The sequence below is a fragment of the Choristoneura fumiferana genome, chromosome 10 (assembly GCF_025370935.1).
Source record: "Choristoneura fumiferana chromosome 10, NRCan_CFum_1, whole genome shotgun sequence".
Taxonomy (NCBI): Eukaryota; Metazoa; Arthropoda; class Insecta; order Lepidoptera; family Tortricidae; genus Choristoneura; species Choristoneura fumiferana.
Genome location: NC_133481.1, coordinates 13449001 through 13565459, shown reverse-complemented (window position 1 = coordinate 13565459; position 116459 = coordinate 13449001). Strand labels below are relative to the sequence as shown.

General features: G+C 37.7%; 2 protein-coding genes across 3 annotated transcripts; both read right to left on the bottom strand.

The window, feature by feature from the left end:
* Positions 1 to 19515: 19515 nt before the first annotated feature.
* Positions 19516 to 24991, bottom strand: LOC141432140 (uncharacterized). Its single transcript, XM_074093592.1, has one exon. It carries the CDS (start codon positions 24989 to 24991, stop codon positions 24698 to 24700), a length of 294 nt encoding a protein of 97 aa, XP_073949693.1. The 3' UTR covers positions 19516 to 24697.
* An 84-nt stretch (positions 24992 to 25075) lies between these two features.
* heca (hdc homolog, cell cycle regulator) lies at positions 25076 to 89136 on the bottom strand. 2 transcript variants are annotated; one of them, XM_074093591.1, is made up of 5 exons: positions 84231 to 84338; positions 57194 to 57290; positions 27392 to 27580; positions 25730 to 25918; positions 25076 to 25276 (listed from the first exon to the last, which is right to left on the bottom strand). In XM_074093591.1, the coding sequence occupies exons 1-5, from the start codon at positions 84299 to 84301 to the stop codon at positions 25106 to 25108; spliced, it is 717 nt and encodes a 238-aa protein (XP_073949692.1). In that variant the 5' UTR covers positions 84302 to 84338; the 3' UTR covers positions 25076 to 25105. The 2 variants fall into 2 exon arrangements, with proteins under 2 accessions (XP_073949692.1, XP_073949691.1); XM_074093590.1 differs by lacking the exon at positions 84231 to 84338 and adding an exon at positions 88471 to 89136 and having other exon boundaries at positions 25098 to 25276.
* Between the last annotated feature and the right edge of the window lie 27323 nt (positions 89137 to 116459).

The following is a 116459-nucleotide window of genomic DNA, read 5'->3' as shown; positions in this document are numbered from 1 at the left end:
GTTTTGTGAATGGAGGATTATCGGCATTTTCATTTTATAGAAAAAATTATAGCGTGGAAATAACCTCAAAATGACAACTGCTCAAGAATACTAAAAAAAAAACGATTTAATTTCGTGAATCACGATAATGACTACAAAAAATAACATATTTAATTATATTAAGGATGAATTGTTTATTATGCATAGTCCAATTACTTTTAAAATAGTTTTCAAGTTTGAATCTGTTGGCTAAAATTTCTAAGCATTTAAAGCGTCACTTACCTACAAAAAGAAAAAAAAAACAGCAGAACAAATTGTTTTGCTATTTAAATTTTAAACATATGTTCATAACTCGTATTGAGCGTACGTTGTAAAGAAGTAATTTTGTATAGAACGTCGTTTTTTTTCGTCGCATTCAAAGTGAAAAACAGAGTGTTTAACTCCTCGCTCTGCTCGGGTGGCAAAAACATCTCGTGTCATTACGGATTGTTTTAATCCCTTGTTGCACAATCTACTATTATAAGATATTGTGTTGTTCTATGAAATTCATTCAATCATAATCGATGGTACAGTTACCAGCACCCTTATCTGACACAACAAGGCGTGCATAAATATTTTATACGACTCTATGTATGTTTGTCTCTTCTAGGGACGGTACGACGACGTATCAGATAGTTTAGCACGCTCCACTGTGGCAGCTATGAATGCATGAATGTACTAGAGATAACCCAAAAATTCGAAAACCTAATTAATAAAAAAATACTTGTAAATAAATTTTTATCTTTTAATGACACAGAATCGAAAATAAAATCATCGCGGATAGAGTAAATTTAACCTACTCATCTACCACAAGTAAATATACCGTGTCCACTACATTTTTGGATGGCTTAAAAATACATATTTGTTTTATTTCAATAAATTTGGAGTGAAAATTGGAAACTGGTTAATAAAATACGCAGAATTATTCAATGCAAGTTACTACTAGGCTAGGCACTACCATTAACGAAATAGTAAACAAAAAAAGATTAAAAGCACTGTATAGGTATGTACTACTACTAGTAAAGTAAAGGCACACTACTACTAGTAGTGACCAACTTTTCTTTTTCATTGCGTCTTAATTAGGCAATTTAAGAAATTGTACATGTAAGTACAGTCAACTGCAAAAAGACGATATGGGCAAAGTTACAAAATATGTATACACGACTTTTTTTAGCTTAATAATTATTAAGGATGTGCATACCTATTTTGTAACTTTACCCCTATCAATCTTTTTGTACATAGGTTATATAAAATGAGACCCAGAAATCAACTTTTTTGTTATGTATTATTCATATTCATCCCATCATCCCAGCCTATATACGTCCCACTGCAGGGCACAGGCCTCCTCTCGGAATGAGAGGGCTTGACCATAGTTCCCACGCGGCCCAGTGCGGATTGGGAACTTCACACACACCATTGAATTGCTTCGCAGGTCTGTGCAGGTTCCTCACGATGTTTTCCTTCACCGCAAAGCTCGTAAATTTCAAATGAAATTTATTATAAGATTTGTTACATTATTTAAAGCATTTTATTAGCGCTCCACTAGCTATTTAACTTTTAAACTCAGTTTTGTCTGTCCCTAACTGAATGCTCCTCTCATCCACTCAAAGGTTGACTGGTAGAGATCCCTTAAAGAGATAAGTTACCTTTGTACATTCTCAATTCTCAATGTCTGTCAATTATGTTTGTTACTTAAATAAATAAATAAAATATCACGGGACAATTCACACCAATTGACCTAGTCCCAAAGTAAGCTTAGCAAAGCTTGTGTTATGGGCACTAAGCAACGGATAAATATATTTATATAGATAGATACATACTTAAATATATATTAAACACCCAAGACCCGAGAACAAACACACTACTACTGTACTTATTTTGTACAATAAAGAGTTTACATACATATTTAGCCCTGCTTAGAACTCATCGGACACAATGATAAAGCAACAGAAGATAAATGTAAAGCAAATCCGAAAGCAGATTATCCAATAACCATCTAAAACTATTAGATGCACATCAAACAGCATTCGTCGGGCTGCATTCAATTGGACGAAGCAGCTTGTTTGTAAAGAACTAATTCGGTCCGCAGCCATTAGAGTGATTGGCGTCACTGGCTGCTGGCTCAAGTTAGCAGACCTCTTAACGGATTGAATTTTGTACGAGCCTGTGCTATGTTGCCGTGTCTGTCGAGTTTTTACGCTTTGGAAACTTTATTCACGTACGTTTTACCGTAATTTTCTTGTTAGTTTAGCCTGTTTTAGTTTTGTTAGGAATAAGGAGTTACCTACTCGTGTATTTAGAGAAGTTGATGAGTTGCTTGCGAGGCTTCTCGATAAATGTTTTCATAACTTGATCCAGACATCGCGAAACCGTGTAAGTAGCAGATATGCGGAGGATTTAGTTTTCATTTAGGTACCCAATTCCATTCCGAGTATGTAGTTACGTTCCCTAAAATCGCCTTGATCCCGATGGAATTTAAAATTCCGTACAGAATAGATTTCATTTCAATTATGATTACTTTCGTAACAAATGTTGCAGAAAATAGTAATTTTCACTTGATATTCTTGCGAATTACATTCTACACGTATCATATCGCGAGCAATAGAAACTTCTAAATTCGCGGAGGGAGCAGTCGACAACATTTGGTCCAGAGCTCTCTGCAAAAAGAGGTGTTTACATGCATTTTATGCCGGCGCACCCTTATCAAGTCGCTACATTTTCGCCCGCAGGCGTCGTCAACCTTCTCAAAATATTTACTTGTGCGGCCGTTCTCGCTTTATGCTCTGCTTTAACTGCAGGTGAAAATTGAAAAAGTTTACGTTACGACCTTTTTAACGTCGCGAAACGGAATTTCGACGTTTAATTTGCTCGCAACGACTTGAGCCGTTTGAATAAGTCACTGGCGGGATGTTAATACACATAAAATGGATAAGCACACACTAAAGAATACTACGTTCATTGTATACAGGCTTTCAAAATTCATTTACGGAACCTTGATATCGTAGAAACAAATTTCGAATACTTAGGTATAATTTATAATTAATATTAAGTATCTAGTTTATAACAGTTTGCTCGGGCATGAATAAACGAGTTCAAAAATAAAAAAAACATCATCATTGATTTCTCATACGTCATACCTATTAACCCAAGAAACTGCAAGATTTTGTCTAAGAGAAAATTTGTTTTAAAAAATAAGAAATGTTGGAACATTAATATTTATTTACTTTGTCAATGCAAGATAAAGTATGTGCTCAACAAGAGCCATATATAGGTAAGCAATAATAACTACAAATAGTTACATTTGAATACCTACCTTTATCCTACAATTTCAAGGCATCATTTGTCGAAAGAATACAATTGTTATAGAAATATCGTTAAAACGGCACTTAGGAGTCGAGTGCATGTGCCCGATTACGAGCGAGATGGTGAGAGATAATGCGCCATTACAGTAGGGTGACCATAGGTACTGGAACTAGTGGGGACATATTTGCACCTGTACTCCTACCTACTAAAAATTATTATAGATTGGCTAATTTGACGCCAGTGTTAATATTTAGTCGCTAGTAAGGTTATTTCGCAATCTACTTACTAAACAGTTCGCTTTAATGTCCTATTTTTTCCGTCCGGTTGACCATCACCAACTGGCGAAGATATGTGTCCAGTTTATTAAACTATTCCATGTGCTTCCTAGGATCTCAAACTATCTCTGTCTCTTTCGTAAAAGGGTAACAAACAGTTAATTTGGGATTTATAATATCAGTAAAGAAGTAGATGGGACTGGTCCTTATTATAGGTACTTCATGGCCATATTACACTCGCGATTCCAGGGGTGGAGTCGCAGACGCACGGGCAGACGCGCGCCTCGTAAAAGTGAAATATTATGGCCGCGTCCACTGAATTTCAACTATAGCCTACGCTTCACAGTTAATGTATAGGCGTTATCAAGACAACTTTTTTTTGAGTAAAACTGACTTCCAATTCGGGAGTAATTGTGTTAGTTATAGCGTCGTTTTAATTATGTGAGAGAGTTTTTCAAGACTGTAATTGCAGTCGCAAAAAGCCATTACCATCATCGTTTCAGCCATTGCAGGGCACAGGTCTCCACTCAGAATGAGAGGCTTGAGCCGTAATTTCCCTGCGAGCTCAGTGCGGATTGGGAAGTTCACTCACACACACCATTGAATTTCTTCACTGCTTCACAGGTTCCTCACGGTGGTTCCTTACCGGATGGTTATTTAAAATGCGATATCGCACCTTAATCCTAAAAATTCAGAGGTGCAACCCAGGACTCCATTTCAGAAAAGCTACCACGATTAAATAAACAACTCATACACAAAAAAAAATGCGTCAGATGGATACAATACATAGGTTGAGTTGAATATCTAATAATATAAAAGAAATTGTCTACGCTCTATTTTTATAACATTCGCAGTTTGCTACATCTGGTCGGAGTATTGCAGACGCGCTGCATCAAAGGACTTTTCATTGCGCGTAGTTGAGGCCCCTGCCTGTAGGACTCCTTCGCGAAACAACATCAAGTGGCTCGAATGAGGACACTTTTTAATTCTACATTGACATTGACACAACTTGGCCCCTCTACGACGAGTACCACAAACATTGCAAGTGCCAAAATTCGATTGTAACCATAATGGTAGAGGTTCAATTCAATTCAATAGTAAGTACAGTTTATTAGTAAAACGTTACAATTTTGTCGAATCGTAAGCACTTGTAAGTTTTGTGGTACAAGAGGCTGGCCTTTAAATGGATTTATGATTGGCTAAACATGTGTGCGGCGGATGCGTGATGTTTAATTTTAAAAAGTTAAATATGCAAACAAAAAAAAAACAAAAGGACCTACGTCGTTAGTGGAAAAACAAGTGTATTTTCAAAAAAAAAATGACTGTCCGCCATTATTTCGCGGACGGCTTGCTGAATGAAAATAGAAGATAATTGCTTTCTTCTGCGTCCACACCGTTTATTGTTACGAGCACATTTCTTTCAAGCAAATTAATTAGGAATTGCCTAACGACAAAATAAACGTAATTAAAACTTTCGAAATTAACTTGCGCCTGATTTCTTTTTTAATTTAAGCTGACTCGCCTAATTCTGCCGAGCCGCGGGGGTCGGACACACCCCTCGCCCTTTGTCACAGCGAGGAAAAAGGATTTTAAAAGATTTACGAAAGGTTAAAAGCTAAGATACCATTCTATTGGCATAAATATTTATTTTTTTGCATTTTGTTTGGGTTCTAGCGTGCTGCACTTAATTGCGACTTTTATAAAATTTATATGTTCCACTTAGTTACGTTATAGTTATCCAGGTTATCTGGGAGGAAGTAACCCACAAAATAAAAAGGAAATTTAACTTAAAATTAAACACATTTTATTATTAAATTATTAAATTAAAAGTTAAATTTTCATTTTTTATTTTGTGGGCTAGTTACTCCCAGATAACCTGGATAACTATTACGTAACTAAGTGGAACATCAATTTGGTAATATAATTAGTCACTTTTACTGTCAATTTAGGTTTCGGAAAATTAAGTAAGTACGACGACGAGCGAAACGAGGAGTGTTGGTATGAAGCGTGAGCCAAACGAGCGAAGCGAAGCGAACACGCCGCAGCAGCGCCGGCGAAGCGCCAGGACCTAAGTAATTTAGGAAATAATTTGGTCGCTATCAGTGCTGGTTATGTTAGATGGTTATGTACGGGGACAAGGCGAAGAAAGAAGAAGTGTTCCACCTTGTTAAGTAGTCATCTAAGTTGGTTATCTAGGTGGAACAAATGGTTTTGTGGTGATTTTATTTCCTTTTATACAACATGTTTTCGAACTTTCCGGAAATTTAATGCCAAAGTGCACGACGTCGACGTCACGATGCCTAGCGCTGTATAGCTAGCTACTTTGGCGTAACGCAACAAAATAAATGTAATTAACTTGAAATATGGACTAAAGAATAGTCATCAAGCGCAAAATCTATTTATTTGTAATGTTATAAAAAAATATGTGTACCAATATTATGTTACTAAAAAATAATATTATATGCGTAAATATTATTAGTATTTATATTATATTTATTTACTATTTACGAGTAGTTTACGTCTTTGTTATTTGGTTACAAGTTAAAGAAAAATAAATGTTGCATTATTTATAAATTCTAACAAACACAAATCTCACAGGCTTCGGTGGCTCGGCCACTTGCTGCGAATGGGGGAGGATCGAGGGGTCAAGATATTTGGGACGGCCAACTGGTCGTCTTCCGGTTGGTCGGCCGAAGTATCGCTGGGCTGATGCTGTGGAGCGGATCTGCGACAGCTTCAAGCCGGCAATTGGAGTGAAGTTGCGCAGGATCGGGTGGCAAGCTCTCGTTTCGGAGGCCAAGACTCATTTTGGGTCACTGAAACTAGTTAGTTAGTTAGTTTTAACAAACACAAGCAATCTCAAGCTCGAGGGATCCATAGTACATAATGATAAAACATTAACAATTATTGTACCCACACATTTACATTTAAAAACATTGATTATTCTTTTCAAACAATTTTTATTTTCAGTGCACTAAATAGATAAGACTTGTAACGAGAGTTAAGAAGTAGATTTACTTTTTTCTTTTTTACAGCAGCTCTATCCATTTCATTCTTTGATCTTATTTCCAACTCGGTGAGTGTTGGAAATCGATATTTATTTTATTTTCTATTACATATTATTTCGTCAAGTGTGAATTGTTTTCCACACAACAGCTATCGTGACTCATTTTTATTTCATGTTATTTTAAAGCAAAATAGAGTAAATAAAATACTTGTGCGACCCACCTTTACTTACTTGGAGTTTTTCGCTAAATAGTGTTTTTTTTATCAGAGTAGATAATTGTACTTGAGGTTTATTCGGAAACTGAAAAATCTGCTGCAATATCCAGAATAATTTTAAGACACCTTGTATAGTTCTGATAAAAAAAACTATGAAGTTGTGCTTCTTGCTATGTTAGATTACAATGATTGAACGTTTTCAGTAGGAAAAAGCCGCGGGTTCACGGTGGATGCAGGCAACCAACCGTAGCAACTGGAGGTCTATGGGGGAAGCCTACTTATGTCCAACAGTGGACGTCCGATATGGTGATCATGATGACAATTTTTAACCCTACCCCCTGTATCATGACGCTGCTGGATGCATCATAGGAAGCTCATTAAAATAATTTATTTTAGAGTTCCCCGTAGACGTTTTTGTCGAAGAAAAAATCTTTTCTCAATCTCACGAAGTAGAACTTGTTATGCTAAAAATGTATTTATTAGGCGTGCTTGTAAATACGAAACGAGGAGGACATTGACATATTTAACTGCAATTTAAAATCATTAATTTAAAAGAAGCGTTTAAGCAGGCTCTTCAGCCTGTTAGCTCCAACTGTTAACGCAGATCAAATTGATAGGTTATTAAGTAGTTTTAGGGGCTGTTTCACCATCCATTGATTAGCGTTAACCGACGGTTAAATGTGATGCCGTCTCCGTCTATTCGAACAAAACAAATAGAGACGGCATCACACCTAACTGTCAGTTAACACTAATCAACGGATGTGAAACAGCCCCTTAGTAGTAATAATTAAGACACATGTAGTTTAACAATTGTATTGTATAGTAATAATGTATTTCATCTCCTTCAGTTGATTAATTACTATATGATTGTCTGGTTGCTGTGTCGCGTATTTTGTTAACATCATTGTAGCAATACTACATGTATATATACTATAGGTCTGTTTTTTACTCATTGAGTTATGGTTAATATTCTACCAATGTGACTGTTTGTTTCTTTCTGAATAAATAAAAAAAGAAGTCACGTTCCACACATCCCAAACAAAATAGATGTCTAAAGTAACACTTTATAGCTTCGTCTTCTGCTTAAACTTGAACCCTACCACAATCGATGATGCTGCAGCACCTTTTACTCATCCATTAAGAACGGGCGTAAAACCTAACTACTCGACCTCGAGGTCCTTCACCTGGGCCGTCTATTTTACACTGTCCAGTGACTTTACGACTCATTACTTTCGCTGACCAGGCGACGTGACGATCAAAGTTACCGGCCATCGCTACAAAATACAGACGTGTCACATAAAAAAAGTATACGACGCATTTAAAGTATGGGTTCCGTCGCATAAGCCTACCGAATCGGAGCGACGGTGATATTTATAGTGGTTCCGTATTGCTGTTTTGCGAGTCTGGCGTTAAATAAAGAGTTATTGAGCTAGTTGGGCATTTCTATCTACCGTTGTACCCTGAGTGTATCTCTCCGATTTCAACAAAATTTGGAAGGTAGACTCAGTTCATGGATGTGATCCCAAAATATTGTATGGATGTGTTACGAAAATTATAAAGAAAAATGTGTAGAGAGATCCAGCTACGAGTAGGTATAGTTAAATTTCACCTTGATAGAGTGTCGAACCGGAAGACGAAGCGCCACCCACCACTGGACTGGACTGACGACATTGTGAGAGTTGCCAGAAACCGCGATGCAAGCGGCGAGTTGTCGTTCATTGTGGCGTTCCAAGGGGGAGGCCTTTGTTCAGCAGTGGACGTCTTCCGGCTGATGATGATGATGGTGAGAGTGACAAAACACACGCACACGGTCACAAATTTTCACATTTTACTCGTATCAGTAGGTTTTGAACAAACGCAGTCCGTAACCAACCTATCAGTTTCAAATCAACAAGAACTTAAGCTGGTACTTTCACCAATACCAATCGCTTAAAGGTGGCCTTAATCATTTTTAGCGTCTCTGCCCTAAGGAATCCTAAAAAATTATAGACAAATGTGCAGGAGGGTTCATCAGCAACATTGCGTCAGGAGATTGCTAAACGATGGACCCCAATTTTATTGCTTGTTACGCGTCATAAACACCGAGATGTGCGGCTTGCCGATAACGGATCGTGTTTTGGAATACTTTGAGATCAGATACGGTGTTAAATCCTCTGTTTCAGGATCTGTGTGTTTGGGTCTATACTTCTTTAGCCTCCTGAGGCCATACACACTCTCATCTATGCTGAGGTCCACGTCATATTACGATTATTAGAATTTGTAAAAGTTGACATTTGCTTTGACGTATGCCCTAAATTTAGCACGCTGGGTCTTAGGAGGTTAGGCAAGATCTACTTTGCTTGTTAACTAAGCACTGTGCGATTCACTATTTACATGATTTTTAGTACCTACTTTTCCGCGGATCGGCAAGCGCAGCGTAATGGTGATTTTCCACCGGCGAGGCGAGACGAGACGAGGCGAGACGAGAATTGAAATTTGTATGCATTCTTCCGCCATACAAATTTCAATTGTCGTCTCGCCTCATCTCATCTCGCCTCGCCGGTGGAAAATCACCTTAAGACGGTCAACAACGAGTTTGATGAATGACCTGGTTAAAGCCACAGGTTCACGATGGTAACAGACCTCTTCGAACCGAAGCAACTGGAGGTTTATGGGGGAGGCCTATGCCCAACAGTGGACGTCCTACGGCTGATACGATGATGATGAGGATTAGTACTTTCAGCTGACGTTAATGCGAAAATTTATTTTGAAAAATATTTGCAGGTGTTCATTTAGACTTGCTTGACCTCTGGACTAAACATCCTGGTTTGCATACAAGGTGTTTCAAAACTTCTCTGAAATATTTCAGCAGAAGGTTAGGTTGGTTTGACTGAACATATCGGATTTTATACCAACTGTTACGTAGTTACAGTCGGTATTCTATCTTATTTGAGTCCCAGTATTCATCCATAAGCCGTTTCTATTAAAATATTCATCATTCTCAAGTTTTTTCGAGCGCGAGTAAACTAAATTGCAATATCAGTCGCGTGTTATTTACGTAGCGATAGGTATTGAGGTATTGTGATAGATTTTTCTTAAGCATACCGTTCGTCAAAGGCCCGGTTCGTCATCATAACATGATGTGTACAGTAAAATAAACTTAATCGCGTACCAGAGTGGAACATTTGTGTTACAGACGTCAAATTGATATTCCGTACCTCTGTCAAAGAAAATCATAGTGAAATTGACTATGAAAAGGTCCTACCGTACGCGATCCAGCTTTCTCAATTTGACCATATTGGTATAGTCAACTGCATTGATATAGCTGCCACAGGGGAGCTGCTAAATTATGTGACACGTCCTACCGGCCCTAGAAATAGAGTCGTATCTGATATTTATGCACGCTTTCTTGTGTCAGATATTGGTGCTAGTGACTGTACACACTAAGTCAAACTTCTCAATATTATGTTCTCGAGGCCGTTTTTTTTTTCAATTTTCTTGAGAATTGACCGGTTTTCGGTTTAAAGACATTTATTTTCTCAAAAGTAGTCTTTCACAACTTTAGATGGATTTTTCTGAAATTTATTGAAAGACGTAACTTTTTTTACGAGTTTGTAACGTAAGGCGTCTAGGCCGTATAGCACGAACATTCTCGCAGCGAGCCTTTGGAGGAGGGTAATCCAGAGAGAGAGAGAGAGAGAAGAGAGAGAAAGAGAGAGAGAAATATATCCTTCCTTGGATGGAACACCTAGAAGTAAGTCTACAAAATTAAAAATAATAGTAGTAATATATTATATATCGTTTGTTTATTAAACCACGGTATTTACTTAGCTTTTCCTTAGTAATAATTACACTATAGTTTGTATTTTTAAATACCATGATAAAAATAAATAAATAAATCTTTATTAAGGAAAATTAAATCACACCACAAATTACATTATTATAAAAAAATGAAATTATTATGAAAATTACAATAGTTGTACTTAATTAGTTTTTTTTAATGTAATTTTTGTATTTTTTAAGTATATGTCTTTTTTTTGTGTTTTGTATAATTTGAATTTTACAGCGCATTGGTGTTTTAAGTAATTTTTTGTTGATAAATAAATTAATTAATAAGTAAATAATAAGTTTTTCGTGCTTAAAATTCAGGTATTCCGTTGGGAATGGATTTCCTTCCCGTGGTTTGTATTTCCAGATATCTACAATCCAGGGCTCTTCAAGCCTAAGGCTGTTACTGAACCAGTGATCTTTGGCCTCATCTGCACTTTTTATCAGGTGAGATAGGGGTCAATTACGGGTCAGTGTTATGTAAAAAGAAGAATTAAAGTTGTTACGACGCCTCGCCACTTCAATTGATTTACTGTCATTCGGTGCAAATGGAAAATCGTCCACTTGAATTGACCATTTCGAATTGGGACCAAAATGAATTTTGACAAAATGTAATTGTGCTAAAAATATTTACAACCAAATTTATTTTTGTTGTACTCTCTCGTAAATAATAATACCTATCCATTATAAATTAGGAGCAAAATGTAATAAGCAACAAGTGAATTTTGTCTTAATCAAGTCTTATCTTAATATTTAGGCCCAAAACAAATTATTTCGGGTAAAACATATTTACAATTCGTCATATTTCTGAGTATACGTGAATACAAGAGGGTGTTGTTTTTTCGGCATATATCAATTTTGTCAATTTTACCATAGGACAAGGTTCCATTTTCGACGATATTCAGGATGGAAAATTTTCCTTGTTGATTTAAGTATTTCAAACTGTCATTTTTCTGCTTTGACGTATAATTTCGGGTTGTCCATTTTCCATTTGCACCAAATAACAGTAAATCCTTCAATTTAATAATATATGTAAAATGCGTTTCGATTCTACAATAGGTACATACCTACGTCAAATGTAAATTATATTTATCCAGTAATCTCGTTGATTACATTTCTCCTGAGTAAATTCTTCATCAAATAACGCTACGGATCCAATCAAGGTACTCAAACAATGGTTTAGGGGACCGGGACACTAGGAATGCATAAAACCGAACGTATTACACGCACGCATCGATGCAATAAAATGTTTTATGTGCCCTGTAGGTCCAGATAATAACACCCCAGCGCCTGCCCGGTGGCTAGTTTATCACCAAAAGTTTTACGACTGTCAAATTCTCTATAAACTATGGCATGGCGTATATTTGTAAGCTGCTTGTAAAAGAGTAGGTACTACGTCACGAGGAAATGTCTCCATAAAATGGGATGGATATTTGAGGTATTTCAATTTTGTACAACATTTATTAGTAGGTGGAAAAATGTGTTTTGCGTTCTATTTGATAGGTACATACTATCGAATTAACTGAATCGTACGCACCGTGGAAACTTTTCACAAAACAACCTACCTATACCTTGATCCTCCTTTTTTGAAGTCGGTTAAAAGTCTTCTTCTTCTCTTTTAAAATATGGCTTTTCTGTCCTAATTAATTGGACAATTTCGCCAGTGTCAAGGTAAACTCTCTTTGAGAGGGACGTTGTACGGTAATTGTAGTTTTTGCAACTTGATAATAAAATTCCAAAAACCACGTGGAGACCACTCGCGCATTAAAAAATGTTAGACACGAGAGCAATACCTATAGAATTTTGGGATCACTGTTCACTGTTAAGGTTAATAGCCGCATAAAACACTATCAAAATTATACTTCAACTAGCCAAAGAAACAGAAATAGCAAAATTAGATATTGTCTACATCCGCCATCTTCGAATGCTACAAATCGAATCCCGGTTAAAAGTCATCGTGACATTGCATTGCTTGTCATTGGTTTATAGCAATCGTCATATAATAAAGTTCGGCTTTATTGAGGTTAAGGAGGTTTGCTATTAATTAATTTTATTGTTCCATACACTCAATGCTGTTCAGAAGCACAGAATAAGTAATAGTACAAGTACAGAAGAAAAAAAATGTACCACGGCCTTGGTAACAGTCACTCTTCGAATGTTTTATTTAACAGCACCAGACTCTGAAGCGCAATGCGCGATTTATTGAGGTTTACAAACGTTGGCTTAAGCGCCGCTGCGACATTACTCGTAATGCATTGAACAGACACCTTATCTCGTAGTTAGTAACGGAATGGATTAGTCACGGAGTCTGAACCCGTTAAAGCACTCGTTGAAATTCGGGACTCGCTAATCCCGGCCGAGAGATACGGCTATTGTGTACACGGTAGCATTTATTGGTATGTTCTGTTTAGCACCATATCTGTGAAATTCAAATGTACAGTCATTATCATCATCTCGGCTTATATAACTACTTTCTACTACAGGGCACAGGCCTCCTTTAAGAATAAGAGGGCGTAGGCCGTGTTAGTGCGGATTGGGAACTTTACACACGTGTGTGCGTGCAGGTTGATTTGTTCATGATTCGTCATATTCGTATTTCGACACTTTCCTAACTGGTCATATTCCTAACTCGTCATATTCAGTAAATTATTTTGTAAAAACTGTAGTACAGAAGTGTAACTGCTAAGTACTCCTAGTGCTTAGTACTACTTAGTGTTCTAATACTTGAAAATCCTGTAAGCACTTGTTCGCGATGTCATTTGACTATAGGTACAATGACGAGTTAGGAATAATCAGGACTATCAGGAGCTTTACATAGAAACAAACAAATAAATGTAGGAAATGCCAAAACAAAGCAATCTGCGCAAATATTTTAAATGTCTACAATCTAAGCGTCTTCAAAAAACAAAGTATCGCGCACGCAAGGAACTAAACCACCGGCCCAAGGAGGAACACACCCTCATTATTTACTTCCTCGAACGTTCGATATTTATTAACCATCAAAGCTAGAGCTGGCTTAGTTAATACGTGCATTAAGAAGACGGAGGGCTTCCGATAACGCCCCCGAAGCTATCTTACGGCCATAGGTGAGGCTGGGTCCCGGAACAATAACTTTAGATATAGTAGGAAAGGCACCTAACAAACATTTTGCTATACCTATGTAGAACGTTGTGATTTACCTACACGAAATTTCAATTTTATCAGGGTAAACGGGTGAATTTATATAAGTACCCACTAGCTCTTCGTGCGCAGAATTCGCATATACTATCCCGTGGGTACTGTGCTGTAGGTACTGTGCATTTCTCGGGACTACAACTATCTGCATACCGAATTTCGTCTAAATCTGTTCAGCATTTGAAGCGAGAAAAGGTAACAGACAGACGGACAGGCAGGTACATTCACAGAGGTCAGCGCAGCGTTTCGTAAATTTTATTACACCCTGGCTCGGTTATTATTAGTTCCTCCATGATGACCCACCACAAGTTAATCCTCCTAGTGCACACACGGACTACTTCTTTGTCGGGGGGGGGGGGCTCCGTTCCTTTGGCGGCTATTTTATAAAAATAAACACCTAACTAAGAAAACCCCCGACTTTGTCACTTCAAAGTTCAATATCTGAAAAACGGCTGAACCGATTTTGATGAAACATGTCTAAAAACCGTCGCTATAAAACCTGATTTCAAATAAAAAACTGCATTCAAATCGGTCTACCCGTGTAAGAGCTACGGTGCCACAGACAGACACAGGCACAGACACACATAGCGGTCAAATTTATAAGGTTAAAAATCCCTAAATCCAATCAACTACTAGGATTAGAGATTTGACATTTGGTGACATTTGGTGTGGGTTTTATGCGACATTATGTAATTGTGAAATCCACTATGTAATTTTTGGAATATCTGTGGGATTTTTGTGAAATCTCGCATTTTCCATTTATCCTGCGGGCAAGCCTCGTTCCTATTGTTTGATGATGATTCTTTCTCTCTCGCCAAGAACATGTTTTGTCAGGGTCAAGTTTCGCGCCTTAGTGCAAAGAAGAGAGCCAAATCTTCATTATTATGTAGTTGTGTTGCTAATACTAAGGCGTAGGCGCTTCGGATAATGACAGACTAGGTATGGCACCAGTCATGGACAAGAACCAAAAAATTTTTTTTTAGTAAACCCAAATTTTAAGAGGAACCTCTAAGAGCGACAGACATGAAAAATAGGTATTTGTCAAATCTATTCCTGTCGCCTCAACCTCCAGCCTCCCTCCTATCGGCAGAGTGCAATAGAGAAAACTGTAGCTTGGGCCAAAAATACTTACCTATTAAAAAAAAATGACCGTTCGTAGTCCCCTGATTTCAAAAAAATGACCGTTCGTAGTCCCCTGATTTCTTTCCAAAACTTGACATATTTAAGTAATTTTTTCATAGGATTTGGCCGTGGTCCTATGTTTTCCTTGTTTTATATCTATATAGGTAATCTAACCAAATTTTTTCTGGATGTTTGAACACAGCGGAAAATGCATCATGCAAATCTGTCATTTTTTTAGGTTTTTGAAGATTAATATCTCTTTTAATAATTAATTTATGAAAAAAAAGAAAAACGGACATATGTCAATAGTAGTCATATATTTAAAAAAAAATTGCTCTACTGGCATTATCCAGGGAGAAAACAGGGAACCACGATTGTACGGAAAATTGTTCCTCTTAAATACGTACCTATACCTACTTTTTTGAAACTAATAACACAAATTTTCTGATAACTGATGATCATATCTAGTAAAGTTCATGAATGGCGAGTTATAAAGGCATTGAATCCCGAAAGGCATGCCCGAAGGAGGGTTAGGTATGTTTTTTTTACTGTCAATTACTCGGTGGATGCATGTCCTTGATTGGTGCCGTCACCCTATTTAAGACTAGCTTTAACTGGCAGTTTCGCTTCCGTGGTGGAACAAAAAAAATCTCTCTATCCTGTGAGAATTCCGAAAATTCTTTCTTAATGGTAAATGTGGGAACACGTGTTTACTGGGTATGCCAATGGCCGTATATGCTGGATCCCCATATAGGTACCTTCTGTTTTTTAGGACGAGGGGATGCTAAGTGCATTTCCCACACCGTAAAAAGTGCATTAATAAGACCGAGATCATCATCATTGAGTCATTGAAAATGCGGTATCGTTGAACAGTAAGTCGTTACCAGGTAAGTAAGTACATAATACTTACTTATTAAGCATCAGGTACCTACTTCCCGCCGTGTAAATAATTCCAATTAGGTAGCTAGTAGTTCAATTGAGTTATTATATTGTGTAATAGGTACCAGTACCTACTGAAGCTCTACCTACCTATAAACTAAATACCTACTATTTGCCAAGATGTAGTAGTCTGACCACTGGAAGTAGGCCTTAGACTTAAAATAAACCTTAACGAACATACAATGTCATTGCAAGTTAGTACTGCCTTTCAGGTCAATCCAATGGCAGGTAATAGGTAGATATGTCTAAAATTTACTTCTATTCAGAATTGTTTAATTAGAAGTGAAAACGTGTAAAAATAATAAATAGTGTGTTGTTCTTTTAACATTCGTCGTTGATACTGCAATGTTGCGTAACCAAGAGTGGCTAATTTTACAGGAGAGCGTTAAAATTAAATATCTTTGTATTTATTTACACACTAGCCACGAAATCTCAAATTTGCTTCTTTTGTAGGTTACACGGCATTAGCCGTTGTTGGTCACGCCACGCAGCAAGCATTGCAAAAATAACATTAAATATTTACCCTTTACAAATTTCTGACTGTAAGATAACTAACATTGTGGCTAAAAAAGCTAAGTTATTAGGAAACCGAAGCGATACTGCCTTAAATTAGGCGGACTTTTACCATTAAGTGAACACACACACACACACACACACACACACACACACACACATACAAACACATACACACCTGAGTTTATTGGATCCTCTGCATGCTTATCTAATATTAAGATAACTGTACTTTTATAATTTTATGATTGGTTTATATCCATTATACTTTGTGGAAGAGCGGGGTCCCCTGGCACAAGCATTGTTTTGCTTAAAAGGTGGCCCCAACCTTGTTCTATTGTAACAATGTATTATTTAAACCAATAAACTTTTCTTTATTTTTTTTCATTTTCATTTTTCACTTTGATACCTTAGTCTTTGCAAGTTTTGATGTTTCTGCTGAAGAATTTAGTCCGCTATGAAAATGTTCAACTACTCAGGAAAGTATTCAAGAATATTTATTATTTACGTACAAACACGAAACTATTCCGACCAAATAATTTGTTACTACAAATAACACAATTCTGTGCTAATGCTAATAGTAACTAGTTATAGCCAAAATCTGAAATTAATGAAATTATTCGGTCAAATTAGTATCTTTACCACTCAGGCCTGGTAAATTAAATGTGGTGGTAAATAAAACAAATGATTTATTTTGAAGTTTTTTTTATTTTATTTTATAAAGGTTTTATTTTATTGTTTATCGTAGGTATAGTGTCATTTGAATCATTAATGTTATTGCTAATAGCTTTCCAATTTGGATAATGTGTAGTAGGCGATACGTAGAACATAACCTAAACATTGTCAAGACAATCTGCTGATTAGCTTCCAAGTATGTGAGTAACCGGCACTTGCAGCAAATTGTCTAGATATTGATTACAAAAACAAATTAATACAAAACAGAAATTAGGGACTAACTTTCAGGTTACGAACTGTGCATTAACTAAAATAGGTAAACTATTAAAAATTAATCTAAGTTTAAACTTAAGTTAGAAGCTGCTAAACATTAATTGTATTATTTGACCCATTGCGGCACACAAGTAGGTTAAATGGAAATATTAAAGATTTATTTGAACTATTTTGATTTATCATACGTAAACTACAACATTTGCGCCGCCAGCCGGGCGGCCGCCGCGGCCGCCTCGCCCTCACTGACACTCTAAAATAATTTCCATTGAATAACAGTCAAACAAAATTGGACTAAACAACAAGGAATTTGTACTTTGGGAAATGTGATATACAGAGAATCGACTAGGTCCTCATCAAATGAATATTAAATACTTAATAAACATTGTATCCATAATATATAATATAAGCAATATAAAACGTAACATAATCAGAAATACTAGACAATAATTATAATTCTGCTAAATAACTGAAATGATTCAGGTAGATCATCAGAATTGTAATGGAGCATTCTGCTTTACGGGAGCTGTTCGGAGAAGCGATTAGAAATCAATGAAATCGACTAGACACAGCTTTCACATATTGTTTGGAGATCTTTTAATAGGCAAACCATCCACTACAAAACTGACAACACAGAATTCTCTAACAATATTAATAATAGTATAAATCGAATAGAATAAAACTTCGCTAAAGTTTGTACCGAAAATGTTCTAGCGTCGTTTTAAAATGATATGCTTGCGACAGTAACACTTAGGTGCCGGCGCGTACGCATGCCCGCGCGCACTGAAAAGCGTCCTGCCCACTACACATTCTGCTATGGTCAGTGTCGGCCGCTTGTTCGGTAGTCAGCTATCGATATCATATTAATAATAAATGTCACAACATCAAGCCGGTATAAAAAACACTAAGCCTACTAAAATTACTACCTGCGAAAACTCTTTTAAAGAGCAAACTTACAAACTAGATTCGTAAAGTAACACAAACCCACACGGGCGCAATATCAGGATCCGTATAAAATATAACGTTTTTTTTGTCTCCCTCAGTTTTAATTACAATTTTCTGAAACAAACTTACGATCTAGTCATGCTTTACCAACATTACAAAATAGACAATACAACGCTCACTATCGTTACAAATTAATAGCTTTTCAATATTTTTAAATTATTACAAAATGGAACTTTTTCATATTTTTTCAGAAATCTCTTAAATTCTACTCTTTTTTGTGCCAATTCCGTAAGCATCGACTCCGAATGTACAAAAATAATACGTTGAGACGTATCCAAGTTTATATAAATATCAATTTCAATGGTATATTTTAAGTGAATATTTTAAAGCGAACCTTACAAGTAATTCAAGCACTTAAACGTTAGGTACTTAAAATTAATCAATTGGCGTTTTCCTTCTGAGCTTCTTCGTCTCCCTGATCATTTTTTCTCATCCACATTTCATCAAATTGTAAGTAAACATAGGAGATCAGCATATAGAAAAAAAACACTTGACCACACTACAAGTTAAGATTAAAGTGTGTAGATAACTAGTGTACCCACACAAGAAATGAAGGAGAAATGTTTATTCATTCGCTCAATCATACAGTACTATAATGTTTTAGAATAAGTAAACGACAAGAAACTCTTTTAGAATATTAAGATGCTTTGGCTTCATTAATACAACACCGTCGTCGCTTCGACACACAGCGGTGTTAGTTAACTTGTGCTGTGCCGCCGGACCGCCGCGGGCGGCTGCCGGATAGGGACCGGGACCTTTTAAAAGTCACAGACATACTTAAAGTATTATTTTTTGGGCCGATAAAGAAGACAGTTTATGTGATTTCTCGCAGGAACGGTGGACATAACTTTTTCAAAGCATCTAGTCAAGTATAAAACGCACAGACAGTAATAAATCTTACCTTCTACATATATAATCACTTCGCCATTCGTCTAAGATCGAGAAGGAATGTTGATCCTTGCGCGGGCGCCGTCCAAAATTGCCTTCTCGAGCTTGAGGACGCGCGGTCGATTTACACAATACCATATCTATTATCGCTGTGATACACGTACTGCGAGCCCATGTCTCGCGTCTTACAAAAATACTAGGTACATCTACATTTCCAGTAAAAAAAACGTATATTATTTGATGCTTATTTTACTCATTATACATATTAATAGAAAAATGTTACCACTAAATTATTCGTTATCATTACGAAAGTACAAAAGTTTTCAGAAATTACAAATTATGACACTCATACCCTGATGCACCCCGCGCATTACGTAGTAAAAAATGTTATTCTAATTGCCACGCAATAACTTAATTATTATCTTTAGCCAATTCGTAAGATTATCACCAATTGAATCGTGTTTTAAAGATCAAATCATGAGGCTTAATTAAGCCTACCATTTAAATTTTATGAAAATGTTTCCACTTTCTCGATTCTAAAACGGCATCAAAGGCCTGAATTCCAAAATATCTGTATCTACTGACGGTAATATCACTTGCCACACTCACGTCGCATTTGTTAGCTTGATAAAAAATGGTTACAGTTTATTGGTTCAGTCTGTTACATCTAATACCTTGAAAACGTTGGAGATAAACAGTCGGCCACTAGTAGCTAAGGGTATAATCACATTTGAAACTGGTCCACTAAACTTCTAAATGCGACCGAGCGTGGTGACGAGTCCTACCTACACTACGTAAATACGAAAGATTAATATGAACCACTACATAAGTGTAGAAAACATCGAGTATCAAAATATAATTAACACGTTTGATTTGCATCTTTCACTAACCAATAACAGCCGTATACAAGAGTTAGCCAATGGGTTTTGGGATTTTGAGCTTGAGTTGGATGCCGGGTGTCGTGCACCACAACCCGTACACGACGTACTCGGACACTGGAGGGTTCCCTTAGGTTAGTACACAAATCATCAGTGTGATACGTACAAAGCGAATGGACTCTAGAATATATTATACCTTTTTTAAATTTTTACGTGATTTTTTTATACCATGATACTACAATTTTATTCAAAATTATTTGATTTCATTCGGATTCATTTTGGTTTTCAGTCAAATGTCATTTTTACATTTATTACAATTTTGAATAAACGGGCAATAATTGATTAATGTTTCTATTAGCTTTCAACGGTTACTTTGTCGTAAGAGAATTTAATGATTCGGGCACGGGTAATCTGACAATACTTGATTAGTTAAATAAGATGGCCGGCCTACACAGAGTGCATTCGTAAAACTACATACATTACTTATATCACGGAAAGATTTTAAGTTAATTTCACATACTTTATCTAAAGGTAAATGCTGCGCGAACGCAGCACCTATGACCAGAATGTACACGATCTACTAACAACTCGCTTGGCACGAGGATGCATTAGCAATAAGAAGTACAATGTAAGAATTATGACGATGACTTAAATTAATGTTAAGTGTGACCACATACACTCATCCCATTCGCACGCTTCTTAGTAAAGAAAACCCTAAGAGCTAAATGAGAACTACGAGGAAACAAGGTCTGACTAACCTCAGATGAAGCGAGACAAAAGATCGACGATTATTATGCCGACGATCCTAGTTACAGTGCGCAACTACTACCTACGTAATGTACTTGTAAGATATTAGTGATAAAGTAATCAAAAATTAATACGAGATATAGTTTTTACAATAAGTAACAATTTTCGCCCCTAAATTTCAACCAACTAAAAACGAACTTTCTATATAAAAATCAATGTAACTGTTAGATGCTTCTGTAAGAGAAACAATTGCAGTTTATATTAGGATTCACAGCAACTATTTCGTAAAGATTTTCTAGTTCAGTTACCTTTAATATGTATTTAGGTACTTTATAAAATTTGCAAAAGTAACAAATTGTTTCTTTGTACTTTTAAGCAATTCACTAAATTACACCACATTTATTTCAACATGAAGAAATTTAAATATCAGTGTCTAAATAAAATTGTCATTAATTACAAAATTTAACAAATATGTGCAAATAAACTAGGAAAATTTGCAACGTTGTGTAATTAAATATATTAAAACTGAACAAGTAACTAAGTGACTAAAATGTGAATAATCAAACATGTTTTCGTTTATGTACCTTTGACCATGAGGAAGGGGATTTTACTGTGCATAGGCTCCCGGTACTCTATTACACAACCTTGTACTGTGTTTAAATGTATCTAGACATCCTACACAAGTTAAATACGAGAGCCAGAACTAAGGAAATACATTAAAAGATATTAAAACTAGTTGAATACGAACAAAAAAACGCATTTTGACAATCCAGAGATTCAGATCGACGAATTTGTGTAATTTAATTGCGGTTCCACGTCCAAATGAATGATATAATTCAGAAGGATTCCACGAAAGTCATGATTGTTAAAAGTATTATTTTTACATGAATAACCTTGCACTACACAGTAATTGCTGATAGTTATATCTTCGTATCTAGATTGTTTTACTCAAGGCTTGGTGGCTTGAATATAAAAAACGGCTCGAGGTTGAACAGAGCTGTGAACGTTTTTGCTCTGGTTTGTCAAGACGCATTTCGTAAATACTAACTGAACTAAAAATGATCATATTTCATATGATACTAATCTTGATTTGAACATTTGATTACGGTTTTTGGTGTTGTACTCTATTAACTCAAAGTACAGACATATCTATATTTATTTTAAAATATGGGATATTCAATATTTTTTTTAAATGAATTAAATTTAGGTGTTACGCTGATACAACTATAATTTTACTATTTATAGTATCTAGAGAGGTAATGACAAAGATTTTAAATATCTATTAAATAAACATTCTTGCTTACACGGAGGACTATGATATTATAAACGGATCTTATGATTCCAAAATAGCGTATTCTGAATTTGTACCGGAAAGGGTTCCAACGACGCCGGGGCCGCCGCGGCATCCCCGACTATTCTTCTACGTAGATGGCTCTGTATTGGACTATTAGACAATATGATATTATAAATTTGTGTCGCTTTACTAGTGCGCGCCCTGTAATGACAGTTCACTTTTCTCATTTGTACATGGCCACCATCAGATGATCTGGTATCATTTTTAATATTTTCCTAAATATACCAACAACAGCTCGCTTTTATTTATTTTTTTCAAATACTTTATGGATACGATATTTTCTTAACATACATTTAGCAAATGCACATTAAACTTTTAAATATAATTCTATATACGAACGAGCAAACTTCGATAAAATTAAAATTGTTTAACATATGAAACGTCATTACAGAGCCGCCGCGTTTGTTAAAATTATTAAGGATCTTTGATATTGTTGAAATTATGTACTATCGATTTACGGCTAAACTAGAAATATGCAATAGTATCATGTATTTCATTAAATACTTGTAATAAGCTTCTGCATTTAGTTTATAAACGGTATTATATACATGTATATACCGTTCTATGTGATAAAGTAGTAATTCAGTTAGATGAAATATATAATCTTAGAGTAGATAACGTTTAATTAAGCGGAGGACACTAATTTTAAATATGTAGGAGGTGCTACAAACACACAAGGCGACCTGGCCACTATATAGTTCGTTTCAAACTTCGAATTCTTATAAAATTTACGTTATAATTTGTAGGTATTGCCAATAGAGACGCGTCAGTCGTCTTTCGAAGTACTAGGTTAGCATAGACCGACTACAGTTACAGTAGTAGGCTCCAAGAGGTATTGCAAAGTGCTTTAGCGGAAATAGTTGTGGCCAGCTCGCCCCCACTCAAACCGTGCCAGATGAAGATGATGCTCATGAGGTGCAGTGATGCGGATGATGGCGTGACAATGCGCATGACAGGCGATGACTGATGCTACTTACTACGCAACAAGAACCCCGTAATCAGTCCAATGAACAGCGATTAGTTTAGTAAAATGTAAATGGCAGTTACGATTAAAAGGATGTTAATGCAAAAATTTTTACCTATAAAGTGTCAAGTCTTTTTTAGAATTATTGCCTAACATGCAGCGAACGAGTTCGCAACTATCACGTTGAGCCAACGGGTGTGTTCAACTCTACTCTGACGCTTCGACTCCCGTGTCATCTCTACGATGTTGAACTTTATCATAGGTGTTCGAGCTGAGAGAGCAGAGTAGAGCAGAGCACGCGTCGGTACGAGCCCCCTACGCCTACGGATCCGCACCACTTGTTATCCTAAACACGCACTAGTACTACGTTTTATCACTTGTAATCAATCACTTTGCGAGTAATAAGTATCAAAGTATAAAAACCTTACCTAAAACGTTAACTTTAAACAGTTACTGAGTAAATGTGCACATCACTTATACGCTTAGTAAATTTTTAAGCGCTAGTCACTTAAAAATTAAATAGACATTCATGATAATTATAAGAAAACCCTTAAACCTAACCACGGAGTTAAACTAAAAAAGATGACTTACCTATTCAACAAAAAAATAAATAAAAACGCGTCTTCGTATTCATTAAGTCTGTAGAAAAAAATGCTCAATGATTAGCGGATTGCTCGTATTATTTATATGACTTGGATTTAAAAAATGCAGAATTATTTTGTGATATGGCACATAAGCAGAAAAATTTACTCGATTGTAAAGATACTCATTTGCATTACCAGGGTTGGAGGCACTCCACTAATCACTGACACGAAAACCGAAAATTAACTAAAAAGACAACAGTGTTACGATGCATAACCTTAAATGTACATAATAGTTATAATAGATATAGACAAGCTAATCATATTATTGGTGACACAGCAATGACTTAAAGATATAATCCTCTATCATATTATTGATTAAATTATGTGAAGAGCATAAGAAATCAAAATGATATAAGATTGTAATGTAACCTAACATGGCATCTTCGAGAAGTTCTACAGAATCCAAGAGCCATTTTGGTGGGAAGAAATAAAAGCAATAAACCTACGAAAATATTGTATAACGCTTAAGTTAGGTTTAAAATTTTGCTAAAATAAAACATAACTAATAAACTAAATTGAACTAAATAACACACCACTTAGTGCCCTATCAGATAGGGTCAGTATCACTGTATAGATGGTAATCAATAATTTAAACGCTCATCTTTAGTTCCTTCACAAGGAAATTAAACCAAATGAAGTTGAAAATTTCAGATTGAAAAAAAAAATGCAATTTCTGGTGCCGCAATATTGCTAATTGTTTTCCATACAAATCAACATCTAATCAACAAAGTGCAGGATAAAATTAAATTAAACTCAATAGTACGATCTAAACCGACAAATAAAATTATTTTCAATAATACCAACTTAATTTAACAGAAATTATTCCTAGCGTCTGAAAGAAGACGCGTAAAAAGTCTGTGAGGATCACACCGTACACGAAAGAGTTCAAGACGCACGAGAAGTTACGCGATCTGGTTCAAGTAGTCCATGAAATCGTTTGAGAAGAGCTGGAGCGAGGGCTCGTTGATGGGAGGACGGCGGGGGGCCCCGCAGCCTCCCAGCGACGGCCGCTCGACTGGCTTCGGGCGAAGCGCTGCTAAATATCTGTCAGCGAGGGTTTCGCCGAAGCTCATAGCGAGAGTTTCAGGGCTCAGACCGAGCAGTGACAGCGACTCAGTGATGCTGGCGAGCGTTGGAGCTGCATACTTAGCGGTCGGTTCCTCCGGCGTGCTGGTTTCCGTGTGTCGCGAGGCCATGCTGGTGTTGACGACGGGACGCAATGCGGGCGGCGACGCTCGGCGCGGCGGCGACGGCGCCACTCCCCAAGGCTCAGGGGGGGTGCCGGGCGAGGGGCCCGACACCGCCGTCTGTTATGGCCACTGCTGGTACACCGGGTACGCCCGCCTCGTGAAGCAGTACGGCAGCGGCTTGATGAAGTGCGTGTCTTGGACGCGGCAGTGCGGGCAGATCATCGCGTGCGAATAGTCGGAGTAGTTCATCCGCTGCTGGTGATGGAGGATCGGCTTGAAGCAGCTGTTGCACTGTGGACAAACATATTATGGTAAGACATCAAAATAAGTGATAACATAAAAGTTTTAGTAGGTACAAAAAATTTAAGCACTTGCTTGCATACTTTCCAATGAAGACTGCAAAGGAATCTCACATGATTTTGATATTGTTGCCTATTTCTATCTAGAAAGGAGTGTAGGCAAATATTAGGATGATTAAGCAAATAAAATATTTTTATCTTTATCTTTATCTTTTAGGCTTCACTACAATAAGTTAAATACGTTTATAAAAAGACAAATTTTTATATGAATTGACACGTTTTAAACTCATGTTTCAATGAGTGTTTCAATTGTTATTCCTAAAATGGCGCGGAATTCAAACGATCCCTATGTTAATTCGTGTATCCTTATCCAAGTTTATGTTTGCTCAAAATATCACACAGCCAGGTAGAAAGCGATTGATTTTGACTTGATACGATTTCTTACCTTCAATCTTTCAGTGCAGCACGGCATGGCCATGAAGATGTCGTAAGAGTACATGGTTCCAAGGACCAGCGAGGATCCGTCCCACTTCTGGTTGCAGAACCGGCATCGGATGGTGCGTTCCGGTTCAGAACGCTCCAAGCAATTCATACACACGCAGGTCAGGTATTGCGTGTTACCGTCCACTTTTACCTGGGGATAAAAACATTTGTTAATTAAAATTACATTCCTATGATGAGAACACTGTTTGACTATAAAGATATCCCGTTGAAACAAGCGAGCAGCTAAATGCTCCCAGATAGCATTTGAAGAAGGCTTTTAATTAATTTGTGTTTTGCCCCACATTCCCGGTGCAATTTCTTTACTAAAATTCTAAGATACTAGAGCTTCTTTACGCAGGCCTTGAATGCCATTATGCCATTTTATATTTATCACTAATTTGTATGCCCTTTTCTATTTTTAGTATCCCAAGTAGATAAGCCCTAAAGCAAAAAGACGGATAGACAAGATATACCGCAAGATACTAAACGGCTTAGAACATGATTAGTTTCGCTTATTGGGATCATGAAATCAGATTCGACGCGTTTGTTGGTTTTGGTAGAGTTCTAATGTACTCGTATTAAATCTTGTTTTATTATCGACACGGTTTCAACTTCAATGCTAAGAGCGTTTGTTTTGAAGAGATTCTTACTATATTTTTTAGCTTCGGCCAAGTTTTCGTACGCGTTTATTTTAGTGGATTTTATAGCGTTGTAGCATAAAGTACTAGTATACGTCTATGCTAATTCCAACGTCAAACAAATATGCAAGTAGGTACCTATCCGTGAGCCCGTGTTCGTCTCTAATTCACTGAGCAAACATCACAGTCGAGAAGTTACTTCGACGTATGAGTTCCCGCCGTACGGACGTTATGTTATTCGTACACTTAAATAAACTCTGCGGGATCTTATTTAACTTTCCAAACTCTATGTAACAAACACCCGAGTTAGGAAAAGTTGCTATCTCCCGTGCCGTGTGACAAATAAGAATATCAAGACAAGTCACTGCTTAGAAATCCCTACGGTAAACAATGGGACGGAGCTTGTATTTGCCTTGTGATGCTAAGAAATCCGAGCAAACGATTTAAATTAAACCCTTTTCATTTAAAAACATTAACGTGGCTTAGCAAATATTGTTTGTTCTGCAAACCTGCACTCTAGATTAGCAAATTTTACACAAAATAGAAATTACTTGACAAATGATAAATACGGTATTGATATGATGGAGCCACAAGTTTTATCTAATTTACAATGTTTTAAAATATAGGGCCTGGACACATGTCGCCGGTACGGTGCCGTCTACGGTGTCACGGCGCGGCGCCGTCAAACGCTTGGTACGTACACGCTTGGTAGTTTTGACGGCGCCGCGCCGTGACACCGTAGACGGCACCGTACCGGCGACATGTGTCCAGGCCCATACTCGTATCTTCCAATTTTCCAGAATTTTTACTCCTTTTTTTACTATAGATTGACAATGTTTCCACACATACATTGGGCGATGTTCATCATACCACTAATTTAAAATATGGGCTTTAAATAATAATTTTTTAATACTTAAATAAGTTTATAACATGAGCTTTACATTAGGTATCGTCAAGAAAAAGCCCTCTTCTCGTATACAACATACCTCGACTGCGCTGCTGGTATGCTGCTTGGGACTCAGGAAGAACGTGCCATCAACCAGTGGGTAGCGGTCGAAGACATGCAGCGTTTCCTCGCAAAGCGCGCATGTGACGCGCGGCTTGTGCTGGCCGGCCAAGGTAGACAGGATGAAGAGTCGCGTGTCGTCGTTGCCATGGTTACCCTCGTCCTCAATCTGCAACAATATGACAGTCTTGTTGAAAACGGGAAAGTGGGAAGCTTAGGCACGTTGCATAATGGTTTCTATTTATACATGCTGGAAACTGGGTAAAGTCTGCTGTGAAGACAAGTGTATTTTTAAACACAACTTTTTATTATCCACTCATAATACTAGGTTATGTATGATAATGAATGATAGTTCCACACATTTTTACACTACTTAACCCTGGGTTAGCCAGCACGTAACTCGAAGTTCTATACTAACTTTGGTCCGTGCACTGCCTTCTACAATAAGCGCGTTCGTTGATTGCTTGTCTTATAATTCACATAATACTTATTATATAATTATCATATCGAAGGTGAGATGCAAGAATGATTTAAGTTAGGTAGTTAAGTAACAAATCTGTGCTATGGATGTCTGATATATCTCCACATAGTATTTACTTTTAGATGCAAATATAACGTCGCAGTTATGCAGTACAACTTTAAACATTGTTTGACCAAATGTGATACGCGATATATCCGATTGAATAAAAATGAGATGAATACGTTGTAATGCAAATTTACATTGTACGTATCGCACAGAAAATCCGATTGAGAGTCTGAGATATTGCGAAAACAAGATAAGACGGTAAAATAACATAAGAGCAGGAGAATACGTGTTTCAGGTGTATCACACGAAAATAAGGACCGACCCCGAGTCTAGCAGACGTTATTGTAAAAGCCCGTTCGCAATTTCAATATTTCATATCCCCACATTTACATATTACGATTAATGCATCCACCCACGACACTTACCGCAGCTACTCTCCCTTCGTAATAACGCAAGTAAATGACTGCATAAAGTTGAATAATGAACGGCTGAAAGGCAATTACGCTGAATTCGGAGTCGAAGTCAAACAAAGGCTCGCGAGCGGCGCGGAGATCGATTGTGAGCGAATTCGCTCACGTACGACCAATTTGTGAGTGCGGATAATAATGAAAGTTTAACGAGTTACTGCTACAGTCTACGTACCGTACTACGAGTAGATTAAACATATTATGAACTGTCGAAGCGTGTGTACGCAACGCTCGATCAAACAGGAGATTTCATTTTCAACGCAACTTTTGCCTTTTGTTCGTAGTTTGGAAGTCAACGGAGCTGCTCGAATATTTCAATATCGCTTCGTTGATAAAGCCTATTGGCTGTCAATAAACACGGAACGCACATTGCTGGAAGCTTGCGCATTCTGGTCAGAATGTATTTGTTAAACATTCCTATTATTCTATTATTAGAGGGCGACGTGACACCAGGAACACATAAAACGTACCCGGCGGGAGCGTTGACCTACGCAAACAAACTCAATATGATTTGCAGTGCAGCACAGTGCAGTTTGCCAAGAGATGAGCGGGCGGGGCGGGCCATCCGGACACCGCTACGATATCTTACTTCCCAACGAACATTCCGTTTACGACAAACATTTTATGTCATTCCGAATATTTGTTTCCGGGTGTTAATGAGTTACTCCATTTGTGAACCGTAATTTAGGCACCTGCCATCAGTTTGGAATGATAAATAACTGGCCGCGACAATGTCTGCTGGCGTTTTGTGATTGATTCATTCCAGCGCACAGCTGCCGCCTGACATGTGTTTTAGATATTTCGTGATTGATAATACCAAACAGCAATAAAGCAATTTTGCTAAATGCACCCAAAACAGAAGAGTTGAGGGCGCGCAGCTAATGAAATGTCTATGAATTACCGAGTTAATTAAACCGGCGCAAAACGGCGCTAGAGACGTCGCCTAAGGACTAATGAGTGACAATTAAATTGTTAAGTGTCGCGCTCACGAAAGTTTAGTGAGGTTGCAGGGCGCGGCCGACGAACCCGGAGCGCTGCAAACTTACACAATTTACTTTTGTACTGCAAGATTGATGAGCACTCCGACGCAGACTATTTATTTACTCAATCCGATCACGCTTTGTCTCGCAATCGTCGCCTTTTACAGTCTGCCATGAGGCGGTGAGGTTGTAAACCGACACATAAAACCTTTGACGACCTGAGGTACTTAACTATGTTACACTGTAAAGACGGTAGCCTGACGGAGCTGCAGACGTAATATTGCCTCCTATGTACAGTCTGTCACATGTCGCTTCAAAACGACAGACTAGGTATATTTACTATTCAAGCTCGACTACTTCTAATCCATAATAAACAACATCACTAAGCCAAATTACACCAGCTTCATACCCGAGCGCAGAAAGCGATTCAGCCTGGTGCTGGGTCGGTTAACACGGCGGCCTGGGCTATTTAAGTGGAGTAGACGATCGTAGCTTCCTCTAATTACGACGACTTTACGTAGTGTGGAGAAACTTGGCAGCCGGTAAACTCTCAAAGGCGCTGAAACGTTCCCGCTTAGAAATCCTGATCGGTACTTCCGTGTAAAGCATTTTGGTTTCCTCTCAAGTTAAAAGTTTAATTAAAGCGGTTAAATTCCAGATTCAAATAGTAATATTACGAAAAGTTAGAATCGATTCCCTGTACAAATTAAAACGTGGTTCTGATATTTGTTTCGGCGTTCAAACAGAGTGGTAACAAAAGGAAGAGTCATTTGAAACGTGGAGACGAGAGCAACGAGTGCACTTCAAACACTCGACGTCCCGCAGCAGAATGATGTACACACATTAAAAGTTTCCGAATTAGAGGTGATGCCGTAATTAAAGAGCTGGGTGGGACGCGGTCCCGAGAGGACGCCGACAAGCGCCAAACAAAAACGATATTTATTGAAGCAATTTATTTTCGTAACAAGATCTAACCATTAATATTTGAATCGTCCATTTCACGTTCCCTGTTTTATACAAAACCTATAATAGATCCTGGTTAATAACAACGGCATTGAAAATGGTGTCAAGATTAAAATAAAAGCAAACCATACACTCGAGAATTAATGCAGTCCGCGGTCATGTTGTGATGACTCAAACAGCAGATAATTCCTGCGTCTTTTGTTCGTGTTTTCTCTTATGTTAAGTTATAACAAACAGTTGGAAGTTATTTACATTATCGCCGACGTCGTTTCTCATTGTTCTTGTTGTATTAAGTAAAATGTGCGCAAACGGGCTTTTAATAAAAACAGCAGACACCGCCGACCCAAAGGTTGAGTAACGACAATAAATCTGGATTGTTCCCGGGGGTGGCTTATTTTTAATTAGCCAAATGAAACTTTTCCTATTATATTCCACCGTCGTCGGCACTCGGCAATAAGTAGCTCGTACAGATAAAAATTAAATACAAAGAGCAAAACGGTAGAGAGCACAGCACTGAGAGGCCCCGCAAAAATGAGAAACTCGCCGCAATCCAATTAGACGCCGGGATACCCAATACTCTCGTAAATAAATATAATTATATTACAAACTTAAACATCGTATCTCTATGTCTCTACCTAAGTCGATGACCCATTAGGTTTTGTAAATTTGCCAGTAAAGCCACGACTTTGTATGCAAAATGCAAGTAGATGGCTTGTTGTTGGGTGTTTGGAAACTTAGTCCGCCGTTGTTTCTTCTTTATCTTTATAAAACATCGTATAAAATACGGATTTAATGTCAGTGAATTTATCTACAAACTTAGCAGTTATCTTGAAGATCAGAGCATTAAAGAAAGCAACGGATGTTTTAGCACTTAAGAGAAAACTTTCACCATTGCAGTGTAAAAGCAGAAGTAAAATTCCATTGTATAGAGCAATTTAAGGAAGTAAAAATCAGCTTACAATTATTTGAGACTATTGGGAGAGCAGTTGGTTTAAAAATACTTATTGCTTAAATCTGGGTCTTCGTCTAGGAATAACAACCTTTATACATAGCCTTGTAGGGTGTCATAGCTGCACTGTCAGGCCAATAATCTAAAGTTGACAGAGCACGAGCAATTCTTCAGCGGCGGCGGCGCCGTCTCAAACAATAAGTCTGCAGACAGTATTTGCGGAGCTCGATACACTTATTCCGGTGGTTGCATAGCTTTATTTCCCTTCACCTCTCATTCGTCATCGTTCTAGTATCTACCTAAGAAAATTTTAATTGTGCTTTGCTGTGTCCTTTACTTAAATTTTACCTTTTATTTATAGCTTTCAATCTTTGATTTAAGTTTTGCTCGAAACTTTAATTTGCAGACAGTTCGAAAATAACTACGCTTAAATAACAAAATACCCCGTAATTAAATTTAGAAGTCAATTTAAATGCAAACTTACCACAGAGCAAATTGCGAGCCCTATTCCGCCCTCTAGTTTCTATAGACAATAATGAAGGATTATAATTATCATTGCCGTCTTTATTCCGCACGTGAACGCGTCTCATCAGTATCTGTCAAAGGATTTGTCGGTTTTATGTAAATCTCGAGCATTTATTCCTCTCGCAACTTTGTACTCGATATTCCCCTGAGCTCGGAGAATTCATAAAAGCTAACAATTTGTTAATCTCTACAAAGAGGAGCTCCGTGGAGGTATGAAACAAACCGGCAGTGAAATATCTGGCATCCCTGTACAAAGCGCGAATGTGTTTACGGAATTTATGTGCATTATTCGAAAATTACCAGGTGCGAAGAAGGTTCGAAAATTTTACGTCTCCTTTAAATATTTTCGTGTGTGAAATTAACTACACGTTCCAAAAATATCGCTTTAGGTGCTTGAATAAAACACGCCTAAAATATTTGCCAAATTGGTTCAGAATTAATTGTTTATACATATTTGTAAATATTCACAGTAACAGGTGGAACGTATTTTAAAAAAATATTTATGTCACTACGTTCATTTGAAAGTCATTTTTCCAGGGTAAGGTAGATACAAAACGCTTCATTACTTTATCACTTTCTGTCTCAGAGAATATGAAACGGCAAGGAGTTCGTGTCTCGTCACGACGGGAATAAAGTAAAATTTAAATTCAAATGGGTGTTAAAAATGCTCGAGTGCAAACCAAGTGGGTGTGCGGACGCTTTGATGCGATTTTGATGAGGACCCCGCCAGATACCGTGCCATTCTGACGGGGACATTTTTATTAAAAAATGCTCACCGACAATACGATGATGTTTTTCACGATAAATGAGATGCCATAAATCCGTCAAAACAAATTGATTGCCGACCCTTGGACAAGATATCTTACGAAATTCAGTTGTGCAAAGTTGTCGGAAAAGAAGAATGCCGGCAATTTCGCTGGAGCAAGTACCTATTTGTACTGGAGTTGTGCCGCAGACGAGACGGTCGGTACCTAAATACTCGGTACATGGAAAACTACTTATCTTAACTTCGTTTTATCGTTAGCCGGATTGTTATGTCAGTTAGTGCCCATTCAAGTAGAGTCATTACTGCCACCTAGATAATGCTGCGCTGCTTGTTCCACGGCCGCCCCTTATAAAGGAGTCATCACTCATGTACATAATGGGATGGTTCGTTAAACACGCATAAGTTTAAATTACATAGGATGTTGTTTTAACAAATCAAATAATATGGACCTTGTATTAATATCACGTGTAAGTAAAAATACAAGGTAGAGTTATAGCTGTCTGGTAATTGAATAAACACATAATACAGTTAACGTATGGGTGTGGATGCGTTTAAATGATAATTAGCGCAGCGCAAAGTAATTAATGCAATCAATCAAAGGAATTGTAGTTTGCCAGTGGATTTACCTGATTACATCTGTGTTTTTATTTATCCTGTGTTTCTGAAGCGTGTAGCGAATGATGACAATATCAACGAAAGCTACATAAATGAAAAACAATCAGACTTATTTGTTGTGAAAAGTGAAATAGCATTTGAATAAAATTCTCTCACCTAGCTACATCTCCCACGCCGGCAAACAGGACGGGGTAGTGTTTGCTTATTTCCAACATTGTAATTAATATTTGCTTTATAACCACTTCGACCTTTTCTATTTCATTCAACGACAAATCGTTTTTATTAGGTACCTACATATTTAAATTTTATCGAGCTGCCTACAATTTAATTTATATGGCAATATAATATTGATCATATATTTTTTTAGACCAAAGAAAACATGGAAACAAATGTTTGCTGAGCAGGTGCTCAGGTATCTAAGATGTTCGAAACACTCCCGTATAAATGCGACTCGATTGCCGCCGAATTACCTAATTTTTACGGGATGCCTAATATAGCGCAAATCTTATCATCTTTACCAACTGCTACAATCTTTAAGCATCTCTTTCTAGAAATACCGGCTGGGCCCTGTAACAGGAGCAAAAAATTAAAACACAGGTTCTGCTACTCAAATGGAACTACTTTAGTTCTGCAACTTACAAAAATTAAGTAATTTTATCATTATGTTTATTCCCAACAAATTAAATGGTATTATCAATGTACGGCATCCAATAGCCTAAATGACATCGCCTGTCACGTAACTAAATGCCGGATTTCGCAATACATTGCTTGTCCAATTAAACTATAATAAAAATCATAATACAAGTTATTTTCAAAAGTTGTAGAACTAAATTAGCTCAAGATTAAGAGTGGAAGCTGTGGTTCAACTTTTTGCTCCTGTTACAGGGCCCACCTTGTATGATTTTTATCATAAATGGTGTGTGGAGCCTAAACGAACTCGCTTAGAAGTACAGAAAGCAAGTGACTACAAGGAATAGTAAGGGGCACGTGGGGTAGGGGTTTTAAACTTGTGGCCAGAACAGTAGAACAGAACAGTAGTTTATATTCATACTTTTACAGGTCAATAACCTATAATATTTCGAATACATTGGGGTTTTAAGTGTTCCTTCGATTTCGAACCGTTATTGACAATGGGTACTGTTGCAGTAATGTTGGATCGATTATTCCACCGTGCCTGGCCACGTGCGCCTGCGACGGCAGCTGAGTCAACACAGCCGATGTGAGGATAAGATAGATGGTCTTTCGACTGCTTATGGTTATGTAGAGATAGTTCTAAGTGGATTTTATTCACAAGACATGCTAATGCTAAAATTTTCAAACAAGCATTTTTTCTAATCATTTTGAACGCACATGCGTCTTCTTAGTATGAGCGGCTTGGGCTTCTTTCTTTTTCACGATATTACGTCTGACGAATTAAAATGAAATTTGGTTTTTAGAAGCAAGAGGTCTGGAATAGTACACAAGTAGGCAACTTTTTGTCTAGAGCTTTGGGCTCCCACACAAAACTGCGATGCGATGCGATGCGACGCCGCATCGCAGGAACTAACGATGGGAATTGCTGCGATACGATTACGTGCGGCAAAGCGTTAGTGCAGGTCACCATACCTAACATATATATTATCTCAGGAATTCGCAGGAATGCGCGATGCGAATCAGATCGGAAGTTTTTGCGATGCGAATTCGCACTTTTGTGTGGAAGCCCTTTCCCCGGGATCGGGATAAAATCCCACATTTTCAACCACTAGATATGATTGGACACGTGAAATTTGGCCCGATGAATTTTACGATGCACTTTTTCGGAGTTCTCATGTTAATCCTGCAATTTCAATTCAACAACCGGATCTTATGTACGCGTGCGCCGCGGGCAAAGTTGAGTGGTAAACACACTGGTGGTAAATAAATCATTATAGCGGTCGAAAGGTTAATGAAGACGTTGCTCGGTAAATTTCTCCAACGCGATTGCACTATCTGCGACCAAAGATAAAAATCAGCCATTTGCCACACCGATAACCCTGCCTACAGTGTCACTTATCGGTGTTTTGAATACTCATGGGAATTCAGTAATATCCCTGAATTTCAATTCTACAGCTGGATCTAATGTACGCGAGCAAAACCGCGGGTTAAGTTTAGTGGCAAATAAACCATTATAGCGATCGAAGGTTAAATGAAGACGGTAAATTTCTCCAAGGCGACTGCACTATCTGCGACCAAAGAATAAAACCAGCCATTTTCCACGCTGATAACCCTGCCTACAGTGTCACTTATCGGTGTTTTGCAAAGTTGCGGTTATCGGTGCAGCTAGTGACAATAATGGGCTAAGATAAACGAAAATACGATAAATAACTAGTTAATTGCAAAATGCAGTCGTTAAACAATAGATATTGGTGTTCGATAAATAAACAATGGCTCACAGTTATTTCTGTATCTAGCAAGTGCAAGCTTAAACTGTTGGGAGTAGGTAATAAGTTGTCCGCACTGTCTCCCGCGGGAATTGGAATTTGCCGGAAATAAAAAATTGCACTCCTGACGAATCAGATTTTTTCGATCGAGATCTGATTTATCGTTCGGAAGTTGTGCGCCTAAAATCGAGCCCCCCCCCTCTAAAATCTAAACCGGTGGGTGGAAAAATTTGAAAAAAAATCGGGATGGTAGTAAGTATATCAAACTTACAAGGAAAATTTAACGATTAAGTTTTCTTGAGAATTATAAGTAGTTCAAGGGGCTGTTTTACCATCCATTGATTAGTGTTAACTGACGGTTAAATGTGATGCTGTCTCCGTCTATTCAGTCTGTTCAAACAAAACAAATAGACACGGCATCACATTAACCGTCAGTTAACACTAACCAATGGATGGTGCAACAGCCCCTATGAATAAATAGCAGCCTAAACAAGAATATACCTAAACTTGGAATATTCTGTACAAAATACGAAATCCTTAGAAAAATATTACTTGATTTTTTTTTTGATCAATACACCCCGACATACAATTAAGTATATTGATACTTGAATATTGAACTATGACTATGAAATGACAATGTCAGGAGTTTTCAACTTTTCTAACTTGGTAAGGTTTATTTATTGTCAATTTGTAGCAAAAGGTTTAGTTCTTATTTTTCTTTTCTGTCTTTTATACATATTTGAAATTCTATTCCTAATTAAAAGACAAGCTTTAAATTTAGATATTAGATAATTTAGTATATATAGGTACAGTAGGTAGGTACATACCGAGTATAAATGTTATACGTTTAAATTTTTCATATGACGGTGTCTCGAATAGTATTTCCTTTCAGATGCAGGCGAAGGTAGCGAGATGAGAAACAAGGAAGTCTTGAAAAACCTCGTCGAAGAGCCTGGAACGGGTTTATTCAGCTTCGTGGCTCGAATGCATTAGATACGACGTCACGTCTGCGTATGCAATTTCGCATCCCATTCGCGCCTCGCTCGAATGCTGTCTTTTAGCGTATTTTTATTGCATTTTCAGTATTTTTACAGCCACACGCTAAATGGAAGAGGTGATTCACCGTTATGTTAATTTTGTAATGTCTTGAGTTAAATAATTCAGGGCAAGTGTCCAGGCAACAGCCGTGTTGGCGTGGTTTGAATATGGTCCTTCAAGCAGAGGATCGTGGGTTTGGGTTCAAACCCGGGCTCGCACCTCTGAGTTTTTCGAAATTCATATGCGGAATTAAATTTGAAATTTACTACGAACTTTACGGTGATGAAAACCTGCACAAACCTGCGAAGCAATTCAATGGTGTGAAATTCCTTATGTGCACTGGGCCCGCGTGTTAAATACGGCCCAGCTTTCGCATCTTGAGAACAGGCCTGTGCCCAGCAGTGGGCCATTATAGGGTGGGACGATGATGATGATGATGATATAAATTACAACAAACATAAAAGTGAATTTGCAATCGTGGTTTAGTAATAGTAATCCAATGCAGGGTTGCGTTCTTGAAGTTCTAACACCGTAGGCAGTCTAATCCATTACAAATCTGATCTGGATATCAACGTTTAAAACTGCGCCTTCGTGAGTGAATAATAGATCTGTAACACGTGATGACATTTGTACCTAAACGAATACGAAAGTCGAAAATAATATTTTCCACCAATCGCGTTTGGAATTGCAAGTTACAATTTGATTTAGATATATATTAATGATCTGAACGTGGCTAGTAATTGCGCTGGCAATGATGGTAAATCTCAACGAGCCGTCGGCCTCTTTAGTTAAACCGAAAGATCATTTATACATGTCAATAGAACTATACAAAACGCCAACGGTTTTGTGTAAAATGAAAACGCTGTCGGCGTATCCTTTACATTTCGAGAATTGCAAAGATAATATGATTAATAAGGCTAGTTTACGTGCGTTTATTAAGCGAGCCAGTAAATCAACATTAACTGTCCCAGATTTACGTTAAAGTAACAAGTTGAATGAAATTTAGATTAACAAGCCAAATACGTGGATCAATTGAGAGATAATTCTAGAAATTTCGTTCACGCATTTATCCTATACTCCTATACTCTGTTGATTAAAACCAAGATAGGATGTTAAAGGTGGATTAATAAAAATAATAAATATTTAAGACTATGGCGGTCATTACCAATTTTATGATTTAAATTCGCGTTTTGTTCCGCTTACCTATCTTGACTTTAGAGAAGCTCGATATTTCGGCACAGTTGCATGCGCCATGATCACGAGACGACAAATATAAAGCTTCTAAAATCAAGGTACGCGGAATAAAACCCGAATTTAAGTTATAAAATTAATAAATATTTTATTTGTTCATACATTTTTTTAACTAAAGTAACCTATTCAACTTAATTTGGGCTGGCGTAACATAAAGATAAAGAAACACACATAGCTAATTGCATACAATTCAATTCATACCCTGTTCATACCTCGGTATATATCCTGAAAACAATAAAATATTTCTTTCTTTGGACAATGATGTCTCTAAAACACGCGGATTGAACTCATAAATTAGTCAAAACTTTCAAGTAAAATATAAACTAGTTTTTTTTTTACAAGAAACCAGTTCTTACATCTTGTTTTCGGACAAGAATGAGAGCGACCTGTCCAGCAAATTGGCTGAGCGACTACAATACTTATCTAATGGACGGTCGGCTACAGGCAATCAGCTTTATGATAAACATCACAATACAACATATAAATTGCTTTGGCCTCAAACTACGACTCCCTCTGGACCAAGCCATCGGATAGTCGCTTTTATGAGTGAAAGGATCTTCCAGTAAGATTTTAAGAAAACACTGATATTTCCCCCCTACTTTATTTGATAATGTGGCGTAGCATAATATTGTGTGTAAGTTAATATCGCTTAAAAATTTCTGAAGATTTCCACAGCTCGATTGACTGACGAGACTGAAAATTAAAATACCACAAAAAAGGGGACTTATCACGCTAAACACACGAGTTATATTTACCTCGACGTACGAATGTTTTAATATTATAAACTGACGAGACATATTAGAAAGAAGGGTATTAAGATGACAAACGCATAGGTTCATTAAGTGCAACATTTTACTATTAAAAATCCTTTGCCATTTCGCGAAAGGTACATAATGCATAATCGTAAACAGAGAACCTACTAGAATCAACCCGCACAAGAAGCCTATTGATAAAACTCGTTGATAATTTTATTTTTCTTTAAAAACTAAAAGGCAATTGCTTAGGATAAAGTAACTGCCTTTATCTGAGCAGGCGCACACATGCAGGTAAACAGCGGTAAGAAGCGATAAGCAAAAGGTTAGGTATGTATATATTACGTATGTAATGTGTATATGTATAATCGGGGTCGTGGGGGCTAACGGCCGAGCCAAGGCGAACTTATCGGCGCAACAAATTAAACATGTCATTCTACTCACGATGGTTACATAACGCATAAGGCTCCCTTCTATATGGTAACGGGCTCGCTAAAGGTACTTACGTTTAAAACCTCAAGGTATTAAAGCGAGCATTTATATCGATAACTTTAGCATCAGAAAAAGTAGTTCCGTAGTTGTAAAAAATAATGGTAAAATGTTTGTCTAATGCAATAGTGTTCTGGCCGCAGATTGAATTGTGTCAAAGTTGAAAAGTAAATTATATTTAAGTATCATACATATTATAAAGCGTATAGCGTCAAAATATTGAGTTAACAGTGTGAGAACAACATTTGTCGTTGTATTTCGTTGGATATACTGTAATCTCTGATGAGATGAGGTCTGGTTGAGTTCGAAACGCGTCAGTGTATTGTGGTGGTGGTGATGGATGGGTTTATGTGATTTGTGTGTTCTTTCTTACAGTGTGAAGGTGGAGAAACTGCATGAACACGAATATCTTGCATAAACTCAGCTATCATAAGTTTGCGGGTGAGCAAATTCTTCTAGTTCATACTGTAATCCATTGGTTCCAAATCTAGGGGTAATTACTCCAAAATGAATAAAACTGTAGTTCGTAGAAGGTAACGAAGAAAATCCCATCTTACTTAGGCATAGGGAGTACCAACGCGACCGCAAAGTCGCTTTACACTTGTGTATGACGGGTGAATGAAAACATTCTTGGATTCCAGGGGCTAAATTCTAAAAAGGTTAGGAACCAAGCAGTTAGATGCTATAATATTCTCATTACGTTAGTTGAAAAATAATAAAAAATGTAATACTTTTTTTAGCTGCTACGATATCGGGTTTTATTGAAAATATATAGAGGAACTAAATAAATTATTATTCAACTTCAACTTTTATTTCATTGAACTTTTACGTTTCAATTCATGATCTTTTAGTTTATTTTATAGTATTTATCAAAATATGAAACATACATATTTATGTAGGTGTAAACTTGGTTATTTATAGATTAATCTAAGATATTTAAACAGCACTAGTAGAAAATGAGTCATTGAATCCATATTTAAGTATTGATTGAAGTCGTAAGCAAACAAAACTGCCAATCTTATACATACAGGAAGCACTTGAAAATTATATTATTAGTTCACTTATCTTCTTACTTATTTTCAGTCATAACTGACAACTTAACTTTCCTTTACTGACTGCAAACAATAATGGCTAGTAATGTTTTAAAAATTTTTGGGCTTGACAGTATCATTTAAATCACATTTTGAGATATTTCTAAGGAGACCTACTTTAAACTGATTACCAGGAAATATATAGTAAATTCGATAATGTTGTACGTGTAGTATTCGTAACATATACCATATATCTACTACTATGTTGCCGCGCGATTACCACCAACCAATCAGCCAACTGATAACAATTTGAAACAGCCACATTGACGGCTTTTGAGTCCTATCAGACATTGCCCTGTGTTGCATATTGTAGGTATCTATCCCGTTATATCTCCACAAATAACGGGCACTATCATGAAACAATGTGCGATTGCAACTAAAATGTCACAGCAAATTACATAGATAGTTTGTTACTAATAATTATATTATAGTATCGTGACTGACAGACAACGGATAAACCACTGGGGCTACAGACATGAAATATGGCAGACATACTTTGAGCACCTTTGAGTATTTATCAAAGAAGTGCACTAAATTGGATATTAGCCATTATTTTACGTTTAACATGCAAAGTATCTTAAATTGAGTCTACAATAGGTTATTCTAGTTGGTTTATGAGTCAGTTTGTCTGAACTCTTAACAGTAGTGGTTGACAAATATACATTAGGCGTTGGGCGATGTTGAAAATGTACCGCGATAAAGAAGTGACTTCATTTTTAGGGTTCCGTAGCCAAAATAGAAAAAACGGAACCCTTATAGTTCCGCCATGCCTGTCTGTCTGTCCGTCTCCGGCTTTGCTCAGGAACTATGAATGCTAGAAAGCTGTAATTTTGCACGGATATACATATATGTAAACTATGCCGAGAAAATGGTACAATAAAAAAAAACCCCCCCCCCCCTCTAAAATCTAAACCGGTGGGTGGAATAATAAAAAAAAATCAGGATGGTAGTAGGTAATAGTAAGTATATCAAACTTACAAGGAAAACTATAACAGTTAAGTTTGCTTGAGAATTATTAATAGTTTAAGAGTAAATAGCAGCCTAAGGTATAAATTATACCTAAACTTGAAAGATTCCGTATAAATTACGAAATCCTTAGAAAAATATTACTTAATTTTTTCGTAATGGCTACGGAACCCTATTATGGGCGTGTTCGAAACGCTCTTGGCCGGTTTTTAATATAAAATTACGACGAAAACCTTTAGTTAAATTAACCCAACTATCTGCTGAAAAATACTAGATTCATTAGACATGTTGTACCTATACTGATAAGATGAGTGCAAACAGCAGGTCACTTTTCTTACCACTTTGTAGGTATAGGTGGTACAAATGGCTCAGCAAAAATATAATAATGAAACAACTCAATGTAAAATTGTATTCAGAATTTGAATTGAATTTCATGTTGCAAACGAGCCAATTTTCCAAACGGATCGGGATTATTATCACTTGAACAACTTTACTGGTCTTGTCGAAAGTCGTGATAGTCTGTTTCTTAACAGAATAAAACAGCGAATGCAGTTTTAACTTCGGGTAGCGAACGTGTGAAACCAGCGAGCCTTACTTGGCTAAAATAGGTTCAAACTCGCTGGCCTTCGAATTACAGAGTAGTCGGACCGTTCCATTCCCATAATAATGAATCTATTATTACTTAGTTATGTAAATTAATGCAACAAATTCAGCCGTTAAGGATTTAGGATCTAGTTTTAAGGTGCGCTTGGCTCGGGGCGTCGGATTAGGCTAACAATTAATTTATAGTGTATGTCGTGGGATCGAGGCGTGTGCCAGGATGATGCATATCTCAGTTTCCTTCGCCGCGCGGCGCTCTTAATCCCGAGTATTAACCGGAGGCTCCAACCTGCGAGATTTATCGCTCCGGTCCTACCAGCCCGCATATACATTGTTGCCTTGGCCATCCCACTTACATATTTCACTCATCCAGTAATCGAAAATGCAGCGTTTGATAGCTCAGAAAGCAATGAGCGCTATGGTTTTTTGTCTTTCTAGATGGCGCCACTGCTGCGTGAGGTTAAGTGTGGCTGTCAAAGTCTGTTATTACAGGCGTGAAAACAAAGTTTATATTAAAATCATATTCAATACACCTTAAAACGGTACCATAAAATATTGAGCAACCACAGTGTTGCGTAGTCCCGTTTTGTTCGGAAAAAAAGGGAGGACTAAAGTTTCCGAAAGACAAAACTGTCTCAAAACACAGACATTCATTGCCCCGTAACGCATAATTGCCATGATTAATTTCAAGTAAGTAATGCAAAATATTCACAATATTATTCTAATTATGAATAAACCCGCGTAACTCACCCAAAAACTATGAGATTTGACATTTCGGAGACCTCACGCTACACTACTAGCGCCTCTAGCGGCGAATTCATACGCGATAGCCCTCATTGATTCCTCTTATTGAAACTTAGAATAGAATTCGATCCCAACTAATCGATATTTAGTTACATTCCCGCGTAATAGCATTAGCATTTACATCTACGATCCCCGATTTAGGTACGCACCTAATAGCGAGTTAAATTTTAAAGAGAGCTCTTCAATGTAATTCAGGGCAAAACGAGATCCCACTGTAGCAAGATTAAAGCAAGTTTAAAATTTCATCGCGTCGGTGTTGGCAGTCGTTGAGGAGAGTACTCGCTGTATTTAAGAAGGCAGTTTTCGTTTTATCCGCGGCTGGCGGCTCCTGAGGGATGTTACTTATAGGATTTGGCAATTTTGGCTGCAAGAAAAAGGAAAAAGAAGTAAAACTTGCAAGTGCTGAAAGTCTTTTTAGGGTTCCGTAGCCAAAATGGCAAAAACGGAACCTTTAAATTTATACTATCAATGCTAGAAAGCTGTAATTTTGCACGAATATATATGTAAGCTATGCCGACAAAATAATACAAAAAAAAAAAAAATTTTTTTTAGATTACCTCCCATAGTCAAAGCGGGGGTGATTTTTTTCTCATAATTGTAGATATCGTTGGATAGGCCTTTTAAAACCATTAGGGGGTTGCTAAAACGATTTCTCGATTGGATGGTAGTAAGAATATCAAACTTACAAGGAAAACTATAACGATTAAGTTTTATTGAGAATTATTAGTAGTTTAAGAGTAAATAGCAGCCAGGTAGGTAAAATATACCTAAACTTGGAATATTCCGTACAAAATACGAAATCCTTAGAAAAATATTTCTTAATTTTTTTCGTAATGGCTACGATACCCTATTTCGGGCGTGTCCGACACGCTCTTATCCGGTTTTATTTGAGCTATACCCTGTCCGAAAGAAAAGCTGACAATTATAATTAACTGCCGGTCATACTATGTGAATAGCGCAATTCGTGTATTTACTTGTATTACAAGCCCTCGAGCTAAGTATGAAGTACAGCTGAACGGATACAGACGAATAACGTACCTACCTGTATGCAGTGTTGCAATTTGTTTTTACAGACAAAAAGTGTCGATGTTAACAACTGGTTGTGTTATAGTTAGTAGCGTACATTCACATTGATCTCGATAATGGCTGAGGTCTATGACCTATAAGTAATTCATAGAATGGGCGAGTGCGGTATGGTGGGTAGCTCGATATGGCAGGTGCGTTATGTAAGCGGCGCGGGCGCAGGGCACGTCGCTACACCAAATGCCACTGCTTTGCTATGCTGCCAACATTGACTCGTTACTATTCACGATCCAAGCCACTTTGCTACCAAATCGGTTCATTCCTTTACAGAATAATACAAACAAATACTTGGAGCTTTTATTTCTTTTGATATATGTTAGTTATGGTCTTTCTTGCTTTTAAATGAGAGTATTTATTATGACATAGTGGGCACATTTATTCTCGTCTAATCTAAGTTTGACAAATTACAGCAAATAAGTATTTTTTTTTGTATGTAGACAGCATTCATGGTAATTGTATATCTACAATGCTTGGCTATTGTTTTACATATTAGCTGTAAAGTCGCAAAATGTAATTGTAATGTAACGTTATACCTTAATGTACTGACGTTGGTACACACTACACAGTAGGTGTGTTTTAAAATGTATCGTGTGTTGTATAGAGTGCGGCACGTTCACTCCAATGCCTCGCCTTAAATTGAAGTAGATGTCGTCCAGCGGCGCAACTCGTGGCGAAATATTGCTCAAAAACAATACTCGGTGATAGGCAATGTTAACTGGATTACCAGAGCGTCGGAATCAAAAGGGCAAACGCAAAGGGCGAAAATTGCACCACATTTATAACAGGTGCCGTCTAAACTCGAAACATCAAGTATAAACCCAGACAAATTTATAATGATATAGCCCATTACCTCGTGCAGGCTGTCATAACAGTAACCCTAGATATAGCCGTTACCGTTCCGCGCCCGAAGAGGAGTTCAAAAGCGCACAATTTAAAACATAAATTAGATCGTGCAGTGTCTAAATACGGGAGGACACCGGGAGGCAGCCGGCTACCGGGTGGTTAGGGACGATGAATAACGAAGCGAGAAGGATGGTGTATTGGAGCCGGCGGGCCCGCGAACGAGACAGCCGCGGGTGCAGCAGAGGCACTGCACACAGACATCGATCGATTAGCGTTAGCGACCCGGCCGCCGCCACTCGCTGACACAGCCAATCTATCGACCTTTGCATTCCCGTTTAAAATTTATAACTACCTTACTATTTATTTCCAACATAGCATCCATGTAACCTGTTCGTCAATTTATTAAACTCATTTCGTTCGGCAGTGATGAATGCTTCTATTGACGAGCAGTCAAACATCGGCAGAGTAAACAGCGGGCGCAGGTGGCGTCTCATTCTGCTTGCCGCGCACGTCGCAGCGACCGGTGATCACTTATTTAACTCCGAGGTGCCGTGATTCCATAGAAATGCATCGCGACAGACGTCGCGCATTTTTTATTTATAAAATTTTCTATTCGAATGCCTCGGGTAATGGAATAATTTCGATGGAACTGTTCAGTATTCAGCAAAAATATCCCTCTCCTCAGATTTGCACGGTCATCCAGCTAGGCTATCGTTTCCACAGATTAGAGCTTGATTGAATTTTATGATTAAAACGTTATTTGCGCTGTGGTAGGAAAATTACGGAGTTTTAATTTTTATTTCAATACCAACCGTTGCCTGTGACTTCGTCTGCGAATAATTCGTTTATCGCGCGAAATCGGTAACAATTCTATTTTTTTTTTGGGATAAAAGGTATCCTATTTTTTATTTTGGTCTTCTAATATGATGTATGCTAAATATTATAATTAGTTGAGTAGACAAGGCGTGACAGCGGAACAAACAAACAAATAAACTGACTTTTGCGTTTAAGTACCTACCTACCTATTAGTATGGATTCTACTCATGATATTTTTACAGCGTACCTACTACATGTGAATAAGAAGCATGCTCTCGACTCTTTTTAAACGGGCTTTTAAAGAAATTGGCTGTGACTGTGACTTATAGATTTCCGCAATTAGAGACGGTCCATTGCGCTCATTGAAGACAATGAGGCCAGAGGCTTTATAGAACAAAAGATATCTTTCCACAAGATTAGAGACAACTGACTAAATTTCTAATCATTTTAAGTTAATACTTTATAAAGCACTGAATATTTTAAAGTATATGCCAAGTGCCTATAGAAAATGCTTTCACAATACAAAAGTGTTAACACAAATACTCATTATCAGACATGTTTATCAGGACCGCTGTCAAGTTTCAAAGTAGATAATTGATAGACAAGTCAGTTTACTAGCAAGGCATGGCACAGGAAATGCAGGTAAGTGGTGTAACTTGTCATGGGTGTAGGAAACGCGTAAAAATAATGTTAAAAGAAAACATTCTTCGAGATTACTTAGACCTAGACTTGCTATGCTCGGGGTTTCTCTACGGGATCGAATCAGAAATGAGGATACGTAGAAGAACAAGGGTCACCGACATAGCCAAGCGAATTAGCTCGTTGAAGTGGCAATGGGCAGGCCATGTAGCACGGAGAACAGATGGCCGTTGGGGCCGAAAAGTTCTCGAGTGGAGACCACGAATCTGCAAGCGCAGCGTAGGGCGTCCACCAACGAGATGGACGGCTGACCTGGTTAAAGCCGCGGGTTCACGGTGGATGCAAGCCGCTGCCAACCGAAGCGACTGGAGGTCTATGGGGGAGGTCCATGTTCAACCAACAGTGGACGTCATACGGCTGAGATGATGATGATGATGACTTAGACTTGTATGCCTAGAGCCCAGTTAGACTTGCAAGAAAAATGGTAGAAGTTGCTTTACATTGCGAGGTCGTAAAGGGAACAAGTTTGAAGTGATCAATCGAGAGCAGTAATGTAAATACTGCATTCACGATTTTCTCGCAAGTCAAGCAAGTGGGCAAGTAAGAACATAGTTGTTTATCAGAGGCGGTTCAGTAATGAGCTATGCAAATAACACGGAAAACGGCACCTTTGACGATAAGACGTGGCCTAAAGATAAAGCTAGCAGGACGCATTTAATACATAATATAATAAAGTTTATAATTTTGATGAAGATACGAAAAAATTTGTATACCTTTCCGCCGCCTAACCTTGCCTAAAAGTTCATTGCCCCGACTAGTACCACAAAAACTATAAAGGTATAATTCCAATAATTGAATAGGCACTATACCGTTAAGCGGTTCGAACACAATCCGGGAGTAACGTAAAGACATCGCATAAAAAATGTATCTCAAAAATGCGTCAAAACTGAGTATTAAGTAATGAACTTTTAGGCAGATTTATATGGCGCGTGGTATAGGTATCTATGTACGAGTATATCCAGGATCAGCAGAGCTCTTCTAAGCAAAATGTACCTTCTCGGTGTGGGATCATTTTAGATGGTTACAGACATAGGCATACAGACAAAAAAAAATCTCATAGGTTAAACTATATAATTATAAGAACTTTATAGGTAAGGTACTACTTAAATTTCAAGTTTCTAGGACAACCGAAAGAACCCTATAGGTTTTCGGTTATGGCAATTTGTATGGAAACACCTTTTTTGGGTTTCGTAGTCAACTTTTTAGGGTACCTCCCATAGACGTAAAGTGGGGGTGATTTTTTTTCTCGACTAACTCTATAGTGTGGGGTATCGTTGGATAGATCTTTTAAAAACCATTTGTAACGGCTAAAATTGCTTGACAATTATTAGTAGTTTAAAAGTCAAATAGCAGCCTAAGGTATAAAATACCTAAACTTTAAAGATTCCGTACACAATACGAAATTCTTAGAAAAATATAACTTGATTTTTTCGTAATGGCTACGGAACCCTATCTATCTTAGGCATGTCCAACCCCGACACGCTCTCGGCCGGTTTTTTTTACAAGCTTTTAATTAGTTTCACCTGTCTCGTTGTCTTTCTGTCTGTCTGTCTGCCTGTCTGTAATAAAATCTTGCAAGTTAAATATGACCAACTTCCAGTAGTTGGATTGACTTGCAATTTGGTATACTTACTTATGTAACTTGCGTGACAATACAATAATCTGGTAGTCACATCCTGGTAGTCCGGCCAGGATCGTCTCCGCAGGACGGAACTCTTCAACAGTTAATGGCATCGACTTTAAATTTGGTATGCAAATGTAGCTTGGGTGGCAATACGAGTACAGTCAACAAAAAGTACAGTCGGCAAAAAAGCTTGTATTAAAAAGGATATTTTTACCAAAAACTTTTTCATGACTATCTTTAGATTCCGTTGATTTAGAAGTTTTATTTTTTCACTCCAAGAAGGGGTAGTAGCGCTGAGTATTTTAAATATATGAATTTCACCTTTATACCTCTACGCGTTTGTGAGAATAAAGTTTTTGACAGACGGACGGACGGACAAGTCGAACAGACAGACGAACAACGAAGTGATTCTATATGGGTTCCGTTTTTGCCAACTGAAGTACGGAATCCTAAAAACATGCGTTTTGTAATTTCGAAATACATTGTGAATGAAAATTGGTAGATAATCTAGATAGATTGTGGACAAGTCGTATAGTAGTAGTCCGTGTATTATGCCGGAGAGCGAACAAAGCCTCGGTCGTGGCGACAATGTGCTTAGTTTTGAGATTAGAGCAATCCCGACACCTAAACACGGATTTTAGATAACATTCAAACTCCGACCGCACTGAATATAAATGAGACTAGACGCCAGTCTTAGAGCCCTTGTGCATAATTACTAGACTTACATACGCTCCGTCGTATTAAGCGTCAATGAATTACTTTAATTGACACTTAAAAACAACTAGTATACAATTACATTCGAAAATAGCTTTGTGGTTGAAAAAGGAAAATTTTATTCAATCGAACTCGGTCGCTTTAAATGTCAGACTTCAGACTTCTCGAATGTTTTAATTGAAATATTTGTATGCAAAGAAGCACTGGTTTTATGACACCTGCAACAGCATTGGGTTTTTTATTGCGTCACTACGTGCTTAAAGGAAATAATGAAGTCTAAAGATTACCACTGACACTCAAAAGGAAGACTTTCAACACATGCATACTGCCATGCCTAACTTACGGCTGCGAGACCTGGGCAATGACCAAATGTATCAGAACAAAGCTAGCCAACTGTCAAAGAGCAATGGAGGGGAGTGTGATAAACATACGAAGACAAGACCGAATTAGGAACACTGTGATCAGGTCAACAACTAAACTTACTGACATCCTGACAAGAACAGACCAGCAAAAGTGGCGATGGACTGGACACATGATGCGGGACAAGAGTGGGAAATGGACCAAGGCAATAACCGAGTGGTACCCCTGAGATGGGAAGAGGAAACGCGGAAGGCAGATCACGAAATGGGAAGATGACCTGAAGATGACTGTGGGTCCAAACTGGAGAAGGGTCGCGAATGACAAATGTCAGTGGAAGGCGTTGGAGGAGGCCTATGTCAAAAGGCATACTGAAATTAGAGATATTTTATTTAAAAAAAAAAAACCTTTAAAAATCTATAGCGTAGTATACATTTAAAACTAATTTCAGAATAAAGGGCTCTATTATTATTATTATTATAGTATTTTTCTGTTCTGGGGATTTGTGGGCGATATTGAATCATGGGGCAGCCGGGAGAGGCGAGGGATTGCGTGTCGGCCCACCGCGCTCCCCAGCTGTTTGCTTCTATTACGATTTCAATGTCAAGAACGATCAATACAGTCCCGGGGATGTAAAATTTCGGCTGTTTTCGGCGAGTTCCGGGAGCTACGAACGCCGGGGTATACTAACCTACCGTAATGTGCGTGTCTTCCCGATCAATAGGCGCCAAAGGAAGGTGCTGGCTGAATTTATAAATAGTCTTGAACTTCACCTCGCGGCCCGGATCGGGGAGAGTAAGGAAGTGGTCGTTAGTTTGGGCGCAATAATTTGCTTTTTCACGGGCCGGGTCGAGGTTTTTGTATAGGTTTACTTTTGCTTTTCCTGCGTGAGATTTCATCGGTATAAACAGAGTAATTATAGCTACAATCACGAAGCAAGAGATGCCATTGTGCTATAAAATACGATTGATTGTGGCAGCGCAATTTAAACATGTATAATGTAGCAATCATAAGATTCATAAGTGTCACAACTTTAATATAATTCAGTGCAGATTCTTTATAATCAGTGCAAAAAATATGAATAATACTGGCGATGAATCGCATGTCACCTAATAAGAGACGTTCATTGTTGCGTTCCGAATGAATAATCACGGTCTTCATGAGTTGTGATCTCTCTCACAACGCAGCGTCTTATTATTTAAATGAGATGCACAAACCCCGAAGGAGAAAGTTTGAATAACCCGATAAAACACGTGACAATCGGCAACTGATGTGCATATTTCACTAAGTTTTCATGTAAATCGCACATTGGGTACGTTGACGCGAAGAAACTGTTTCTAAGTAAGAGATTGAGAAAACAACTGCGGTGAATTTCTTTACCTAGACTGTAAAAGCACTTGGAAAGCCAATATCCCCGCGCTTTATACCTCATCAGCATGGATATCGCGCTTGCACTTCAAACTAGAAACATTCAATATTCAATCCCTTAGTTTTTGCAAGAACTCTACCGACCGCTTTGTATACTTTAGTTCAGAACGTTTGTGTTCGATCGAAGGTAAGCAGCTTAGCTAGAAACACATGTCGTTAATGTTTTATTTTAGGTAAAATAGCGTTCCAAGAAAAATGTTGCAGTTTCGCGGTAAAAAAAACAAGAACGTACTCTTAGAAGAGTTAGTATTTAAAAGTAATAAATAATAATAACAAAATTTATTTATTCAGATAACTAGGATCCACCAGTTGTTAGTATTACTTATAAATATGTTAGGTAAGTACATGGTAAAAAACATGGTATTGTATGGTGTAAAGTATCGAAGCTTAAATATGAAATGTTTCGCTCACAAAATCACTGAATTAATTAATGTAGTTGATACTGTAAATTGATGAGATAAGTGTAGGATGAAGCCCTCTCGCAATTAGAGTGAGTAAAGGGAGGCGAGCGGTAATATTAGAGGACGAAAACGAGCGCTTCATTACGGGGAATGATGGCAATAACAATACGGCTAATGGTCCGCTAGCGACCGTCTCCGGTGCACAATTCCCGTTTCTGCTCAAAAATATTCGCCTGCAACTTATAAATCCCTGGTACCCAGTGGAGATTGGTCTATTATGAAGTTTTGCTTACTGTTGGTAGAAACAGTTGTGTTTGAATTTAGTAGTTATTTATGGCTGATTGATTTTGTTTCTCTCTTTTATATCACTGAATGAGTATTGGAAATGTTGTCATTGCTGTTATTAGAAGTTTGTGAATCACTAGGGACTTCATATTCATGATGTCCTTTGTTGAGCAACTTGGGATGCAGTTCGGATTTGTTTTGCCAAGTTTAGTACCTACCATGTAATTATTTTTAACCAATGAAGAGGTTCTCAATTCGATTGTTTTTTGTTTGTTTGTTATGAGTACTTTAGAACTCTGTCATACAACAGATTTGGAAATTTATTTATGTTTGAGAAGCTATACTTCTCGATCAGCTCCATTCGATTCAGATTTGAAGTAATAATAGAGAATGTTGTTTGAATCCGGTTTTTTCTTTAATCGCTACTGAGTTTGTGCTAAAAAGCACGTATGCTACAATATTGATAACTTTATCAATGACTTAAATTAAATCACTGTCAAATTTTATCATATTATTTGCATTTTGCGTCTGATAGAAGCGAATCCAATTAAAAAAGGGTTCAAAGTTATAATTACATTCCAACAAATTGCACTTGGCATCATCAAAGCAATTAGCATAATCATAAATTTTTATACAATCAAGACAATTATGAGTTGAGTATCGCCTTTGATAACAATGCTCTTTAATAACGCCATTATTTCTTGGTCATAAATGTAGTCAAGTAAGATTTACTGCGCGAGTGTTACGAACAATCACTCCGTACCTACTTAGAACTACCTATTAGTTGAGCTAAACATTTACCTACTCTATCACAAGCCGTGCAACGTGAGGATAGGTCACGTAAGCAATTGTTGACATAAAGGTGGCAATAACTGGCTTTGTTATGAATAGGAATCGTTTTCAGGAAGGTCTATTCCCAGCGACAATAAGCTTGTTGGAAGGTGAGTGACTGATAGCATAGCTCTGCGTCGTCAGGTGCTGGTTGAAACAAGTATATTTTTAAAAGCTGTGTTAGGATAGGCCCTATCCGATGGGGTTTAAGTTTACTTTGAGCTGCAGTTTGCCAAGTTAACAAGGATTTCATCTATTGTTTATTAAAGTAATTTAAATAAAATAAATGCACATATTATGTTGTATTTGTCTGGTACATATTTTCTCAACATTTGTCTGTTGATCATGACCGAACTTTTTTTTACTAAAATCAATCATTTTGCAACTATCTAGATAACTAAGCGAACCTCATAGAACTTGTGCAACGACTTCTTATCATATGAATTCTTAAGTGCTGATTTAATATAAATTTAATATGTGGTACATGGGTGTTATGTATGGCTGTCGAGAGTTTACGGGCGTGCGTGACTGCTCGCAACCAGTGCAACCAGCCTACGTCGTTATCAACAAGACCATTATAATTTGTTAGCGCAATAAGCTATCCCGACCACACCTCGCTATTAGCCCTTGATTATTGTAACTACTTACTGTAATTAAAGCACTACACTAATCGAACCGCATAAGGCAACTTGCGAGATAAACATGCTCCTATTAGACGGTTTATATTCTAGGGCGAACGCTTCTATGAGCAACGCATTTCAATTCGCACTATCAGCCAGCAGGTACAATGGACGTAACAAATTACAATATGACGGCATTAGTTGTAGTTACGATTCTATGCGCTAGAGATTTGCAAGCGTTTGCTGCAGCGACTTGCATTGTAAGTGGGTCGTACGCGAGCGTCGACCTCTCGCCCGCCTTCAGGGTTAACGTCGATCACGCGACGCGATCTTGCGACTTGTTGACAATCTATGCTCGCCTGGTAATTCGACAATTAATCCTTGCGTAACTAATGAACTTACATATGTTTTAATTACAGAAGCGGAAAATGTTTTCTCTAGCTACATATTAACACTTGTGTAACTAATAAAGTTAGAAACATATACTTTTAACTAAGAGAAGTGGTGTAAATATTATCTCCAGCCCAGCTATCCATTAACCTCGAATACAGTTTGAAATCACGGACGTGTTTTGTAAACAGTAATGTAGGCAGCTATCAGGATAACAATATTAGAACTGGCGAGTTGAATGGCCGCTCTAGTTATATTCTAGTTACATAGTAAATACCTGCCTGCCAAATGCTTCTAGGAAATCGCATTATTATTATTGGCACATAAATAATTTGAATTCAATCGAAGTTTCTTGCCGGAATGGCTTGATTTTGCATTTGCAAGTCTAAAAATGTTAATTTTGTAGTATTTCTGATGGCGTATGCTTAGGTAAAACATAGGAATATTATTGTGAAGTAAATACATTATGCTATCGGCCGGCACGCAAGCTTCGGTCGACAAGTAATGTGAAACCATGTGAACAGACGTATTTCTTTTATTTCTAGATGTTATTGTAGTTATGAACGTGGTTTCCATTTCTCTCTGACATTAGAGCTATGCAGAAAATACTAAATCAAAGAGAAGCTGTAGGTGATGCGGGAATATCATACTTAATTCAATCTGGTTGCCCGCGCAGACGTGGGCGCAGCAGCGCGCGTGGGACGGAACACCTCGCATTATGCAGTGCATCCACACAGTAATAATAAACCTACATCATAACATAATTAGCTTTCTATAAAACTTTAAGCAAACTTGTATATTCTGGCCTCGGGTTACTAAGAGCAAACTCGCTACTTTCTCAAGTAATAATAGTTTCGAATTTCAGTCGTTACTCGTAACTAAGGGGCGGTGAGTTTTACGATAGTTCTTGAACCGTAAAAGATTTGCATCGGTGTGGGAGCCGGATAATCCGAGTGAACGACGAAACTACGGCGGGCGATACGCAAACAAGCGCGTTTATCAGATCGAATTGAACGCTGCGCTTATACGATACGCGCACAGAAACCAGCTCCGGAGTCATTTCCTTATATGGTCTTACTGTCCTGCAAGTGTATACTTGCGATAACATTATAAAAAGTTGTTCGAGGCACACGAAATGGTTTTGCAAGTTTGCCGGATAAGTTCGCACGGCAGTTTGCCTTTATATGGTCGAAACAGCCGAGTGTCGAAAGCTAGAATTTATCCGAAGAAAATATTCGTACGCAAGTCCTGGCCGGTTTCGCCACACAGCTATGTTTGTAAAATCCTTAAGATTTAAGGGATCTGATTCGAGAAGCAATTATTTATCATACATCTTCGTAATGGAACAATTACATATCTTCATCGGCAGGCAGGTTACGAAACGTGCGACGACGGTCTCGCGGCAAGAAGTTATGCGTGGCATTGCTGATCCGCAACTTTTTGCGGGGAAGGAAAGTTGCAATGTAAGACCTATCGCCATAGGCCCTATTGTATCTATTAAATTGCTACTTTCTCAATTCGTACCATTTATGGTCCGCGGAGAAAACTGAGACGTAGTATCGCTGCATCGACGGACGGAATGACAGCATCATCAATCATTCCTGCAAACGTTTTAAGTTTCGCATGCGCAATTATTGGTGGGTTGTTTTCAAATCCCTGTAACAGAATACTGTCATCATCACAATCATCGTCCGGTGTTAACATAGGCCTCTCTCAAACAACGCCACTACGATCGGTCCTGCGCTGCCTTATCGACTCCGAACTGCACCAGGTCGTGCAGTCCACCAGCAATTATCATATTATATCACTGATGAAGGTGATATTAGAGTAGAATAAAACAAGCAAGGAATTTAGTAAATAAGCAGCCTAAGCCAGAAATATTCTTTGCTGTTATTAAATTACGTTTATTCTTAATTCTGGCTATATAATTCTGGCAGTAAGATTTCCTACCACTAATCTGCGCCCACGTACCCACCTCACAGTGCCTGTGCATTTCAAAGACGATTTAAAAAGAAAAACAGTGCTAATCCACATGGGGAAGCCTTGAGCGCGGTGTCTGGTTGCAGGCTGTAAGATTCAGTTACCACTTCATACGTGGCCGGCCGCGGCCCCCGCCTCATCTCGACTGTCCTATTCGAATGACGCAGTTTAAATTCCTTTTAAAAGGAATTTAATGGCAGACAATGAAAGTGGACGGTAGCCAGCCGCTTTTGTCTGCCTGTCAAAAGTTTATTCTGCAGATCAACGGAAAAAACGAGCGTCTAGTTTGCTAGTTCCGCTGCTCGGGAAATGTATTTTTTATGTCGGAAATAAATTTCAATGCCTAAAAGGATTCTAAAAAATTTCACGACTAATAACTGTTGCAAAAATAATGGATACTACAGGTTGTAAAAGATTAATTTGCTGTCTGTTTTCTAAATACTAAACCTAACAACCTATTTTAACAAAAATACCTAGACAAAAGATTAGCACGAAAAGAAGTAAATGCGTTAACTGTGTAGTCTCGTATTCCTGACGAACCGCAAAGCAACCTTCAAACATTTTACAACGCGGTCGAGCTCGATTCTGATCCGATCGCGAAGATATACCTCCGATTTGCATGTGTGCACGGCCGATCTGAAAATTGCAAACCTGATAAATTCATAAACCCGGCTTAAAGCTTTACGAGCCCCGACATCGGGGACCGGTCCGGGCAATCAATATGCCGGGAGACAGCGGGCCACCATAAATAGAAGAAGTGGTCGCCGTTTAATGATGCTGGCGCGGACCGCGCTACGCCGCTGCTGTTATCAATCAACCAAGCAGCTTACTATCGCTTCTCTCGTTATTAGAATCCAGTATCAGTAAGAACGTAGGAAGACGTCGAGAGATATTTATTTCACAGCGTAACTGTAACAAACGAGATTTTATAGCTCCTTAGTGCAACTAGGGTCACAAATTAGTCTCTAGAGATCGTAAGATGGAGCAGACTCATACAGCTGGGCGCTCGCAAAATAAAGTCCATTTAAAAGGCTGTAGCGGAGCATATTAGACTAATACATGTGGAACTCAGAATTATGAAGTTTCCTCTTGCGGACTGGAAACGGGGTGTAGTCACGCGACGCCGAGCGAAACGAGACGGCTACAAGACAATACTGCTGGTGTTATTTACGCGATAGATAAGTGAAGAAAATGTTTTAAATTATCTCGCGTGCACGATCGGATTCGCCGGTACAATGGCAGCGTGCGCGACACGAATCACTGCCGATGGAAGTCGTTAAAATGCAACCTAAATTGAAGCAAATACCAGAACGTTAAATAAATTAAGCGTATAGACGGCCTCAGTATGGCCAGTTTATTGCTGATCATAATCGCGTTATGGAAGAGCGTAGACACGTAATTAATGGACGTTGCTCTAATAGCAGAATGTAATGTAATTATGACAGTATTTAATGATGTCTACGGATTAAATCTATTGTTTGTTTTGTTAGTGCGTAGCAAGCTAGACAGGTTGTTTTACCGTCTTCGAATATTAAACGGGTAGAAACTCGTTGAAATAACAAACAAAAATCACAACATAAATGACCGGTTTTCAGGTAAGTAATGTGTTAAGTTTAACTTTGTTAACAGTTTGTGTTTGTTCTTCATTCAATATTTTACTAGCATACTTAGGTACTGTCATAGTATCTACTCCTAAATCATAAGATATCTATCGTGCCATGCAAGCACGATGCGCGCTCATCTGTAACAATTTGCACTCCTCGAAGGCAGCGGGCTCCTATCGAACAAATGTGAGCTGAAAACAATTACTCAATCGTCGCTGGTAGAAATAAGAATTTCGACAAGCGCTGGGCTGCAAAAACAACAAATAAACGCTCGGTATAAATAGACGGCACGCCGGGCGGGGGAATGACCGTCGCTTGACACACAACTGGCTCAAGGCCTATACAGATTAGATACCAGTACCGCATAACAAATACATGGTAATACTTATAACAACGGACAGTTTTAAAATAATCCATCTAGAAAGGTCTGTACTTGATAAAAAATATTATCCGAATCCTCTACACCACGTAGCGTGATTAAATTACAGAAAAGTTGCATTTATTCGGCAGAAATATCCCGCCGCCCCGGCCGGCGCCTCCCTCCGACAGCGTTTTATCGCGAAAAGTGTCAGCCTGTGTTTTTATGGCGCCGACAACAAAAGCAAACTTTCACCTCTGCAAACCTTTCCAGCAATGACAATATTTTATTCCCGCACACCTTTGCGACCAATGCGGACCTGCTCAAAATACCTATTACATTTTAAAATGTTTTATTATATTTCATCAGTTCGGGATTCAGCTTAATCTACTGATATCACGTTGTTTGCTATCTGTACAGCTATTAGCTAGTATATTGAGCTATTTACATTGTTAGATAATATCGGCGTTTTTGTCGATGACGATGACGCAACTCGATTCGAGACCGCTGCATTTATTTCTTTTTATTGAACGCGGCTTGTCCGGACAAAAAGTGTCTGGCGACTTACCTTTATCTGATATGAGTTCACTTTGTGCTTCGGCAGGTGATTGAAGGTGGAGAAGTCGAGTCTCCTGGAGAAAATTCCGTTGGCACCAGCACCGGCTCTGAAACAAATCAAGAAATAAAACATTAAAAAAATACGACATTTTCGAGACAGACAAAAGTACCTATTTAATTTTTGTATAATTTGCGAGATGTGTTTATTATTTGGAATCTTCAGATAACAGGAGTGATAGAAATATAAAACCGATTGAACAACAGAAATAGGTAGGTATATACTGTACCAAATTGCCAGACATAAAAACGTAGAAATAAAAAGTAAACAGCATTACCCTACAATTTCCTTAATCTCGGGTCTGTCAACTCGACACAAAAAAGCCAGACTGAGAATACAAACATTCGTGATGCGACTATTTGACTCTGACGGAAATCGATCGCACGACCACTAGCTTTGTAGTCAATGTGTAATCACTCGACCAAATAGTCTGTAAAGGAGCAGTTTTTTAGAATATCTTTTACACTTAGTTTTCACCAGACTATTTCAGGATAGGGCTGCACTAGAGGGATCAAAGCCGTCTGTTCGGGTTATATATAAAACAGAGTGGCAGGGGGTGTGTCGAGACCTATCCACGTTAACTATTAATTTTGAGCATCGAAAGCACTAACATTTTTGCGTGAGTTTAAATTTAAATAAATTAGAATACAAATTGCCTGTTCGACGGCAGCTATTCAATTCAAATGTCGCGGAGGTTTGTCAATTTGAACCAGACAGATAATAAAGCTTGATTATCGAAGCGAGTTATAATCGCTTAATCAAATTACTCGGATTTGCAGAGCTCACGCAAGCCTCGATGTTTACGTCTGGGTAACGTGCACTCGCTAAATACTTAACAATGCTAGTTAGTTCTATCATTTATCATCATCATCACCATCAGCCGAATGACATGCACCCTTGGACATAGCCCCATAGAACACTAAAATTACCGGTCGTACCGCCCGCATCCATGGGACACCTGCGACTCGTACCAGGTTTGTTCATGGTAGTTCGTGAATTTATCAAGTTGCTTACAATTGTAAAGTTCAGAGTGAATATTCTCATAACCCGGAGAGTGAGGGCAGTGTGCATAAGGTATGACTGAGTGAGGTTGAGGTGTTCCTCACAGAGTGCACATATATTTTGTCATGCTTGTCGTCACTGGAGTCAAGTCAAATAGACGTCCCGGTTAGGGTTGCAAGTTGCAACGATAATTACGGACTGATAATTATCGATGATAATTGTCTATTATATATACCTACCTGCGTATGATATACCGAGACCGAGCGGCATAAAATCTGGCCCTCAAATATATGAGAAATAGGTAATTTTGTAGTGTTCCAAATTTTGTGCCGCTGAGTATATTATGCGTATGTCTATAGTGTGTATCCTAACGTGGATAATAGATATATAGTGCGGCACTTTTCGACCGACTTCAAAAAAAGAGGAGGTTATCTTCTCAATGCGTCTATGTTTTTTTTGCGTTTGTTATTGTTATGCGATAACTCCGCCAATTGTAGGCCGAATTTCAAAATTCTTTTTTTGTTCTAAAGGACATACTTTTGAGGTGGTCCCATTGACACCAAGTCAGGATCTGATGATGCGATCGTATAAATCGCACCTATAGCGATTTTGGCATCTTTAACTAGTCAAGTATTTACATACAGAAGTGTCATTTGGTGAACTGGACCTGGTAAAGAAGACCGTAGGTACCGGTACTCTATCATTTTATAGAATAATATAACTATGTCGTGTTTGAGCTTAATGGACTCGTTGTGAGATGCACTTTGGCTACAAATCACTAAAAACCATGAATTTTTTTTTACAAATAATGGAACCGACTTGATAATAATTTTTTACTTGTTTAAAGTCGGTGCCTCAAGCACGAGTCAGCAGGAGTGATTGAAAACCAATATAATTAGTATGTACAAACTAGTAAAAAATTATTGTCAGAGTTATTGAAGTCGTCGGTTCCATTTTTTGTAAAAAAATTTTTGGAGTCGCGTAGATCGTTGTTTCCGACGAACACGACAAACTTTAATTAATGTAACAATTTGTTACTTGTAGGAATATTGTTGGGTCATAACCGTGTAATAATGGGATAATTATCGTGATAATTACCAACCTTGATCCCGGGTAGAATCGGGTTGTTAAGGTGATTTTCCACCGGCGAGGCGAAACGAGAATTGAAATTTGTATGGCGGCGGCCCGCGGCGACTCGCGGCGGGCGCGCGAGAATACATACAAATTTCAAATCTCGTCTCGTCTCGCCTCGCCAGTGGAAAATCAACATTACGGTGTCACTATCCTGTTCCTGCGGTAGTGGCCGAGGACGACACTATCTCAAAACTCAGATCACCTGAGAACTTGACTGGGAACCTTGTTGATTAAGTTATAAATTGCAATCGATTAATGCACTATAATAGTAACAATTAACATATTACTAGCTCGTTACTGTGTTTATACCCTTACAAAAGGTTACTTAAGGTGACTAAAGTAGGAATTCAATTTAAATGGCACAAAACAGAAATAGCTACAGATTACAATTTACAACTAGGTATTGTACTAATACACAATCTTATCTAACTAAATAGTTAATTTCATTGTTTACTCATCGCAAAAGCAATTGAGCATTACTTCTAAACGCAGATACAAAAGTTTTAAAACTTATTTAGGAAAAATTCCGCTGATTAAATAATATAACCTTTACGTAACATTCGCAAAAAAAGAAAAACAAATTTAATCGGAGTCACTAAACGGAAAACTAAATCATCAACGTTTTTGCCACAATGGCGCCGTGCAAAGTACAAAAATAAATCGCCAAGGTCTAGAATAAAACAACATGTTTTTCATTGCCAAGGCCACAGATAGCCGGTATCTGGTAGAACATGTCAACATCGAATTGTGTTTACATGCAGGCACATACAAAAACCGGCCTGTATTAAATAAAACAAAACTGACGTTTTACGAGTGGCATTTTTATTTTCTATGATTTGACGTTGCTAAGGCATTAATTTATTTAAGAGCGCTTTAAAAATCTATATCGAAATCGCTTGTCGGGTTATACTATACCTATCTACCTCTTTACTGCACAATTTCAACGATAACATAATTAGGTGTATTCAAAAACTAACACACTGGCCATAAAGTTCATTTGAATTTTGTCGTAAGTATATGGAATAACTACTTATCAATTTCATACCTAGACTTATTGCGGTTTACTAATAACTTAATTATTTCCATTCAAGACTTAGCGTAACCTTGAAGTGTTTCTAATGAAATTGACGCTTTAATAAAACTTCCATTAATAATTCATAGCTGCGGTTGACGGGCATGAGTCAAATAAATCAACATACCCAAATACAAATAAGCACTTGAAACAACAGAAAACCACAATGCAGCCCTGGAACAGTTACAAGTTACGCTTACTAAACGATCCATTAAGGATAAACTACTATTACGACTAACTTGATAAGTATATACATGGGTTCGATTTTTATCATCGAAGCATCGATTTGGCATGGCCCGGAAAAGGGTAAATTAACTATGCTGTTACTTTATTAACCGCTTAATATGCGTCTGTGTCCCCTAACGTTACAATCTGACAATCTTCAAATTAAGGGTTCTAGGCAAGCGTTATTTTTCTTCGACGACATCTTTGCTTACCATCACACACACATGCATAAAAAAACGCACAAAAATACGTACAAAATGTCAGAGGAGATATAATTTTAAAATTGCAAATGTAACAGCGGCCATTAAACACCACAAAAATATGAATTAGCTAGCTATTTTAATTTGAAATTAGGTAAGTTTCCAAATAGACTTTACTCATCACATGTCCATTAAAAAACAAATAGGTATTCACTAAAGCAAGCATACAGTAAATACTTTTTGCTTTATGCAAAAAGTCGCGTCATTTTTTGCAGCGCTCGCTCGATTTGAAAAAAGCATTAAAAGTCGAGACATTGCGTGCTGTGACAACCAACATCGACAGCGGAAGTGCGTTGTTCCACCAGCTCCACCAGACAGACAGGTGACCTTGCTATTTGTTTTTGTAAAAACACGATGACTAACTCCGTCGCCCTAGTTATCTACTGATAGATAACACGGTATTAATTATTGTTATTAGTGCTCAACGCATGCTGGTTCGTCATGCGAAGCAAACATTGTGGGTTGAGGGATACCACAAGTGGTGAACAGTTTTAACTGTTTTTAAGTATTAAAATGTAAAATAGAGTTCAGATGACTGTACATTTAATCGTACATTTAATAAGCTTTAGATTTTATGATTCTAACTTTGCTGCCAGTTAGAAAGTTCGAGCGCCTGTAGTTTTATCCGATTGCAATGCTTTACTAGGTATTAGGAACAATAAAACACCTAAACAGCGAACAAAGTTGTATTCATTACACCATATTAGCAATTCCATAGACAATTAAGTCGAATAAAAGACGTTGTTTACAACGAAGTTTGTCAAATCGATACATTTTAGACACGGAAAGCGTTTAGCATTTGCAAAACGAATGCAACATGGCGGTCTTGGCCTTGAATAAAAATAACGATGTTTTTGTCGAGGCGATTTTATATCAGGCATGCGTGCCACGGACACAGTCGAACTAAACCGCAGTACGAACAAAAAATATTAGCAACATTCACCGGATTTGATCAATATCAGAATGTTGATCATACAACTTATTTGTTTAGTTACGAGCATTGCCTTCAGCTTCTCTAATAAGCAAAACTGCTCGTCACCCAATTTTGTGTAAGTATATTCAATAATATTTTGAGCGTGACTCGTTTCACGCATCGTTGCAAGTACACTTAGCATAAGAATAAGACGTGTGGGACTGGACACAAAAAACGTTTGCTTACTGACTGAGCGCAGAACAGTTCTCGAGTCCTTCGAATCACGAATGTGTGCGATTGAACGACTCTACGATAAATGGCTCGTCGCTGCGCGGGTGCGGCTGCTGATAGTCCCATATTTACTTAGGACCTATACAGTACATAAAAGGTGCGGTTAACACAGCTCACCTTTATTAAGATCCAAGTCCGTCTCTCAGGCGCTAAGAGCTGTTTGCATCAGTCTGCAAGATTGTTCCAAGATATTGTTTGGTGAAGACTTAAAACATTTGCGCTCGACAAACATAAGCTACATGCCGAGGCCGACCAGTCCGTAAATACGGCTAGGTATTACGCCAACAAAATCTTAATTAACTAAAAATCTAAGGTCAACTTTGGGAAGTTCGAAGTAATAACATTATCTTTTATAATTGTGTTAAACAAAACACTTGGCCTTAAAGTAATTGGCAAAGTTGTTAACGCGGCAATTAAATGCTTTAACTGAGCAGAATACGACTATTTCAACTGAAGATTGAGTTTGGCAGCCAAAGTTTAATAAAGGCTGCAGTAAAAATATTCACATTACCATTTCTTTTTCAGACTAAGAATAAACTCACGCTTCAAGGATTCTTTAATAGCAGGGTTGGCTAACAGCAATGCATGGGCTGCAGCGTGGCTTTAAAATTGCTCGGTACTAAAAATAATGCACACATCTATTGTGATTTGAAAGTAGACACCTCAGTGGGAGTGAGGAACCGGTTCCAGACTTTCTCATTCATGAGCGACCCACGCCGAGCCAGCCGGCCGCATGGCGAACCTGATCTATTGAAACTAATTTCACCCTTTAACATTAGTGCATCATAATACTCAGATTTCTTATTATCACACAGCGAACTAATGAACCGCTACGAACGGATTTAATGACTATTTATTTAGTACGTCTTAAATAAACATTGAGGAACTTTTAACGGATTGAATATTTACTCAAAGCCGATTCACAGATTGATTGCTCATTGCGAGATCAATAAAACCGCGCTGGATTTTTTTTACGTTATAATTCCATGCAAAAAATCCTTTTTGTTCCATGACATAATGTCTCTAGCATAACGAAAATAACATGACATAAATCGACGCTGAAGGTGCCTTTGAGCATTATTTTTATAAAAAATCGTGGCATGTGTAAACATGACCATTGGGAACAGCAGTCCATTTTATGACAGTTTAATTTATCATTATACATATCGAAGTCAGCGTATAAAATGCACAAATATTTTGAAATTCATAAACAAAGTAAAAAATATCATTAGAATTCATTAAACATTAATGCGGAATTTGATGGTTATGCAACATGAACGTGTATTTACCTACACACTTTGTCCGATATTTTTAAACATATTAATGATGTTTTGACTGTGTATTTCAATAATTCAACCTGTTTTGAATAAAACCCATTACTTCTTACGATCTGTATTTTAAAGCGTGGGCGTTACTTGCTTTTGTCCACACTGTCAAATCATTTACAAACATTGCATGTTAAATAGCATAATGGTATGTTAACACAACAGAGTACTTTAATTATCACGGAGCCGCTATAACATTGTACTAAAATGTAAATCGTAGAAAAAGAGATCTTAATCGTGCTTTACAACTGTTGAATGTTGAAGCGTAATGAGTTTTATGGACGTTTCAAACAATTGATACAATTGCATAACCAGGGGCACCTAAAGGATAAATAACGCATTATTCAGTAGCGCGTGACTCATCTATTTGTAGCATCAGAAATACTTAAAGCCTTTTTTGACTATCTTTAATTACTGTTCAAATATTCCACTGTGACCTTCGCGGAGTAAGAAACAAATAAGTGATTAAAATTCTGCTCAATGTTCCTGAATTCAAATATTGAGTGAAATAAATTGATAAAGTAAATAACGGGGATAGGGTTTTTTTTTAAACGGCAAACAACTTAAAAAATACTTTATGTAGGTACTTACCTCGTTAGCACCGATTCAGCAACATAATAAGGATCAAGTATAGCGAGCGAGGCTTGTTGTAAACAAAGCTGGCCTTGGCCTCGGGCGCACAATGGGCCCCACTAAATTCTATTACACAACAGCGCTCGGTTATTTCGCTCACGATTTTGCCCAAAAAAGCACGCTGCGCCGTTTCGCCTTCGGAATTTATGTTTTTTCAAAAAGCAAAAAACGTTATGCATGATATTAAAATGGTCGTAGTGTTTTTGTTTCGTCGGTGAAGTTAAGACTGTGACGAAAAATAAAAAATAACTCGTCTAGTCACCGTCTAGTGTACACTTAGGTATACCTAGTTTGATATAAACAAAGCGTTGGACTGCAACATTTAATTTTCCAGTATCAATTTATATTCTGATGTTAGTAAATTTTTCGGATCATGTTCCGAAATTTAAACAATAAATTCGTGATCCAATTACGGCCAAAAAACAAGAATTCGGAAACTACGTAGCCCTTCACCCATAAAGTATGTTTGGTATAAATTCCTTCGCCTTAATTGAGCCGGTCAATGGATTGATCTCGGCTTTATATTTATCAGATATATTTGGGTTCGTTGAAATAAATACGCGCGGTATAGAATTCAGAAATCGGAATGTACAAATGGCGTGAAAGAATAATTTAAATTCTTTTTCGCTACGATGTATTCACGCCGCATACTAAAATGTTAGGGATAGAATTACAAAGGCCTCACTCCGTGCGAAAGAGAAAATTAATCCTCATGTTTTATGTAGAGCTTAAAATATACAATTTCCACTCTACCACTCTAAAGTTGATAATCGTTTGCATGGCATAAAACAATAATGCCGATAGACGTGTCTGTCAACTTGAGAGTTCGACTTAAGCGACATATTCATTTCATAGGAACTTGTTTAAAAATTGATAGACCACTTATTTGGCTGACCGTACATTACAATGGGAAAGCGGACGGCACCGGTAAGTTCGCCTTGTGAAAACCTCGCATAGGATATAAGAGTATACGTTCCAACGAATCGCTCTCATATTACCACATTAGTAGGTATTTGATCTTTCGAGATAGTTTAGCTATCCGCCAAAAGATGGCAGAAGAAACGTTCCAGATTAATTTTAAGACACTATATTTATATACGAAAAATTAATCCTTGTTAAATAGCAATGAGATTACGCTCACATTCACATGCTCTGTTTGACTTTAAAGTGATATTTGTTCCAATTTGTGTACTGCGCTTTCGTTATTGGTAAATGGGTACAGAAAGGACGCGCGCCAAACAAACGGGTAATAAAAATAATTAGGCAATTAGTTGAATTGAGCGGGGGCGCGGCTCGACTATCTTCATTGTATGTAAAGGCAGATAAGAGCCGATCAACCGTGGCCAACAGTTTATTTCTGTACTGCTTTGCAATCCTGGTACCGCAAATATAGGTAGTGCTTCGAGAGTCGAAAAGAGAGGTGAATGATTACACACACAGCTACATGATGATTGCATAAAAGGATAATGAATGAAATGAATGAGTGAATGTCAAAATTCCGCTGTCACTACACGACTTCATGGCACTAGCTATGCCTACTTAAAATCAATGTGAAATTGCGGACGAATTGCAATTGTGTATTAGTCGGTGCCGTGGAGTGTACCTACATTTTCGTTAGGCTTAGAAGAGACGTGAGTAATCGGTCGGATGCAATTAATACCTCGTTGTTAGTGCACACAACCTGCCGCCATGGAAAACATTTTAGACGAATCGGTGTGAATCGAGTGTTATCACACCACTGGTTATAAACAAGTTGATGCGTTTATTTTAATTGGTAATAAGTATAAAATACATAATAGAAGTGAATCTAAAGCGCCGTATTTAGATAATTATATCTTTGAACAAAATGTGACTACAAGTTAAAGCTAAAAGCAAAAGTTAAGACGTAGCCGAGCCAAAACGCATTAATACCTCTAGTTATGTTTTAAAAAATCTGACATCTTAGGCTTATTAACTATAACTATAGGAATGCACGATCACCTTGTTATACTATTACTTATTCTGTGACGATACCTATTTATCTATATATATTAAAAGGCAAAGTGATTGACTGATGTATCAACGCACAGCCCAAACCGCTGGACCTAGGGATTCCAAATTTAGCACGTAGGTTACTTTTAAGGTCTAGGGTGCACTAAGAAAGGATTTTTCAAAATTCACTCTCTAAGGGGTGAAATGGGGGTCCAAAGTTAGTATGGGGAAACAAGATTAGTTAGACTATTTTATTTGAAACTTCACAGGAGTACTCTTAACAATAAATAAGTAAACACGTGTTTCAGGTTTTTTGTGAATTCAACCCCTAAAAGGGGTAATGTGGTGACAAAGTCAATCAAAAACCAATCGTTGATATATCAACGCACAGCCGAAACCACTGACCTAGAGACTTAAAATTTTGCACATAGATACCTTATACAATGTAAGCATCCAATAATTTGGAATTTTTTGGAAATTCTTACGGAAACGGGAAAAAACGGGATTTATATATTCGATTCCGAGTGACCCTCTCTCAGTTAACTATAATAACTAGACACTTCAAATTTGATTCACAAGTAGGTATAACATTAATCAAAAAACGGTTTCAGGATTTTTGGAAATTCCTACGGGATAAGGAAAAAACGGAATTTATATATTCAGTTTCATGGAATCCTATGAACTATAATTAGTACTAGACTTCAAATTTGGCATAGAAGGAGGTGATAATAATAATAAAAAAACAGTTTTAAGTATTTTGGGAAATTCCCACGGGATAAGGAATAAACGGGATTTATAATATTCAGTTTAACGGAATCCATTTTTCGTTTTACTGGTCCTAGAAAACTGATATTTTGCATTTAGGTTCCTTGAGAAGTGTAGGGGAACACTACAAAAGAATTTCCCGAAATTCTGACGGAAGGGAAAATATGGGATTTTCGTTTTACTGGTCGTAGAAGGCTGCAATTTGGCATATAGGTTGCTTAAAGAGTGAAGAGCCATTAAGAAATATTTACCGAAATTCCACGGGAAAGGGGAAAAAACGGGATTTTTCGTTTTACTGGTCCTAGAAAGACGAAATTCGGCATGTAGGTTGTTTGGGGAGTGTAGAGGAGCGTTAAGAGAGGGCTTTTCAAAAATTCCCACGGAACGGAAAATATCTGAATAACTGAAATTTGGCATTTAGGTTCCTTGGGGAGTGTAGGATAGCACTACAAAAGGATTTCCCGAAATTCTGACGTCAACGGGAAAACACGGGAAAGGGAAAAAACGGGACTTTTCTTTTACTGGTAGAAAGCTGAATTCGGCATGTAGGTTGCTTGGGAAATGTAGAGGAGCATTGAGAGAGGACTTTCCAAAATTCACACGAAAACGGGGAAAAACGGGATTTTTCGTTTTACTGGTCGTAGAAAGCTGAAACTTGGCAAGTGGGTTCCTTGGGGAGTGTAGGCCTGTAGGGGAGCATTGAGAGAGCATTTCCCGAAATTCTTATGGGAACGGGAAAAAACAGGATTTTGCGTTTTACTGGTTGTAGAAAGCTGAAATTTCAAAATTCAAAAGTTTATACTGCACGTACGCTGCAAAAAGCCCTTTAACCGACTTCAAAAAAAGGAGGAGGCTATGCGTTCCGCTATATATATTTATTTATGTATGTTCACTGATTTCTCACTCAATTGTGGACCGATTTTTAAAATGATTTTTTTATTCGAAGGAATATCTACTCCCGAGGTAGACCCATTGTCATCAAATCAGAATCTGATGACGGGATCTCAGGGAAATCAAGGGCAACCCCCAAATTTTGTAGGCACGCATTACGTTTTTTATAATATTTTCTCGAGTTATTTAAGTATTTCCGTCTGGTAGACATCTTCTCATGTTGATGAGCTGATGATGGAAGGTAAAACTCCTTAACGGTCAGGAGTAGAGGATATTTTTTTAAATATTATATTTACGTGTAGACTGATAGTTGTTTTCTTTCATGTTATCTAGGTGAGCTGATGATGGAAGGTTAATCTCCTTAACGGTTAGGAGTTAGAAGAAGTTTATTTAAATATCATATGCATGTACCTTTAGTTGTATTCTTTCTGTTTATTCAGGTGAGCTGATGATAGAAGGTATAACTCTTTAACGGTTAGGAGGACATATTAAGTACCTACACCAAACCAATCAACTCATTACGTAACAAAATTTATCCATACCTATAAAACAGTATACTGTGACAGGCTGACTGACTGACAGACGACGCGTAGTTAAAATACAGATTTTACAGACCTGAATTTGGCACACATGTAGATAAAGTATCATAGAAGTGCACTAAGTAAGGATTTTTCGAAATTCCCATGGGATAAGGAAATATTTAACTTTGTCTGCTTCTTTGTTTGTTTGGTTTGGGGGAATCTCTGGAAAAACTGAGCTGATTTAAAAAAATCTATTAGTAAAAAAATTTTAAAAATCGATACCTGAAAATGGAAACCTGTTTCAATTCAATCGCGGACAGTGTGGTTTTCTATTGAATTTACTTATTCCTATCCCGCGGGAACAATCTATGCCGCGTAAGGTACGAAGTCGCGGGCAAATGAAACACGTGGGTTTCCTAAAATTACAACCCTGACCTAAAGATGTGAAATAGGGGTTCAAAGTTTGTACGAATTATGACTATCTAGGTTGATTTTTAAATTCAAAAATTTGCAAATAGAATTCTACGAAACATCAACTAAAACACGAAAATAAAGATCGTAGAAAGTAAATCTGTGTTACCCCACATTTAACGCGAGCGAAGCCGCGGGCAAAAGCTAGTAGTAGATAATAGGTAGACATCATTATATTCTTTATTATAATTTTTACAAAGTCCCACTCTGTCAATTTTAATCCATACGAGAAGTATTTATTTCGGCACTTACAGTACAGTGCTATGGAACCTATTCGCACTTTGCTGTTTTTTGTAGCATCTATTCAATTTAATTATATCTAGTCAAGTCTCGAGTAGACCTGGTGTGCGACCATTTATGTAATGTAGCGTATAATCTAATATGTATAGTCTAATATATTCTGTATCCTCCGGCGCGATGGTGATGACAAAACCGGTTTGTTATAAAGGATAGTTAGTCACATAGTTAAGAGATATTGCCGGAAAGATTGCCGGCGGTTTAATAAATATTTTAATCAAGATTAAATAAGATACGGTTTTAAGCAGGAAACCACTTTGGCCTCCGGTGTGCAAATTTTAGTTTTGCTAATAATAATAATTATTAAGAGGTTTGTATTAACAATAAAATCTTGATAGATTTTTATGTTATTCGTCTAAAGGAAGCACTTCAGACGTCACGATTCGTGAAAAAATACATAAAAACCAGCTAAGTGCGAGTCGGATTTGCGCACTGCGAGGTTTCCTTGTCTAACATAACTCACTAGAGTTCATAAAGTACCAAAGCACAAATAGGTAAATATTAACTATCGCTCTAAAACAAAACTTGGACAGAAATAATAAACAATGCACTTGAAAAAATCCATAATTAAAAGCAGTTGGAACATCAAAATAATTTCCGTCAAATAGCTTCTTTCTTCCTTGAGGAAAAAAAATCTTTCAGAAACTTGCTATCTTCGAAGTACAACTTGAACTACCAAACACCCTGTATATCTTCGATCAATATTGCGATTAGTTTTGTGTTTGACGTGTATGTTATTGTTCAGTTTTTTTACCTTTTGTGGTAAAAGGAATTATAAACTTGTGGTTCTGGCCTATAAACCTCGCGAGTCTATTTTTTACGTTTTTATCCACCAGATTTTCGTCATTTTGAAAAATGCTTACACAAGAAATGATTGAGAAATACTGATGAGGAGAACAGTCAGACGAACTGCTTCGAAAGCTTTGTTGCCCAAGCTAAAATATAGACCTTTTGCTCGCGCTTCGCAGTCTCGATCAAAAATGGAAAGACCTTCTTCAGTTCGATATGCACAGACACAGAGAACGATCGCTCCAAAACTCAAAACAAATTGTTAAGAAACACGCAATGACCATGCATCACTGATCACTATCATTTGCCGCCCACTTACATGTATAATATCCCACGTTTACGTCCAATCGCATCTTATTAGCATTTAGCTACCAGTCTGTCAGTTGCATTTATCCGACAGGTTAATCAAATGAAAACCAACAAAAAACACGACTAAACTCGTACAAAACATCTTACGATTGCATAACACTGATTTAACTAGCTGTTGTCCGCAGTTTTATCTATCTCCTACAGGAACATTGTTCCAGAAAAACCAATCTAGGATAGCGTAGATTTTCATTTATAAAAGTATTTTTTTATAATTACAATTATAGAGCTACGCTACACTATACCAGATTACATCTAGGAAAAGAACAAAGTATACTTCTCTATTACACATGTACTAGCGGTTCTTAACACCTTATGTCCTTCTTAGGGTCTTAAACTGTCTCCAAGCCGTCTAAATCGGTACAGCGGTTTAAGCGTGAAGAGATATCAAACAGACAGACAGTTAATTTCGCATTTTACATTATTAGTAGGTATGGAAGTAGTACATAAAGATACTTACTAAAAAGACTTGGTACACGCTCTTCTCGTTACAAATCTTTAGTATTAGTGCAGCTTCTATCTTATCCGAGATAGGTAAATGTCACGGAGAGAAATGCGCTCCTAGCCGGGTCAGTTCGTGATCGGAGCGTTATTGGAATCAATTACATTCCGGCTTCTGTCCAACTCAGGGTTGGGTTTCATAAGGAAACCATTTATTTAACCTCCTTCATTAATAACAAAATACCACAAGTTATTTCCTATTAAACTGACACAATATTGCTTAACATTAAGTGCTACTATATGTTATCGAGTCGACTAAAGCTAGCTTTTTTGCGTCAATAATGTATTGCACGTTAAATGTCAGCAGTTGGTCCACCCAGTTAATGATAAGTTGGACACGTAATTCATTGATACGAGCTGTTTATTAATTTTTATTGTCAAAACAATAGATATAGTATTTGGACAATGTTTAATGATCTCAATAAACGTGAGGCGGCTAAAATCGTTACTCGCAACAATTGAACCATTGTTACTACGGCAAGGCAACGTATATGTATGAAGAACGATTGACACATTTTTATTTATTATCCGACGTGATTGTACGGCGGTACTTTGTCATAATTCTATTTCAATAACAAACAGTACCAACTATCAGTATCTATTTGTAGTTACAAAACAACAAAGGTGAGTAAGATCCATACGTACTATCGTGTTTGTTACGGAAAAGTTTAGCCACCGAAAAACATCGCAGAACAACTAGCACTGTTCGCTTATCGGGATGAGTAGGTAATATGGCATCTATGTTGTAAGTGAGTACGTGTGATGTACATACATATCAGTGAATGAAAGATAGGAACCAGGTGTTATGTAACATAAGTAGACAAATAACGTAAAGCTTTATTTACTACCTAGACGCATGCAAACAGCACTTAAAGAGGAATAGAAATGTCATGTGAGCTAAAAGCATTTGTGTGGCTGAAATGGCTAAAAAGCCATGTATTTATTTTCTAGGGGCAATCTGTAGCAAGCACCGCTCGAGTTAAAAAGTTTACACAAGTTCTAAGATAACTAATATTAGAAATGGGAATCCAAACATAAACATGGCGTAAAAAAACGTGCCTGATTAAGATAATTTGCCTGTAAATAGTGAAATCTCATAAACAACCAAACCTGATAGATACAATAAGAGTATGAATCAGAACAGAATGAATAAGAGTAAATTTGTTGCGGGATTCCATATGACTGGTGTTTCGTTTAGTAGTCTTGGATGTTTATTGTATGTATATCTATCTATTGATGAAATCAGGTACGAAGATAGTTTGAAACCATGAGAAGGACATAGGATAGTTTATATCTCGGCAAAATTGTGTAGTGTAGTTTCTGGCAAAATGTATTTTTCGTAGCCGATCTCGCGGGCAACAGCTAATTCTATGATAACATAAATGCATTATAATAGTAAAAGAGGATAAAAAGACGCGATGACATTTCTATTATTGTTATTAACTCTGTGCGCTTGCATAATATGAACGTTTGAACGCATTTTGCTTCTCGATAAACAACTCAATGAGTAATGCATCTATATTTAGCGGCTCTCAATGCAAATTAAATGGAAAATACTGTTTTTAATAAGCGCTCCTAGTTTATCTTCGTAGAATAAACGAGTCCGCGTAATAAAATCCAAACTGAAGTACTGCAGATTTCGTGCGGTAACACACGGTAACACACAATGTCACATCACAGAACAAAACACAGATAGTTCAGAAGTCAATCTCCATACAAGTGCGCTCGAGCAACGCACACATAGACACTACACTGCTCACGGACACGATATCTCGGACCGGTTGGGACCAGTGCGAGCGCGAGTGCCATCCGCTTGAGACACGCGTCTGTGAACTTTTTTGTGCAATAAAAAAAAGCAACAAAAAAAAGTTATTATAACTGTTCAGTGGACGGTTGTTTAAATTAAATAATCGCCAATAACGAAATCGTCGCAAGATATTTTCTGTGACAAATTTATAATATAACAATGACATTAAAATTAAAATATTTTAGTTATTAATTTATATTTCCATTCTTCCCGTTTCATTCTCAACAAAAAATCAAAGAACTAGATACGAGTGCCACTACCACGATAGTTTTTTGGTGCGTAAGCCATAGTGACTGACCAGGCAACATTAGGTTGATTGAAATATCATAATATTTAACTTAGCTCTCATTTCACATCAAATACATATATTTGATGGGATTTATAATAACTTAATTTATTTGGTCTTCACGTTTCAAAAGCCGCTTCTCTCTTCAGCTTTTTATTTATTTTATTTTTTAATCCTACTGATGGTAAGAGATCACCACCGCCCATAAACATCTGCAACACCAGGGGTATTGCAGATGCGTTACCAACCCAGAGGCCTAAGATGGGACACCTCAAGTGCCAGTAATTTCACCGGATGTCTTACTCTCCACGCCTTAACACAACAGTGCAAGCACTGCTGCTTCACGGCAGGATTAGCGAGCAAGATGGTGGTAGCAATCCGGGCGGACCTTGCACAAGGTCCTACCACCTGCAGTGAGAAATCATCATGAATCATGAATTGGACTTTTATGATCCTTACGGAATATTTCTGCCATGTTTTATAGGTTTAGATTGAATTTTGTGTAGTTTAAAAGAAAAGGATCCCAATCGCAGCGTTATGTATCTACCTATTTATTTTAGGCTCGGACATAGATAGTTGTCACATATTTCAGTGTTTCAGGATGCAACTATGAAGCGTTGCGTGGCAAATATGCATGCGCACGAGTGCACTCATCGGTCACGTAACGTATTGTTCACAACTTTGTATTTATTGAGTGTGGTAAGTGCTGCAAGTTTATTCGTTTTAGCAACAATGTTTGATTTAGGTATGATGTTGAAGGTTATTTCAGTTCAGTGGTCACGCTCACGCCTTTATACAAGTACTTCGATTTAGAGTTCAGTCGTTTGTTTTTCTAACGAGGCTCTTGAAGTACAGAATCAAATGATAGGGCATTTCATTTCATCACGGATTTTTAAGGTCAATCAAAATGGAAAAAAATGGATCCCAATTAGTAGCTATGTCCGTCCGGTTGATTCCTCTCGCCAGTACCTGTCAAGTATAAAAAGTGTAGCAAATTTAAAAAGGAACTATAAAGGCTTCACAAATTAACGAATAATAGTACTAATAGTTAATCAAGACTTATTAAACCAACTAGAGCCCTACAATACGCTACGCGTAGCCCGTCTCTCACTAGGACAATTTTTGTAACAAGAGAAGTACCTAACTAAAAATATAAGCAGTAACAGTGTCCGTAACTTTATTTGTTTAAAGTGAACTACATGCAGTACCCAGAAATGCCGGCGGTGGTATCAGTTGACAGTCGACACGACAATAAATTTGTTGTTAACGTCACATCCAGCTATTGCAGTAGCGATAAGTAAACCGACAGATAATGCCGCACGACTCCAACAATCTATTTAATTAAAGTAAGCACGATACAATAAACACTCAAATTGTACATTTGAATCGTTATCCCTAAGGCTAGAGTATGTCTACGAGTCATGCCCCTTGAAAAAGGCGTCATTTTCAAAAATCTTTTAGATGTCAATACTAATAATAAGCTGAAAACTAGAAGCCTACCTCAGTTTGTAAGCACCACAGTCAGTAGTTAAAAAAAACTGCTATAGGAATTCAAGTATCAATCATATTCAGCGTATTTCAGTGTTGACATTTAAAAGATTTTTGAAAATGCCGCATATTTCAAGGAACACGACTCGCTTGACAGACTCACTGGCTGCGATTTAATTTGTCATACGCTTCTCTCCAGCGGACCTATACTGAGTTTAATTTAAAGGTTTTATTGCGATTTCCCTCAAGTCAAAAGTCAGACAAAGCTCGTAAAGCAGCTCCTGGTGATGAAATATTGCCGCCTTACAAGCCCCCAGAGAATTCTGAGCCTGCATTGCGATTTAAACTGCGGTTTATTAACTAAGCATAATAATTGAAATATATAGGTACATCAAACATTAGTATCCGCTTCGCTCACGTGTAGATCTGGGAGTTAGATAGAAAGAAAGAAAATACATTTATTTAACGCCATAAAAAACAAACATAGGAACAAACATAGAACAAATAAAGACATACATGACGCTAAATAGGTCCCCACTCAGCATAATGCCACGGCAAGCCGTGGCGCTGATTTTCAGTGAGGACCTTATCTAAAAACTAACTTAAAAAAAAAAAGAAAAAAATTGTATGGCAACACCGGCTTAAACAGTTCAATCGTGTGCAGTTGAATTGTTTTAAGTCACCGCCAAAAGTATACTTTGCAAATATGAATAATGCAATATGAATAATGTAATATGATAGATATCTATTACTAAATTCTCATAGGAATCCCCAAAAATTACACCGTGGTCTTTACGTTGCATGAAAAACACCCGATCAAAATTACACTTCCCAATATTGATTTAATGAATATCAAGAAAGAAAGAAAGAAAAATGGTTTATTTACGGCTCCAACAGTACCACTACCAAACACTTAATATCACGACAAAATGCGAAGGTTGAGCTGTCTGAATACAAAATCTCACGCAAATTTATCCGTCTATCCGTATTAGCCTTAAAGAATAACAAAGACTCGCTATTAAACTTTCGCATTTGTAATATTAGTGGGATTTCAGCGCTGTTTCTTTACTGTAACAATCGATTTGACCTTTATTATAGGGACAATGAACGCGATAGGTGCTCGAGCTCATTGAACTACTGAACTTTGCTTACCGTTGCCGGTTGCCACACCACTGGCATTACCACCGTAATGACATTCATCGTAAGATTCGTAAGCAACCAATTATCATATGCATTCAGTGCAGTTGCATAATGAAATGACTCAAGAACGAATAATAAGAAAGAAACTCAGTTAATCAGGCGTTAGTAGAAGACGGAATAGTTTCATTTTAATTTATTTTAGTGTTTATGGCAGTGCAAGTGATCAGTTGGCCTCTCCAGACCGCGTCCGCGTCGGCACGGCAACGTCGCGCATCGTCTTATATTTAGCCGTCGAACATAAAGCTTCGTTTACAAATTTAATTGCATCGTCGATCGCCCGCGGCGGACGCAAATAGACTCGCATCGCGCCCCTGAACCTACCCGAACTTTCTCCCGCTGCCATCTTTGCGGTGCAGGCAGACGATGGGAAAATATTTGTTAGTTTGTTTTTAAACGAGTTGCTAAGCCAAGAGTCGGCTGTATCGGACGGAGTGCATTTCAGCATGAGTAATGCTCTTGCCGGGCTTGGCGAGAGTCGTTTTAAAGGCCAGGCTACTTTCTCACTATTGCAAATTCTCGTGCAGAGATTTTATAGAAACTGAACCAATAAAATGTTATTAAATCTGCAATAAAACTTATATATAGCTCGGTTTATTAGTCTAGTAGTCTTCAAACTTGCATTCAAAGCTGAACACATACATTATTATAACGATGGCCAACCCCGTCTGGCGAACGCTGAACGCAGAACTTCCAAGAGTCATTTTGAGAATTAATGGCTAAATTATGCATAGTCCGGTCGGAATTGTCGCCGGTCCGCCGCTCGACTGCTTAATGAACTTAACTGAATCGCCGACCAAGTACCTACGTGTCCAGCCGATAAAATACAATCCAATAATAATATCTTTATTGGGAGCCGCAATGAAAAACGCTCGATGCTTATCGCGCTATTAACACAAATTGAAATGGTTAAAAAAGTCAATAAGACGCCAGGCATTGGATTTTAAATGCCTAAGAACGAATTACTTCGTCATGAAGCGTGCCGTCCCCAAGCGGTATTTTGGTTGATGCATTGTTTCCACTTGATCATTTGTTGAAGCAGCAAAACCAGACATCGCGTGAAACTGCTATGGCGAGGGGAGCGAGCCGCTTGCAGGGGAACCGCATTGGTGCGTGCCCACACGCGTAACCGTACACAATGCACACGTAAATACATCTTCGGCCAACTCCACTATGCATAATCGTGCAGATTTGCAAGTAAAATGACGCGACACGGCACTTTTTAAGCTTTGCAAATGTAAAAACACGGCATTGTCTCGGCGAGCGAAGGTTTGGTTGACGTCGCGACGGCGGGTCCCTTGTGTTTCATAAAATTAATACAAGGCCGCTGTACAAATAAGTACGTGACAGCACATTGGTGCGGCAAGGGACTGGATGCGTGTAGTGGAGATGCATTGTAAAGGGTTCGGATGGATATTCGGCTGCAATTTATGCAGGCATGCGCCGTTGCCGTTGCGTCGATCACGCCCTAAAAACAGGGCTAACGAGCCGTGCCGTCGGCAGCACCGGCCGCGCGGCCTGGGAAAGGAAGCCGCTTCGCTGCCGGAGACGACCACAATGCCGACGATTTGTGAACATTAACCAGCACTTATTTTAAATAAGTAGATGCGAGTAGGCAGCACAAACAATCGTGGAATACCTGCCAAGTATTAAATCAGCCGTTGAATACCACGAAGCTATAGCTCTAGCCAAAACAATTGATTTAAATCACTATGCACTTTCATTGTGATGTCGATTCTGAAATATTTGCGCTGCAAGCAGTTTTGCACGTAGAGCTCCGCCATTGTGGAGATAAACGTCACATAAGATGGGATCAAAAGCAAATAAAATTGAGACGAGTAAAGTCGTATACGGCGACAGTGATTTGTAAATTTTAGTCTACAGAATAAAATAGCGTTTTCCAACTCTAATGCTCTGTCAGAAATTATGAAAATTTAGATAGTAAAGGTAAAAATAAACTTGACAGTAGTAAGAAGTTATTGCGTCGCTTTGAAAGAGAAAGTCACGTCATGATGTGTTTCCCGTACGTTACCGGACTCATATGTAAGTCTGTAATTTAATTGAATGGACTTCCAGTTATTATACCCTTTAGCGGCCTCCCCTCGTAGCGGCTCGGTCGCGCTCCACCGCCGTCTGACTCAGCCGCAGTCGCGCCTTAGACTTAAGGAGAGGCTACCGCTTCTTCAACTCTCCTACTTTTTTTTTGATACTTCAATCGTAAAGGGACCCCTAGACGGTCAAGATTGCGTGACGTCAGCTTTGACAGTTCGGAACTACGTGATTCGTAACAGTTGGCATTTTTTTTATTTTTTTTTATGTTTGTCCAGCATGCATGGCGGTTTGGCGGTGCGTCAATCTTGGTCTTGGTCAAGCGTACTTGGCGGGCAAGTAAATGCTGGTAAAGCAAATTTTGACCATCTAGGGACTCCTTTAGAGGCTTCAAACATTACCGTTCTACAGACAAAATCTAAGTAGGTACAATTTCACGTCGAATTAATAACCGCAAGTTGTTTTTTTTTTTAATATTGATAGTTGATTCTGTTTCAATTCCAGATATCAAAGATGCCGACAGGAAGTTGAAAGCAGACAACCTTAATGCCGATATAGGTAACTAAAAGTTAATGATACGGAGCTAATTCCTAACGGCTTTTCAAGATCAGAAGACGTCTTTTAAGCAGCAGTGAAAGGGATCAAATTAAGCGAAAAGTTTATGTGAAAGGATTCTTACATTTAGCAAAAGCGAAGCCCGTAATAGGTTTAATTAAGACTATAAGAGTTACATAAATAGAAGAGAATGTTATCGTTACATTATAATGGAAGAAACTTAAATTGACTAAAGAAAAATCTATACCTATATCTCTTTAGGTATAGGTATCTCAATCTTTTGGTATTGTTCTCTAGCTCTTCATAGGTTATATTATGGGCTATGTCTTTATTTGTTTTCTACAAGACGCTATAGAATTAACCGAAATAGTTTAGCGAATGATTGGGTTAGTTTGATTGAACAAGTTGAAGAGCCCTGTAAAGGTTTTTCATATACATTTTTGATTCGCGGTACCTACAGTTTGAACATCGATGATGCGTAGATAAATTTGTTAAACACAATTTAAATAATATTTACAAGGTTCTTCGTTCAGTCAAACTAACTCAACCAACCGTCTGCTAAAATTAAATATTTCAGATTTGTTTTGAAACAAATCAAATAACGCATGTTTACGACGTCAACGCATCCCACATATTTTATTGTTCGTAAATGGATACAAGTAACGCCACGTAAGTGGTTTCACATCATCCAGTTAATTATTTATATCTCGGTTGTACGGTTTGTTGTCACTTAACACATGGGCCTTAAAAGAACATAATAGCCGCGGTGTGCCGTGGGCTCGTCTCAAGGCTGATCCGAACGTGATCCAACTCCTTTTTGTCTTTAAAAAAACTCGCGAACAGCTTCCTGCTATAATAGCGATTATTCATAGACACCATAAAGTTTACTTTGCGAGCTTTATCTCATTCAAAGATTTTCAAAGCGATATCTTCGCGAACACGCCCACCTATTACGGCTAGATGTTTTTAGACTTAATAATTGATGGCTTCCCAAATATATTGCACGTTTTCCTAATTTCGCCGTTGGTACTTGAGAAGCGGTTTTATGATTAGTTGTATTGTTTACCAGACAGACGAGGCTAACATCTTTAATACTGAGAATAGTCAAACGAAGATTAAATGCCGCCGATTTGAATTTAGTTGTAAAACAATCAAGATCATTTATCGGTAACAAGATACTTTGATGAGTGTACATATAGATTTAAGGAACAAGCCAATATTTTGCAGCGAGCGCTGTTGGAGTGTGTTATTGTTAGGTATATGCATTTTTAAAGTGCTTATTGACATTGGAGACATCCTGTCGCTGTCATTAGTAGGCGAATAAAGCTGTTTCACAGGTTCTTTTGTAAATTCATGGCGGATCGCCTAATGTGTCTGTACACATTGCGCGAGGGCGAGGCAGCCAGAGCGGAATGCAAATAGCCTTATTTTCAAATTGTAATTTCCTTCGCAAAGTTTTCACAAAAATAATGTCTGCCAGGAAACTTTTATTAAAAACTATTTTAATCTTTCTCTTTAACCGTCTAGCGCAGTGACTTTTCAAAACTTGTACTCGTAATTGACGCTTTGTCAAATCAAAATACATGGCACTGTAAATAAAAATGTTCCTCTTTTTGTATATAAAGTGTTATTTCTTTTTTTTCCTTATAACAACTATTACTACATGCAAACAAATACATACACGTAGACAATTATCTTAACAGATGCGTCCGCGCACGCATTTAAACTGGCCTATTATCGTTTTATTACGAAGAACGTGTTTTACATTCGATATGTAAAAAACGAGTTTTTAAATATTGTTGTTCTCAACACAAGATTCGCTGTTCTCTTATGGACATAAGTAATCATTCGGGTTTTAGCGTTCCGTGGTCAAGTCGAACCTTGATTATTTAAACAAGAGTCCTGACACCCTAATTAAACCCTTGGAACTAGGAATCTGACATTTGATATGGGTTTCCAATGAATCTATTAAGGAATAAGGAACGGATTGGTGATTTTTTCCGGGAAGTTCGAAATGGAGGCAAGCCCGCAGGAGCAAGCTAGCAACAATGTCTTTATTCGACGAATGAATTTACGATGACTGACGAAACTTCTTGTGGATGAATTTGTATTTTTTTTTTGACAAAAATTCAGTGTTGTGGACTTGACTTACTGTGTATTTATACGTGTTGTTTTTTTGTGAATTTTTCTGTTTTTTGTGTTTTTGCTTTTAATTATATTAATAAATTAAATTACTATATATTTAATTACGACTACAAAAGGGATAACGATCTAAATACGCGATATGGGTTATTTTTTTTTTTCACTTAAATAGGACGAATCTAATGAAACAATCAACAAACTTAGTGACTGTTTCGATATTTGAGTTCTGCTTTATTATTGTCACGTCACGGAACCCTTTAATAATGCCACTGGGTAGTAGCCAACGCGCAGTCGTTTTATCATTATTTTTTCGGAGACGCTCTCGAAAACCGTAGGTATATTACACAACCGTCGATTAACGTTATTTATCAGTTTACTTCATGGCTATTATTACAATAATACAGTGTAGGAGTGTGAATTAATCAAACCAACGTTCGCTCACGCGTTAACTCGGTCCTTGAGGTTATTTTTCGAGCCATCTTTATAGGTCAAGTTAACGAATGAATAAGTTCAGTCACTGCGGTTCGCCCACGGTTCAATCTAGACGAAGCACTGTAAAATATCTCACCTACAGACACCTACGCCTTTGTGGAATTGTTGAACTAGTAGCACTGTTGCATGAAATTGTTTTGTTTAATACTACGAGTAATATACCTGTAACTTCGTTTGAGTAGAATCTGTTCGCAATTCTTATTAGATTGTTCTTGAAAGTTTTTCTCATTTTTTTTTAGTTGTTATTTATTTTTCTTTTGCCGAGTTTTAGCAAATAAATTTATTCTTTTTTTTTTTTTTTTTAAAAAAAATTTAGAGTATAAATAAGCAAGATCGTAATCGTACCTGCTCTTAGGTAGTATTTAAAAAAAATGTTTTTTTTTTAAACTTTAGATGGCGCGGAGTAGTATATAAGGGGAAAGTTTTATATATTTTCTTAAAAAACTCTAATAATTATAAACATATTAAATACGATACTTAAATACATTTTTTTATAATTAACTACAGTGACAATTCATTCAAAAAATTTACATATTACTAAGGATTCCATTTTTCAAGGTAATCCCAAACACATTGCACTGACAATATTCGATATCTAAATCTCTAGATTTGGTTTATCATGACTTGTTTGTATAGGTACTCGCTACGTCAAGTAGCATAATTAACGCCTTTATTGATAAAATTATCTAGTGCATACAATTGTAAATAAGTGATAGCGATAAGTTATGTAACATGTGTACTTAAATGTACTCGAGATAAGCTGAGCAAGTACATAAATAACTATTAGTGAAGTTTTACTTTGTAATATACTGTTTTTTATTAGACGTAAAGTTAGTGTGTATCTTTATTTAAAAAAAAGGCCGCGTAATGAATAGAAAACGCTTGCCGCGTCGCAACCCGCAGGCGTCCAGTGCGTGGCCTTAAATTTGGTAAATATATTCGGCAAAAAGCTTAAGTAGTATTTCGTGTTTTTTTTTTCAACTTATTGAATGTAATTTTATGGTTTATCAGTTCCATAGAAAAAATGCAATTTTACTAGTCTGCTAATGTCGTTTGGAACTCGAAACACAACATCGGTTTTCATTTTCTTTCTCATATGAAACCCGACGGGTCCCGAGCGACAGTTACATTCCAGTTGCACCTGTACCTATTGTATCTATGTAAAATGTACACCAAATTGATTAGGTACTCCTTTGAAGCCCGCCCGGAAACATAAGCTTGTTATTTACCGCAGACATTCGCCGCTATGTACCAGGGCAACATAACATAAAAGAAACCGCAGCAATTTGGGCAGCTGCCTCAATTTCGGGAAAACGCACTTCGCACGGATACAGGAAGCCAGCTGTGCAACAGAGCGCGTTTAATGCACCAAATTGCATTTTTACGGCACCGCCAATTTCGGTGTATGTTACCACTGGGTAGTGGTGACCGCCGGCGAAATTTGGTATATTGTCACTAACTTTTAGACATTGAAAAAAACCTAGTCTCTCAAATCTATAAATATGGTAAAATGAAACTTAAAGCACACCGAATCAAGTTTACTTTGATTATCCGATTTCGAAATCGAGCTTTTCTAAAAGTATCTCATGATTATTTGATCACAAACAAAAGGTATTTTTATTTTTTTGTTTTAGCTATGAAGCAAGTGAGACATTTGTATTTACGTAATCTAATAACTAGGAAAATAAATCGACTTTACGACGGTAGGTAATATATTAAAACGACGGTAGGTAATAAGTGTGCTATGATAACTCGCTTAACTATTACTTAGGCCGCAAACTAAACGCCTGCGGGAGCGGCGCGGCGAGCGATTTTTCTATTCATTGTACTGTGCGTGCTGCCAGGTAGCTGGCCAGCGAAGGCTGTCCACGCATTTCTACGAAACTTTAATCTGGTATAATTTTTGAGACTGTCAAAATTGTCATATTGTCATTCCAGCCCGGCTTAGATAATTTTGATACTTCTGCTATAAGAAGTAAATAAATTATTTTTTGTTTAATTCAAGATTATGTTAGAATTCAAATGTTATAAGACATTCAATGCCAATCTGGTCAAAATGGTCCAAAAATTTATGCGTCTGGGCTGTACGTAAATGGGCACTGACAAAGGTCATAAAATTTACCAAGGGACTCCTAAAGTGCATCATCAACTTTCACACATTACTACATGAATTTTGATGCAGCTTGAAGTCCCGAAGTAGGTATAATTTAATATCTGGAAAATTTAAATAATTTCTAAGTGTCATCATCGTTTAATCAGTGTACAGTATTTTTTTTTATTTGCCGCGGTTTCTCGGTGGACAGCTTTCGCTGGCCAGTCTAACCACCGTGCGGCAAGCGTCCAGCGGGTCAATGTTCAGAGAACACGCTACGCTACCCACACCGCTGCCCGCCCCGCTGCCGGCTTGGCTTCAGCAGGGCTACTACGAAACTCGAAGTTCGTATCGTACCGTCCCTCTCACTCTCGTATTAAATAATATAAGCGTCAGCAGGGCGGGGTACGATATGAACTTCGATTTTTGAGTTTCGTAGTAGCCCAGAAGTTCGTCAGTACAGGCATACATTTATGGGTTGCCTTGTCCCCCCCGAAATGTAATTGCAACTGGGATAAAAGTTATAAAACCTTGCATGTTGTGTAGGTACCTACGTAAACTACACAGTACAGACTGATGAATTTATCTGAAGCAATTAAGCGGCTGTAAACATAATTGCTTCCTTTATTTTATATTTATGAGTATGATTGCATACATTACAAGAAAAGCATATCAGTGAAAGAAAAAACAAAAGACGTCGTGGTAGTAATTTTTAATTGTGTAATTTATTTTATCGGCACTAAATATATTTTTATTGAGGATATTAATATATTAATAAAACCCTTTTTTTATTTTGTATTTATTGATCGCGTGTAGGTATTTTTCCTGGCCCTAACTCCAAAAATTGCAAAATTCGAACTTCGTATCTTGCCGTCCCGCTGACGCTTATATTATTTAATACGAGAGTGAGAGGGACGGTACGATAAGAACTTCGATTTTCGAATTTCGTAGTAGCCCCCCTGTTCGTCTTGACCGACATACGCACGCACGCATAGATTGACAACAAAGTGATTCTAATCTAATAAGGTTCCGTTTTTCTTTTAGAGGTACAGAACCCTAAAACCTCTTCAAATCATTTACGCCAAGACATGATGATATTTTACTACCAGTTTTTTTTACAGTAAGAACAAATGAACAGACCTGATGAGAAATAAACTGATGAAGCGCAAAAATAAACTATTTAAAAAACGAAAAAAGAATGGAGGGAAGTAAAAATTTAAAATTTTAGGAGGTGTAGGTACTCACCTAGCGATAACTGCCATACATTTAAGAAAAATTCTTATAAACCATTTTAAATATTATTTTTTAAGTAAAACTAAGCCACAATGTACAAAATAATAAAACCGAAATATTTCCGTTAATTTCAAATAACTAGTTCCAAACCCTTCCCGAACTCAACAACACTTCAAAATTCAAAAATGGAAACAAACAAAAAAACTTTCAAAATCACTAACCGCAAAGGCGACGCTGGAATGGCTTTATTTTCTTCATCACTACGATTCGACGGTCCTGCCTTTGGTTCCATGTCCAACCAACTTCAAAAGTAGACTAAGAAATGCAGCCAGTCTTAAACGTACACGCGCGTTTTTCGCGTACTACCCTCAATCAGTTTTATAATTAGCGCACGGCATGGTTTAATTCTTACTTAAAAAAGATAAGTTTCTGCTAAAACGCAGATTATCTTTAGCAAAAAAAAAGCGAAATGTATCGAAACAGCACAATAATAGTACAAATTACGTTTGAAAATACTACCATGACGATTTAAGGAGGATTGCTTGCTAAAAAAGTATAGATTCAGATTTGTTGCCGTAAAAAGCTGGTAACATTGAGATAAAAATGACTCTTCAATGACTGTCGATTTGCGAATAAGTATAGGTACTTGTACTTTAATAATAATATAATATATATCTAATACCTTTAAACGAGCAATTATTGTGTTGATACGAGTTTAAATATATAATCAGAATCTCGGAAACGGCTCAAACGATTTCGATGAAATTTGGTATGTAGGGGTTTTCGGGGATGACAAATCGACCTAGCTCGGTCTTATCTCTGGGAAGACGTTTATTATCGAGTTTTAGCCCGAGCAAAGCTCGGTCGCCCAGGTACTTAGATATTTACAAAGGTATCGTAAATGGTAGCCTAATTATTCAAATATTCCGATCACAACACAATGCAGCAAATTGTGAAGGCCAAATATTCCAAGCGTCGCGTAAACTTATTTCGAAAAGTAGAATAGGTAACAAACACGAAGTAAACAAATGTTTTACAATGTAAACACCTCTGTAAAGGTTTTTCCTCAGGATTTTTGATACAAAATGTAGTCTAATCAGGCGATTTGACGAGGTAAACCTTGAACTTCGTCCAATGTAGGTAGGTTCCTATCGAAACATTTGACAACCACAATAAAAAAAAACTGAAAAACATTTACAGTTGTATTCATTTAAACTAACCTGACCATCTGCAGTGTAGGTGTAAATAGGCATATCTATAGAGATAAATTACAACCGCGAAATTCGGTGACCTGTTATAGTAAACAATGGTAACCCTGTCGGCCCCCTCAGCCGGTTGCGATTCGCGACCCGTTTAGCGGTGCGATCAGCACAACAAGGACTAAATAGTTTGCTCTGTCCTTTTTCCAGTAGTCAGATGTGAGAGAGACGCGACAACAGAAATTACATGAAACAGCAATTCAAGCTATTCTACGAGTATTGTTTACGAAATAATAAAAAGTCCAAAATAGGATGACCATTTTCATCGTGTGTTATCAGCTTTTACGTGTGTTTTTAACTCTATCTAGCGAAACAATTTATGTAGGTAACAATGTAAGATTGACACCTACGTTTTTATAACACGGTGATAACGTTATCAGGTAAAGTAAAACAGGATGAGAACGAGTAAGAAAAAATGGTATATAAACACGGATTTTTAGATATAGAAACTACTGTGCGTGTATAGTACCTACTAGTTTGATAATGGGTACTAGTTAAGATGTGTATGAAATATCTGTATCGAATTTCTGTACGTACGCTTAAAATCATAGAAGTGAATTTTGACCCGCCTCCAGAACAGTATCTGGGAGAAGGACACGTAAAGTTTGGTAGGTACCTACGTGTACATACGGCATAGGTTCGTTCGATGCCATTTTTTTCCGTTGCGTTGAAAATGTGTTACGCATACTTAGTTAAGTCCCAGCTTGAGATCATAGTGGGAAGAACCTAACCTAGGCAGGTAAGGTTGAGGTGAATAGGTGTTTTTCACAGTTTTTTTTAACAAGATGAAGGAGTGGTGGCACCTAAGGCCTAAGAAGACGGAAAAATGTAGAAAAGTTCGTATTTTTTTTTTTTTTTTTACTTTTGTGGGGTCTTTATGGCGAAGGACACGAGACTAGCCTCGGATACCGTCCTTTAAATGCGGCCCTACATATAGGTAGGTTAGGTACCTACTAAAAATAAAAATAAAATTGCAATAGGTAGGTAGGTATGTTACCTGGATGTCAAGCAAGAGGCGTAATGACAGTAATATATCAGCCGTGAAAAGGAAGCTGTATATAGATACCTACAGATTAGGTAGTTGCACAATACCTCCCTGCATATCTGTAATCAACGTGGCTGACTAGGTACAATATGACAACATTATTGTAACAAGTCTTGACTTGTAGTTTAGAAACAGCTGTGGTATGATTAACGGACGTTAAGAAAGGAAGCGGCAAGCATCTGCATGTATTTTTATTTTTACACCTGTCCCGTGGTCTGTCTGTCGGTCTGTCTGTCTGTAGTCAAATCTTGCAAGTTAAAGTTGATCAACTTCCAGTAGTCATCATCATCATTTTCATCATTCCAGCCTATATACGTCCCACTGCTGGGCACAGGCCTCTCAGAACAAGAGGGCTTGGGCTATAGTTCCCACGCGGGCCCAGTGCGGATTGGGAACTTCACACGCACCATTGAATTGCTTCGCAGGTTTGTGCAGGTTTCCTCACGATGTTTTCCTTCACCGCAAAGCTCGTGGTAAAATTCAAATGTAATTCCGCACATGACTTTGGAGAAACTCAGAGGTGCGAGCCGGGGTTTGAACCCACAACCCTCTGTTTGAGAGGCAATAGGTCAAACCACTAGGCCACCACGGCTTTTACCAGTTTTCCAGTAGTCAGATTGACTTGAAATTTGGTTGGACTAGGTACTTATGTAAATCGCGTGACAATACAATAATCTAGTAGTGACATCCTGGTAGTCCAGCCAGGATCGTCTCCGCAGGACGGAACTTCAACGGTTACCAGCATCGACTTGAAAATTGATACGCAAATGTAGTTTGGGTGACAGACAATGCAAGTACAGTCAGCAAAAAAAGCTTTATTAAAAATGAAATTTTTATGGTTAGGTTAAATTCAATGTTGGTAGGTATGTCCACACTGATAATTTTGACGAGTGGTCCGATTTGAATGTTATCAAAATTCAGTATTCAGAAAAAATATGAGGAAGGTGTATCCCTATAGGTATTTACAACCTAGTTGGGAATCGAAAGAAATCCCCTGACAAAGTCACTGACAGCTGCAAAATAGGTATCATAATTTTTCTTAAGCCAGGGGCCTGTTTTCGTTTCTAACTGAGGGTCTTTTTTCATTGTAAGCTTTTCTCGGAAAATCCGGAGAAAGAAGTACCTATTCTAGCCAGTATATTATTAAGGAACACCTGTACATAAGTATTTTAAATTACACACAAAAAAGAAGCGACGAGAAAAATCTATGAGAAAGACAATAATAAATCGGTCTGTCACATTTAGAAGTTATAAACTCGAAAGTATATACCTATCTTTATTTTTCTGTCATCGTGTCAGTCTTAGCCTTTAAGTGTGCGTTTGATGAGCAGAGCAGTCCTCACCTAAGAACGAAAGTGTAGGTACAAGTTAATGTTACCATCTAATGATTCTAATGCTGTGCAAAAGGCAATGGCTTAAAACACGATGACAGTCAAAATTCGAAAATGGTCGAATACTTTTCACTACTATACTATAGGTACTTACCTATTTTTTTCGGCTGAAGTCATAGTTATAAAAACAATCTTATCTCGGCCTTTATGCGTGCCACTGCAGGGCACAGGCCTCCTCTCAGAATAAGAGTACTTGTGCCGTAATTCGCACTTCACATACACACACATCATTGCTATGAATAATAATTATTATTATTCGTAGCATCATTGACTCACTTAGGGTGTGTCCAGGTTTCGTTACGATGTTTTTCTTCAGCATAAAATATGGTAAATTTAAAATTTTATTTCGCAAGTAAATCCGAAAAAACAAAGTGCGAGCCCAGGCTCAAACCCACGACCCGCAGATTGAGGCCACAGGTCAAACCACTAGGCTACCACGGATTAAAGGCATAAAGTAAAGCCATGGCAAAAACGGCCTATCATTTAATGTCAATAATCGGAGGATTGTGATATTTGTGATAGGTAGGATAGATAATGTTTACTTTACGTTTAGAACCTTAATTTAATCAAAAGGTGAAATGTTAAATCAAAACAGTTAACTAATTGCCAGCAAATAGGCATGTTTAAAAACTGGATAAATCGCAAGTTTATTAGAATTATACCAAAGGTCGAATAACAAAATTATCTGACAAAAAAAACTAAGAAGTGCGCGAAATTAAAATTCAATTCAAATACCTACAGAACTGAACAGCCAAAATCAACTCACCTGACTCTGTCAGAGATGATCTCGACCTTGGAGTTCCTCTTGGCTGGAGTGAGCGCCAACTGCGGCTGGTGGGTGGGGCTCGCTGACGGCTCAGAGGGCGCCGAGGGTGGCGAGCAGGAGCCCGAGCTGGACAGACTGAAGGTCCGGGGCCTCCCGTCAGGCACCCGCCCTGGCCGCGCTCGCCGGCGCCTCTTCTTCTCTTCCTCAACCCTCACCGACCCCGGCGGAGCCCAATCCAAGTCCTTCTTCAAGTGCCCCCGCCCGCAACGGCACCCGCAAGCTTTAAAAGCCAAATCATAACCCTTCTTTGTCCATAAATTTTGAAGCCTCTGCCTCTCTGACCACGAACGCGCCCGTCCGCAAGACTTCAAATACGCGAGCACCCCGACTTCCCATTGCTCGAAGCACGCTCGGTGCATGTACCGGCCGGCGCTGCAAGCGTCATTGTTGCAAAGCACGCGGACCGCGTCTTCCGCGCGGACGGGGTCCCGCGGGCGCAAGCATTCGCCGGGCACGCAGCAGCCTCGGCTGTCGGCCTCGTCGCGTTCGCCGGCGGCGCCCTGCCGCCGCGGTGCCATTGCCGAACGAAATCGAACGTGCGGGAGCGTCACACGAGACACATGCTTGTCGGAGCGCGCGCGGCCGACTAATAACGCGAGAACGAAAGCGAAATTTCAAGAGCGCAGCGTCGCCGCGGCCGCGCCGCCGCGGCTGCAGCGGGGCTGACCTTGCGGGGGGGAGGGCGGGGCGTCGCCGGGTGGGGAGAAAGTGCAGCGCATTCACTTTCGCGGGACGGTGCTGGCATTGGCGGCGGCCGCTGCTGCGTCCGCCAACGGGGGATGCTGCCGGGGTGCTTGCTACTTGCTTGCACGCACACATTGTTCTACAAAATCTATGACGACGCGGCACGGGTGTTGTGCCACCTTGACCGCTGCATTGGGGATGTTTAAATTGAGATCTTGTTCCCGTTAATGATTTTTATAGTACGAAAACGAGTTAATTTCGATAAAATGTCAGTTACACTTAATTAGTCTCGCGAGACCAATCATTTATCTAAGGTACCTATACGCAATTAAATTATTTACAAATTTTGTAACAGAGCGGAAGAAAATTTATCGCGCCAAACAGTCTTTTTTTTTAATGGCGTCGCGCTCTAAACTTTGACACATTCAGTTAGCATAGCACTGGCCAGCAGCATTATGCTAGTATGGAGGTTTGGAGGTAAAAAATAAAAATTACGCATTACAATCTCCTGCTTTACCAGTTCGTAAATACGAAGGAGCACCATTCGATTTTTAAATTTAATTACATCCCTAAAGATGTAGTAGTGCATTGTGTCTTAAGGGCGGTAAATAAGGAATTACGAAGGAGAGTCTATAGTAGCCTGCATGTTACGACACTGTTTACGAGCAAGTGTGATGAAAATCTAATTTACAACACGGATTTCAAGTTAAATGCAACCTACTTTCAGAGCTTATGTGATGAAAAATGTATTTACCTAGTAGGTACCTATTTATCCATTTTCACAGTTAAGTAGATAATCGACGTCTGATTGCAATTGATAGTTGACCGAGTTGTTTACAGTTTTTGTGACTATAGGTACTTAACTACTTACCTAACTATTAAATTACAAAGCACATAATATAACCCACTAATATTATTATTGGTTGTACCTACCTTGTTTTGCCTAACAAATTTTAGCCTATTTTCGGTTTGCCTAATTTTAGATAAACCAATTTTCCTTTTGTACTTATTTCGTATACTCCTTGACTGATATAATTATTTTTCGTCTAATATCATACATCTAACTAACAGAAGTTCGGTTCTGGCGCTTCGCTGGCCGCTACCGCGGCACGCTCGCTCGGCTCGCGCGATGTTGTGGTCGCAGTTCTAACCTAACCTAACCTACTTACTGGTCGTACATAGTTCTAATCTTAGTAAAAACGTTATTTAACTAAGTAATGATCAGTTAAAATAAGAATCGACAAAGTGAGTTTTAAATAAGTAGGTAAAATAATATTCGACGAAACAAGTTATGAAAATGATCATTTAGGAAAAATTAAAGTTCAACACTATATGAAATTATACAAATTGACTTTAGACAAACAATTCGTTATAATAAAAGTTGTTAGACAAACTGAAATTAGGCAAAATAAATTAGACAAGTCAAGGGAATGACTTTTGAAACTTATAGATTTCGTTAACCAGAATAAACTATTTAGTCACAATCCAAGTATAGGGAAAGCGTAAGGATTATTACCTATAATTAGTATGGATTGTTGTATATTGTTTAGACGTTGCTAGCGGGGTATTTGGTAATCGCTTAGCGATAAATAATAATATAAATGCGAAAGTTTGTACGTCCGTTTGCTGTTTGTTGCCTCTTCACGTCTAAACCGCTGAATCGATTTAGATAAAATTAGGTATAGGTATATCTTGAGTCCCAGGGAAGGACATAGGATAGTTTTTATCCAGGAAAATTGCATTGTTCCCGCGGGATAGCGATAAACGAATTCTACGCGTTCGGAGTCGCGGGCAACAGCTACTTTATTATAATTTCGCTAGGTACACAGATAAATCTTTATGACAAAAGAATTGAGCCTTTTTAACCGACTTCGAAAAAGGAGGTTCTCAATTTGATTGCATGTTTTTTTTGGTTCCGTGTGGTTGAGTGTTGTTTGTAAAAATAAACACCTACAAAAAAACAACCTGAAAAAAGGAACCTGAGATATGTGTGCATAGGAGAAATTCGTCTCTGTACTCCTGTCCAGTGGTGGTGTAGGGGTATGGCACGCAACACGGAATGCTGAGGACCTGGGTTCGATTCCCAGCGCTGGTCTCTTTTTCTGGTTTTTCTGTGCATCCATGTCTCAGTTTGTATTTTCGATTTGGTTTGAAATAAAAAAAATACAAAAAGACTCCAAATCCAACCAACCATAACCTACAAAATAGTTGAAGAACACGCCTAGGAAATTATGATTTTACCTATTTGTAAAGTACATTTCAATTTAAATAAAAAAACAATGGCTTAACTCCTTGAACATGAATGGTAACTATAAATACAAGTAGGTACGTATTACTGCGTTGTTCTTTTGTAATCATTATGCTAACCCCTGCCCTGAGTTCGTTAAAAAAGGGCATAAGTACAATTACAGTCAACAACATTTGAGCCGTTTTATTATTGGAAAAAGAGTAATCAAATACCCTTTATAATCGCGTGAATCGGGTTTAGACGATTCCCTGCGCGCGCGCACGTGTTCATGGGAATTCCCATGAGGGAATTTCTATTCTTAAGGGTCAAGTACAGTCAGCATTGAAGGCATTTTGAAGCGAACGGATGTTTATCCATATATTATTTATATTTATACTAATATTATCATAAATGCGAAAGTATGTGTGTTTGTATGTTTGTCCGTCTTTCACGTCGAAATGGAGCGACGGATCGACGTGATTTTTGGCACAGAGATTGTTTATGGGTCAGAGAGTGACATTAGACTACTTTTATCTCGGTAAAATGCACAATTATCGAGGGAATAGCACGCGATAACCGAATTCCACGCGGGCGAAGCTAGACTAGAACAAGCTAGAAGCTAGACTAGAACATGGAGATGGATTGCACTGGTAATCGAGGTCAAAGTCAAGGTCAAATTATTTTTATTCAATTTAGGCTATAACAAGCACTTATGAATGTCAAAAAAATCTACCACCGACGGTATTTAGGTATTTCCGACGAGTATCCACGGGACGGGACGAGACGGGAATCCACGGTTCTTAGTCAAGGTGGTTAAGGTTGAAACATGACGGTAATTTATTTTAATATTTTTAATAAGTATGCAGTGAGCTTGTCCATTGGCATGCTTATATTATTAGCAATTGCTCCCAGTTTGTATGGAAAAAATAAATATTTTTGAACGAATCATACTTTAGGCAGGTAGCAATATAAATGAGGGACAGACCAGGACACAGGACAGGATTAGTAATTTTATTTAAGTAGGTATAACAATTTTGTCATCTACTCATACTGTCAATTTTAAGAGTAGGTTAATAGATATTATTTCTGAGAATTAAAAATATAAACTGCATGCTGGAATGTTTATATGTCTAAGTTTTTTCAACACAGGATGTTCGTAAGTAGTCTGCCAATGTAATTTGTGTTTATTAATACTTAAATTTTAATTAATAGTTCAGTTTCCACCTGTCTGTGTTGATAAAAGATAATTATGTTTTGTTATCACTTTTATCGCCATGACTCACGGGCTGCAGTTAAAAATTATCAAAGAAGATATTTAATGAATAGAGAGGTAAGTACCTAAACGACATATTTTTCTGCAATAACCCTCCTTCGGGCGTTCGGTTAAAAAAGATAAACAAACAGAATACCTGATCAAAATTGTTTTGTTAGTTTTCAGTTCTTTCCTTTGATGGATCGTTAACATTTTCCACTAATAATTCGCAAAATTTAAAAATAATAAATGTCTCAAGAGCATACTGTCGTGAAAATAAAACTACAAGGCGGTGCAGGGATACAATACAGTACGCATCCTGATTGATGAAAAACCCGGAAATCGATTTCCGGCTCCACTCGTACCATTTTTTTTTGTATTTTCAATGTGTTCCAGTTAGGTACCTATATTTTAAGTAAGATAAATAAATTAATAAGTACTTTAGGTAGAGGTAACCTTACCTGCCTGAAAACCTACCTACCTAATTACCTAAACTACTTGAGTTAAAGTGCAAGGCATAGTTACCTAAATAGAAAAATTAGTATAGGTTAATATAACTAACAACACGATGAGTAGAAATGCTTGTATTTCCTTCAAGAATCTACGGTGACGCTTTTTCGTCTCTCCTGCTACGAATGAGCCACGTTTTTGTGTGTTCATAGATTTTACTAAATAATTTTATTCAGCTACTAGTGAATCGTTCTTAATCTTTTTTTAATTACAATCTCTGCCATACCTAACCCATTTTCGGTCAATTAAAAAAGAACAGCGCTTCTTTTCATTACACTGAACCGGAGAATAAACAAATATATATTTCTGCTAAAGAGCCACATAAGCGCCTCGTGCGTGCTTTTAGCACGCGTGAAATCCTTATTTAATTCTGTTGTAACTAAGTAAATATTGAATGCAATTTGTCAAGGTACTTACTTACATAGTCTAACCTAACTAAAGCTCATCTTCGAATGTCATATTCCAAGCGCTATCACTACTACTAGGTACTACTAATACTACTAATATTACTACTAGGTACAAATACTAATAGTAGTAGTACTAGTTGTAGGTACTTTTACTAACTTGTGTGCAGCTTACCTGTCTGAAATAACACTCGCGTAAACGCTATTTCTTTCCCCGACAGTACCCTATATAATTGCATCAGAACAAAGCCAAACCGGTCTAAGGAGGCCGGAGGGAAGAGGGACGTGTGACCCAGTTCCAGCGGACCTCAGCCAGGTGACTGCAGTTAGGGGAGCCGAACACGTGCAAACAACACCAGCCAAATTACAATCCAACCACCCTAAAGCTTCACACGTTCCTCCGAAAAGAATGAGGAGCCCCACTGTATTTAAAAGCAGCTAAGGTGGATTATTAAAGGAGATAACGTCTGGTGATGGCAAAGATACGTTGGCGAAGGAACTGCGTTTCAGTCAAACGAATATCAAAGAATTAATATCCTTTGTTAGTTGAAGTCCGCACATCTGTGTGACCCACTTGGATAGCCATTGAAGTGTTGGATATAACGATGCGTTAAAATCGTACATAATGAATTCGATCAGGTATTTCGTGAAGAAAACTGTACCCTTGGCGTAAGTTTTCGGTTACAAAATACGTCTCGGTCGCGTTCGCGTTAAAATCTCAATTTGTATGGAAACACGAACAGCGCCTCTAGCGGAACGTTTGCGATGTTCGTGTTTCCATACAAATTGAGATTTTAACGCGAACGCGATCGAGACATATTTTGTAACCGAAAACTTACACTAAGGGTACTGAACGCGGTAAATACTGAGACAGTGCGTTTGACACAACTGACCAATCTGACCATGTTTTCTAAATGGTAATTTCATGTTCACTCCTACCCAGCTCCACAAATTGAAAAGATTTTGGTTTAATAAAGAAATAAATAAAATACCATGCGACGATTGACACCAACAGCTCCAATATAGTCACCTGCATTAATATCTGCCACAGCAGAGCGTGCAAAAATATCTGACTTGTCCTACCGGCCCTAGAAATAGAGTCGTACAGTCGAGTTCATAAACTTGTGAGCAAAAATTTGATCAAAAATATCTGAACACGACTCTATTGTTGACGGCGTAGAAGCGTGATCAAATTTTTGCTCACAAGTTTATGAACTCGACTGTACGTATCAGATATTTATGCACACTTTGCCGTGTCGGATATTGGTAAGTACTGGTGACTGTATCAAACTAAGCAAAACTTATACCCATTATGGGTACTAGGCTACGAATAAACATATAGGTATTTATATACCTACATAGGTACTATAGATAAATACATAATCAAACATCCAAGCCTCGAGAGCAAACATTCGTATCCTTTATACTACTATCAACCCCGACCGGGGATCTAGTCGGAGACTTTAAGCTTCGTAGGCCAATTCTACCACTAGGATCTAGATTCCAGGCTATCCGGCGATAATTGCTTTATGTACCCAAAATCATAAATTTATTTCTACTCTTTTATCTTTCAGTGACAAAATACATTTAGAAAGAGTGCTAAGTTTTCTGCATAATTTATTGTCTTTAGAGAAATTACGACTGCTTGTGGACTTTTTCACATGCATCATGACGGGAATGTAATTTTACAAACAGACAAAATAAAATGTGACTTGAACAAGTCTGAGATTCTCTGTTAACCGACATGAGTTAAACACTTCTACAACTGTCTAACTTAATATCAATCCTTTGTTCTCTTTTATCCTGGGACGTCCTTAGTTGAACGATTTTACAGGTATCTAAAAGCTTCGCGAATAATTTTTAATGCAAAATCAATACAAAATCAATTGTCTTTTGACGTAAGGTACCGAGCATTAGCTCTCTCGCTCGTGTTGAGCGACTTGGCACAAAATGATTAGGTATATCAAAACTATCATCAACCCAAATCCAGCGCACCGCTTAAGGTCACCGAACAAAACGCCTCTTGAAATCTGGAAGCTTTAAATCTTCTCCCAAAGCTTAGCCAAAGTTTAGTGAAAGCTTCTTACTATCGCCGCTTCCTTTTAGACCCCTCTGCCTCTGCCGATGCGTAGCGAAGCGCAAAGGATTGTTTCCAACACCCGAGTGTTGTCAGGCAACTGTCTTGTTTTGATGTAAGGTCTGTTTGCTGGAACTTCAAATAAATAGATAGAATGAAAGTGCTATTGAGAAATGATTAACTGAGTTAGTAAGGAAAAATTACGAGTAAATTTTAGCGGCAAGGCAAGAAAATCAGAATGTCGTACAAACTTGTAAGCTCCATAAAAAATCGTCTAGTAGATAAGTGCTTAAATATGTATGTATAATCTTTCCTCTAGGACTCCAATTGTTAGGGTCATAAGATCACTTTGTAGTCTATCTGTCTGTCAAAATCCCTTTTCCCAGGAACGTGTGGTATTAGGTTAAAATTTATATTAAATACTTCAGGCTACCTACAATCTCTTATGTCTACATCTACTGTACAAAAATAAAGTTTCTTTCTTTATCTGATCAAAAAGGTAGGTACAACTTTTTGTAAGTATATTTCCACACAAAAACCCTTCCCGGCGTTCCCCGTTGATATAAAATTATGACAGTTAAAAGAGGTAATAAAGCCTTACATTTAGAATAAAAGAAAAAGTGCGAAAATTATTGATTCGCAAAAAGTAGGCGCCTAAACCTGTTTGTCAGAGAAATAGAAGAGCTTACTTTTTCATGCTTTCAAATTTGTATATACTTATTCTCTCAGTCCGGGAAAATGACAGGCACTATGTTAGTTTTTAAGACATCCAGCAACTTAGGTAAATACATATATTTAATCAGTGCCTTATAATAATGTACCGCCTCCTATCACTCGGGCTGCCATAATATAAGTAATATGCAAAAATAGGTGTGTTGACAAAAGACGGTTTCAGTTATTTTCCAAAGCCGTTTAATCTTCGTCGGATAAGGTGATGCGTACATACGAGTACATATACCAGTAGATATAATATATCTAGTAACTTTGTAGTCATATGTACTAAGGGCTTGTGCAACTTTACAGAGCCCCTATTTCCTTTAGCAACCGAACGGATGCAATGTGTCGTACAAAAAAAACCATTTTGGTCAAGAACACGACATCGCTCTTGCTTTAAAAGAATGGGGTTCTGCATACGTTATGCAATTGAACAGGTAGCTACGTCTCCTTTGTTCTATGGAACTGTGAAATCATTGATGGGATCACTTCCGCAATCTTGCGATTCATTGGGTTTATTTACAAGCAAATTTGGAAATAGCCGAATACCCTTCGGCAGATTGATAGCATTACCTTTATTGAAGCTCAACGCTTTCGTTGAAATAATACGTGTTACAAAATAAAGATGAACCGCTTATACTCAAACAAGTATTCATTAATTACGCTCAGTACTCTCTCTTCTCTTCTTATGCAATTATCAAATCTGCTCACAAATCCTAATAAAAATCAGTTGAGAAATGCAATTCGTAGAGGAGAATATATAAGCAGCTGGGCATCGGTACTTAAGCATTATTGCTCAAGCTGAAACGGAGACGGTTCGCCCACGCTTCGTGCTCGTTCAATCAATTGTGTGTTTTACTAGCAAACTGTTGATGATGAAGAATCTACAATTCTGTCCATGGAGAAGATTACATCACCTATTTGGTAGATACTTACTACTTACAGATCTTCAGTTATTTCCATTTCGCTCCAACACCTTTATATTTAGGTAGTAGGTACCCTAAAAGTTGTTATTTGACCCACATCTAAGGCATAATTGTTGTTATAAATTACTTAATTATAACTTTTATAGGTCAGTGCATACAAGCAGGTGCATCGAAGCACGCACCTGCTAACGGAGGGTTGTTCAAGGACTGCAGAAATGCCTCGTTTTTTTATGCGCGAGCGCTTGTTTTGTTTCATAACACGAGTATTTTGCGCAGTTTGAAATGAGGAAGGTGAATTGTAAAAATATTTCTCGTATATAAATCAATAACGGTTGTACGTTGTTTCGCAGACAACATTTTAATACAATTTCGTTTAACAGATTTTTTTTCTCATATTTTATTATTGTTTCATAACATTGTGCCTATTTGAGGGTAACCTCTGTTCGCAAGTTAGATTGCAAACTTTGCTTTTTTTGCAACAAAATCAACTTTGTGGTGCTCGATCTTTATGTAAGACAGGGAATAAACCTATCTCTTTTACATAGAGTAACAAACAACAAGTCAAAGTCAAATTCAAAATAGCTTTATTCAATTTAAGCTATAACAAGCACTTATGAATCTCAATAAAATCTACCACGTTCGGAATAAACTCAGTTGAGAAGAATCCCGCAAGAAACTCAACGAGGTAGTGTACATATATATATTTTAAGCAGATTTACAATGTTGTTTACGTAATAATTTACATCACAAGTATTATATTCTGTTCCAAAAGGTCAAATGGATTGAAGATTATTTTGTTAATATTGATGTGGCATGGTATCCCATGCAAAATCATTTGATCGATGCCCGCGCGAGCGCATTGTTCGAGACGAAAACACGCCGCCGGTGCCTACAGGCATCCCGTGGAACCGGTGGACCTTGATCTCACAAAGGGACCCTCGCCAATCTGCCGGCGGGCTAACCTTGGGTTATTTTTAACCCACGCTGCCTGCATTCGAACCAGCCAAACAGCTCTTCCGAGTATTACATAATGCGAAATTATAGTTCGCCTTTTTGCTCCCCGTTGCCGTGAAAAGCGTGTGGCCCTGTCATTTTGGTTTTATGGCCTTTGTTTTGGCTCGCACATATTTTATTTCTTTTCTCTGAATCGTAAAAGGAAGAGGCAATGAAGGGTTAGCGTTTTTGTATAGTTGGAGTACGTTATTTATGATGCGGAATAATGACGGCTCTTTGCGCGCTACGCAGGGCTTAGGGCACAGCTGCGGGAACGTTCCAAACTTCCATGTTTTTCTCATGTTCGGTCACTTATTCGTCACATATTGGTCGCACACCTATGACAAATTCTGCAGGGTAAGCTCCGTTTGCAACTGAACGGTGCTATATCTTTGTCTGGTACGAGCTTGCGAGCTAACTCGACGCTATTATCACGCTAGCTTGCCTGCAGCCCCTCTTTATTATGTTGTTTGTTCACTGAAAGAAATTGGTAACCTCAATAAAAATATACTTAAAAAATACCTCGAGACCGGTATAATTGGTTTCGTTCCATTCGACGCCTCATCTTGTTCTTATTATAAGTTAATTTTGCGATAAACAGTCTGTATCAGTTAATTGTTTCTTACATTTTGTAATTTTAAATGAAGTTGGCGAAAAGGTCACGCTTTTGTTCGCTGTTTGATTTAAATAAATTAACATTGAAATGGCTCTGATGTTATATCAGAGTTAATATTTTATATATGTCTATGTTATTTTCGTGTGAGTATATGAGTTTAAATTGTTTATTATGTAACCTTGCGCGTATTTTAAAAATCCTACTTTATTCTGGGAGAAAGAATGGGATACGAACGATTTTTTGCACTAAACCCGATGGCTTTATACTAGAATTTTTCTATGATTTCTCCTGACAATGAACACTAAGACGAAATCCGAGTTTTGCGCTTAGCAACACATTTTACGATTCATTTTTATTTATATAGATAGCAGTTATGCTAAATAAAACTTCTGTTCATGAATGACAAATAATCACACTGTATTGTATGCCGTGATATTTTGGTTCCGTTAAGCTTCAATGTTAATCAATAATTTCTAGTTGGTACTGACCTTACATTCCAGGCACAGTAAAGTCTCAAACAAGTTATAGATACAGCTGATCTAATTCAGATACTGCTCCTGAAATTCTTTGACTCTTTTTACTAGAAAACTCTCAAATTTTTATGCATGTTTAATTGTATTTGGGAGGAAACACGCTATCTGTAGAAGAGTGCCGTCTATGAATCTACAACAAAAGAAATCCGAGGGCCACTAAACCTTTTCAGTACAATGGAATTTTAAAACCATTCCAAATTACCAATTAAATCTGCCTTATTCAACCAAACGAGTTATGCTTTGAATCCCGACTATGTTTCAATATCGTGTTTGAATCGATAAATCCACAAATGTTTTTCTACTGAGCACGTTTCTCGGAACGGTGGGCTTCTAAAGTTTCATCGCCCTCAGCTCTTGCGTAACTCAGGACTGGGACTAAACACAATGTATCAGACTGTTGACCTGACCTTAATCAGTTTCGGGGAAATCGTAAGGAAACTCTATTTTGTTATCTTTTGCGTTGTTCGTTAATTAGCGGGTTTGGATGAATAACGCAAAAGAGGTGATCTAAAGCATGCAAGTTGTTTTCTGAATGTAAACAGGCTTGGTTTGGTTTGATTAGAAGGTCAAAACCGTTTGTTGATGCTTTTGAAAGCAGCGTCATTGAAAACCGTTTATCCTGTTCTGTTCTGGGTAGGTTTCTACCATAATCTACGCTAACTGTCTCCATTAAAGCAAAGCCGTATTAAGCCAGCGCGGGGCCTGTAGCAAATTTTATCATGGGGCCCTTGATTTGCTTCAAGTTTATACTATAAGTAATTATTGTCGAAAATACAAACTGAGACATGGATGCACAGAAAACCAGAAAAAGAGACCAGCGCTGGGAATCGAACCCAGGTCCTCAGCATTCCGTGCTGCGTGCCATACCCCTACACTACCACAGGTTGCTACGTTCAGACCATATTTTTCGGTAGTTTAGTGAGCATATTGACGTATTTTTACGTTTAAAATCATTGATGCTGATAAGCAATAATTTTCAATAATCAAATTTTCTAGAAGGCTTCTAGAACTATCAAAACTGAGATTTTTCATAAAAAACTGTATTGCAACTGTAACTCAATTATTAATGCAAGTAACGTCAAAATACGAGAATCATTTAGAGATGGTGAAAGATATAACCATGCTCTCGTTTAAAATCAAGGAAATCTCTCAGAAACAAGTTTTTAAAAAAAGAACCGTTAAGGGTGATATTCATCTTATCTACTTAGGTTCTTATATTTGCGGTCCTTTACAACTCGTACTGTTATGAAAATAAACAAAATAAAATCATTGTGTTGACTTAATTACGCCGATCATATTAACACAGTAGTTAACTATCAGTGGCGCAAGTTTCTTTGTTGGCTTTTATTAAATAGGTTCTTCAGTAATTTTTTAAATGTCAAAAATATGTAAATGGTTGGTTTGAAAGAATACATTAGAAAAGCTCTGACAATTAATCTGAATCTTGAATATGGAATTAATGAAGTCTTATTATATGCTTATAAAATATTCAAATTATATTTACGAAGCTCATCGCTAAGTTAAAGGTGTTTTTGAATAAAAAAAAACATTTAGGTACATTTTAAATGAGCCCCACTGAAAAACAACGTTGCGGTTTGCCGTAACACTCGTCGCTGCTTTTTTTTCTTTTAAATGTATTTGTCTCTGTTTCTCTCTCTCTCTTTCGCTAATGTAAAAGAAGGTACACTCTATATACACTGGAGGCAAAAACAAAGCGTATGAGTGCGTAAAATGAGCAACGTAATAAATTATAAGAACGTCTTAAATCCACGGTACCACATTATTAAGTGTAGTGTTGAAAAGTTTCTACTGTGACCTTATGTTATTATAAGATGTGTATGAATACAGCATCTTTGTGTCTTTTTATCATCGGATTCGCTTTTATGTTCTCACGCTGTATGGGCCACATGTTTTTCATTGCGTATTTTTTTTCTTAATGAGATCTTACGACATCACATGACTATAAATTAGATCAATTTTTGAGTGAGCTTGTGTTGGTCATAAAATGGGATTTGTTTACTTTTTGACGATTATTACTGTAGTTTTATGATAACGCGTTGCTCTAATATGCGCATAAAGTAAATCATAGGCCGGCAAAGGATGTAGGACATTAAAAAGACATGTGTGTTAAACAAGAATAATTAATAAGCGACTAAGGGGCTGTTTCACCATCCATTGATTAGTGTTAACTCGCGGTTAGGTTTGATGCCGTCTCTATTTGTTTTGTTCGAATAGACGGAGACGGCATCACATTTAACCGTCGGTTAACACTAATCAATGGATGGAGAAACAGCCTCTAAGTCCAGTCAAGTTGTATTTAAACTTAAGTTGTGTTTTCTTACTTTCTTACAAGATATTCCAGTAACGTGAATATCTCAGTATCTCGTATAATTAAGTAGTAGGAAAATTACACTCGTTCATCGCCTAAGGCAGCTGTCCTACTGATGACAAGGAAACTACATTCAAGCTTATCACATCATCTCAGCAAATATATATCCTACTGTAGGACAAAATATGCCTTCACTCAGAATGAGAGGGTTTGGCGCGTAGTTCCCACGCGGGTCCAGTGCGGATTGGGAATTTCACATTGGTACACTATTGAATTTCTTTAGCCGTGGTGGCCTAGTGGTTTGACCTATCGCCTCTCAAGCAGAGGGTCGTGGGTTCAAACCCCGGCTCGCACCTCTGAGTTTTTCAAAATTCATGTGCGGAATTACATTTGAAATTTACCACGAGCTATGCGGTGAAGGAAAACATCGTGAGGAAACCTGCACAAACCTGCGAAGCAATTCAATGGTGCGTGTGAAGTTCCCAATCCGCAGAGGAGGCCTGTGCCCAGCAGTGGGACATATATAGGCTGGGATGATGATGATGATTGAATTTCTTTGCAGGTGTCGACCTGTCCGCAACCTGTCCAGGTAACCTCACGATGTTTTCCTTCAATATAAAGGTCATGGGAATTTTCAAACGTAATTTGGCACGTCAATTCCAAAAGTCCGAGCCCACTATAGGCTATCGACAATATTTTACTCAAGAATGTACACTAGATGTAGATCCCGTGACTCCTATGTCAAAAAAAATACAAACATTGGAACATAGAACATCCTCCTTTTATGAAGTCGGTTAAAAAAAGGGACATACCTGTACCTAACAGCAGCGTATCTATTTTCTGATTCTTCTATTCGCTTCTCACTATCGTTGACGGTGGGAAAATTGCCTAATACCTACCACCTTTGCCCTTAAACCAAGACTCATACTTACTCCCGCTTCTTAATTAACTTACTTATATGCTTTTAATATTACCAGATTATCTTGAAAGAAAGTTTGTAAAGTACTTCGAATGTAAATTCACAACAGGTTAATGACGATCACTAAATTTATGAGATGTCATAAAAAAGTTAAATTAAAGAAACAGGAACAATAAAAAAGTAAAATTGAAAATTGGTGACATAAAACCAACAAATAAACATAACATCCAGTAGGTACGTACTTACCACCGAGCAAAATTGAAAAGATCAGCACTAAATTCACGGGACGCAATAAAAAGGGAAGTGATTAAAAAGAAATAACATTTTTTTATTGAAATTCCTTTGATGCACCGCTCATAATCACGGCTTGGAGAAAAAAAATATGACGTCGGTAAAATCATAATGGGCATAGTCGTAAAGTTCGCATTTGAATAGAATCGTTACATATCAAAAATCCTCCGCGGTGATCCGTGTTTTACGAGTTTGTCGTAAACGTATACTTATCGGGAGGATAAAGGGCCCCCTCAGTTCCTGTGTTTAAAAACCTATGAGGGGAACACACTGTCTCACCTACTCGAGGTCGCTTGTGTCTCATATTTTTCACCATCTCTATGTATGTATGTATGTCAACGAGTAATGTATTTAGGTAGGTACTTAGTAAACCCTCCTTCGGGCAGTTGGGTGAAAAACGAGGTTAGCTTAGAAGGTAGATAGACAAGTAAAGGTTTTTGGTGATTAACGTTGATTATATCGTTCGTTGATTCAAGGATTCAACTTTAATGGAGGCTTATATCAATGCACTACAACCCTTCATCTTGATACTAGTTTTTGCCCGCGGATTCGCCCACGTGGGATTCCGCGTTTATCGCGCGCTGTTCCCTCGGGAACTGTTCACTGTGCATTTTTCTTTCGCCCATAAACTATCTCTATGCCAAAAATCACGTCGATCCGTCGCTCCGTTTCGAAGTGAAAGACGGACAAACATACATACACACAAACACACACACTTTCGCATTTATAATATTAGTATGGATACCGCAACCATAAGTATGGTTACGCAGCTCTATCATCAAACCACACTTTTTAAATCACATATTTAGGTTTTCATGCATAAAACCTAAATGTGTGATTTAAAAAGTGTGGTTTGATGATAGATCACCAAATCTATGGAAGACGGTATCGGTGAGGAGGTGGGAGCAAAAGTGGAAGAGGGCGGGTTTTTACATGAAAACGCGTAATGTGTTGCATGGACGTAGCCGTTTCGCACGTGTGGTTGCGGAGCAGCAAAGTAAAATATTTTAGTTTTTCGAACATTTTTTTTCTTTAATACATACCTATGGTGTTATTGTACCCATTTATTTGAAACAAAGTTTTCACGAAAAAAAAGTACTTTTTTGCAAAATTGAAAATTGATTCTCTAAAGAGTCATAAATATTAAATGAGCCATTCCCTCAAGTCACCCGATGCCTTTTGACGCACATAATAAGGTTTACTTATGTCGAAGCTAACTAAAGAAAATACAGGTGGAGTAACAATGAGGGTCCCCCGAGGTCCTCTTTTGACTGTTATAATAAGAAAAAAATCCCATCGCCTCTTTATTTACCGAATTACTTTGAAACGAATAAATAAATGTAGGATCAGAGGATTGAATTAGAGTATTCGCGTAATAAAGAAATCTGTCCATTCATAAAAGTTGTAAGGGTAAACTACTTGGAAGCGGCGTAGATTCGTGTCACAGACGACAAAGGCACAGATTAATCAAGCTATTATTTCCAGAAAATATTATGAACTCCCTATGTACACGAGTGAGTTATTTGTTTTTTTCTAGTTTAGTGTTAGGATAAGAAATAAGGTACTAATTAGTTACTATCGTTATTGTTTATCTCGTATCCGGTATGATTAGGGCGCCATAAAAAGCGCCATACATTTGTTATTAATGAATGAACGAGGTCGAATGAATGGAATATTCTTGCTGATATTAAATTTACAGGTTCATAACAATATTGAACAGCAACAATGTATAGTGATAAGATAAGAAAGTTCTTAAAATTACAATAATAATTTGTTCTTAACGTGATAATGTAAACCGATTAATAAAGTTTTTACATTTGTATAAAAATATGCAGAGCACTAAACAATAATAGAACTTAGAAATCACCTCTTAAAAACAAAAATAAACTTCTTCAAAAATAAGTGGTTCGGTTCTTACATACCTGTGGCAAATGTACCTATGAGACTGCGCTTTTTTCGCTTCCATGCCAGGTAAATTTTGTGCATTATTGCTAATAATAATAACTAATAACAGTTTGAATTATTTTATTCGTAGCTAAGTATCTTATTTCAAGCTAGTATTTTTTATATGTGATAGGGGGAAAACGAGCAGGCGGGTCACCTGATGGAAAGCTATCACCGCCGGCCATAGACACCTATAAAACATAAGTTATGCTAAAATTTTTGACAAAACAGCATACTTTGACAAATTGTTTATTTTTCAATTAAGTATCTTATTAATATTGCAATTGAGCCCCTGAATAGTTCAGTGTTGGACCAATTAAAAAGAAGTCAGTGGGTCAATTTCGGGTATACCGAAATTATTGCGCCACAGTATAGATTGATGAAAATTTAAGCGGGGTTACATCATTTACCGCAATTGTTCGCAAAAAGTTAATACCTTCAAGTAGACTCAAATTGTTTCTTACTCAGGACACGGATTATTGCGTAAAGTTTACTAAGTGAAAGTATAAGTTGCGGTCTCTGTGTGCGGAGTGAATCATCTGTGGTTTATTTATCTGTGTCATCAGCAGCAACGTCAGGTATTGGCGGCAAAAGGGATTGGATTTCTTTTTGATGTCGCGAATGATGTGATATTAAGCATTTCGAAGAAGTCCTATAGTTGATAAGCTATATAGTATAGTAAATATTCAGTTTCCTTCAAATAATATTTATCTTCAGATGGATGCAGACCTTTTCCAAACGAAGCAGTAAAAAAAGGTACTTGAATTATATAATTATCAATAACTAGAAAAGAAAGAAGCTTAGAAGAAAATGTGTCATAAGAGTCGATGGCATTCACGGAGCTGTTTCGAAATATGCAAAAAAATAAAAATCTGAAAAATTTAGATACTTGGAATCAGCTTAGGGCAGCCGTATGAGAGAGGTGAGGTGTATGGGGAAGGCCTGTGGCCATCAGTGGATGTCTTACGGCTGATATGATGACTATGATGGTGTGAAGATGATTTTCCTTCAAGTTTATTTAATTTAGTAAAAGTTGTCAATGGTTGACGGTCTAAAAAAAAACAATCATAATTTGATTGTTTAGTAGTGAAATCTCTTGTCTGGGTGAGCGGTTAGTTACGAAAGAATGTGACGTCTTTCGATGAGAGCGAAACATAGATGTCGCTAGTGCTGCGGCTTAAGTAGCGTAGTAGAAAAAAGCAACCTGAGATATGAGTGCATAGGAAAAATTCGTGTCTAGATTCCTGTCCAGCAGTGGTGTAGGGGTCATAGCACGCAGCACAGATTGCTGAGGACCTGGGTTCGATTCCCAGTGCTGGTCTCTTTTTCTGGTTTTCCTGTGCCCATGTCTCAGTTTGTATTTTCGACATGGTAAATCTAAAATAATAAAAAATACTGCGTACCAATTCCCTTGTTTTCTTGTTAAGAACTTTTTAAAAATGTAAAAACACCAATATAAATTGAAGGCACAAGGCTTTAAGTATACACCAAATAAAAAAAGTTAGTAGCGACAACGTTCTATCGGTGTCTGCAATAACTTTAGGTGTTTCGGCTAGAAAACTCTTTGAAAAATACACCTCTTCGAATGACACTTTACTTTTTCTTATGTAGCCTTTTTGTTTTTCGTTTTTGTACAATAAAGAGTATAAACAAACAAACATCGGTAAAAAGGCAGCGGGTTGTTTTTTTAATACTTCTTTATCCCACCAATATTAATAAATGCGAAAGTTTGTAAGTCTGTTTGCTTGTTACCATTTGACGTGTAAACAGCTAAACCAATTTAGATGGAATTCAGTATACAGATATTATTTTGAGTGCCGGGGAAGGACAGGATAGTTTTTATCCCGGAAAATTGCCGGGCGGAATCAGGGCAACAGCTAGTGTTAACTACTATATTTACTTTTTCTATTTTTGAGATAGTCATTTACAACTAGGACTTACGTATGTTAAAGAATAAAGAACTTTATGCAATAAAGAATTTAAGAAAATACCCTTCTTGTAATGTTCAAAACTGGTGTGGAACCAATTTGTCTATAGATATGAACTTTATTCACCTGTATAAGTGCAAGAGGGGTTTCCCTTTAAGTTTCTTACCCATAACGTGCATAAAAGAGAATGCATCACCCCTTGGATTGATAAATAAGTATTAGGTATGTGATAATGTCAGTAAATATGTAAAAGCAACGCCAAAAAATAAGAACACTATCATCAAGATTAAATTTTCCCAGACTCTTCATTAGGGCGGTAAACCGCTCTTAAAACAAAACTATGATCCTAAAACTTGAGCAACATTTTATGATCCCGCAAGTTTAAAACCGTATATATTATACTATCGCATTATTTTTGAAGAATCGCGCCACAAAAATCATGTTTTCGCCTCAGCACTCACCCTCGCTTTACGGCTTCAGCGTGTACACACTACACTAGCGTTTTTGCGGCGGTTTTTCGGCGGAGCGGGATCGCGGCGTATAGCACGCGGCACGCGGTACTTAAGTGTAGGGTTGTCCATAATTGGGTCATTATTCGATCGTTTCAACGGCCTTAATTTTCGAAGTGTTCTACCATGTCAACAAAAATGTGCTCACGTAAATCAAACAACATTGTGACATTCAGGCACGTTAATTAGCGCTTACGCTTGCCACGTGCACTCTGCCCGCTGCCCCTGTCTACGAAGCTTGAGGTCCCGGGTTCAATTTCGGGTCGCGGCCAGACAATTTGTATGAAAAATCGAATGCTTGTTTTCAAGTCTTGGGTTTTTGATATGTATTCAAGTACTTATGTTTATCCGACGCCTAGTACCAATAACACAAGCTTTGCTTACTTTGGGACTAGGTCAAATAGTGCCAAGTGTCCTATGGTATTTATTTATTTTATTTTTACCGTATTTTGTAATGTTTTAATTTTGTAATTTAAGACATCCTTCTGGCACTCGCGATACATACCCAGAGTCTAGTGCGAAGGCCGTAGAAAAGTCAAATGTATTGTTTTTTATTCAACTGTGTATTTTTGTAATTTTTTGTGGACAGTGTAACTTTATTACTAAATTAAATTATTCTTATTCTTATTTATCACCGATGCGGCACATAATCGCAGAATCATCACGGTGTGAACAAAGACGCTGGTGTACTCAGCCTTATGGCTTTTCATTGCAACCGCTTTACGACCGAATGTGATGGGTGCTTCTTAGTGTCTGAGTAACTGTTCTTTTGAGCCCAATATCGCGTGTTCTGCGGTAATTATAGAGCTCGCCTTCGTCTGCCGAATGGCGATGAATCATGTTCGTTCGTCTTAAGCCTTATAGCCTTTCACACATGCGAGAAAAAAGTGTGAGTAGACTTACATTGCGGTGTTGTGATATTAAAGAGTTAATGTGATCGATCGAACGCGGCAATGTAATGTTATTTAATGTTATATAATAATGTGTCACTTTTTTAGGGTCTCGCACTGATTATGATGAAATCGAAGTCCTTAACGTTTCGTTGGCCGTCTGTCCACGCTTTAGAGGAAAATGACGGCTTTGTCGGAGTCTTCTAGCAGGTACAGTCAGTATCAAAAGTAGCTATACACTTTCGTACTTTGTCGTTTTACAGCCACGTACTCAACGCCATGCATAGATTGTCAATGTGTCAATGTGACAGAGTAAAAAAGTGATCCGCTTCTTTTGATGCTGACTGTACAAGAAATCAGCAATTTCAAAAATACAAATATTTTTTTTTAGAAACCTACTAAAAAGGTTTTTTTTGTATTGTATACTTTTTTTGTAAGGACTGCTGGAAAGGCCTTCTCTTCTCCACTCCTACTATTGTGAGAGCTCCCGCCATCCCACATTATACATCTAAATCCTCGTGATCGAAATCTAAGATATCCGTCACAACCCATTCCACAAAATTCCAAATTCTGGGTTCACGAAAAAATGTCAGCCCAGCCACTTCAAGTGGGAACAAAAATACAAAAAAAAAAAAAATTTGTTAACCTTACAAATTGAAACGGATGTCAAGTATAGTTCTTTCAAAATAACGGTTAATTGACTAATTTTTTTTTTCAATTTTCATGTGAAATACACATTATAAGCATACTTATATAAGGTTTCGAAAATGAAAGATAGAAAGAAACAAAGAAGATATTCAAACCACAAAGACACAAAATACAACATATTTAATTAACAAAAAATCACTAAACAGCAAACGCAAATAAAACAAAAAATGAAACACTATTTTGTGTCCCCACAAAGTAAAAATAGTAAATAGTTGATCAAAATTAAGATAATAATTGACTTATTAGTTGTGCACGAAACCCTATATTTACACACATACCCAACACACACTTGGCTGATTCTACTTCCATATGAACAGTGGGCATTTTGGACGAAACATTTAAGTTAGAAAAGTTAAGAACCTTACAGACAGTTCCTATAGCTGTGTTGTACTTAAAAGATACAGTTTTACAGACTTTCAAAGAGCCCCTTCTTACGTTTTAAGTAGAAATTAATTCAAGATAAAAGTATCTGTAAAGAAATCACAAGAGCACTTAATGAAATTTCAAAAGCAAATTCGAAATGAGTTTCGAGAATATTAAAATATACATCTTATACCGCGTTTAATTAGCACTTTATTTCTTATTAAAACGGTGACAGAGACATTTGCATAACTTCAATGGTCTCTCTCACACCATTACGTGCACTTAAAATATTTAAACTGCACACATGCAACGACATGAGGCATGTTTCAAAAGTAATTTAACATTCGTCGTCTTATTTCTCTGCACATCTGACTGCCATTATGTCCCGAAGTTTATTCCCGAAATTATTTATTTAACCTTGAGCGAGCCGTGCATTATTGCATTTCGAAAGGGTCAATGGTGAGACGCATGAAGAAACCTGTGGCATATACATTGAGGGACTAATATCCAGTTTCATATTTCATACGTTTTAGGGTTGCGTCATCCGAGTGACAAAACGGAGCCCAAGGGTCACTCATATTTCTGTCTGCCTGTCACAAGAATTTGCTGCTTTCGATAACTTAGTGGTTTGAACTAAGGTCTATAGAGAGACGTGAGAGGGTCTTGGTTCCAATCCAAGCCATCGTATCTGAGTTTTTTAGCATTTAAAAATACCCTGGGTTAATTAAATAATGTATGTCTAAGAGTAGTTAAAATAAAGGATAAAACTTGGTGATTTTTTTGACAGTTTCTTCTTAATAGAAGTTTTTACAATTGGGGTGTAGATTTTTCCACACTCATAAGCGTTAGCGGTAGTATCATGGCCTAAATTAAAATAAGGTATTTTCGGAAATGTGCCTAGGTAATTTCAAGTAATGTGTCTTCAAAAATTGGTCCCCTGATCTGTTCTGTAGAAATCACAAGCACTTGACGTCTGAAATTAAAATGAGTTTCAGAATAGATTTTTATGCCACCAGTTTCGTTTTAAACGAATACAGATTGTAAATCTTGTCGCTTTGCAGACGTCGCGCAATTGGAAACACCTTTACACAGTACACAGAACTTGCTGAGAAATATGCGTTGAATATTTACAATTTGATATAATTATCAATATAAAGTATGAAATTACAATACAACGTATTCATGATCGATCGTCATTCTGATCATAGCAGAGTACCTAACTTGCACGGTTTTTGTTATGTAGGACTAAACTGGGCTAAACAAGCATCTCAAATGCATCGGCGCTAAAATATTTAACATTATTCTGGGGATACGCCACAATAGAGAGATTTCTTTCTCCTGGGACCCGAATTCAGTAGTGTTGGAAGTTGTATTTATGCATCTGAGTTAGAAACTTAAATAGCACAATGTAGAACGTGAAAGGCGTCACCTCTCATCCGCCAGCTACTCATGTGTTTTACGACTCGTGGATCTTCTTTTCGATGACTACCACTACTGTATTTGATGAGTAAAAGGGTCGCCACACTTTTAACAGTTTGCTACCGATACCATACACCTGTCAATTGGGCCTATAGTGCTTTAACGTTTTTTTTAGAACGGACTGTTGCTGCGCTTCTCATAGTTTTTACAGCCATTTTGGAGAGGGCGAGCCAGATGGGCTGCTCACAGCTTTTACTTAGCAGGCCAAATGGGGAAGGGCTTTCTCCAACGGTGGAAATCTTACGGCTGATATGATGATGATGATGATGCCAAAAGATGCTAGTGGCCTATTCAGCAAATCTTGGATTTAATCACTAGAGAAGATTAAAGCAAGCAATCAAATTGAAATAATTGAGTTTGGTTGTGTTGACATGAACGCATTCGAGATGGTCTTTTGTGTCAAAAATGTGCACTAAAGTATGTGTTCTTAGATATTTGACGCTGTAATGCAAAATCGAACATTAAAGTCAGTAATAAATATCCAAGCACTGTTACAACTGTAGATAACAAATGAAAGTTATTCAAACAAGTCAAAGTATCTGTAGACTGCGGCGGGCTCCGTCGGGGGCGTCTATTCCTGTGCCTGACATCGCTCCAGGACATATCTTTGTTAAGGACATTAGAGCATCTTGTAATTACGCTCAAAATATAAATCTCCGCGCCAAAACCCTCGTCGCAATCAATTAAGATTGTACCCGTTAAGTCAATTGCTAAGCGGACGAAAATAAACTTAGTGCTCGCATGATTTATATTGAAGTCATCTTCTACATGTGTTTTTGTAATGGTTTATGACACAAATAAGTATAAGAGTTTTGTACTCACTTTAGTAAGTACTAAAACCAATTATGGACCGAAACTAATTGCAGTGTGCGGGGTCGGAGGAGTCAATTACCAACAAACAATAACTAACATTACGATATAAACTTACTGTTAATTCAGAAACCTTAGTTTATAAAACGATCACCTATACACACATATAAATATTTATACCTACTGCAAATCAATAAACAATAAAAGTGAATCAATCTTAAGAAAAAAACTTTAGTACTCCGTTCTTTTTTATTTGGCGGTTTGTGTATAAATTAGGTAGTATTTTTGCTTCTGACATTATGGAACCCTCACGCGCGAGCTCTACACGCACTTGGCCAGTTTTTATAAAACTATGTCCAGATCTATAAGAAAAATCAGACATTCTTTTGATTTGATAGAGTCGAATCGGAGATATCTTCATTTTATAACACTTCCTAAAGCTTGGTTGAGGATCACTCATCATTTCATCATTAACTATACCATTAATAAGTGTAAGCTCATTACCATTATTTTCTTTTATCAGGCCGACGCTTGTTTGTCTCTCACGAGAGGATATTTATCATCGTCTTCTCCAAACAAACACAAGCAGTCGTGAATCCATTTCGTCACTCAGCACATCTTTCGATTCGGGCTCTGACGCAACTCCTGCAGACAAAGAAACGACCGAAAAATAATATTTTCTCAGTTTTGGATTACGCGACACGCCTGTCATGGTTTGAGATTTACACCGTATCTGTCAGGATGGAGACAAAGCCGCCTTGTGGTGTTGGGGCGCATGATGTCATACACCAGGAGTGAACAGCTACACTAATTAATAGACCGACTTTTACGACCCGTCGTGGTAATATCTGGAATCAGTTTTCAAAGAAAAATAAGAAATACGACAGCGAAGTTTATGGCCCGTTCTTTATGTGAAACCAAGTATAAATACGGCGAGCTAAAGCTTTGTTAGCGTCAAAATAAACTCTAGGCAAAATTAAGTTTAAAGGCGAAACCCAAAGTGGAAGTGGCCTTTCTATTGTAAATGTTGGTTTATTTTTTCGACGTCCTCATCAACCTTGTCCGAATTCTAATTAACTATCTACTGTGTGTTCGAGTAAAATAAAGTTAGCGTTACGTTCTTAATTTAGCTTAAACACAAAGGCTAACGTAGATAACAATTCCACGAACGAGCTTAAACATACGGGTACGAGTGTCAAGTTCATATTATTTCTATACCTACTAATAAGCATGAATATTTAGAAACTTTGGTAACATTCAGTTCTATACTACTAATATTATGTGTGTTTGTTGCTTTTTCTTGCTAAAGCGGCTGGACTGATCTATATGAAATTTGGTTCGTATATAGTTGGGTCTTTGGAATAGCTTCTAGGCTAGGCTATTTTAAGTACACATCGCACATCTAGATCGAAAGGGCATCGACTCAAAATAATACAGCAATTTTAATCTTAAATTTTCAACTGCTTAGTTTAGAGACAAGAATTCTGCATGACTGTTCATAATGCAACTTAAATGAAAATCACAATAGAAGCTTGTACGATCACAAAGCCAAATACAATCTAAATTATTAAAGTTTTGATTACAACTTGCAATAAATCATTGAAGTAGACAACCGGTCGGTAGTTCAGTATCATTTAGATCCACGAGCCGAGATCGTGCTTGAAAATCCTATGTCGCGGCTGCTCGTATCAAGATGGTGTTGACAAAATCGTGGCCAACGGATTACGTGTCAATGGAACTAGCTAGGTATTTTATTAGCTAAATGAAAATAAGATTAAAATTGAGATATTATTTAGTTTTGTTGTCAGGTAGGTTTCTAAATATTGAATGTTAAAACTCGGCAGTGAAATTAAATACCTCAACTAATTATTTAAATACATTATAAGTTAGTACCAACTGCGATTAGCTCACGATATTTAATGAACTAAAATAATTTCCTTGCTCACCGGCGACCTTACGATAGCTAAGCTTTTGCAAAATATGCGTGTTCATGCAGTTCCTCCACCTCCACACTGTAAGAACACACACAAATCACACAAACCCATCTACCACCACTACCACACTACACTGACGCGTTTCGAACTCAACCAGAGCTCATCTTCAGAGTGACACAACCGTACACCATGCTACCAGTTGTTAGATAACAAACGATATTTACTTAAAACAGCTTGAATGTTAATGTAAATGTGCCTAAAACAGCGCTAGTCAAGTTCGTTCCGACAATGGGTTTAATTAATACAGATTTATTGACTCAACTACGAATTAACGTAGTATTGTCAAGTTCGACACTTTTGGAATGTATTCGTTATCAAGATGAAATAAAAAAATCATTTTTATACCGTTTGTAATTTAACATTTTGCGTATCTGTCTAGTCTTTAACCAATGTGTGTTGCCAGTGATGACATATGGATCCGAGACGTGGTGCTTTACTTTAGGCCTTATAAATAGGCTCAGAGTTGCTCAGCGAGCTATGGAGAGAGCTATGCTTGGGGTTTCTCTACGGGACCGAATCAGAAATGAAGAGATACGTAGAAGAACAAGGGTCACCGACATAGCCAAGCGAATCAGCTCGTTGAAGTGGCAATGGGCGGGCCATATAGCACGGAGTGAAGAAAACTTCTCGAGTATAGGCCGCGGATCGGCAAGCGCAGCGTAGGACGTCCACCAACAAGATGGATGGATGACCTGGTTAAAGCCGCAGGTTTACGGTGGATGCAGGCCGCTGCCAACCGAAGCAACTGGAGGTCTGTGGGGGAGGCCTATGTCCAACAGTGGACGTCCTACGGCTGAGATGATGATGATGATGATGATGTATCTATCTAAACTAAACGAAACCTTCTCAGCTTCAGTCTAACCTATTACCTGAACCGAGAAAGTTAACGCTCCAATATTAAGAACTAAAATCCATTTAGAGGTTGTTGAGGGAAATAAATCAGAGACGCCCGACCGTTCGTCGAACTCCGAAGTTGGAACAATCGGAGCGAAGATGTAAATTAAATCGAGTGGCTGGAGGCCCGGCTTGGCTGGGAATCGCGGTCATAGAGTACCGGGACAGATGACGCATTTAAAATGCTTTTTATATTCTTCTTCTTCTTAAAGTGGAATGTCGTTACTGGAGGTTGGGCCGATATCTCTGAAATGTATCCCTATTTTGAGCATTCGGAACAGTTGCTCTGTACTGCTGATCCCAGCCATGATTTCCAGGGCGCCGTTATCCAGGCCCTCTCCCCACTGGCACTGGGATTGGGTTCCCTAGTCCCACAGATTACCCCTCTCTGTGCCTTGTCCCTACTCCATTACCAAACGATAACCTATAGCTAAATAGTGCTTTATTATGGTCATAGGGACCCCATTATCCTAATGTGCCCAGGGCCTCTAATAAGTTAAAGACAGCCCTTCGGTTTTCCCTGTACTTTGCCCACTAATATGCTGCAGTAGCTATTCTGTCATGACGCAGTACATGCTCAAGAGCAACAGTAATTTTTTTGATTCAATCAGAAAAAGAATTCATAGTTACGATAAAGTTGACAGTAGTGGGAAACATATCCATTGTGATTCGCAATGGACCTGTCACATGCATGCTCACATGTCGTTCGATAGATGTATGGTCCATTCTTGTTGTTCTTATATCCTTAACGAGTCGTTTTTTCGATGTCATAAAGTACCGTAGTATTTGTTTAAGTTTCATCATTATCATCATCATCATCATCAGCCCGAAGACGTCCACTGCTACAAAGGCCTCCCCCTTAGAACGCACAATGACACAAACTTGCCACTTGCATCCGGTTTTAAGTTACTAGTTTAAAATAAAATAATACTTACTTACAAAAAACAAACAGTATTCTGGGAATAAATGCGAAAGTTTATGTGTATATGTGTGTGTGTGTGTGTGTGTGTGTGTGTGGTGTGTTGTGTGTGTGTGTGTGTGTGTGTTTTTATTTATTTTGTTATTTCTTCACGCTTAAACGACGACGGATTTGGACGAAATTTGGTATGTAGATAGCTGGAGATTTGAAAATAATACATAGGCTTAAATACTTTTTATTCCGATTCCCACGGGATCAGGATATAATCTCAACAATGTCAATTGCTAGGTTCATTTCAACAGTAACTGCTGGTTCTAATCATTTACGCGTGTGAAGTGTGATTAACACTAGTAAAAGAAGAAGGCAAGAAAGCACTATTATTCCACTTGCTCGTGAGCAAAGGTTTTCTTTTCCATTAATGAATATTAATCATTCTCATAACTAAAATAACGAACCTTGAGTGAAAATATGTTTTCCAGGATTCGTTCGTTTAGCCTCGTTATATCCAAAATTCTTACACTCCTTTGTTTGTAAATACGAGTAAAACCTGTTTTACAATGGCTCAAGCAGTCTACAATCTGCCTGTTGTTATATCAATCATCGTGTTGTGTGTCGAGGCACGTTCTCACGTAATGTGAGCATTACGTTAACATTAGCGTCTGCCGTGAGTTAAATATTTCTTGCATGTTGTGTACGTTATGTTACTGAGACATAAAAAAAAACATCGAAAAAATACCTTTTTAACTTCTCATTTCCCATAAAGTGCGTATTTATGCTGGGCGTCGGCTAAAATGAAAAAATGAGTTATTATGCTCTAGCGCATAAATTAAAAATCTTCGTGTAAGACCTATATTTAGCCAACTTAGCGCCAACAGCTACGAACTTTGATGATGATGATCCGACCAATTTCGGCCATGGCGGCCACTTCGACTCCTAATTATTTGTTTGGCGCTCATTCGCTCTAGAAATGTATAAAAAAAGTTTTAATTCTATACAATACGAGTACAAATAAGTAC

Coding starts and splice junctions, on each gene's coding strand:
- LOC141432140 (XM_074093592.1), bottom strand. CDS start 24,991: ATGGCCTCGCGACACACGGAAACCAGCACGCCGGAGGAACCGACCGCT.
- heca (XM_074093590.1), bottom strand. CDS start 89,048: ATGGCACCGCGGCGGCAGGGCGCCGCCGGCGAACGCGACGAGGCCGAC. Junction 27,581..57,193: donor TGAACTCATATCAGATAAAG/GTAAGTCGCCAG, acceptor ATATTGTTGCAG/ATTGAGGACGAGGGTAACCA. Junction 25,919..27,391: donor ATACCAGCAGCGCAGTCGAG/GTATGTTGTATA, acceptor TTTTATCCCCAG/GTAAAAGTGGACGGTAACAC.